The 120518-nt window shown below is 44.0% G+C and overlaps 4 protein-coding genes across 14 annotated transcripts; all 4 read right to left on the reverse strand.

The window, feature by feature from the left end:
• Nucleotides 1-6948: 6948 nt before the first annotated feature.
• LOC121541874 (latent-transforming growth factor beta-binding protein 3-like) lies at nucleotides 6949-59797 on the reverse strand. Of its 9 annotated transcripts, none has more exons than XM_045208164.1 (29): nucleotides 59057-59797; nucleotides 23855-24136; nucleotides 23475-23638; nucleotides 23264-23369; nucleotides 21504-21593; nucleotides 21218-21334; nucleotides 19821-19982; nucleotides 19572-19685; nucleotides 19299-19312; nucleotides 18808-18868; nucleotides 18566-18652; nucleotides 18296-18424; nucleotides 17979-18110; nucleotides 17741-17869; nucleotides 16339-16458; nucleotides 14532-14654; nucleotides 14226-14348; nucleotides 13966-14085; nucleotides 13079-13207; nucleotides 12769-12939; nucleotides 12530-12613; nucleotides 12262-12390; nucleotides 11736-11873; nucleotides 11487-11627; nucleotides 10109-10237; nucleotides 8978-9139; nucleotides 8748-8837; nucleotides 8430-8558; nucleotides 6949-8083 (listed from the first exon to the last, which is right to left on the reverse strand). In XM_045208164.1, exons 1-29 carry the CDS (start codon nucleotides 59295-59297, stop codon nucleotides 7908-7910), a joined length of 3792 nt encoding a protein of 1263 aa, XP_045064099.1. In that variant the 5' UTR covers nucleotides 59298-59797; the 3' UTR covers nucleotides 6949-7907. The 9 variants fall into 9 exon arrangements, with proteins under 9 accessions (XP_045064099.1, XP_045064096.1, XP_045064097.1 ...); XM_045208161.1 differs by having other exon boundaries at nucleotides 8742-8837; XM_045208162.1 differs by having other exon boundaries at nucleotides 8430-8561; nucleotides 8742-8837; nucleotides 19299-19309; nucleotides 59057-59796.
• A 7372-nt stretch (nucleotides 59798-67169) lies between these two features.
• On the reverse strand, nucleotides 67170-71280 carry LOC121541216 (zinc finger protein 697-like). Its single transcript, XM_041850187.2, has 2 exons — nucleotides 70136-71280; nucleotides 67170-68757 (listed from the first exon to the last, which is right to left on the reverse strand). The coding sequence occupies exons 1-2, from the start codon at nucleotides 70848-70850 to the stop codon at nucleotides 67781-67783; spliced, it is 1692 nt and encodes a 563-aa protein (XP_041706121.2). The 5' UTR covers nucleotides 70851-71280; the 3' UTR covers nucleotides 67170-67780.
• A 16927-nt stretch (nucleotides 71281-88207) lies between these two features.
• LOC121541875 (zinc finger protein 417) lies at nucleotides 88208-96851 on the reverse strand. Of its 3 annotated transcripts, none has more exons than XM_041851226.2 (2): nucleotides 96666-96851; nucleotides 88208-90726 (listed from the first exon to the last, which is right to left on the reverse strand). In XM_041851226.2, the coding sequence occupies exon 2, from the start codon at nucleotides 90650-90652 to the stop codon at nucleotides 88415-88417; it is 2238 nt and encodes a 745-aa protein (XP_041707160.2). In that variant the 5' UTR covers nucleotides 90653-90726; nucleotides 96666-96851; the 3' UTR covers nucleotides 88208-88414. The 3 variants fall into 3 exon arrangements, with proteins under 3 accessions (XP_041707160.2, XP_041707161.2, XP_041707162.2); XM_041851227.2 differs by lacking the exon at nucleotides 96666-96851 and adding an exon at nucleotides 96544-96623; XM_041851228.2 differs by lacking the exon at nucleotides 96666-96851 and adding an exon at nucleotides 95953-96315.
• Nucleotides 96852-101592: 4741 nt separating this feature from the next.
• Nucleotides 101593-103650, reverse strand: LOC121541217 (leucine-rich repeat neuronal protein 4-like). The gene is made up of 2 exons (XM_041850189.2): nucleotides 103619-103650; nucleotides 101593-102639 (listed from the first exon to the last, which is right to left on the reverse strand). The coding sequence occupies exon 2, from the start codon at nucleotides 102632-102634 to the stop codon at nucleotides 101891-101893; it is 744 nt and encodes a 247-aa protein (XP_041706123.2). The 5' UTR covers nucleotides 102635-102639; nucleotides 103619-103650; the 3' UTR covers nucleotides 101593-101890.
• Nucleotides 103651-120518: the final 16868 nt, after the last annotated feature.

The raw sequence follows: 120518 nt of genomic DNA on the forward strand, positions 1-120518 counted from the left end.
TCTGCATCTACCACTGAAACAGCCTTTTCAAAATCAGAACAGGAAGAGTCAAACCCCCCTTCAACAACATCAGGAGCTCCCTCTCAATATGTGGATGACATCATGATGGAAACCTTTACACCAGCACCTTCCACAAAAGAACCACCTGCAAACACGTCTCAAACAGCACTAGCAAAGACTTCCAAATTTGAAACAGCGGATCCAAAGGCATTAGAAACTACAAACATATTGGGAGAAACTCATATGAGACAAAAACAACAGAGAGAACAGCAGCAACTTATTTTGAAACATCGGCAACAGGCATCTTGAAAACATTGTCCACAGTTATCAAATAAAGAGTAACTGCAACCACAGAAGCATCTGAAACTTCAGAAGCAAAAACATCTGAAATGTCTACAAGTGCATTTGAACCTGTCCTAGTTAACACCCCTGAAACATTCTCAACTTCACAAGAAATGATAACTACACCTACAGCCTCCTATTTTATTAAAACACCTAAAAATACATCTGCAATCAAATCAGAAACAGTATCTCTCTCTCTTTCAAACTAATCGGAAACAGCAACAACAACTACATTAGAAACACCAGCTATAGCAACAACTGAGACATTAGGTGAAAAAACATTTGAAGTCACTACTTCACTTGAGAAGCTGTCAACCACCTCCCCTGAAATACCATCCGAAACAACATTAGTGACGTCAACTATAATGCCAATGACGACATCTGCTTCTTCAGTGCCAGGCAGCATTTTTGAGACATTGCCTACAATGACATCAGAAAGGATAACTTTAGCCACAGTTACATTCATTCCCCTTGACCTTTTCCACATTTACAGCCTTATTCTAAAATGGATTTTAAAAAATGTATCTTCAACAATCTACACTCAATACCCCATAATGACAAATTGAAAACAGGTTTTTAGAAATGTTAGCAAATGTATTACAAATGAAAAACAGAAATACCTTATTTACATAAGTATTCAGACCCTTTGCTATGAGACTCGAAATTGAGCTCAGGTGCATCCTGTTTCCATTGATCATCCTTGAGCTGTTTCTACAACTTGATTGGAGTCCCCCTGTGGTAAATGCAATTGATTGGACATGATTTGGAAAGGCACACACCTGTCTATATAAGGTCCCACAGTTGACAGCGCATGTCAGAGCAAAAACCAAGCCATGAGGTCGAAGGAATTGTCTGTAGAGCTCCGAGACAGGATTGTGTCGATGCACAGATCTGGGAAAGGGTACCAAAACATTTCTGCAGCATTGAAGGTCCCCAAGAACACAGTGGCCTCCATCAGTCTTAAATGGAAGAAGTTTGGAACCACCAAGACTCTTCCTAGAGCTGGCCACCCGGCCAAACTGAGCAATAAGGTGAGAAGAGCCTTGGTCAGGGAATTGACCATGAACCCGATTGTCACTCTGACAGAGCTCCAGAGTTCCTCTGTGGAGATGGGAGAACCTTCCAGAAGGACAACCATCTCTGCAGCACTCCACCAATCAGGCCTTTATGGTAGAATGGCCAGACGGAAGCCACTCCTCAGTAAAAGACACATGACAGCCCGCTTGGAGTTTGCCAAAAGGCACCTAAAGGACTCTCAGACCATAAGAAACAAGATTCTCTGGTCTGATGAAACCAAGATTGAACTCTTTGGCCTGAATGCCAAGCGTCATATCTGGAGGAAACCTGGCACCATCCCTACGATGAAGCATGGTGGTGGCAGCATCATGCTGTGGGGATGTTTTTCAGCAGCATGGACTGGGAGACTAGACAGGATCGAGGAAAAGATTAATGGAGCAAAGTACAGAGAGATCCTTGATAAAAAACCTCCTTCAGAGCGCTCAGGACCTCAGACTGGGGGCGAAGGTTTACCTTCCAACAGGACAACGACCCTAAGCACACAGCAAAGACAACGCAGGAGTAGCTTCGGGACAAGTCTCTGAATGTCCTTGAGTTGCCCAGCCAGAGCTTGAACCTGATCGAACATCTCTGGAGAGACCTGAAAATAGCTGTGCAGCGACGCTCCCCATTCAACCTGACAGAGATTGAGAGGATCTGCAGAAAAGAATGGGAGAAACTCCCCAAATACAGCTGTGCCAAGCTTGTAGCGTCATGCCCAAGAAGACACTCGAGGCTGTAATCGCTGCCAAAGGTGCTTCAACAAAGTACTGAGTAAAGGTCTGAATACTTATGTAAATGTGATATTTCCTGTTATTTTCTTTGCTTTGTCATTATGGGGTATTGTGTGTAGATTGATGAGGGGGAAAAAACAATTTAATCAATTTTAGAATAAGGCTATAACGTAACAAAATGTGGAAAAAGTCAAGGGGTCTGAATACTTTCCGAAATGAATGTACAGATGAAAATTATCCTAAAACTTCAGCTGCAACTTCATATGGAACAACTGATATAAACACACTTGAAATATTATCCACAACCACATAAACAACATCTCCATCAACCGACGGAAACATCATCCACAACTACAACATCCCCATCAACCAAACCTGAAATATCACCAACAATTACAACTGAAACATCCTCTACAACTACAGCATCCTTATCAACCGACGCTTAAACATAATCCACAACTACAGATACAGCATCCCCATAAACCAAACCTGAAACATCATCCACAGCCACATACACAACATCCCCATCAACTGAAACGGAAACATCATCCACAAATACAACATTCCATCAACTGAAACTGAAACATCATACACAACCACATACATAACATCCACATCAACCAAACCTGAAACATCATCCACAGCTACAACATCCCCATCAACTGAAACCTGAAACATCAGCGAACGTCATATATGAAACATTTACCACAACCACTATCTCAGCATGAAAGCTGTCAACAGCCCCCCTTCAAATATTTAAAACCACAACTGCAACTATAACTACTGTGACTATGTAACTATTACTGTGCCTGCAACACTGTCTACTGTTACATCAAAAAGTAGAACTACAGCCCCACCTGAATCTCCATTAGAAACATCCAAAGTTGTGTCTGAAACATCAACCGGAGTTACAACAGAGGCATTAATATCAACCATTCCAGTAACTACTTAGATAATCCCCACTGGAATATCAGCTACAACAGAAAGTGGAACAGCAACAACCTCACTTGGAAATGTATTGACAACTACAATCATATCCTCAATATCTGCTTCTACATCTGAGGGAAAAACAGCAAACCCATCTTCCATTACTCCGGAACTTCCACTTACAACCACATCAGCATTTACAGCCTCAATCAACATCAAGTGCCCTCCCAGAAACCACAAATCAGAATTTGACATCTAATTTAACATCCATCTTTTCTGCCACAACTACAACAAAAGACAACAAAAAAACAGACTACAAAAGCCACTGCCGGTTCAGTCATAACTACATCCGGCAGTGTGACGGACAAAGTTGACCACCAAACCTAAAACTGTGTCTACAACGACTACACCTCTGCCAATCTCACATCCACCCACATCAACTAATGACATCTTCGTGACCATTACTTTGATTCCCCTATAATTAATGTTGGTTGTTATAACTTTGATATTTTGATCTTTAATAAATATCCTTGGGGAGGAAGCTATAATTTATAATATCTTGGTCACAGAATGTATTTTTGACTGAAAGGACCTCATGTACTACACCATTGCAACCGCAATAGATGGAACATAAGAGATAGATTTTCCCTTTCCCGTGTTTATTCTTGCTATGTATAACATTTTACATTTTAGTAATTTAGCAGACGCTCTTATCCAGAGCGACTTATAGTAGTGAGTGCATACATTTTGATACCCACAACCCAGGAATTGCAAGCGCCGTGCTCTACCAACTGAGCCACACAGTACATAACTATGTACTGATGCTAGAAAGGGGTGAAATCCCAATAGAATTTCATTGCATCTAGTGTCCATGGGTAGTTTCTGGGCACTGTGTCACAACGAATAACCAAGAGACCCTTGCTTTTATTATTGTATCATGTAATGATTGTAATTAGAGTGAACTACTGTACATTGTTTAATTATATTTTGAGTAAAATACATTTGAATCTTGAGACAAAGTGTGCTGAATTCTGCTCTATATCATTCTATTCTAAATTATGAAAGTTTGGCATAAATTGCTCCAGTATAATAAAATGTTACTTCATAAGTACATAAACATGGATGATGTTGACCATGGGCATACAGAATAAATACATACAAACTACAGACAGGGAGAGCAGGGACCCTGAACTCTGACTGGCACATTCTGAAGTGTCTATTTTTTCATACAGTTTAAATGTGGATCACAGTAGAGTTTACCCTCAGACAGTACTTTGAAGTACTTTGAAGTCTTCTTTCTTCTCCAATGATCATGACAGAGGCAGAAAAAAAACTCCTTTCTTCCAGTGCTGGAAAAGTACCCAATTGTCTTACTTGAGTAGAAGTAAAGATACCTTAATAGAAACTGACTCAAGTAAAAGTGGAAGTCACCCAATTTAATACTACTTGAGTAAAAGTCTGAAAGTATTTGTAATTTCTAAAATGTATTTAAGTATCAAAAGTAAAAGTAAAAGTATACAGTGGGGAAAAAAAGTATTTAGTCAGCCACTATTTGTGCAAGTTCTCCCACTTAAAAAGATGAGAGAGGCCTGTAATTTTCATCATAGGTACACGTCAACTATGAAAGACAAATTGAGAATTTTTTTTCCAGAAAATCACATTGTAGGATTTTTTATGAATTTATTTGCAAATTACAGGGGAAAATAAGTATTTGGTCACCTACAAACAAGCAAGATTTCTGGCTCTCACAGACTTGTAACTTCTTCTTTAAGAGGCTCCTCTGTCCTCCACTCATTACCTGTATTAATGGCATCTGTTTGAACTTGTTATCAGTATAAAAGACACCTGTCCACAACCTCAAACAGTCACACTCCAAACTCCACTATGGCCAAGACCAAAGAGCTGACAAAGGACACCAGAAACAAAATTGTAGACCTGCACCAGGCTGGGAAGACTGAATCTGCAATAGGTAAGCAGCTTGGTTTGAAGAAATCAACTGTGGGAGCAATTATTAGGAAATGGAAGACATACAAGACCACTGATAATCTCCCTCGATCTGGGGCTCCACGCAAGATCTCACCCTGTGGGGTCAAAATGATCACAAGAACGGTGAGCAAAAATCCCAGAACCACACGGGGGGACCTAGTGAATGACCTGCAGAGAGCTGGGACCAAAGTAACAAAGCCTACCATCAGTAACACACTACGCCGCCAGGGACTCAAATCCTGCAGTGCAAGACGTGGCCGCCTGCTTAAGCCAGTACATGTCCAGGGCTGTCTGAAGTTTGCTAGAGTGCATTTGGATGATCCAGAAGAGGATTGGGAGAATGTCATATGGTCAGATGAAACCAAAATATAACTTTTTGGTAAAAACTCAACTCGTCGTGTTTGGAGGACAAAGAATGCTGAGTTGCATCCAAAGAACACCATACCTACTGTGAAGTATGGGGGTGGAAACATCATGCTTTGGGGCTGTTTTTCTGCAAAGGGACCAGGACGACTGATCCGTGTAAAGGAACGAATGAATGGGGCCATGTATCCTGAGATTTTGAGTGAAAACCTCCTTCCATCAGCAAGGGCATTGAAGATGAAACGTGGCTGGGTCTTTCAGCATGACAATGATCCCAAACACACCGCCCGGGCAATGAAGGAGTGGCTTCGTAAGAAGCATTTCAAGGTCCTGGAGTGGCCTAGCCAGTCTCCTGATCTCAACCCCATAGAAAATCTTTGGAGGGAGTTGAAAGTCTGTGTTGCCCAGCGACAGCCCCCAAAACATCACTGCTCTAGAGGAGATCTGCATGGAGGAATGGGCCAAAATACCAGCAACAGTGTGTGAAAACCTTGTGAAGACTTACAGAAAACGTTTGACCTGTGTCATTGCCAACAAAGGGTATATAACAAAGTATTGAGAAACTTTTGTTATTGACCAAATACTTATTTTCCACCATAATTTGCAAATAAATTCATTAAAAATCCTACAATGTGATTTTCTGGATTTTTTTTTCTCATTTTGTCTGTCATAGTTGACGTGTACCTATGATGAATATTACAGGCCTCTCTCATCTTTTTAAGTGGGAGAACTTGCAAAATTGGTGGCTGACTAAATACTTTTTTCCCCCACTGTAAATCATTTCAAATTCCTTATATTAAGCAAACCAGATTGGACCATTTGTATTAGCATTTTTATTATTTACGGAGAGCCAGGGGCACACTCCAACACTCAGACATCATTTACAAACGAAGCATGTGTGTTTAGTGAGTCCGCCAGATTAGAGGCAGTAGGGATGACCAGGAATATTCTCTTGATAAGTGCATGAATTTGACCATTTTCATGTCCTGCTAAGTATTCAAAATGTAACGAGTACTTTTGGGTGTCAGGGAAAATGTATGGAGTACAAAGTACATTATTTTCTTTAGGAATGTTGTGAAGTAAAAGTAAAAGTTGTCAAAAATGTAAATAGTAATATACAGATATCCCAAAAAACTACTTAAGTAGTATTTTTACTTAAGTACTTTACACCACTGCTTTCTTCATCAGTTGAATACATCTCTGTCAGATATTTGCTCTTTGATGGTATACTCTGTATCAGAGTTTCACAGCCAGAGGTCTTAATAGAGGGAGAATTTCACACCAATCAATGACAATGAATATTAAATAGATTATATTTATATTTTGATTATAATTTATTTGCTTGCCAGAGGCTCTTATCTTAATCATCTCACTAAGTGTACATTTAATATGTTATTTATTTATGAAGCAACCTGTTCTATACTGCATTAGTCTCTGTTGATTTTCTTCTCATGGACAGAACAGGATATGGACGGGAAAGACCTCTAATCCCAAAGAATGAACAAACACGCTTTATAAAGAATACACTCACAAACACACATTTGGGTGGTTGACTTCTCCTGTTTATTTATTTTTTCGCTCAAAAGCCTCTTTGGTTCCTAACAATGCATAGACAAACAAACTGTCATTTTGTTAAGAGAAGTCACTAAACATGCCATTGCATTTACTTTGGGGTCGATTTACCACCGTACTCCTGAGGATTCCCTCTGAATCCACGAGTTAGGTCTGAATACGACCTCTTACCCCTTTACCTTTAGTCAGCTTCTATTGTATTCAATATGCACTTGTTGAAAATCTAAAAGGCGCTTAATGGCTTTACAATGAAGTATAATCTCTTTCCAAAACATCCCATAAAACAGATAATTACAGGAGCATGATATGCACTGAGCTAACAGGCAACAAAGTAATCTCCACTTTACATACTGTACAAAACTAGACAATGGAGGAGGACAGAGACAGAGGCCGATAAAAAATGGACGATAATGGTCTGCTACTCATACAGGCATTCAGACACACAGGAAGGGAGTGGGAGGAAGGGAGGAACCTCCTCATCAAACTGCAGGAGGGCTTAAGATTCATGGATGTATAAGATCAATGCAACAAGGACACAACTCAACAAATAAACAAAACACAAGTTTAACAGTCAATGAACACAAACATATAAAAATCATAATAATAATTACAAAAATACATAAAAAATTAATGAATATGTTACCTTTGTCTGTATTTTTCCCCCAAATCATTAACTGAACTAGGTATAAGGGGACAACTGTTGTTCAGAGCCAAACTGGAGGCCTATGCTGCATCTCATTTCAGTGAAGGAGGAGCCGACAACAACAACACATTTTGTACATTTCAAACATTTCAAACAAGCCCTTTGAAGACACCACAACATTTTCGAGGGACACTTCAAGGACAGACAGGCACACACTGAATACTGAATTTATAAGACAGAGGGGTTACGTGTGTATTTGTGTATGTTTGACAGAGATAAAGCTGTTATAGAGCCCTGGTACGGACATTTTGGGCCTTGGTGCCTGGTACACACATGTTAGGCCTTCGTGCAGGGACAAAGCCATTTTTGCAGTAGCACTTGAATGAACCTATGGTGTTGACACAGCGGGCATTCTTGCATGGATTAACTCGGACCCCTGGTTCAGCACACTCATCAATATCTGAAAAGAGAGAGAGAGAGAGAGAGAGAGAGAGAGAGAGAGAGAGAGGGGAGATGGTTTGAAACAAAACAGAGAGCTTGCCATCTCTGGCTGCACATCTCTTTACATATAAAATCAACATTCCAAAATTCTAAATTAGATTTCAGGCATTGTCGGTCAAAACACTTGAACAAAGGACAACAGCTACAAATTATACAGAGACACTTCTGTTTGCAGAATTGATAAGCATCCAATTGATATCCACCTAAAGATTGAGATGACTGAAATTCAAGCAGTCACCTTCACTCTAATCTAACCCAAAGTTTAAGGGAAGCAGACAGGCAGAACAGGTGAATTGTCAACATACCGGTGCAGCGGGTGCGGGAGTGGTCCAGCCTAAAGCCTGTGTTACAATCACACATAGTGCTCAAGTAGGAACGCACACAACGCCCATTGGCACAACTACACTCATCTGAGTCCTCTTCTGAACTGTCCCCTTCTGAGCCAAAACACACACAGACAGACAGACAGACAGACAGACAGAGAGAGAGACAGAGAGACAGAGAGACAGGAGAGAGGGAGAGAAAATATTATTCAAGTGGTGTGACGGTAGAGTTTGTGCTCTGAGGTGAATTTATAACCAAATTCAGAGTATAATAAAATATATTACAGGCCTTACCAATACCTGGGTTGTAGTTGGCGAAAGCTGCCAGGAAATCTCCCTCACCATCAGACTCTGTCTCCAAGTGCATGTCACACAGCCGGTTAAAGATCACTGAACGAGAGGAAGAATTAAGATAAACTTAATTAAGTTATTAGTATTAGACTATTTCTGCTGATACGGACTAATACTGGAATGCCCAGCAGACCAGAAACTAAAAACAAGTGAAAGAATGACTGAGTGCTGGTGCCCACCTGAGTTTCTTTGGGGGCAGGTCCTACACTCAGGGCCCCAGCCACGGCCATAGTGACAGCAGCACTCAGAGTAGGTGAACACCAGGCCATTTCTGGGTTGGCTGCAGATCAGATCCTCATCCACCTGCAGGAAACACACGTCCTTATGGGCCGCCGTGCGGTCTGAGGTAGGAAGAGAGGGGGGAAAGGGAGCGAGAGAAAGATAGTGATAGAGCGAGAGAGCGAGAGAGCGAGAGAGAGAGAGAGAGAGAGGAATATTAAGGATTATTCCATCAAATCAAAAAGCCAATCTTTGCTCCTGCATTATGCAAGCAGGCCAGATCCTGCCACTTATAATGACCTCTATGATTAACCAAGTAATTGCTCAGCATGTTAACAGTCAGCAGGTAGATATGAATAAGCAATGAGGTCTAGCTTGAGGTGGTAGGGCTCAGAGCTATGCCAGACCGCTCCTCTGCACATTCATTTACAGTCACACATCACACACAAGGATGGCGCCATAAAAACCACACAGACACAATAAAGTAAAAGCTGGATTGTCAATGCAAACTTGTGAGACTTTACAACAAGTATATGCAAAGAAAGTAACACAATCGCAAGAGTAATGTCACAACATCGTATACAAGTTTTACAGCATCAAATGTATCGCAACAGTCAACAGTTTGGTTAAAAGGAGAAACGATGCTTTGGAGAAAGGTGCAGAAAATGCCACAAGCAATATCACTTGGCTCCATTTTACTTACACTCTCTCACTGCGTCTCACATGCACACAATGAAGGATGAAGTAATGAAGTGTTTTCCGGTGACTATGCAAGCTTAGTGGGGCAACCACATAAACGGAAACTGAGAAATGTGCAACAGGATCACACTGGACCTATAGAACTGAGATCACATTGACCATCTCAGGTCTCAGGATCTCCCTCACTAAACTGAGTGTGTTTCTATGGAAACAAGCAAGAGGGGGAGTGCTGAGCCTGTGCATGGAGTCAGTATTGGGGAACGGGGGCTCAAAGGGGGAGGAGTTAAAAAGAGTAGCAGGAGTGGCAGGTGTACAGGTAAGCCAAAACTCAGGTGAGCTGAGCACTGATTGGTCAGGCTCAGGTGAGCTGAGCGCCGATTGGTTATACCCACCGTCATAGACGCACTGTTTGAGCGCTGCGCTGAAGGTGAGTGGCTGGGTACATATACAGTGAAAGGAGCCGGGCGTGTTCACACACCTCCCATTCTTACAGTACGAGGGGTCCTGGCACTCATTGATATCTGCAAGGGGCACCACAGACACCACAGACATGGGTTACACAACCTACGGACGGAGGGACAGACACCAGCCTGGGGACAGCTCTTAATGTAATGTGACGTTGAACAGGCCTGCAGGCAGATCACTACGTTACACTGCTTCCTGAGCGCACGCACCAGAGTGTTTGGGTGTCTATTGATCGGTTGAGGATCCTCACAATGAACACGGCCCATTAGTGGCTATAGCATAGGACCAGGGTTGTGTTTGAGTTTATCTCTGATCTATCTACAGTATGATCAGGGGCTCCCAAACATTTTGGATCCGGGGACCCATTTTGTGATAGCAAATTCATCCCACAAAAGCAGAACACAACTCTGACTTTGGAGTGCGATAGAAATAGCATACAAGGAGTGTTACTATGACAGCTGCAGTGAATGGCCGGACTAACCAAGTCTCAGGCCCTGGGAAATAACATTTTAAAGGCCCCACTCTTTGCATCAGAGAGAACATTTTAAAGCTAATTTCCTGCAACTCTACACATTTTGCCATAGGCAGAGAGAAAATGTTTCAGTTTTAAAGCTAATTTCCTGCAACTCTACACATTTTCACATGGGGCAGACAGACAATTTTGCAGTTTTAAAGCTTAAATGACAGTGCATTTATGTTCAAAACAACATTTTTAGGGAATACAAGAAGTATTGAGTTGCAAACTGGATGATTGATGGAGTACTGTGGATCCCTGTGAGCCTCCCAGGCCCTGTTGTGCGTCTAAGGGTATATTATAGATGAATAATATTACATTGTATTGCATTGCACCATCTAAACTTCTTCCACAGACCCCTTGGACAAATTTGTTTAATCTTTTGTTGCTAGCAATATTTATACAAAAAAAAGGAAATGTTAAAAAAATATATATATTTTTTTTTAGATCTGGCCGTGGATGCCCTGCAGTACCTCCGCGGACCCCCAGGCGTCCAGTTTGTGAACCTCTGATCTATGTGACAGATATGAAGTTATGTGAATGTAAGAGCGGGTGAGGCTGGAAAGGCAGGTCTGGCTGATTAGTAGTGTTAGACTGGAACTAACATTAAAAAACATTATTTCATTCAACCTCCCTCGCCCATACACAGAGCCACCACTGAGAACCAACCCACTGTGAACTACACTACCCAGCCCCTCTCACACCACCACCACCACCACCACCTCCAAGTCATCCATCCTGAGATTCCAGAGCCCACCTCATCCCCTCTTAGTCTCCTCTCCTCCACTCACCAGCCTGCTCCTCTGGGGTCACACAACTGTTGCGGTCGGTGGCCAGGATCCAGGGGGTAGAGCAGATGCAGTAGTAAGACCCAGGGGTGTCCACACAGTGGCCACTCTTACAGTTCAATGGGTCCTGGCACTCATCCACACCTGCAGCAACAAAAACACACCGCAGACTTAACACACGTCCTGCTCTCTGGCCTGTACTGTACTGTACCTCCCTGTGTGTGGATAGAACATAGACAGTAGAGGGCTCACCTGCCACAGTGGGGATCACACACTTCTTCTTGGAAGCATCAGGGGTCCAGGGAGAGTTACAGGTGCAGTAGAAGGAGCCTCTGGTGTTCTTACACTGACCGTTGGTACACAGAGACTCATCGTGGCACTCATTCACATCTGAGGAGGAGATACATTAAATGGGATCATCTGATGTGTATTAATTAAGCAATAAGGCCCGAGGGGGTGTGGTATATGGCCAATATACCACAGCTAAGGGCTGTTCTTATGCACGACGCAACGCGGCGTGCCTAGATACAGCCCTTAGCCGTCGTATATTGGCTATATACCACAAACCCCCGAGGTACCTTATTGCTATTATAAACTGGATACCAACATAATTAGAGCAGTGAAAATAAATGTTTTGTTATACCCCTGGTATACGGTCTGATATACCACAGCTGTCAGCCAATCAGCATTCAGGGCTCGAACAACCCAGTTTATAATGTGTAATAATACAGAGGTGTGTTTTGGTGCAGGCCTGAGTGAGGTGGGGCTCGGTGGTTACCGATGCACTCCAATAGGTTGCTGTCGTAGTAGAAGCCCTGTTGGCAGTAACATTCATAGCCAGGTTGTGTGTTCATACAGCGGCCCTCCTTACAAATCTCATTGGAGAAGAGCACACACTCATCGATATCTGTACACAGAGAGACAGGAGCAATGAACTCAACACAAACAAACTTCACCTGAAAACAAATCCTGCCATGTAAATGAATGCTGTAAATCAGATAACAGCAAACCTACCGTAGTTGGGCTGAGGTTGTGTAGCTACTCACCTCTGTGGACAGACAGGCCGTACTCAGTTACTCCCTCCTCATGGTAGAAACCTCGGCCCACTGGACACAGGGAATGGAACTCAGCTAGTTGGAGGAAAAACAACCAGCTTACTTTAGTAATCAATGAGTGACATTGAACAGTGCAAGTAACTGAACAGATCCCCAGCCCACTTGATGGCTCAGAGGCTTGGTAAACTAGTGTGTGTGTGTGTGTGCGTTGTTGGGCCTGAGGTACGTACATGAGTGGTAGACGGGGCAGGGGTAGATCTCACAGTGGTCCCCCCAGCCCACGCCGATGGAGCAGCAGCATTCCTGCTTGGTGACGTTGGTGGCCAGGACACTGTCACAGAACACTGTGTCATCCAGGTTCAGGTAACACTCCTTCTTATCCTCCACATCCACCTCAATCTCTGGATGGAGGGGGAAGAGAGGAAATAGATTGTTGTGTGTGTGTTTGTGTGTGTGTGTGTGTGTGTGTGTGTGTTTGTGTGTGTGCATGCAGAATATAGCTACATAAAGAGAGGGCTGAGATGATATCAGTAATCTTACCCTCACAGCTTTGCTTATCCTCAGACAGGATGAAGCCGTCTTTGCACACACACACGTAGGAGCCCTGTCTGTTCTCACACACACCATGAGGCTGGCACAGACCCCAGTCTGCCACACACTCATCTATGTCTGGGTGGGTGGGAGGGAGAGGGAGAGAGAGAGGGAGAGAGATGGAGGGGGAGAGGGAGAGAGGGGGAGAGGGAGAGAGGGGGAGAGGGAGGGAGAGAGGGGGAGGGTGAGGGAGAGGGAGAGAGGGGGAGAGGGGGAGGGTGAGGGAGAGGGAGAGGGTGAGGGAGAGGGAAGGAGAATGTGTTACTATCATCATGACTTCCATTAAAGGCCCAGTGCAGTCTAAAACACTATTTTCCTGTGTTTTATATATATTTCCACAATAGGAGGTTCGAATAATACTGTGAAATTGTAAAAATGATGATAATGCCCTTTTAGTGTAAGAGCTGTTTGAAAAGACTGCATGAAATATCAGCCTGTTTTGGTGGGAGGGAGTTTTGGCCTTCCATGGTGACATCACCATTCACTAAATTAATAGACCAATAAGAAAGAGAGTTCCAAACCTCTCTGCTAATAACAGCTAATTGTCAGTTTCCCCCTCCCCACTCAAACCACTCTCAAAGTTCTTGCTTGAGAAAATGCTCTCAATAAGTTATTTGTTTATTTTTTAACATTTTAATTTAAAACAATCACAGTAAGGTACTTAATTGTTACCCAGAAATTATTTGATATTGAGATAAAAATGGCTGCATTGGACCATTAAGCTTGACTTATGACATTTTCGACTAATTACAGAGCTCCACTGCCAGAATGGTTGACAGTATAACTTTTATTTCCCTGAAATGCCAAACTCATAGAGAGGGTGGAGACTGACTGACCTTGGCACCGCCTCCCTCCGACAAGCATGTAGCCCTTCTGACATTCACAGCGGTAGGAGCCCATGCTGTTGATACAGCGCCCCCTCTGGCAGTTAGAGGGACGCTCACATTCATTTATATCTGAGGGAGGAAAAGACCACAATCAAACGGCAACTGTGTGTTTGATCACCAGCTCTATACAGTGGACATGTTACTCATAAAAACATTGTTAACATGTCCATGAAGCTATAGTGATGTGATTAATAAGAAGTAGCTCCTGCCTTCACAATGGCTGCCCTCCTGAGTGCGCTGGTATCCTGGGTAGCAATGACACTGGAAGGAGCCCTCTGTGTTGACACAGCGCCCGTTGGCACACAGTCTGTCATCCTCACACTCGTCAATGTCTGGAAGGGAGAGAAGGAGACACATGCAGCCTGTCAATAGAACCTGTATACCCATTAGTTTTCTTTGTTCAATATTATTAAGAAATACTGGTAACCACTACACCACTGCAAGTCTGCAAGCATATAAATGGTGTATGTGCAGCACCAAGAGATATTCTATTAAACATTAATGAGTGCACTGACCTCTGCAGCCTTTGCTGTCTGCAGCTGGGAGGAAGCCTTCGTTACAGAGGCAGCGGTATGTTCCTGGGAGGTTCTCACAGCGCCCGTTGGGACACACCCCACGCTTCTGGCATTCATTGACATCTAGTGGAAAGGTAGAGGGGTTGTAGACAATGATTTACACTGAGTATACAAAATATGCTCTTTCCATGACATAGACTGACCAGGTGAATCCAGTTGAAAGCTATGATCCCTCATTGATGTGACTTGTTAAATCCACTTAAATCAATGTAGATGAAGGGGAGGAGACAGGTTAAAAAATGATTTCTAAGCCTTGAGACAATTGAAACATGGATTGTGTATGTGTACCATTCGGAGGGTGAAAGGGCAAGACAAAATATTGAAGTGCCTTTGAACGGGGTATGGTAGTAAGTGCCAGGCGCACCGGTTTGTGTCAAGAACTGCAACGCTGCTGGGTTTTTCACGCTCAACAGTTTCCCATGTGTATCAAGAATGGTCCACCACCCAAAGGCCATCCAGCCAACTTGACATAACTGTGGGAAGCATTGGAGTCAACATGGGCCAGCATCCCTGTGGAATGCTTTTGACACCTTGTAGAGTCCATTCCCTGACAAATTGAGGCTGTTCTGAAGGCAAACGGGGGGGTGCAACTCAATATTAGGAAGATGTTCCTAATGTTTGGTATACTCACTGTATATAAACCCTAGATTGTTAATGCTATGTATTGGCCATTGAGAGGCTTTGAAGCCATCGGTCGGCCATATTGGCACTCCCCAGTAGGAGCAGTACACCACAGGAACTAATTGAATTCTAAAGCATTTCAATTAAATGGTTCAAAGACAAAATTACTTGTACTTAAGTATGTTTGTTGTTGTATTGTGGACAGTAACATTAGTAATCTCAAAGAATTATGAAAATATAGGAAAATGCTTTTATATACTTTTTCCTTAAAAAAATTTTTTTTTTGCTCAGATAATATAATTTAAAAGTATGCTTTAAGGTGTCTGTAATATAATACATGTGACAAAAATGAATGTAGACATTAATACATGCATTTTTATAGCTTCCAAAATAGAGGAGGCTATAAAAAAAAGATGGAGGCACAGTGGCTTGAACACAGCGACCCCTTTCAGTCATCTAGTGTATACATAAATCATTGGTTGCAGGTTGCAGGGGGTGGAGTAAGGGGGGATAGAAACACAGTCAGTTATACAGAGGAATACCAGCTGTGGACAACCCTGACTGACTGGACTGGCTTGGTGCCCATTGGGGCAGACTCCCTCTGGCTGATTTACTGACTATGACTGATCAAGTCCATTCTCTACATCACACAGCTCTGAATAGTGAATACCTTCCATGTCATGGTTCAGACAAAATACAGTGGGGAAGATCAACATATTAAATGTTCAGAATCAATATTCTACTTGCTGATTTGACTGTCCGTCACAGTTTTTCCATAAGAATATCCTATTTACCATTCAGTAACGCCACTAGGTGGCAATACATCCCCAAACATAATGTCTCAAGTTAGAAAAGTTCTAACAACAGAGAGATAGACAGTTAAAGGTAATGAAGGGAGTTGATTGGTGTGTTTGTTCTCTTTAGTGTGTGTTTATCCATGTGTATGAAGACACATGTGGTCCTATGTAGCTTAATTGGTAGAGCATGGTGCTTGTAATGCCAGGGTAGTGGGTTCGATCCCCGGGACCACCCATACGTAAAAATTTATGCACACATGAATGTAAGTCGCTTTGGATAAAAGCGTCTGCTAAATGGCATATTATTATTATTAAGACGTAGGTCTCACCGTAACAGACCCCACCCTGGGCCTGGTGACCAGGTAAGCAGGGTATACACTCATAGGATCCTGGGGTGTTCTCACACTGCTCATTGGGACAGCTGCTGGGGTCCAGACACTCATTTATATCTGAGACGAGAATACACCAGACAAACACAGCCACTCATAAACACGAGAGCATTATTAAACCAATGTAGACACACATACACTGAGTGTACAAAATATTAGGAACTCCCCCCTCCCTTTTTGCCCTCAGAACAGCCTCAACGCTGGGGCCCCTCAGGGGTGCGTGCTTAGTCCCCTCCTGTACTCCCTGTTCACCTATGACTGCGTGGCCAAACACGACTCCAACACCATCATTAAGTTTGCTGACGACAGAACAGTGGTAGGCCTGATCACTGACACCGATGAGACAGGCTATATGGAGGAGGTCAGAGACCTGGCAGTGTGGTGCCAGGACAACAACCTCTCCCTCAATGTGAGCAAGACAAAGGAGCTGATCGTGGACTACAGGAAAAGGCGGGCCGAACAGGCCCCCATTAACATCGACGGGGCTGTAGTGGAATGGGTCGAGAGTTTCAGGTTCCTTGGTGTCCGCATCACCAACGAACTATCATGGTCCAAACACATCAAGACAGTCGTGAAGAGGGCACAACAACACCTTTTCCCCATCAGGAGACTGAAAAGATTTGGCATGGGTCCCCAGATCCTCAAAAAGTTCTACAGCTGCACCAGAGAGCATCCTGACCGGTTGGTATGGCAACTGCTCGGCATCTGACCGTAAGGCTTTCAGAGGAAAGCCCAAACAATTGTCATAAACTGTTCTCTCTGCTACCGCACGGCAAGCGGTACCGGAGCACCAAGTCTAGGACCAAAAGGCTCCTTAACAGGTTCTACCCCCAAGCCATAAGACTGCTGAACAATTAATCAAATGGCCACCCGGACTATTTACATTGACACCCCCCTCCATTGTTTTTACACTGCTGCTACCCGCTATCTATTATCTATGCATAGTCACTTTACCCCTACCTACATGCACAAATGACAATGACCTCGACTAACCTGTACCCCCGCACATTGACTCAGTACCGGTACCCCCTGTATATAACCTCGTTATTGTTATTTTATTGTGTTACTTTTTTACTTTAGTCTATTTGGTAAATATTTTCTTAACTCTTTCTTGAACTTCATTGTTGGTTAAGGGCTTGTAAGTAAGCATTTCACGGTAAGGTCTACACCTGTATTCGGCACATGTGACAAATCAAGTTTGATTTGATTTGATTCGCCTGGTCAGTCTATGTAATGTAATGAGCATTCTTAATGTTTTGTGCACTCAGTGTACACTGCACACACAAATGTGGAGACAAACATACACCCTACGACCAGAGATGAGGGCAGCAGCAGTTCTTACCTTCACAGGCTGGCTGGCGTTGGGACTTGCTCCTGAAGCCTTTGTGACAATCACACTTGTAGGACCCTGGCAGGTTAACACACTGACCCCCCTGCCCACAGATGTCCGGCTTGGAGCATTCATTCACATCTAAAGATAAGTCCAAAACCCACTAATGAGAAATCACAAGTGACAAAGTAAAGACTAGAGGGAGAAACAAAGAAAATAAAAACACATAAACCCACACAACACCAATCACCTATACATCTGAGTTTCCCATGATACACCAGGAGCTTGTAGCCATGGAGACAGCGGCAGCGGTAGGAGCCTTCTGTGTTGATGCAGATGCCTCTTCCATGGCCACATGGCTCAGCATCACACTCATCATCATCTGGTAGAGAGGGGTAACTTGGAGGTTTAGGGAATTGGGAGGTTATAACTCCTTTTGAGAATTGACATGCAAGTTCAATGGAACTATTATGATATAGAGTGCGTTATATGGCTCTGGTCAAAATATTTTGCCCAGTAAATACCTCCCATTCATTTGGACATGCTTCTGTCAGTCCCTTGACTTACCCACACAGGCGTTCCTCTGAGGGTGGAGCCGGTAGCCAGCGTAGCATTCACACTTGTAACCAGTGTGCACATTGACACACTCCCCATGGCCACAGAGGTTCCTGCTCAACCTGCACTCGTCTGTCTCTGCTGTGGGGAGGGGGGCACACAGCAATCACCCTAAGACGGTTGATCTCTGGACTGTACACCACATCATGGAGACAACAACGTTGCAGCTCTTAATGTTAACATGAGATGGTGGTTTTGATTGGACTGTGTAGTGGAACTCACGTGAGACCTGCGTCTGTGCCACCTCCAGGGGGCCACTGTCTGGGTTCACCCTGATGATGGGCGGAGGGGTAGGCTTGGTGATGATCTCTGTGGGACCAACCAAAGAAACAGACAGACCCACTCAATACCCCATGTCTCCCTGAATATCACCAGGTTTTCCTAGTAAAAGGCCTCTCTTGACCTCAATAGGACTTTCTGGATTAATACAAGATAAATAAATAATAAAGGAATGAGAGGCGTACCAGGGCCGCGAGGGCCGCGGGTGGACAGCTGCATAGGTGTAGTTGTCTCTGGAGGCCCCTCCTACAGGACAGGACACAGAGACACAGGCCAGTACGAAAATGCAGGGGTGCAACTTTCACAGGGGACGGGGGACATGCCACCCCCCCACATTATGAAATAGCATTTTTGTCGCCTCCAGTTTTATAATTGGAATGTGATTCAAAATGAGGCAACAGTGTGCTTTAGGACCATGCGGAAGCCTCCGAGCGGTCGGGTAGGCTGTTTGGAGTGTTTATCCGACTGGATAAAAAAAATATATTTATGTCCCCCCCACTTCTAAAACCAAAGTTGCGCCCCTGCGAAAATGTATGTACTCACTACTGCATGTCGCTCTGGACAAGAGCGTCTGCCAAACGACTAAAAATATATAAATTGTCAAATGTAAGAGGATCTGCACACACACACACTCTCTCCCACAATGACTGGTGTCTAAAGGAAAATAGTTTCTTACCGGGGGCTTGACTTCTGAAAAAGAGAACACACTGGTCAAAATGCAGAATAATGACGCATTGTAATTCACAGATTATGAATTTGAGGCACTCTTAAGTAACAGTAATATGGAGGAATCTCCAATAACCTGACAGCATGCTCTCACAAGCTTAGCAATATCATCTTTCTAAGTGACTAGAGACTCCAGAATGTAGTACATCTGTTGGCAGGCAGACAAAGGTAATCATGCCTTGCCTTCATCTACGTCTTGGGAAAGCCACAGTGACTGACTCACCCTGCTTGTGCTCCTGCTCCAGGCTGGTGTGGATCTGAGGAGGGAACGCCACTGTCTCCCGGACACTATGGAGGAAGTAGCCCTTCCCTGCTGGACAGATCTTGTTGAAGGAGGCTGGGGGACCAGGAAGAGAGGAAAGAGAAGGAAAAATAGGGGATCAGATGAGCACTAATCATACAGCATATCACCTGTCAAATCACCTGTCAAATACTGAAAACCCCCACTCTCCTCCTCTAGCATCCCACTGACCTGTGCCGTCTTGGGGACACCTCTCACAGCTGGAGCCCCAGGCCTTGCCCACGGTGCAGCAGCACATCTCCTGGGACAGGTGCGTGGGTAGGGCATGCTCACAGCGACCCGCCTCTGTTGCCATGAGGAAACACTGAGCCTGCTCCACTGGAGATGGAGAGTCTGACAGCCAGGATCAGTCAGAACAGAGCAAAACACAACAGAGGTCTGAGTTAAGACATTAGGCTGACAAAAGAGGTCAATCGGTGTAGTGCTATTTATTGAGAGGAAAATCATATGACATTTCTATCATTTCAGATGAGTGGCATTTTAAATAATGGAAATAATGGATGTGTAAAAACAGCACACTAAATATTGGGACATCAAAGCTAAGCTGTCTGCTTTGGTGACAGCTTTTTGGATGTGAAACACATTTCAGCCTCTCGATTGCCAACAAATAAAAAAAAAGACACTTCACAGTCTCTAAACCAGCCCCAGATGAGAGGAGAGGAGACAGGAGAATAAAGTGAATAGTGCTGCTGCTACTGAAAACGATATATCTGTGCTGTGTGAATGCAAAGTCCTGTGTAGAGCAGGGCCCACATTCACAAAACCTTAAGAATACATTTCTTCTTAACTGCAATTTTTTCCTTAACTATAGACTTATGAAGAAAGTTAAGCAAAGTTGCTATTCCTCTAAAAGTTTCTTGGAAAAGTTATTGCATTATTTCTTATGTTTTTCCTTAATCAAAAAGTGAAGAAGAAATTAGATTCTTGAAAATAAAGTTATTGGAATTGTTCTTGAAAAAGTTATTAATTCCAAGATAACTAAACCCTTGTCTTAAACTCAGGGCAGTGAGAGAATATGCTAATGAAGCTATTGCACATGTTTAATTCACTCACAAACGTCATCTGAGAGTTTCAGTATTGATTATTTTAAACCAAAGAACATGTTTTAGAACAGTAATCTCGGTACGAAATATGCTAACATGACTGCCATTGCTAGCTTGATCGCTAGCTAAATTGGTTGCCTAGTAACAATCATTTTAATAATAATAATAATAATAATAATAATAATAATAATAATAATAATAATAATAATATGCCATTTAGCAGACGCTTTTATCCAAAGCGACTTACAGTCATGTGTGCATACATTTTTACGTATGGGTGGTCCCGGGGATCGAACCCACTACCCTGGCATTACAAGCACCATGCTCTACCAATTGAGCTACAGAGGACCACCAATAAGATAGTTAAGAAGTTCTTAAGAAGATTTTGAGAAGTTCTTAAGAAAATCATGAGTTCTTAAGAAGTGTTTGAGGAATTGCATTTTTTTTTCTTAAGAAGCTTCTTAAGGTTTTGCATAAGAAGTGGTTTGTGACCCGGGTCTGTCTGGAAGAGGTTCTGAGTCTCACCCACACATCTGGTCCTGTCCAGGGTGAAGCCAGGCTTACAGGCACACAGGAAACTACCCTGGGTGTTCAGGCACTCCCCTTTCTGACACACCCCCTGCATGGTGCACTCGTTGATGTCTTACAGGTGAGAGAGTTGGGGACAGAGAGTGGGGGGAGAGAGAGTGGGGGGAGAGAGAGTGAGGGGAGAGAGAGTGGGGGGAGAGAGAGTGGGGGGAGAGAGTGAGGATTGGCTTGTCAGTGAAGCAGTAGCTGTAGCACGTACCAAACAAAACTTGATTAATGTTACCTTGACAGTGGGTGCTGTTGAGTCTCTTGTAGCCCAGAGGGCAGGTGGAACCATAGTCCTCTATGATGGTCTGCAGCTTCACTCCAGCATCTGAGGGTAAGGCAGGGAATGGGGGGGGGGGGGGGTTATCAACGTAATTAGAGCGGTATAAATAAATGTTTTGTCATACACGTGGTATACGGTCTGATATACCACGGCTGTCAGCCAATCAGCATTCAGGGCTTGAACCACCCAGTTTATAATGCTCATTAGACACTGTGTAGAACATTCTATAAATCTCTGAGAATCTGAGAAGAAAGACTAATCCATTAGTAATAGCATCATCCTACATCCGAACTATCCTACTCTGTTTCTAATAGCAGTCATACACTAAGTAGCTAGCTCATTCAACTGTTCCTTGTTTTGTCTGGACACACTGTCAACATAGGCAGCATAACAGTAAGTGTGTATGATTCCATGGGACATATGTGTGCATAGATGACACAAGATTGATCAGAGCCTGGGATTGAGAGTTTACGGCAGAGGAGGCTGGTGGGAGGAGCTATAGGAGGGATGGCTCATTGTAATGGATGGAATGAAATAAATGTGGTTTCCATATGTTTGATGTGTTTTTCTACCGTTACATTTATTCAATTCGAGCCATTACAATGAGCCCGTCCTCCTATAGCTCCTCCCACCAGCCTTCTCTGGATTCCGGGTATCCAAGTCTGAGCAAGAGAGCACTAAGAGTGGGAAAATAAAAGAGAACAGGGGTAAAACAACCACACCAAACTCCACCTCATCTGGGAAATAGCAACTTAACAGAAAGGAATCAAATGAAGATAGAAAACTGTGGTCGATGAGTGCATTTTCCACTAGTCAGAAATATGTCAAGAAAAAACTTGTCGGAAACTGTGGGAACATTTCCTTCCAGAATACATTTCAAAAATATATTGTAAGAAAAGTACAACTTTAAAAAGTGAATGCTTCCCAAGAAAAGTCCAGAATCATATTTTCCGCTAGTCCCTTTTGTCTGTTCATACACAGAAGGCATGTCATACAAACAATACAACGTTCCTACAACGTTCCTACAACGTTCCTAGAAAAGAGAGGAGAAGCACGCCAGACAGGGATCCTGCTGTCCCAAGTTGAAAGAATAACCAGAGCTATCCTTTTCTTACAAAGGGTTCTTTGTCTGACTCACAACTGAGGAATGGAGTAATAGAAAAATGGAGTGGGCAAGAGATTTGTGGGGCGCAGCTTGAAATTTGATGACAGTATTCCACTGGCCTGGCACATGGGAAGACACGTAACTGCAGGGTACTTCTCCCTCGCTCTCCCTCGCTCTCCCTCTCCTTCACTCACTTGAGCACACACACACACACACACACACACACACACACACACACACACACAAAAAATGCAGGCACATTTTTTCATGAGCTGGGAATGAATGATTGACGGGGACGGTTGACGTTTTTGGCTCCGTAAACAAATGACTTAATCCGTATAACAGCAGAGAGATCCAGATAAGACATCTGCCAAGGAGTCAAATTATAAACAATGGAAACTCAGTTGTCACACCTTGACATATAATAATCAAGATACACGACAGATATGAAGTTAGAGATGGAGGACAGAAGATCACAAATGATAGAATGGCAGATCACCAGTATTTCAGAAAGGACACACACACATGCGCGTGCACACACACACACACACACACACACACACACACTTAAGCAAGTCAAGAAGTTCATTCTGAGGCATTTGGTACTCACACGGTAGCTTGGGACATTTATAACATTTGTTTTGTCCCCAGGAGTTCCCCACACTTCCACAGCAGTCCTCCTGGTTGGTCAGTACAGGAAGAGGGGTACTGCTACACTGAAGCACATGGCATGAGAAAGAGAAAGAAAGAGGGAAATGCACAAAATGGCGATAATTGAATGTGAAGTGATAATCACTGTGTTGATGGGCGGTGTAACTCACAGCTTGTTTGGGCGTGGTCTCCTGGAAGCACCGCCCCCTGGGTTTGTGCGTCTGAGGGGTCAAGCGTGTCACAGTTTTATGAGGGGGCTTGGAATTCGATTGGTCGAGAGGACGGATGACAACGGATGTGTCATGTGTATGGTGGACACGCACATTGAACTGCACTGAAAAGAGAGAGAGAGAGAGATAGGGGGGGGAGGGGGGGAGAAAGAAGGGAGACACCAAGAAAAAAAGATAGAGAGAAACACATGGGAGATTACATGAATATGACTACAGTTCTTTATAATGTCACCCAAAATAAACTTCTAAATAGCACAGGTATTGAAATATACAGAAATATGGCTGTGGTTTCAGTGGCAACAGTTTGACATGATTGGTACCTTCTGATGAGTGGTGTCCTGCCCCCTGTGCCAGGGGAAGGGTGAACACAGAGTGGGTCTGTGCCAGCTGTGGTCGCCCCATGGCCGCCTGCTCTCCCTGGCTCTGGCCGTCTGGCAGCACTGACAGCGTGTAGACGGGTTGCTTGTTGCCCCGCGCCGCCTGGGCCTCGGGCATCTGCCGTAGCGGGAACTGGCACAGCCGCCCAGTGAAACCTGGCGGGCACAGGCAGTGGGTCCGCGAGCTGCACACCCCTCCATTCATACAGGTCAGTGGACACACAACTAGAAAGGCATGGAGAGAGAAAAAGTGTTGTTATTGAATAAAAAATAAAACACATCACCAAGCCATGAGTAGTATAGGAGAGGAGAAACACAGCACATGGCAAACATAATCAATCAACATCATGTATTGTCGGGCCTTATTCATTTGGAGCATTATTTTAAACAGAGAACAGTTGGGACTACAGCAGGAACATAGATCCAGTAGAAAACAAAACCCTGATGTCAGCAGCTTCCAGTATGAGTCACTTTGGATTTCGGGACTAAATGCCACGGTCAAATCACATCAGCTCCATGCGCAAATAAGCTGCGTCAGCCAATCAGCAGCAGGGAGCAGGAGCTGGCTATGGATGAGAGCAGGCCAGAGCTAGATGTTCCGGTTTTAAGGGGAAATGGAAAGAGAGCCTGTGACTCGACTTCCACTTTTGAACGTTAACAACCCCCCCCCCTCCCCTCCTAATGGTTATGGTAAGGGTTAAGGTAAGGTTAGGTAAGTGTTATGGTTAAGGTTAGGGTCAGGGTCAGGGTTGGTGTTAAGGTTAGGGTTTAGGGTAGGGACGTCCCAAGGATCTTGGTTAGCACTAAGCCGTTAACAAGGCGACACTCCATCTTAACTCCTCGTCCACATTTACTGGATTGGTTGAACAGTGCAGAAGACAACCTCCCCCGACAGGTTTTTTTCTTCTCATTAAGCCCAGTATGCAGTTCCACTGCATTTTTTAATTGTTCCCCTCTAATCAGGGACTGAATTAGACCTGGAACACCAGGTGTGTGCAATTCATTATGAGGTAGAACAGAAAACCAGCAGGCTCGTAGGGTAAGAGTTGAATACCCCTGATGTAGGGGATGTAGTTTCAGGCATATCTTTTACGCCTGTACGTTAGGTTAGGGAAGAGCAGAACACTGATACGAATGACCGCTTTTTACTGGTATACGGAAAAGACTTGAAACCACAGGAGCTCTGCTATGCCATATATACTGCTCCATAGGTTTCCCTTTGTGTTTACTTTTCTAGGAGCTCCTTTTCTCCCTAAAGGATAATCAGATGAAACAGTGGGGGCAGAATACAAACCAGACAGACAATCAGCAGAAATAATACCCAGGAAGATTGGTGCATTAATAACACACATATTAGAATAGTCATAGCACAAATTGTGCAATAAATTGCACTAAATAACATAAACAGTAACAAATTGACATTTTGACAATTTATCATTCCCAAAATGTTGTAGTCTCTCTCTGTCCCATATTGTGTTCATAAATGAAATCAGAAGCTGAAGCTCAGTGGTTTGGATGTCTTGCACTGCAGTCTAACATAACAGAATCACAGGGATGCAGGCAGCGTGAGTCAGCCAGCCAGGCAGCCAGCCAGCCAGGCAGCCAGCCAGGCAGCCAGCCAGCCAGCGTTAGCCAGCCAGCCAGCCAGCGAGAGAGAGAGACGGCTCAGCATGTCTGACTGAGACGGAGACCCACCCAGTGGTTGAGAGGAGGCCTCTTCGTGTTACCCGCCCGGCAGAGCAGAGCACCACACACTGAAGCAATTAGGCCTGGACTTCCTCGGAGTCTAGGCCGCTGTGTAATAACGGGACTAGATGACCTCTAACACAACGGGGACATGAATGTGTGCACGCATGACTGTAAGTCGCTTTGGATAAAAGCGTCTGCTAAATGGCTTATTATTATTATTATTATTATTATCTTTAAACCAATGAAAGTCAAGGAACAGAGCAAGTGGAGAAATCCCTCTGTTTAAATGTGCAGCGGGGTCGACTGGGCTGTTCTGACGCAGCCTGCACCATAATTACCCGTGACAGTGGTCTTTAACCCAGAGCAGACCGCTACATGCAGCAGCAGGTTAGTGGGGAGGCTCAAAGATAGCAGGGGAAAACACAGAGAGTAATCCAGCTGGAGAAGGACTTCCCAACCTCGTACTGAGCAGAGACATCTATTGTGTGCCTGGCTGACTTTTTGTCTCAGTATAGAAAGCTGGAAAGAGAGTGAGAGAGGGAGAGAGAAAGCGGAGCAATCTATGATGGATAGACAATTAGGAAGAGAAGACAGAGAAAGAGAGGGAGAAAGAATGAAAGAAAGAAAGGACAGGGGTGTAACCTCCATCCAAACCCAACTATACAACTTAAACCCACAGGGACTGGAGAGACAACATAGGAAAAGTCTGGTAAGGCTTGGGGAGAGGGCCGGTCTGGCTGAGACGCTATCTCAGAGAGAGCAGAGTAGACCCTCTGACAGGGAGCTGGAGCTCACAGCAGTCACACGCACGCACGCACGCACACACACACACACACACACACGCTATACAAACAACTGGAAGGGCTTCTATGAAAGAAATAACAAAGCCCTTAGGTAATAGTACTCAAAATTATATCTCTGTCTCCAAGAAAATGTTGTGCACATGCCATGAAGCAGACTGTACTTCGCTGTGGTTAAACAAAAATCAGGTGATTGAGTCATTCTTTTTGATGTTTAGAAATAACCCCAGCACTGGGCTTCACAACAAAGACTGCAGCACAGGGCCGTCTGCCATTTCAAGTACATCTCTTGATGTGTGCTTGTACTGGGAATGATATAAAAAATATATATATATGTTGGGGGGATAGATCAGCTTTAATATTGCAGGGGCTGTAGTGGAACAGGTTGAGAGCTTCAAGTTCCTTGGTGTCCACATCACCAACGAACTATCATGGTCCAAACACACCAAGACAGTCGTGAAGAGGGCACGACAAAGCCTATTCCCCCTCAGGAGACTGAAAAGATTTGGCATGGGTCCTCAGATCCTCAAAAAATTCTACAGCTGCACCATCGAGAGCATCCTGACTGGTTGCATCACCGCCTGGTATGGCAACTGCTTGGCCTCCGACCGCAAGGCACTACAGAGGGTAGTGCGTACGGCCCAGTACATCACTGGGGCCAAGCTTCCTGCCATCCAGGACCTCAATACCAGGCGGTGTCAGAGGAAGGCCCTCAAAATTGTCAAAGACTCCAGCCACCCTAGTCATAGACTGTTCTCTCTGCTACCGCACGGCAAGCGGTACCGGAGTGCCAAGTCTAGGTCCAAAAGACTTCTCAACAGCTTCTACCCCCAAGCCATAAGACTCCTGAACAGCTAATCATGGCTACCCGGACTATTTGCACTGCCCCCCCATCCCATCCTTTTACGCTGCTGCTACTCTGTTAATTATTTATGCATAGTCACTTTAACTCTACCCACATGTACATATTACTTCAACTACCTCAACTAGCCGGTGCCCCCGCACATTGACTCTGCACCGGTACCCCCCTGTATATATAGCCTCCCTACTGTTATTTTATTTTACTTCTGCTCTTTTTTTCTCAACACTTTTTTTGTTGTTGTTTTATTTTTACTTTTATTTTTTTAAAATAAATGCACTGTTGGTTAAGGGCTGTAAGTAAGCATTTCACTGTAATGTCTGCACCTGTTGTATTCGGCGTATGTGACCAATAAAATTTGGTTTGATTTGATTTGATTTGAGATTGTAACTTCCATCAATGTAATTGTCTGCATCACTTCCAATCCCCCATGTTTTTTTTCTCTCGCAAATATATATAAATATACATATACACACATACATTTACACATACAGTGGGGGAAAAAAGTATTTAGTCAGCCACCAATTGTGCAAGTTCTCCCACTTAAAAAGATGAGAGAGGCCTGTAATTTTCATCATAGGTACACGTCAACTATGACAGACAAAATGAGGGAAAAAAATCCAGAAAATCACATTGTAGGATTTTTTATGAATTTATTTGCAAATTATGGTGGAAAATAAGTATTTGGTCAATAACAAAAGTTTCTCAATACTTTGTTATATACCTTTTGTTGGCAATGACACAGGTCAAACGTTTTCTGTAAGTCTTCACAAGGTTTTCACACACTGTTGCTGGTATTTTGGCCCATTCCTCCATGCAGATCTCCTCTAGAGCAGTGATGTTTTGGGGCTGTCGCTGGGCAACACGGACTTTCAACTCCCTCCAAAGATGTTCTATGGGGTTGAGATCTGGAGACTGGCTAGGCCACTCCAGGACCTTGAAATGCTTCTTACGAAGCCACTCCTTCGTTGCCCGGGCGGTGTGTTTGGGATCATTGTCATGCTGAAAGACCCAGCCACGTTTCATCTTCAATGCCCTTGCTGATGGAAGGAGGTTTTCACTCAAAATCTCACGATACATGGCCCCATTCATTCTTTCCTTTACACGGATCAGTCGTCCTGGTCCCTTTGCAGAAAAACAGCCCCAAAGCATGATGTTTCCACCCCCATACTTCACAGTAGGTATGGTGTTCTTTGGATGCAACTCAGCATTCTTTGTCCTCCAAACACGACGAGTTGAGTTTTTACCAAAACGTTCTATTTTGGTTTCATCTGACCATATGACATTCTCCCAATCCTCTTCTGGATCATCCAAATGCACTCTAGCAAACTTCAGACGGGCCTGGACATGTACTGGCTTAAGCAGGGGGACACGTCTGGCACTGCAGGATTTGAGTCCCTGGCGGCGTAGTGTGTTACTGATGGTAGGCTTTGTTACTTTGGTCCCAGCTCTCTGCAGGTCATTCACTAGGTCCCCCCGTGTGGTTCTGGGATTTTTGCTCACCGTTCTTGTGATCATTTTGACCCCACGGGGTGAGATCTTGCGTGGAGCCCCAGATCACGGGAGATTATCAGTGGTCTTGTATGTCTTCCATTTCCTAATAATTGCTCCCACAGTTGATTTCTTCAAACCAAGCTGCTTACCTATTGCAGATTCAGTCTTCCCAGCCTGGTGCAGGTCTACAATTTTGTTTCTGGTGTCCTTTGACAGCTCTTTGGTCTTGGCCATAGTGGAGTTTGGAGTGTGACTGTTTGAGGTTGTGGACAGGTGTCTTTTATACTGATAACAAGTTCAAACAGGTGCCATTAATACAGGTAACGAGTGGAGGACAGAGGAGCCTCTTAAAGAAGAAGTTACAGGTCTGTGAGAGCCAGAAATCTTGCTTGTTTGTAGGTGACCAAATACTTATTTTCCACCATAATTTGCAAATAAATTCATAAAAAATCCTACAATGTGATTTTCTGGAAAAAAAAATCTCAATTTATCTGTCATAGTTGATGTGTACCTATGATGAAAATTACAGGCCTCTCTCATCTTTTTAAGTGGGAGAACTTGCACAATTGGTGGCTGACTAAATACTTTTTTTCCCCACTGTACATACATATAAATATATATACATACATACATACATACATATCCTTTAAAAAATATATTTCCCTTTATTACTTTCCAACTCCACCACCCCTTCCCTAATTGGAGTAAACTAGTGAACAACAACGCTTAGGCCTCTACTTCCAGCTTATACATACTATATACATTTTATGGACACAGTCAATTTTACAATCATTCTATTTTGTTTGTTTTCACTCCTGAACTTCCTCAACCTCTCCGATCATTTTCATGATCCAGTTTGCTTCTATATGCCATATCTCTCCAACTGTTCTCCTTCACAAAAGCTCTCAACCTCTAACCTATATACTTATTATGGACACAGCATGCCCTACAGTAGTTATCTTTCCGTTATTAGTTGTTGTTAGTTGTTATTAGTCCCATCCTTCAGCTCCATTCAACACCTCCCATCTATCTCTTAACACCATCCATATTGAACCTTTCTATTCTCATTGTTTCTACAGATTGTAAATTGAAAATAAATATTTTTGCTAAAAGTATTATTATATTATTGATCGATTGACTATGACTTTTCAGATCACCCAGTAGTGCTATCTGCAGGGTTAGCTCCAGGTAAATATTGCAATCCTTCAGCCATTCCTGGACCTGTGACCAAAAACAAGCCACAAATGGACAGTACCAAAACAAATGATCTAATGATTCTGTCTCTTCGCAGCAAAATCTGCAGAGCTGGGAAGATTGCATCCCCCATATAAATTACATTATATTGGTGCATCCCCCATATAAATAACATTATATTGGTAGCAAGAATTTTGTTTTGAATCCGGTGTCGTTTTGCGTATCAGTTCATAAACACTATGCCATGGAATCGGTACGTCAAAAATCTCTTCCCAACTATTTTGCAATCTATATGGGACGGCTGTCAATCCTTTGGTCCTTAAATGAAACTGATATACTTTTTTATTTATCGCAATTTTCTTTAACCAATTATGTTCTTTAATGCAAGGCCGACAGACAAGTTCCTTACTTTCTCCCCCTTCCATATGTTTTTGTTAGCTTCATGTGCGACATAACTCCACCAGTCCTACCTATGATATCATTTACGAAGATTATACCTTTTTAAAACATTTTTTCAAAAAATACTGTCTTTTTATCAATTAGTATATTTGAGTTTAACCACAATATTTGTTGCATTATTTGTTCTGTCGTTTCTGGAGGATTAAATTGAAATTGCAACCAACTTTCTATGGCTTGTTTTAGAAATAGTGATATTTGGGAGATTATTTCCTTTTCAAATAATTTAAAGTGAGAGGTTGTAATCTGAATAAAGGGGGAAATGGTATTCCCTTCCCCACAGATTAGCTACAGTAGTTGGATGGAGGACTGGTGCTTAGCGTGACAGACTCACCACATACAGTAACTAATCAGGTAAAGAGGGTGGACCTCCAAGTCCACTAATCAGTCTACACCACACTGACTGGATCAGGAGGCCAGGACTCAAACTGGTCCTCTTACAGTGTACAGGAGGGGTTTAAACTAGACTCCACATCTGCTTCATCTATCTAAACCAACCCAGGGCAGTTTGAGAGACCTGGGTATAATACACATGGACTAATGCTTTCTGCAGACTGTCTGAGTGAGTGATACGATGTGGGACTGTTATGATCCAGTCATGATAATATGTATTCCTCTGCATCCCTGAATTATGAAACCCAACTGAGCACAGAAAGTCTGCAGAGGTGAAAATCTCTCACTCTGTTGAGTGGGTAGCAGACAGTGTCAGAATGGCCTAGCGTAGATCATCTGAAACACTAAAGCCACCCAGCTTTAAGCTCTATTACCATGCCAACAAATGCTTGCCCACTGGTCAAAGACTGGTGGAATCAAAGTTGTTTCCATGTCATTTCAACCCAAAATATATATGTGATGATGATGAATCTACATGGAAAACTGATTGTATTTGCAAAAAGTCATCAACGTAAGGGCTTTTATTTTTAATCACCCAACTTTCAACCTAAATCCAATGACATGGTGACATTTGTTGTTGATTTCACATTGAATTCACGTTCGTAAGACAACTCAACCAAACGCAAATCAAAACTAGACGTTGAACTGACGTCTGTGCCCAGTGGGTGGTGCTATCTAGGCTATATTATACAGCACTATATATTATAAAGCACTTCTATGAAACCTATGATCCCAATATGGATATAAATTCACGGCCACCACCATTAATAACGAGGCCCAAATCCTCAGGGGACGTGTTTTAAATTATCCTCACATGTCACTTTCACATTATACAATTTTAATGCCATGTCTTTGGAAATAGATGTTATACTCAAAATTGGCTCACAGGTATGTTCCAAACCGCATTTAAAGGGAAAATCTTTTTCCTATCCAGCATGTGCTGGAAGCGAAAGAGAGAAAAGACAGTGGGAGAGGAGGAGGGAGAAAGGACTTTTTTTTCAAAGCTCTTCTCAACATAGTGTTTTATGTGACAGAGGAGTGAGAGCGCCTTCCCCATAATGCCGTGATTTAGACTGAGACAGACAGTGTGTAGGGGAGGAACTGCAGGAAATAGAGGGACAGAAAGTGAGAGGGAGAGAGAGAGAGAGAGAGAGAGAGAGAGAGAGAGAGAGAGAGAGAGAGAGAGAGAGAGAGAGAGAGAGAGAGAGAGAGAGAGAGAGAGAGAGAGAGAGAGGAAAAGGGAGAGATGGAGGAATGGAGAAAGGGGGAGAGGGGAGGAGTGTGTGAGAAAGAGAAGTAGAATAGAGAAAGTGCAATGGAAGAACCATCAGAGGGATCCAAATGAATCTGCTGTTATTGCTTCTCCAGATGCAGAGAATTTTTCATTCACATACCTGTCATTCATCAACTGTAGTGTGAGCAAGCTGAGACAACGATACACACATAGATACGAATGTACACACACACACACACATACACAAAGTGTGCCCACTGACACACTACCACAGATTTGGCACACTAACCAGCCTGGTTTCATAGACTAGATGCAACATAGTAAACGGAAATCCGGGACACTCAAATAAGTATGATATGTTACATTTGGTATGGTTACATAAGACAGAAGGTTACTTAAGGCAAAAACTAAAGTACGGTGGTTGGTCGGAGTAGACGGGTGGGCGTATAACGCGAAATGTCTAACAACCCAAAGGTTGGTGTTCGAATCTCATCGCGGACAACTTTAGCATTTTAGCTAATTAGCAACAAAAATATAAATGTAACATGTAAAGTGTTGGTCCCATGTTTCATGAGCTGAAAAAAAAGATCCCAGAAATGTTCCACAACCACAGACCACGTGTAACCATGCCAGCCTAAGACCTCCACATCCGGTCTGAGACAAGCCACCCAGACAGCTGACGAAACTGTGGGTTTGCACATCCAAAGAATTTCTGCACAAACTGTCAGAAAGCGTCTCAGGGAAGCTCATCTGCGTGCTCGTCATCCTCACCAGGGTCTTGACCTGACTACAGTTCGGCGTCATAACCGACTTCAGTGGGTAAATGCTTACCTTAATTGCCACTGGCACGCTGGAGAAGTGTGCTCTTCACGAATGAATCCCAGTTTTCAACTGTACCGGGCAGATGGCGTTGTGTGGGTGAGCGGATTGCTGATGTCAACGTTGTGAACAGATTGCCCCATGGTGGCGGTGGGGTTTTGGTATGGGCAGGCATAAGCTACGGACAACGAACACAATTGCATTTTATTGATAGCAATTTGAATGCACAGAGATACCTTGACGAGACCCTGAGGCCCATTGTCGTGCCATTCATACGCCACCATCACCTCATGTTTCAGCATGATAATGCACAGCCCCATGTCGCAAGGATCTGTAAACAATTCCTGGAAGCTGAAAATGTTCCAGTTCTTCCATGGCCTGCATACTCACCAGACATGTCACCAATTGAGCTGTTTGGGATGCTCTGGATTGACGTGTACGACAGCGTGTTCCAGTTCCTGCCAATATCCAGCAACTTCGCATAGTCATTGAAAAGGAGTGGGACAACATTCCACAGGCCACAATCAAGTGACTCGGTCAATATGGAAGTGGTCAGGTGACGCGGATGCTACGCTACAGGACTGTTTTGCTAGCACAGACTGGAATATGTTCTGGTATTCATCCAATGGCATTGAGGAAAATACCACCTCAGTCACCGGCTTCATCAATAAGTGCATCGACGATGTCTTCCCCACAGTGACCGTACGTACATATCCCAACCAGAAGCCATGGATTACAGGCAACATCTGCACCGAGCTAAAGGCTAGAGCTGCCGCTTTCAAGGAGCGGGACACTAATCAGGACGCTTATAAGAAATCTCGCTATGCCCTCCGACGAACCATCAAACAGGCAAAGTGTCAATACAGGACTAAGATTGAATCCTACTACACCGGCTCTGACGCTCATCGGATGTGGCAGGGCTAGAAAACTGTTACGGACTACAAAGGGAAACCCAGCCGCGAGCTGCCCAGTGATGCAAGCCTACCAGACGAGCTAAATACCTTTTATGCTCGCTTCGAGGCGAGCAACACTGAAGCATGCAATGATCCACAGCATCAGTTTTGTGATTTCTCAATTCAATTCCAAATACAGTGTCACGGTTTCGGCCGAGGCGGCTCCTCCTCCTTGTTCGGGCAGGTTTCGCCGGTCGTCGTCTCCGGAGTTCTAGCTGCCACCGCTCGATGTTTCTTGTTTGTTTGGTTTTGTCTGTTAGTCACACCTGTTTTGTGTTATGTCTCATTTAGCACCCTATTTAGTTTCCTTGTTGTTAGTTTAGTGTTGTGTGTAATTGTTCGTGTCATGTTTGCGCTACCCGTGTCGGTACGCTATTTTCATAGCTTCCTCCTTGTGTGTTAGGAGAGTATTACGCACCTGTGTGTGCGCTCGCTATTTACGCCTGTGTGCGTCCTTTTGCCTCCGGGCGGTTTGGATTTATTTTGTTTGCTCAAGTAAAGTCTTGTTGGACTTATCCTCTGCTGCCTGCGCCTGATTCTACACCACACCTATACACAGCAGCGTGACAGAATTACACACCAGTACATGGAATCAGCAGGAGCACCCGTCGACACCATGGAGGAGCGTCTCCTTGGTCAAGAGCACCGTATCAACCAGATCGGGCACGCCTTGGAGGGCGTCATGGACACCCTTCGACGATGGGAGACCAGCGGGGTTCCCACAGCCCCACCTATCGCACCATCACCACCGGACAGCCAGCCCGTCCATCGACCGGAACCCAGTGGGATTCGGCTCTCGCTCCCGAGGGCGTACGACGGCACCGCTGCCGGGTGTCAGGGGTTCCTCTTACAAGTGGAGCTCTACATTGCCACCATACACCCGGCGCCCTCGGGATACGAGAGCGTTTCCGCCCTCATCTCCTGTCTCACCGGCAAGGCGTTGGAGTGGGCCAACGCCGAATGGAGGGGAATAGACGCCGCCACAGTCACCTATGCGGAGTTCTCCCGTCGCTTCCGTGCGGTCTTCGACCATCCACCAGAGGGGAGAGCGGCGGGGGAACGTCTATTCCACCTCCGACAGGGGATGAGGAGCGCTCAGGAGTTTGCGCTGGAGTTCCGGACTCTAGCGGCTGATGCTGGGTGGAATGAGAGGGCCCTCATAGACCACTTCAGATGTAGCCTTCGGGAGGACGTCCGCAGGGAGTTAGCATGCAGGGACACTACACTAACATTTGACCAGCTGGTGGACATGGCCATTCGACTGGACAACCTGCTTGCGACCCGCGGACGTCCCAGGTGGGGGCCTCCCATTCCACCCTCCAGCGCCTCCGAGCAGTGTCCGATGGAGCTTGGAGGTGCTGGCGCTAGAGGGAGAAGAGGTAGGAGCCCGAGGGGGGCAGTCTCCTGCACCAAGTGTGGGCGCGGAGGACACACCGCGGCTAGGTGCTGGGGAGGGTCCCCTGGTGAGGGAGAGGGCAGGTCATACAGTGGGGAGTCCTCCCAGGTGAGTAGGCGCCCTACTTACCCAGAGCTTTCTGTCGTACACATTACATTACCTGTTTGTTTCCCACAGGTTGCACCTCGGTCCCAGCATAAGGCGCTAGTCGATTCAGGCGCAGCTGGGAATTTTGTAGATCGGAGATTCTGTGTTAAGTTAGGGATTCCCCTCCTTCCAGTCGAAAAACCCTTTCCTGTACATGCCCTAGATAGTCGTCCGTTAGGATCTGGGTTGATTGGGGAGGTCACAGCGCCACTTAGGATGATGACGCAGGGGGTCATGAGGAGACGATTCAACTCTATCTGATCGACTCTCCCTGCGTATCCGGTGGTACTGGGGCTTCCCTGGTTGATGACCCATGATCCTACTATTTCGTGGCGAGAGAAGGCTCTTAAAGGGTGGTCTGCTCAGTGTGAGGGGTTATGTCTGGGTGTTTCCGTAGGGGCGACCTCGGTGGAGAGTCCGAACCAGATGCCAGCACTGCACATTCCTCCTGAGTATGAGGATTTGGCGCTTGTGTTTAGTAAGACCAGAGCGGCACAGTTGCCACCTCATAGACAAGGGGATTGTGCGATAGACCTCCAGACAGGAGCAGCGCTTCCGCGGAGCCATGTGTATCCTTTGTCACAGGAGGAGAAAAGGGCAATGGAAACTTACATTGCCGAGTCTCTGAGACAGGGATACATACGGTCCTCCACTTCTCCCGCGTCCTCAAGCTTCTTTTTTGTGAAGAAAAAGGATGGAGGTTTGCGTCCGTGTATTGATTACCGCGGTCTCAATCAGGTGACTGTGAAATATAGTTATCCACTCCCGCTGATTGGGACCATGACGGAGTCCTTACACGGGGCAAGGTTCTTCACAAAATTGGATCTCAGGAGCGCATATAACTTGGTGCGCATTAGGGAGGGCGATGAGTGGAAGACAGCATTTAGTACTACCTCCGGCCATTACGAGTATCTCGTCATGCCATATGGGTTAATGAATGCTCCATCAGTCTTCCAATCATTTGTAGATGAACTTTTCCGGGACATGCAGGCGCAGGGAGTAGTGGTGTACATAGATGATATTCTTGTGTACAGTGCTACTCGGGCCGAGCATGTAGCCCTGGTGCGCAGGGTATTGAGGAGACTGTTGGAGCATGACCTGTATGTCAAAGCTGAGAAATGTCTGTTCTTCCAGGAGTCAGTTTCCTTTTTGGGTTACCAGTTGTCTGCGTCAGGGGTGAGAATGGAGTTGGACCGAGTGTCCGCTGTGCGTAATTGGCAAACCCCAACTACGGTTAAAGAGGTGCAGCGGTTCTTGGGTTTTGCGAATTACTACCGGAGGTTTATCCGGGGTTTTGGACAGGTGGCAGCTCCCATAACGTCTCTTCTGAAGGGGGGTCCGGTGCGCTTGCAGTGGTCGGCTGAGGCGGACAGGGCCTTTGGGAGACTGAAGGACCTGTTTACCTCGGCTCCGGTGTTGGCGCACCCGGATCCCACTTTACCCTTCCAAGTTGAGGTGGATGCGTCTGAGGCCGGTATCGGGGCAGTTCTTTCTCAACGATCCGGTACACCACCTAAGCTCCGCCCCTGTGCTTTTTATTCTAAGAAGCTCAGTCCGGCGGAGCGGAATTATGACGTAGGGGACAGGGAGCTGTTAGCCGTAGTACAGGCCCTAAAGGTGTGGAGGCATTGGCTTGAGGGGGCTCAGCACCCTTTCCTCATTCTGACCGACCATCGTAACCTGGAATACATTCGGGCAGCTAGGAGACTGAATCCTCACCAGGCTCGATGGACTATGTTTCTCGCCCGGTTTGTGTTCAAGATCACTTACATCCCTGGGTCCCAGAACGGGAAGGCAGATGCTCTGTCCCGTCGGTATGACACGGAGGAGAGGTGCGTGGAGTCCATTCCCATACTACCGGAGTCTTGTCTGGTGGCACCGGTGGTGTGGGAGGTCGATGCGGAGATCGAGCGGGCGTTACGCACCGAGCCTAGTCCTCCACAGTGTCCGGTGGGTCGGGCGTACGTCCCGCTCGAGATCCGGGATCGGCTGATTTATTGGGCTCACACGTCCCCCTCCTCTGGACATCCGGGTATTGGCCGGACAGTGCACTGCCTTAGTACGAAGTACTGGTGGCCAACGTTAGCCAGGGATGTGAGGGTTTATGTCTCCTCCTGCTCAGTGTGTGCCCAGTGTAAGGCGCCCAGACACTTGCCCAGGGGTAAATTACAGCCCCTGCCCGTTCCACAACGACCCTGGTCTCACCTCTCGGTGGATTTTGTTACCGATCTTCCCTCCTCACAGGGGAATACCACCATCCTGGTCGTTGTGGATCGGTTCTCGAAGGCCTGTCGTCTCCTTCCCATGCCGGGTCTTCCTACGGCCCTACAGACCGCTGAGGCTCTATTTACTCACGTCTTCCGGCATTACGGGGTGCCCGAGGATATAGTGTCCGATCGAGGCCCCCAGTTTACCTCCAGAGTCTGGAGAGCATTTATGGAACGTTTGGGGGTCTCGGTGAGCCTTACCTCGGGTTACCACCCGAGAGTAATGGGCAGGTTGAACGAGTCAACCAGGATGTGGGTAGGTTTCTGAGGTCATATTGTCAGGGCCGGCCGGAGGAGTGGGCGAGATATGTGCCCTGGGCCGAGATGGCACAGAACTCTCTCCGCCACTCCTCCACCCAACTAACCCCTTTCCAGTGTGTGTTAGGGTACCAGCCGGTTCTGGCACCGTGGCATGAGAGCCAGATCGAGGCCCCCGCTGTGGATGAGTGGGTGCGGCGCTCGGAGGAGACGTGGGACGCTGCACACGTCCATCTGCAGCGTGCCATACGTCGACAGAAGACGAGCGCCGACCTACACCGCAGTGAGGGGCCAGTGTACGCACCTGGAGATCGAGTCTGGCTCTCAACCAGAAACCTGCCCCTCCGCCTGCCCTGCCGGAAGCTGGGTCGGCGGTTTGTGGGGCCTTTTAAAGTCCTGAGGAGATTGAACGAGGTGAGTTACAGGTTAGAACTACCTATTGATTACAAGAATATTAACCCCTCGTTCCATGTGTCTCTCCTCAGGCCGGTGGTAGCTGGTCCACTCCAGGACTTTGAGATTGAGGAGACTCCTCCGCCCCCGTTGGACATCGAGGGGGCTCCGGCGTACACTGTTCGGACCATCCTGGATTCGAGACGCCGGATGGGGGGTCTCCAATATCTCGTGGAGTGGGAGGGGTACGGTCCGGAGGAGCGGTGCTGGGTGCCGAGGAGGGACATTCTGGATCCGTCCCTGATGACCGAATTCCATCGTGGTCATCCTACGCGCCCTGCTCCGCGTCCTCCTGGTCGTCCCCGAGGCCGGAGGCGGCGCGCACGGTTTCGGCCGAGGCGGCTCCTCCTCCTTGTTCGGGCAGGTTTCGCCGGTCGTCGTCTCCGGAGTTCTAGCTGCCACCGCTCGATGTTTCTTGTTTGTTTGGTTTTGTCTGTTAGTCACACCTGTTTTGTGTTATGTCTCATTTAGCACCCTATTTAGTTTCCTTGTTGTTAGTTTAGTGTTGTGTGTAATTGTTCGTGTCATGTTTGCGCTACCCGTGTCGGTACGCTATTTTCATAGCTTCCTCCTTGTGTGTTAGGAGAGTATTACGCACCTGTGTGTGCGCTCGCTATTTACGCCTGTGTGCGTCCTTTTGCCTCCGGGCGGTTTGGATTTATTTTGTTTGCTCAAGTAAAGTCTTGTTGGACTTATCCTCTGCTGCCTGCGCCTGATTCTACACCACACCTATACACAGCAGCGTGACATACAGCTTCACCCTTCCAACTTTCTCCCTTTCTCCCATCATATCAGCCACTGTGCTTCTGCCTCTGCATTGCTTGCTCTTTGGGGTTTTACACTGGGTATCTGTAAAGCACTTTGTGACGACTGCTGATGTAAAATGGGCTTCATTTACATTTGATTGATTGATATCATACTGACTATATGTCTATGGATGGAACTAGAACATGTTCCAGGAAGAAATCCCTCTGTGAAAATGAAAAGGGATGGATCGCTCACATGATTCAGTTCTTTGTTGATTGACTTATTCTCTCAACACACACTCTGGATTGATTCTCATCATAGAGTAGCAGGTACACAAGGCCTTGCCCATTGATTACTCTGTGAGCATGTTGTTTTCTGATTTCCAAGGTTACATTTATCTCTCGATCAGAACAGACCAGATAACAGGTTTAAGCTGTTCAGCAGGTCCTCCTCAAAATATGTTTCTCATTCCAGGTTGTTAAAAAGGACTTGGAGTCTCTGCACGTATGTGATGTGAATGATACTCGATGAGTGTGTGGTGATAGAAATGAATCATGCTTGCAGAAGAACAACAATGTTCAATAAGACAGCATAAAAAAGAAAGAAGAAAAAAGAAAGAAGAAAAAAGTATTGCACAAAACATTTCCTTGACACGCAAAACTCAAAATATATATTTCACCAACATTTGTACATATACAAAATATACAATAGATACACCTGCACAATCTATTTTACACATAGCTATTACGTACAGGGAAGCTATCCCTTTAAATAGTAATGCCAGAGGTCAGGTCGATGACAATAGGGTCACAACAAGCTAGCTCACATTAGCAGCATATAGCCCTTGATAGGCATTTTGCGTCCCAAATGGCACCTTGTTCCCTACATGGTGCACTACTTTTGACCAGAGCCCTATGGGCCCTGGACAAAAGTAACACACTATACGTGTGGTGAATAGGGAGCGATTTGGGACACAATTATTGTCTAGCTCCCCTACCAGTATGTCAATGTCCTAAAGCCCCTGCCAAGAGGTCTGGCCTTTTATGGCACAGGTAGTACACTCATTTCACAGAGGGTCACTGCTTCAAGTCCCTCTTTGTCCCCTAAATCATTACATGATCAACAGGGTTGATCGGTCAGATAAAGACTGTGGTGCCGCCTGGGCATCTCTTTGGGCACTGCCCACCAATGTCCTATTTGGTCGGGGAGTGAGGGTTAGGAGTCCAGCACCTCCTCATTTTCAGCACTGGCTTTCTGATAACCTCTGACATTTGATGTAAGACCCCAAGCCTTGGGATGCAAGAGGTTCATGAGAACAGTTCTTAGTATCTGCCCAAACAAACAAACACACACACACAAAACACACACAAACACACACACACACGTAACCCAGAACAATAGTCCGTGAGTCAATAAGTCCTGACAGTTCCAGGACAAACAAAGGAAAAGGCATCTCCATAGTCCAATACTCTACACACTCTCAGTCTGTATCCAACTCGCTAAGGAATAAAAAAATATTATAAAAAATATTTTTTTTAAACTCTGAAGCATGCATGAGAGCACCAGCTGTTCCGGACGACTGTGTGATCATGCTCTCCGTAGCCGATGTGAGCAAGACCTTTAAACAGGTCAACATTCACAAGGCCGCAGGGCCAGACGGATTACCAGGACGTGTACTCAGAGCATGCACGGACCAACTGGCAAGTGTCTTCACTGACATTTTCAACCTCTCCCTGACCGAGTCTGTAATACCTACATGTTTCAAGCAGACCACCATAGTCCCTGTGCCCAAGGAAGAGATGGTAACCTACATAAATGACTACCGCCCCATAGCACTCACGTCGGTAGCCATGAAGTGCTTTGAAAGGCTGGTCATGGATCACATCAACACCATCATCCCGGAAACGCTAGACACACTCTAATTCGCATACCGCCCCAGCAGATCCACAGATGACACAAACTCAATTGCACTCCAAACTGCCCTTTCCCACCTGGATAAAAGGAACACCTATGTGAGAATGCTGTTCAATGACTACAGCTCAGCGTTCAACACCATAGTGCCCACAAAGCTCATCACTAAGCTAAGGACCCTGGGACTAAACACCTCCCTCTGCCCCCAGGTGGTAAGGGTAGGCAACAACACATCTGCCACGCTGATCCTCAATACTGGGGCCCCTCAGGGGTGTGTGCTTTGTCCCCTCCTGTACTCCCTGTTCACCCACGACTGCGTAGCCAAGCACGACTCCAACACCATCATTAAGTTTGCTGACGACACAACGGTGGTAGGCCTGATCACCGACAACGATGAGACAGCCTATAGGCAGAAGGTCAGAGACCTGGCAGTGTGGTGCCGGGACAACAACCTCTCCCTCAACGTGATCAAGACTAAGGAGATGATCGTGGGGCTGTAGTGAAGCGGGTCTAGAGTTTCAGGTTCCTTGGTGTCCACATCACCAACAAACGATCATGGTCCAAACACACCAAGACAGTCGTGAAGAGGGCACAACAACACTTTTTCCCCATCAGGAGACTGAAAAGATTTGGCATGGGTCCCCAGATCCTCAAAAAGTTCTACAGCTGCACCATCGAGAGCATTCTGACCGGTTGCATCACCGCCTGTTATGGCAACTGCTCGGCATCCGACCGTAAGGCGCTACAGAGGGTAGTGAGAACAGCCCAGTACATCACTGGGGCCAAGCTTCCTGCCATCCATGACCTATATACTAGGTGGTGTCAGAGGAAGGCCCAAAAATTGTCAAAGACTCCCATCACCCAAGTCATAGACTGTTCTCTTTGCTACCGCATGGCAAGCGGTACCGGAGCACTGAGTCTAGGTCCAAAAGGCTCCTTAACAGCTTCTACCACCAAGCCATAAGACTGCTGAACAATTAATCAAATGGCCACCCAGACTATTTACATTGACCCCCCTCCCCTTTGTTTTTACACTGCTGCTACTCGCTGTTTATTATCTATGCATAGTCACTTTACCCCTACCTACATGTACAAATGACCTCGACTAACCTGTACCCCCGCACATTGACTCTGTTCCGGTACCCCCTGTATATAGCCTTGTTATTGTTATTTTATTGTGTAATTGTTTTATATTTTTTTTACTTTCGTTTATTTAGTAATTATTTTCTTAACTCTATTTCTTGAACTGCATTGTTGGTTAAGGGCTTGTAAGTAAGCATTTGATTTGAGTTGATTTTGACTTTAAACCCGCCACCTAGTCACCTAGCTAACGTTAGCCACAACAAATTGGAATTCGTAACATATATGTTCTCAAAATTGTAACATATTGTACAAATTGCAATTCGTAAAATATTGTACAAATTGCAATACGTAACATATCATACAAATTGTAATTCATAACATTTCATATGAAATAGATGATGGATGTCCACAAATTAATAAATACCATACGAAACGTAACACATCATACTAATTGGAGTTTTCCGGATTTACATTTACTATGTTACGTCTACCCCTGAGTCCAGGTTGCACTAACGTAGACCTAGATGTACAATACTATACAGTGGCTTGCGAAAGTATTCACCCCCCTTGGCATTTTTCCTATTTTGTTGCCTTACAACCTGGAATTAAAATTGATTTTTTGGGGGGTTTGTATCATTTGATTTACACAACATGCCTACCACTTTGAAGATGCAAAATATTTTTTCTTGTGAAACGAACAAGAAATAAGACAAAAAAAACAGAAAACTTGAGCGTGCATAACTATTCACCATGATTCACTGTGGGGATGGTTTTGGTGGGTGGCACTCTCTTGGAAGGTTTGTTGTGGTGCCATATTCTTCCATTTTTTAATAATGGATTGAATGTTGCTCCGTGGGATGTTCAAAGTTTCTGATATTTTTTTAGAACCCAACCCTGATCTGTACTTCTCCACAACTTTGTCCCTGACCTGTTTGGAGAGCTCCTTGGTCTTCATGGTGCCGCTTGCTTGGTGGTGCCCCTTGCTTAGTGGTGTTGCAGACTCTGGGGCCTTTCAGAACAGGTGTATATATACTGAGATCATGTGACAGATCATGTGACACTTAGATTGCACACAGGTGGACTTTATTTAACTAATTATGTGACTTCTGAAGGTAATTGGTTGCACCAGATCTTATTTAGGGGCTTCATAGCAAAGGGGGTGAATACATATGCATGCACTACTTTTCCGTTATTGATTTTTATGAATTTTTAAAATGTCACTTCACCAATTTTGACTATTTTGTGTATGTCCATTACATGAAATCCAAAAAAAAATCCATTTAAATTACAGGTTGTAAAATGCCAAGGGGGATGAATACTTTTGCAAGGCACTGTACATACACAGAAATACTGACACATTTTGGAATGTTTAATTATATTACTTCAGACCAATTACTGGTTGCTAGGTTTTTCATTCCAATCAACCAGGTTTGAGGACAACAGGGTGGAGAGTTTTAGCCAAGGATAATATTTTAACAATAGTTACTTTACTAACTCAAGACTTCACCCATTTTCAATGCCAAACCTGGACGTTTCTACACTCCAGATTGAGCAAGAACCATTCTATTTCCTTTTCAGTGATCCAAAGCCCCAGGAGCAACAATAGGTTAAACTAAGTCCCCATTAAAATGAAACCTAGGTGAAGCGATGAAAACTCAGAGCTCTCTCATATCACTGCATCACAGTTCATACAGTGCATGTAAAATCAGAAAAACTCATACTGCCCCCAGACCTCAACATGAGCTTTAGTAGAGGGGATCTCCTGCCTGTCTGTATGCTGTTTGTGTGTGTATGTTTGTATAAGGGGTGCCCTCTGCTTGCCCCTGGGGTTTTGCTCGGAGTGTGGCCTCCCACCCACGCACTTCTGTCTGTCTGGAGATGACACAGCAGCAGTGTGGCCGCCTCCCCCTACAGCCTCCCATCCAACCACAGCCTCTCTCTCTCAACTCAAATATTCCCAGCTCAAAATTAACTAATTATAGTTTAACGCTCCTGTTCAACAGCTAGTCTAAGTACAGTGAGCTGCAAAAGGAAAGAATCCCTGTGTACATCTGAAAGCATAGGTTTCTTAGAAGACAATCTGAAAGCATACGTTTCTTGGAAGACAATATGAATTTCATACATCTGAAAGCATAGGTTTCTTAGAAGACAATCTGAAAGCATACGTTTCTTGAAAGACAATATGAATTTCATACATCTGAAAGCATAGGTTTCTTAGAAGACAATCTGAAAGCTGAAGGTTCATAGAAGACAATATGAATTTCATATTGTCTTCTAAGAAACGTATGCTTTCAGATGTACACAGGGATTTATTCCTTGTTCATTATGTCAGTGGGTCAGAGTAAGGCTGGCCAGCTTCTCATGGCTTAACAAATATGTATCATCCTTTAAAGCAGGGATGGGCAACTGGCAGCCCCCCTTTAATAGGCCAGCGGATCAATTTCCAAAAACTAAACTCAGTCGGGGTCTCAACTTAATGTTGAGAGTTAGAATAGTAGACTACACAAGGTGCAATTTCCACATTGTGAATTTTTCTCTTGTTACGTAATTCACTGACAGTCACTTAATTAGCCTATGTCAGCTAACATGTTTAAGTTTGGCAAGTTGGTCTAGCCTGCTATATAAACTTGTAGTAATCATGGTTAGTCACTCTCACTCAGATATCATATTCAAAACGTATTCATTTTTGTCTCTGCTCCATTAAAAAAATTGTATAATTGCATGAAATTAGCTTTAAAATTGCTATATCTTCTCTCCGCCCTATGGCAAAATGTGTAGAATTGCAGCAAACTTTCTTTAAAACTGCAACATTTTCTCTACGCCCCATGGCAAAATGTGTACATTTCAGGAAATTAACTCTCTCCGATGTCATGAGACGGGCCACTAAAATGTTTGTTTTTTACTTAGTGCTGCACGTGTTGGTATAGATGTGGGTCCGCAGACCCGCGAGCCACTGCTGCCCCTCATGATGAGTTCAGATTTTTTGTGGCCCCCACCCCATCAAAGAACCCCATCCCTGAGTCAAAGTGATCATGAAATTATGATTACATGCCTTAAAAAGTATGGCGTTAAAGAGGAGAGAGTATTTGCCAAACCAACAGAAAATACTATTAAGTGAAACCTTCTATTTGTAACGACAGGAAAGTCCCCATTATTAGTAAACACTCAGCATTACACATATTGTACTAGTGGTAACAGATAAAATACATGATAATAATATAATAATAATATATAATAATATAATGATAAGAGGTTGACACATTATGGGTGTAAGCTCCACAACCCACGTCAAATCACTCCATTTTCATGTCTTCACATCCACTACAGAACTACCATCAAAAGGACAATGACAAAAACAACATTACACCACAATAACGAACACCACCACTACTACCCCTATTAAAAGGGCATGATTACAATAATGGGAGGCACCATGATTTATGATGTTCTTGTCTATACCGTCAGTAGAATAGCAAGAAACCACATCCCCAAATATGCCTGCTTTAAACTGGCTGTGAGACCACATACCACATACATAGAGCGGACTCTGGACTTCTGTAGCTGTGCCCATAGCCCAGAGTAAATGACATAATCACTGGGTTTTTAAAACACAGGCCTGAGAAAGTCTCCTACGCTTCCTCCTGCCGGCTAGCAGGCCGCCTGGGAGTAAGGGACTCTGTTGACTGACTGGGAACAACGCTCAACACACATAAATTGCGTTCAGAAAGTATTCATACCCCTTGACTTATTCCACATGTTGTTGTGTTACAGCCTGAATTCAAAATGGATTAAATATATTTTTCTCTCACCTATCTACACACAATACCCTATGACAAATTATAAACATGTTTTTAGAAATGTTAGCAAATGTATTGAAAATGAAATACAGAAATACAGTATCTCATTTACATAAGTATTCACACCCCTGAGTCAATACATGGTAGAATCACCTTTGGCAGCGCTTACAGCTGTGAGTCTTTCTGGGTAAGAGCTTTGCACACCTGGATTGTATAATATTTGCCCATTATTATTTTCAAAATTCTTCAAGCTCTGTCAAATTGGTTGTTGATCATTGCTAGACAACTATTTACAAGTCTTGCCATAGATTTTCAAGTAGATTTAAGTTAAAACTGTAACTCGGCCACTCAGGAACATTCACTGTCTTCTTGGTAAGGAACTCCAGTGTAGATTTGACCTTGTGTTTTAGGTTATTGTCCTGCTGAAAGGTGAATTCATCTCCCAGTGTCTGGTGGAAAGCAGACTGAACCAGGTTTTCCTCTAGGATTTTGCCTGTGCTTAGCTCCATTCCATGTATTTTCTATCCTGAAAAACTCCCCAGTCCTTAACGATTACAAGCATACCCATAACACTATGCAGCCTCCACTATGCTTGAAAATATGGAGAGTGGTACTCAATAATGTGTTGAATTGGATTTGCCCCAAACATAACACTTTGCATTCAGGACAAAAAGTGAATTGCTTTGCCACATTTTTTGCAGTATTACTTCAGTGCCTTGTTGCAAACAGGATGCATGTTTTGGAATATTTTTATTCTGTACAGGCTTCCTTCTTTTCACTCTGTCAATTAGGTTAGTATTGTGGAGTAACTACAATGTTGTTGATCCATCCTCAGTTTTCTCCTATTCCAGCCATTAAACTCTGTAACTGTTTTAAAGTCACCATTGGCCTCATGGTGAAATCCCTGAGAGGTTTCCTTCCTCTCTGGCAACTGAGTTAGGAAGGACGCCTGTATCTTTGTAGAGACTGGGTCTATCGATACACCACCCAAAGTGTAATTAATAACTTCACCACGCTCAAAGGGATATTCAATGTATGCTTTTTAATATTTTTATCCATCTACAAATAGGCACCCTTTTTTGCTAGGCATTGAACAACCTCCCTGGTCTTTGTGGTTGAATCTGTGTTTGAGATTCCCTGCTCGACTGAGGGACCTTACAGATAATTGTATGTGTGGGTCCTTGCAGCTTATGATGTGACTTGTTAAGCAAATGTTTACTTCTGATTTAGGCTTGTCATAACAAAGGGGTGGAATACTTATTGACTCAAGACATTTCAACTTAATTTTTTTTATTAATTTGTAAAATGTTCTAACAAAAATATTCCACTTTGACATTATGGGGTATTGTGTGTAGGCCAGTGAAAAAAAAATCTCAAATTAATCAATTTTCAATTCAGGCTGTAACACAACAAAATGTGGAAAAGGTCAAGGGGTGGAAATACTTTCTGATGGCAGTATAGAACATTTGAAGAGTCACTAAATGATTGCTGTCTTTAAAAGTTGACTAGCACAAAATTGTGTAGCCGAAATCTTGCCTGAAGAAGACCACACCCCCTGGTAGAAAACTAAAACTAAAACTAAACTAAACAGCTAGCTTCCATCCTCCTCTGGGACTTCAATATAAAACCTAGGATGATCATGGTTCTCCCCCCCTTCCATAGACTTACACAGTAATTATGACAACTTCCGGAGGACATCCTCCAACCTATCAGAGCTCTTGCAGCAGGAACTGACAAGTTGTCCACCCAACCAAAGGATCAGAGAATGAATCTAGTACTGAAAGCATAAACTACAGCTAGCTAGCACTGTAGTGCATACAATTTGGTTAGTAGTTCACTCAAAGAGAGAGAAAGACAATAGTTGAACAGTTTTTAACAAATTAATTTCTTCAAAATGAAGGAGGAGCAAGAGAGAGAGAGAGAGAGAGAGAGAGAGCGAGAGAGAGAGAGATGTAGCTATATTTCATCCTTTTCACTTTCACTTACTTAGCTAGCATTTGTTTAGCCATTGTTTATTTGTGGTTCTCACCTCTGCCCTTGTCTCCAAAGTGCTACTATTTGCATTGTGTGTCTGCTTCACATCTTCTATGTGAGTCACTGTACAGATAAAGTTTAGGCTTGGTGTTTTTACTTTACAGTGATATCGTTTTGTAAATGTAGTCAACTGTAATTCTGTGTGTTTTACAACAATATATCCCTTTATTTTATTCACCATAGAGTGGAGGATACAGAGGATTTGGATGATGACGTTTGAGAGCCACCCCTCCACAGCAAGAGCCCCCGCCGGTCAAGGTCTTCACCCCCCCACTGCTATGTCAATCACCCCGTCTGATGGTTCTACATCAGCCACTCAACAAAGGCCCCACTCCTCTTCAACCACCCCCACTGCAGTTTTAATCACCCCGTCTGATTGTTCGACATCCACTTTTCATAGATCTCTTGAAAAATAAAATAGGGGCTTGTGGCACCATTCGTCCTAACAGAATCGGTTTCCCCAAGACCAAGGTAAACGACATGACAAAGACCATATGAGGGGAGGGGGACCATATGTCTTCTGATCATTTCCTCATAATCTCCCAGATGTCTTCTATCCAAATATACCAAGTGTTTGCATGTCAGAATCATGTAATTACAAACGAATAGCAGTTACTTTTGGGTATGTCTATTTAGGCGGAAATCTAAATTTTGCCATTACATTTAAGAGGTTAAACGGAAGCAAACGGAAAGAAACAGGGATAAACATGCCTGAATTTGTCCAATAGAAACTCTAATTTGCAACTGTTGTACTAATGATATTATGATAATGAATGTGTCTGTCCATGTGTCACTGTCTGTCACCTCAAATCTTTCTCTCGACCTGTGTGCACCTACATTGTAAACTTTCATTCATAGGCTAGGTTGTAGCAACCTCTTGATGGGTAGAGGTAAAATTTGAGTATTATGTAGTAGCCTAATCCTATCGATGTTACATTGAACTGGGTGAATGGAATATGAATGACAGTCATCCAATATGCTGTAATAGAAATAAGGCCATGCTCATAAAAAAATTAATCATCCTCCCTCATTTTAAACAGCACAGACCGCCACTGTTAACCCATTTGACTACTCAGTCCACTTTCATTAATCCCGCCCACCCCCTATTTTAAAGCAGAATGATCTAGAACACTTTTGATTAAAATTAAATAATATCTAGGCAGATAATTTCTAACATTACATATCATTACCATTAATCTGTTATGAGACCATTATACTGCACTGTCTGTCTGATTATGTGTAATTGCCCAACCCATCACTCCAATCCCTGATTTCTCAATGGGCATGACATGTCATGGAGGTACACTACCAGTCAAACAGAAGATAGCCCTATTTGGTAAAAGACCAAGTCCATATTATGGCTAGAACAGCTAAAATAAGCAAAGAGAAACGACAGTCCATCATTACTTTAAGACATGAAGGTCAGTCAATACGGAAAATGTAAAGAACTTTGAACGTTTCTTCAAGTGCAGTCGCAAAAACCATCAAGCGCTATGATGAAACTGGCTCTCATGAGGACCGCCACAGGAATGGAAGACCCATAGTTACCTCTGCTGCAGAGGATAAGTTCACTATAGTTACCAGCCTCAGAGATTGCAGCCCAAATAAATGCTTCACAGAGTTCAAGTAACAGACACATCTCAACATCAACTGTTCAGAGGGGACTGTGTGAATCAGGCCTTCATGGTCGAATTGCTGCAAAGAAACCACTACTAAAGGACACCAATAATAAGAAGAGACTTACTTGGGCAAAGAAACACGAGCAATGGACATTAGACCAGTGGAAATGTGTCCTTTGGTCTGGAGTCCAAATTTGAGATTTTTGGTTCCAACCTCCGTGTCTTTGTGAGACGCGGTGTGGGTGAACGGATGATATCCACATGTGTAGTTCCTACCGTAAAGCATGGATGAGGAGGTGTTATGGTGTGGGGGTGCTTTGCTGGTGACACTGTCTGTGATTTATTTAGAATTCAAGGCACACTTAACCAGCATGGCTACCACAGCATTCTGCAGCGATACGCCATCCCATCTGGTTTGGGCTTAGTGGGACTATCATTTGTTTTTCAACAGGACAATGACCAAACACACCTCCAGGCTGTTTAAGGGCTATTTTACCAAGAAGGAGAGTGGCTTAATACATGATTCCATATGTGTTATTTCATAGTTTTGATGTCTTCACAATTATTCTACAACGTAGAAAATAGTAAAAAATAAAGAAAAACCCTTGAATGAGTATGTGTGTCCAAACTTTTGACTGGTACTGTATGTGAGGTTGTTTACATGGCCCAGAGGTGGGCATGAACCAGTGTATCCTGGCGGCCCCCTGCGTCAGAACTATTTAATGTCTGTGGAGAGAGAGAGAGGGAGACAGAATGTTGGAATCAGCTCTCAGTGAGTGATGTCATGTAATCACCGTTCTAATCCCACTGTGATTGGGCCTACAGTATACCAGCAGACCAGGCAGGTAGAGAGAGGAGCGCTTACAGTGGACCCAGCAGAGCTGATATCAGATATCTGCCCAGGCCCGGCTGCAGTGCGGTGGCACACCCCTCAGGGGAGCTGTAGTGGCTGGGGTGTCTTAGGGCCCTCTCCCCCTGGCCTGGCAGCAGCACTGTTATTCTGTATTTACCCTGGCTAATGGCTGTGCAGCTCCAGAGGTCTGGCGGGGTGCAGTCACACAGTCTCACAGTGCTCACATTCCACTGGTCAGCGTTAAATAACTGCTCCCTTTCTCCCCCTCACTAAGCAAATGGGAGGGAAGCGTGTTAAAGATGGGGATGTTGTTTTGAGCTAGCTCCTATATTTCCCTCAAATGCGAGATGGCCACCTTCCCTGACACACACAATGTATTCCCTCATCACTTTCAAAAATTACCTCTAATTAGTGTTTTGTTTTTGGAGCTTCAGCTGCCAAAAACAATTAGCCTCATATTACTTTTTTTCTCAACCTGCGCCAAAGTGTTGACTTGAATAGAGCCAGTGACAGGACGGGTATAGCCCTGAGAGGAGGAATCTAATTCCATGAGAAATCCCTGTTAAGAAATATAATAAATAAACATGTGACTTTGTGTCGATGTGACCTGAATGGTTATCACAGTAAAAGCCTGAACAGATATCAACAAACACTGGGATTGGACTGTAGATCGACATCACTTCTGACCTCAAATAACCTGAGATATTTTCCCTCCATACGAGAGTAGGCTAAATAAGAGAGAGACAACCCAACCATGCACCCATAAACAATAAAACACAGCCTTGAGGGAAGGCTGATGACATGGCACCAAACACACACACACACCCTTAATGTGGAGTTCACAGAGGGTGAGGCTCATGAGGAGCAATGATTCAGATGACAGCCATCAGGCAGTCATCACACACACACAGTTGTAAAATGGCTGTGTGAATCCCCCTCTCTATGCCCCTGGGAGAGACTGACAGAGAAAGTGTGTGAGTGAAGCCCTGCTTAGCCTCACCTCTGTGCACAGCCAGGCCTGTGGCACACTGTGGAGTGGTGCAGGTTTCTGGGTTTCCCATGTTTACCACAGCACCCATAACTTGGCATCAGAGGAGGAAGTGAGTGAGTGTGGGGAAGAGTAGAGGGCTCTCAGAGAGAAAATAAAGTGTCTCTAAACAGGGACAGCTAGCCTTGGGCAGGTCCAGTTTGGCATTTTTTGCTGACTTCTCTTTGACCTTTCATTCTCCCATGGACCTCTGACCTATACCCAGGGAAAACCTAAATAAATCACTGCAATAAAACATGGGACAGAAGCTGAGCCTTCAGAATTAAATGCATGATTAGTATTGAATTACCCATTAAAGTCATCTTTTGTGCATGACCACATTGGCCATTTCACATCCTCACATGACCTCGGTTCTGAGTCACGGACAGAGAGAAATGAACCAGATGTATTGTAGTAAAATGGAGGGAGAAGTCCATCAGGCACTGAATACAGGGGGATTGATATAGGACATTCTAGAGAGACAGAAGTCAGCTCAGCCTTAATAGTAAGGACGGGGATATTGTTTAGGTCCAGCACTACCCTGCATATTAAAGTTCTGAAGGAAACCGGTGTTTACGATACGGATAGATCTACAGAGATACTGAGCCAGAGTGACTGGGCCACAGGAGGCTGGCTCATAATAATGGCTGGAATGGAGCGAATGGAATGGCATCAAAGACATGGAAACCATGTGTTTGATTTGATACCATTCCACCGATTCCGCTCCAGCCATTACCACAAGCCCTTCCTCCCCAATTAAGGTGCTACCAACCTCCTGTGGACTCGGCAGGTCTGGTTTAGGATACAGATAGATACAGAGGGAGCTGGGCAGGTCTGGTTGAGGATACAGAGGGAGAGTGACTGGGCTGAGCTGGGCAGGTCTGGTTGAGGATACAGAGGGAGAGTGACTGGGCTGAGCTGGGCAGGTCTGGTTGAGGATACAGAGGGAGAGTGACTGGGCTGAGCTGGGCAGGTCTGGTTGATGATACAGAGGGAACGTGACTGGGCGGAGCTGGGCAGGTCTGGTTGAGGATACAGAGGGAACGTGACTGGGCTGAGCTGGGCAGGTCTGGTTGAGGATACAGAGGGAACGTGACTGGGCTGAGCTGGGCAGGTCTGGTTGAGGATACAGAGGGAACGTGACTGGGCTGAGCTGGGCAGGTCTGGTTGAGGATACAGAGGGAACGTGACTGGGCTGAGCTGGGCAGGTCTGGTTGAGGATACAGAGGGAACGTGACTGGGCTGAGCTGGGCAGGTCTGGTTGAGGATACAGAGGGAACGTGACTGGGCTGAGCTGGGCAGGTCTGGTTGAGGATACAGAGGGAACGTGACTGGGCTGAGCTGGGCAGGTCTGGTTGAGGATACAGAGGGAACGTGACTGGGCTGAGCTGGGCAGGTCTGGTTGAGGATACAGAGGGAACGTGACTGGGCTGAGCTGGGCAGGTCTGGTTGAGGATACAGAGGGAACGTGACTGGGCTGAGCTGGGCAGGTCTGGTTGAGGATACAGAGGGAACGTGACTGGGGCGGAGCTGGGCAGGTCTGGTTGAGGATACAGAGGGAACGTGACTGGGCTGAGCTGGGCAGGTCTGGTTGAGGATACAGAGGGAACGTGACTGGGCTGAGCTGGGCAGGTCTGGTTGAGGATACAGAGGGAACGTGACTGGGCTGAGCTGGGCAGGTCTGGTTGAGGATACAGAGGGAACGTGACTGGGCTGAGCTGGGCAGGTCTGGTTGAGGATACAGAGGGAACGTGACTGGGCGGAGAGAAGCAGAAGCAGGTCTAGTTGAGATGGAGAGCAGCTGCTGCCAGTCGGCTGAGGTTGATGGATGGTAGCAACCTTTGAGGAGAAGAAAGGTAGCGTCCAGCGTCGCTCGCCCAAACAGAGCTGTGTGCAGAAAAACCAAGGCTTAGAGCTACTGTAGGTAAATACTGAAGAAAGGGAGGGGGTGGGAGGAATGTCTATCAGTGACCTCACTGGATTCCCATTCCCAGTCTCTTTGGTCATACAGTGCTGCTTCACTCTGACCTGCACAACCCAGCTCAACCTCTATGACTGTGTGGAGGAGACATAACAAAGAACAATGCGAGCCTGATTCAAAGACCTACCGCCGACTGACTCTTTTAATCTATAGAACCTGCCGGAAACGAAACGTGTAAAAGTATGTCAACATACATAGCACATGCCATATCTGATATGATTATGGGATTTATCTCTGATAAGTAATTTGAGTATGACAAGAGAAAATGCAGAAAAATATACAAGCCTACGTTTATTTAGCTATTTCCTTACCTATTCTTTGGCAATACTGCCATTCCGAGTTTGGGAAACCCTGTTCTGGACTACAGAAGCAGTACAGTTCCATACTCTCTCTCTCCTTTGTAAAATGGTTTCTGGTTGCACAATATTTCAAAATGTAATTGTGGTAAAACACTATATTGAAAGCAACCATTGTTGTTGCTGTTGAAGAGAAAAGAGTCCCAGTTTTCTGGTCAAAATTGTGTTTAATATTGAACAAAGGACACTCACGTCGGCCATTCAAGGTGGGTGCAAAGGCCTATACGTTAAATGTACTGTTAGATATCAACTATCAGTAATATTAGGCTATATTTAGAGTTAGCGATCTAGCTAACCACTTCCTCAGGTGGTGAATTAGCCCCAAATGAATTAGCCTTTGTGATAATAAAATTCTGGAACCCTATTTTGATATTAAAATAATAACAACAATTACATAGTTGTCAAACCTCAAATTCATGACAATCACTGATTTAGGTTGCAAGTGAAAGTAATCCTAAAGTAATTAGATTACATTCTTCATTTTAAGTAATCTAAAGGATTACATTACTGTTGACTTAATTTTTCAGGTAACTGTAATCAGTAATGGATTACATTTTTCAAGTAATCCGCTCAACCCTGGTAACAGTAGCAGTAACTAATCCTTCTCTGACCCTGCTGGATTCCCCACACCACTGGAATTCCTTAACATTGTATATTAGGGGGCCTGTGCCATACACTTCTGACAGTAGCATAAGATAAATATTAAGAGAATGAGCACAGAATGAGCATGGAAAAGGGTCACTTATATAATTTCACTGTTGGAGTTGAGGTTGATTGATTGTGTCAATTCTCATTTACCAGTTTCTTTTGCATGAACCATGTCAGAATCTATTACAAATATTTAAAGTAACTATCCAGTGTTTCCATATTTCTATGAAATATTACCTATAATTCATAACAATAAAATGAAATCGTTTTTCTTCCATTTATAAAGAAATTAAAGCCCCTATGCCGTCTTTTTAAATCATCACTGTATGTCTAATAAATCACTGTGTGTGTATTGGGGTTTTTGAAGTGTTTGTTTTTTTTCTCCAATGTATGCTTTGGACACAAATATGAGTATAGGACGGGTCAACAACATTATTTGGGTATGAGTTAACAGAATATTAACTTTTAAAAGTGAGGTTTTCACTGGACAGTTACTTAAAATGAACTCTCAGAACCTAGGATGGAAATGTAATTACTGTAATATATAGTAATAGCTACATAATAGCTGTGAGGCCACCCTGGCAAAACCAGCCTAGTAGACTGAGGCTTAATAGACTTACCTGAAACTCACCCAGCCTTATTTATCCTTTTTCTCATAATGTTCTACAACAGCTTTAACAACATTGTTCTTTAAATAAAGGTAATCTTGAATCATTAGGCAGAAAATGACTGCATTTGGAAGCAAACTGCTTCACGGCAAGGTTCTGACAGGTCTGCTCAGTCTAGGCCTCAGTCTTGCTGTGGTGCTGACGTCACAGCCACTCAGATTTGGAAAAGTGTTCATATTGTTGTCATTGACCAGCGGCCATTTTAACATGCTAAAGAGAAAATTCCACATGTCCATTGAGTGCACAGTCCACACACACTTTTGGTCTGCCAAAAGCTAACACTGGCTTAGGTTGCACTCTGTAGCCCCAGCCAGACAAACCCACACAACTGGACAAAAGCCTGGTTAAATGCAGCTTACAGTACCCCGTACAATACTAGACACAGGCCCGACTGTAATCTAGTTTGATTCTCTAGACCAAATGTTCAGATTACACAAAATTGATAATCCTGTATTGTACTGTAATCACAACTGGAGTATAAATGCAGGGCCATTCTGATGTTGTTGTTTTTAATCAAAGTGTGAGCAATTCATTCACAGTGCAGAAAAATATAGTTTATTATGACAAAAACGCATTATATCATTTACAAATATGCTGTTGTTCTATAATGAAAGGCTGGTGGGAGAAAAAGCTTAGGAACTTCACAATTCACAACAATATTTTCCAAAACAAAATCTGTATGAAAACACCATGACAGGGTCAACTGAAATTACAGTCATTAGTTGTATAAGTAAAAAATATATATAAAATAAAAACATAGGAAAGATTTGTGTAAATGTGACTGAATCAGTGTCCTCATTTGTTTTTACCAATGCAGTTTATTTTGGGGTCCTGTTCACATTCTAAAGCAAATCGTAGTCTGCCTTAATTGCGAGCTGGGGGGTAAATCACCCTAAAATAACCCTGGGCCCCACATTGATCAACACAGAAAGGGATACCCCCTCATCACAGAAAGGGACACCCCCTCATCACAGAAAGGGACACCCCCCCATCACGACTAATGAAAAAGCTGAGCAAATAATAACAGTGCTCTCTCAAAACAGAGGCAGTATATTTCTTGGGTCTGACCATTTCTGTGAGCATGTGTTCCATCAGAGTAGATAATTAAAATGTAAACTGGCAAGGGTGCTTTTAAAACCCAATACAGGTTAAACAAAATGTGGCTTGTTTTGTTTTTATTGTGACTGTAAGTAAGGTTCTTGGCAACTGCCCACACAACACCCCTGGCAAACTAGCTGGCAAATTTGAGTGCTTTCAGATGTCTTAGATGTCTTTAACTTCATAACAGTGATTATGGGTCATGAAGGTGTGTTCCATGTGTTAAGACTTTGTTTGGCGCTATCATGATCATGGCAGGAGAGTGACGGCCATGAACAGACAGACAGACAGGCAGAGAGAGAGAGGCCACAAACCAACAGGTAAGATAGTGAGAAATGCCTCTCCAAGCCCATAAAGTTCATAGACTGATGATATGTCATAGTGTGAACTGTGAATCAATCTGAATGATCATATGCACTGAGTTTACAAAACATTATAAACACCTGCCCTTTCCATGACATAGACTGACTAGGTGAATACAGGTAAAAAGCTATGGTCCCTTATTGATGTCACTTGTTAAATCCACTTCAATCAGTGTAGATGAAGGGCAGGAGACAGGTTAAAGAATACTTTTTAAGCCTTGAGACAATTGAGACATTCATTGTGTATGTGTGCCATTCAGAGGGTGAATGGACAAGACAAAAAATGTAAGTGCCTTTGAACGGGGTATGGTAGTAGGTGCCAGGCGCACCAGTTTGTGTCAAGAACTGCAATGCTGCTGGGTTTTTCAAGCTCAACAGTTTCCCGTGTGTATCAAGAATGGTCCACCACCCAAAAGACGCTAGTTAGCAATTGCGCTAGCGCTAGTTAGCAACTTCCTTCCAACTGCCGTTTAAGATGAGGGAGGACAATTTTTTTAAATGAGCATGGCCTTATTTCTATTACAGCATATTGGATGACTGTCATTCATTTTCCATTCACACAGCTCAATGTAACATCGCTAGGTTTAGACTACTACCTGATACTTGATTTTTCCCTATACCCATCATGAGGTTGCTACAACCTAGCCTACAAATGTACAACGTAGGTGCACAGGTCGAGAGAAAAATTTGCGTAATCAAGGTGACAGACAGTGACACATTCGCCTTGCACACTCTTGCCTGCATCTAGCTGATCTAGGGTGTAATCATTAGTCCACTCCAAACAGTTGCAAAGGAGAGTTTCTATCAGACAAATTCAGGTATGTTTATCCTCGTTTCGTTTGCATCCATTTAAAAATGTTTTTTAACAGAATCGGCAGAATGAATACACCCCTGATCACCCGGCCGCAAACACAGTTCAGTTTCATAGCAGCCACATACAAACAGCATGATCACGTTGCTCATTGTATAATTCCTTCTCGCATCTACGTGCTCTCCTCCTCTCACCTTTTCCCTTCGCTTGTGGATTTCATTGCACAACACAACAGCTGTCTGTGACCAGGCGAAAAAACCTTTCCAAGCCAAATTTTCATACCATAACCGCTACACACAGCCTACATTGTTGTGTCACCATATTATCTAACGTCATAGTCAACATTGCTACTAGAACTAATGTGTTAGTAAACCCGCTACAATCATGCAGTACAGAGTACAGTAAGCACTTTAGCAGTTACAATGGTGGGCCCCCGGTAGAAATAAATTAATAAAACCAAAAGCTTACCTTGACTTGGAAGACTTCCAGTGTTGGATAGCCATAGCCAGCTAGCTAACATAGCATCCCTCTCCGTTTGAGCCGTTTGTTTGAGTAGGCTAAACTACTAGCTGCATTTGCTAGCTAAGTAAGTGAAAGTGAAAAGAATATAACGAAATATAGATAGCTCTCGCTCTCTTGCTTTTCCTTCATTTTTCAAGAAATTAATTTGTTCAAAACTGTTCAACTATTAAGAACCATGAGCCTCCTAGGTTTTGCATTGAAGTCAATGTACCCAGAGGAGGAAGGAAACTAGCTATCCTCCGGCTAAACCATGGTGCTCCCCCAGAGAGTGCTGTTCAGGCTACTGCAAAATAGTGTGTTTTAATCAATTATTTGGTGACATTAATATATTTAGTATAGTTTTATCTAAAAAAGTTAACTCTTTTAATGTTTCACTATTTACATTTTTATGAAATTCACGAAGGAGGATGGTCCTCCCCTTCCTCCTCTGAGGAGCCTCCACTGGCACGCAGAGACATAAAAATGGTATCCACAGGTTAATCTGACTCTGGCGAAGTAGATATATGGCCTCATTGCCAAAATCCCAAAGTATGCCTTTAACTTCATGCAGGAGAGAGGCAGCCATGATATTTTATTTTTGATAATTGAGTGGAGATATTGATTAATTTCAGTTTGACCTTTCATGTGTACCTTTTATTTATTTTTTTAAACAGTCAACTGTGTATGTTGCTGGTTATTATTACAGTTGAATAACTGTATTATGCGTTTAAAATATTATGTTACGTTTCAGACCATACAGTATGTAGAGCAGCACTAGTAACAACCTGACATACTAGGAAATGAATAATACAGTAGGAGAAAGAGTACAACATGGTTGTTTAATTGAATATATCCCCATTAACAGTCACACTGGTATTCAGTGGGGAACAGAAAACTCCAGTGAAGGCTCCAGAGTGTAAACGAGTATGGGGCCTGTGTGTGGACTGCATGGCTCTGTCCCTTACCACAGTTTATCTGATACTGTGCATATAGACTCATCACATGCCAGCTAGACAATGTGGAGATGTGATTAGAGGGGCAAAGCCTCTAATATGCCAATGAGCCATGTCTGAGCAATGTAACGGTAATAGTAAAGTTGCCACTGAGATTTTTTTTATTTTTTTTTATGATTTAGGCCTAGGGGCCTATGTGTAATTTCTTCCCTAATAGGACTGATATTGTTCACAGATATGTCGCCAAAAAGGGCATCATAACACCTGGGTAAACAACCACTCACCCACTCTGAATCCAGGACCTGTGAGAGTATCCGCTGACTGTCCGTTCTCGCCTATCAGTGTGGTATTGTTGCCCTGCTCACAGGTGTCCTGGCACTGGCCTTTCAAACAAATCCTCTTGCAGATGAGAGGGGCGATGACCACTTTGAAGCGCTCCCGGGTGGATGCGCGCTCTGCGCACCAGGCCAGCCTCTGGACAGCCACCCAGATGACGAGCAGATGGGAAATGATCAGAGAAGGCATCCTGGCATCCTTCACTGCCGTGCGCGAAGAGATGGGGGCATTCACGGTGGCAAAATGGAATGCTGCTAAAGACTGTTTAGCCCGGACCAAACCACCAATGGAGTCGGTATTCCTTTCAATCGAACCCTGAATACAACAGATTAACTTCCGGAAATATTCCAAAATGTTGATTATAAAGGTGCCTCATACAACGAAAAAAGTGTGGAGAAAACTCCAATGGTGTACTTCTTCCTTCCTTTCCTTTCAAAACAGCTAATTTCAGTCACCCTGCATTTTAAAATTATTCATTCGGAACAGTAAAATGTATGCCTTAAAAAAAATATTTAAAAAATACAGGACGTCGTTAACAACCCAAAAGTTACCGAGATAACTTTCCCTACCCGCTTTCTCGCTCTCTTTTCTCCCTGATGGTGCTTGGATGGTTGGTGTGTGCGTATCTGGGTTTGGGAAAGAAGGGGAGGAGAGAGCGAGTGGGAGCTAATCCTCTCCAGAGAGGGCTGGCAGCAGGCCAGGCAGCGCAGGAGCTAAACTGAACGTGGTTTCGTTGTTGGTTATTTCTCCCATCCAGCGAACGATAACCGCACAGCTGTGCGTGTCGCTCTGGAAAACACCTAATCAAAAAGTGTGAACTGCCAACAGTGCGCAACAGCACCTCAGTCAGAAGAATGTAGCATACAGTTACAGTTGTGGGAGGAAAAGAGGTGCCTGTTGACAAAATGGTTTCCCAAAAAACATTAATCATTAACCCTCATAATTTAGGCCTATTTCATATCTGGACTAATTAAAAATGTATGACCAATATTGGTACATATGTGAGACAGCACAACGACTGGATGAGACAGTAACAGTGCCAAATCTGGCTTTCCAATCAAAGTATACAGGGTTTTTATTTAGTAGTGAAATGAAATATTAAAAAAGTATGAACTAACAGAGCATTGCCACATAGGGAAGGGGGAGTAGTAGCCTAAGAGCCAATTTATGCTTGATCTGAAAATGTGGTCGGAGGCGCTGTATGGATGGTGACGCAATTTCGAAGACTCCATAGACACTGAGAGGCCAAATCGAGCTCCGTACCGCATTGCAGTGCGCCTCTCAAATTTTGTAACAATGGAGAGGGCTCCATATAGCCACATGTCCACATTGACATGGTTGGTTGACCGTAGGTGAGGGCGGGAGGTCCTATATAAACACAAACTCACTTCCTTGACAACTTCCTTCACAACAGCTCGGCGAAGCACAAGTATGAATGTCCTGACTTCTGCAGAGGCCATATCACCGTAAATGCTGCACGGCCAATGCAGACATCGGATTGACCATGCAGTGACTTTTACAGACCACACACCATGATGATTAGCTGACCTTCACAAATCAGTCAATGGTGTACAGTTGGGGTCAGGAATATCATCCGGTTGGGCCAGGAGAAAGTGAGGGTTGGGAGAGCGGGTTGAGTCACTTCCTCTCCGAAAAGTGAGAATGTTTGCTTTCAGTCGCTAAGGAAATGACTGCATGGGCCTGGAGAGAGTTCACAGGCTGCTCTCACATTTCTCAGCCTCCGCTTCTCCCCCTCACAGCGACATCCACTGCCAAGACACACTTGCACAAAACACACACATGCAAACTCACAATTGAATCAAACAAAAACTCACAGGAGCACACAAAAATAGAACCCAGTCGAGATGTAACATAAAAACACCTACTCAGGCACCTTCACTCACACCCCAACTAAACGAATAAGACTATCAGAGGTCTGATCACTGACTGCCACTCATACACATGACAGGATGTGAGGGAGTCACAGCTATAGGGGGGTGTACTTCATTGCCTAATTTCTTTAGTCCCATGGAGTCCAAAGGAATTCCAGTTATTTCTGTTCCGAAACAGACACGATACACACTGGGGGAAATTGTGTGAAATTGCCCCCTTTGTAAACTCTATAGTTATTATTTACAAACCAAGTAGTAAGGCTACTGTGACTCATTACAACACATTCATCTTCCATATCAAGACAATCCTCGTGTGGGATGACTGTGAAAGCCAGAACCCCACCAGACTGGGACAGTGGTACCAGTGGGACAGACGGGTAGACCACAGGGCCAGGGAAGGGTGGAGGCTGTGGGCCTACAGACATCACAGAGATCAGCACTCACATTTCAGTGGGACTGGGCAAACAAGGAGGGACTGCTGTGCGTAAGTCTGACAAGGCATGGACGTGTTTGGCTGTGGTTGGCAGGGTTTTTCTATTTATCTAACCTTTGTATGCTACTGGTTTTCCATGAGCCTGATTGTTAAATATGGTGCTTCTCCAGTCATATTCTGTGACTTAGTCTACTCGCATGTCATCAACATTTATGATGAGGGCCCTGTGGAAAAAGTAGGGAATGGGTGGCTGTTTTTCTGTGTGCAATTACACAAGAATGTCATTATAATCAATCCAGGGGGACGGTGTGTGTCATTGTTTGTGAGTGGTCTTTAGGTGAGGGTGTCCGCAGGGCCATATCCGTCAGGGAAGGGAGCAGGGTCACTACTCTGGTTGCATGGCTGGAAAACGAGTGTGACTCAAAAGCACAGGGCCGCCCGCCACCACAACACCAGTCTGACCAGACCAGAGGTCACAAGAGGACACTTTTCAACTCTGCCTCTGTTAACCAAGAACATCTTACATTTAATATGCCTGCGCTCCACTGTTGACTTGAAATTCTACTGCCACTAATCCTTATAAACCTTGTGAAAAATAGTGCAAGCTCAAGCCCTCATAGCAAGATCAAGAAATATTCCGTTATTGATTACATACAGTGCATTCGGAAAGTATTCAGGCCCCTTGACTTTTTCACATTTTGTTACGTTACAGCCTTATTCTAAAATGGATTAAATAAAACATTTTCCTCATCAATCTACACACAATACCCCATAATGACAAAGCGAAAACAGGTTTTTAGATTTTTGAGCAAATTTATTACAAATAAAAAACAAATACCTTATTTACATAAGTATTCAGACCCTTTGCTATGTGACTCGAAATTGAGCTCAGGTGCATCATGTTTCCATTGATCATCCTTGAGATGTTTCTACAACTTGAAAGGAGTCCACCTGTGGTAAATTCAATTGATTGGACATGATTTGGAAAGGCACACACCTGTCTATGTAAGGTCCTACAGTTGACAGTGAATGTCAGAGCAAAAACGTAGCCATGATGTCGAAGGAATTGTGCGTAGAGCTCTGAGGTCAGGATTGTGTCGAGGCACAGATCTGGGGAAGGATACCAAAATATTTCTGCAGCATTGAAGGTTCCCAAGAACACAGTGGTCTCCATAATTCTGAAATGGAAGAAGTTTGGAACCACCAAGACACTTCCTAGGGCTGGCCGCCCGGCCAAACTGAGCAATCGGGAGAGAAGGGCCTTGGTCAAGAAGGTGACCAAGAACCCGATGGTCACTCTGACAGAGCTCCAGAGTTCCTCTGTGGAGAACCTTCCAGAAGGACAACCATCTCTGCAGCCCTCCACCAAACCAGGCCTTTATGGTAGAGTGGCCAGACGGAAGCCACTCCTCAGTAAAAGGCACATGACAGCCCGTTTGGAGTTTGCCAAAAGGCACCTAAAGGACTCTCAGACCATGAGAAACAAGATTCTCTGGTCTGAGGAAACCAAGATTGAACTCTTTGGCCTGAATGCTAAGCGTCACGTCTGGAAGAAACCTGGCACCATCCCTACGGTGAAGCATGGTGGTGGCAGAATCATGCTGTGGGGATGTTTTTCAGCGGCAGGGACTGGGAGATTAGTCAGGATCGAGGGAAAGATGAACGGAGCAAAGTACAGAGAGATCCTTGATGAAAACCTGCTCCAGAGCGTTCAGGACATCAAACTGGGGCAAAGGCTCACCTTCCAACAGGACAACGACCCTAAGCACACAGCCAAGACATTACATTTACATTTACGTCATTTAGCAGACGCTCTTATCGAGAGCGACTTACAAATTGGTGCATTTTTTTGGGGGTGGGGTTGGGTAAGGGGGGGTAATATGATTACTTTATCCTATCCCAGGTATTCCGTAAAGAGGTGGGGTTTCAAGTGTCTCCGGAAGGTGGTGAGTGACTCCGCTGTCCTGGCATCGTGAGGGAGCTTGTTCCACCATTGGGGTGCCAGAGCAGCGAACAGTTTTGACTGGGCTGAGCGGGAACTGTGCTTCCGCAGAGGTAGGGGGGCCAGCAGGCCAGAGGTGGATGAACGCAATGCCCTCGTTTGGGTGTAGGGACTGATCAGAGCCTGAAGGTACGGAGGTGCCGTTCCCCTCACAGCTCCGTAGGCAAGCACCATGGTCTTGTAGCAGATGCGAGCTTCAACTGGAAGCCAGTGGAGTGTACGGAGGAGCGGGGTGACGTGAGAGAACTTGGGAAGGTTGAACACCAGACGGGCTGCGGCATTCTGGATGAGTTGTAGGGGTTTAGTGCCAAGCTTGTAGCTTTATACCGAAGAAGACTCGAGGCTGTAATGGCTGCCAAAGGTGCTTCAACAAAGTACTGAGTAAAGGGTCTGAATACTTATGCAAAATTTTCTAAAAATCTGTTTTTGCTTTGTCATTATGGGTTTTGTGTGTAGATTGATGAAAAAACAACTATTTAATCCATTTTAGAATAAGGCTGTAACGTAACAAAATGTGGAAAAAAGTCAAGGGGTCTGAATACTTTCTGAAAGCACTGTACAATAATAACAATAACTAAGAACACAATATGAACCAAGGCCCTTTAATAGGTATAGTTTAACATTAAGACAAAGTAACTGGATGCATCAGATGGGTCAAAAATACATTTAAAACACAGGAGGAGGACAGATCATAACAAAATCCTGTTCTTTACCATTTCATACCAAATTCTTAGCAGGAAGAAAAATTTGACATTTTGCTAAAAATTGACGTGCAAAAATAACCACTGAACGCGGTACATGACCCTGTTGCTTTGGGTCCAGAGAACCCACTACATATGCTGGATGTAACTCCAGCTGTGCATTTTAAAGTATATTCTCAGTATTGTCAACCTATTTAGAGGGGATTTAAATTGGTAATGTACATTTTCCATAATTGCAGATGGACCAGTTTACAAGGATAATACACTGGGACAGAGATTGACAGCTAAAAGCCTGAAACTAAATGTGCTCTGTTCTAATCAGACAAACACTCCTTCAGATAGAGATTGTTTCCATTTTCTCTCTGAAAGGGCCAATCAATACCAGGAAGAATTGGAACAATTGCAAGTGATTACATATTTACATTTCATGGTGGCATTAATAGTTAAAGGTACATTCAGCAATATGACGTGACTATAAATAGCGACTTCTGACAAAGAGAGCAGGAAGAAAGAAGCTAATCTGGGCAGCATTACCACACAGCTATCATACTGCATGAGAGAGTATGGAACTCCTGGCTTGTACAAATATATGCAGCTGTTTATCACTATATCTGTGTGGGTGGGTGCTAACAAGCAGTGGTGTAAAGTACTTAAGTAAAAATACTTTAAAGTACTACATAAATCGTTTTTTGGGGTATCTGTACTTTACAATTTATATTTTGGACAACTTGGTTTTACTTTTACTTCACTACATTCCTAAAGGAAATAATGTACTTTTTACTCCATACATTTCCCCTGACACCCAAAAGTACTCGTTACAGTTTGAATGCTTAGCAGGACAGGAAAATGGTCCAATTCACACACTTATCAAGAGAACATTCCTGGTCATCCCTACTGCCTCTGATCTGGCAGACTCACTAAACACAAATTATTTGTTTGTAAATTATGTCTGAGTGTTGGAGTGTGCCCCTGGCTATCCGTAAATTAATAAAACACGAAAAATGTGCCCTCTGGTTTGCTTAATATAAGGAATTTCAAATTATTTATACTTTTACAATTGATACTTCAGTATATTTTAGCAATTACATTTACTTTTGATACTTACAGTGGCTTGCGAAAGTATTCACCCCCCTTGGCATTTTTCCTATTTTGTTGCCTTACAACCTGGAATTAAAATGGATTTTGGGGGGGTTTGTATCATTTGATTTACACAACATGCCTACCACTTTGAAGATGCAAAATATTTTTGTGTGTGAAACGAACAAGAAATAAGACCCAAAAAAAGAAAACTTGAGCGTGCATAACTACTCACCTCCCCAAAGTCAATACTTTGTAGAGCCACCTTTGGCAGCAATTACAGCTGCAAGTCTCTTGGGGTATGTCTCTATAAGCTCCCAAGTGGTGCAGTGGTCTAAGGCACTGCATCTAAGTGCTTGAGGCGTCACTACAGACCACCTGGTTCGATTCCAGGCTGTATCACAACCGGCCGTGATTGGGAGTCCCATAGGGCGGCGCACAATTGGCCCAGCGTTGTCCGGGTTTGGCCGGTGTAGGCCGTCATTGTAAATAATAATTTGTTCTTAAATGACTTGCCTAGTTAAATAAAGATTTAAAAAATAAATAATAATAAGCTTGGCACATCTAGCCACTGGGATTTTTGCCCATTCTTCAAGGCAAAACAGCTCCAGCTCCTTCAAGTTGGATGGGTTCCGCTGGTGTACAGCAATATTTAAGACATCCCACAGATTCTCAATGGGATTGAGGTCTGGGCTTTGACTAGGCCATTCCAAGACATGTAAATGTTTCCCCTTAAACCATTCGAGTGTTGCTTGAGCAGTATGCTTAGGGTCATTGTCCTGCTGCTAGGTGAACCTCCATCCCAGTCTCAAATCTCTGGAAGACAGAAACAGGTTTCCCTCAATAATTTTCCTATATTTAGTGCCATCCATTATTCCTTCAATTCTGACCAGTTTCCCAGTCCCTGCTGATGAAAAACATCCCCACAGCATGATGCTGCCACCACCATGCTTCACTGTGGGGATGGTGTTCTCGGGTGATGAGAGGTGTTGGGTTTGCGCCAGACATAGCGTTTTCCTTGATGGCCAAAAAGCTCAATTTTAGTCTCATCTGACCAGAGTACCTTCTTCCATATGTTTGTGGAGTCTCCCACATGCCTTTTGGCGAACACCAAACATGTTTGGTTATTTATTTCTTTAAGCAATGGCTTTTTTCTGGCCACTCTTCCGTAAAGCCCAGCTCTGTGGAGTGTACGGCTTAAAGTGGTCCTATGGACAGATACTCCAATCTCCGCTGTGGAGCTTTGCAGCTCCTTCAGGGTTATCTTTGGTCTCTTTGTTGCCTCTCTGATTAATGCCCTCCTTGCCTGGGCCGTGAGTTTTGGTGGGCAGATCTCTCTTGGCAGGTTTGTTGTGGTGCCATATTCTTTCCATTTTTAATAATGGATTTAATGTTGCTCCGTGGGATGTTCAAAGTTTCAGATATTTTTGTATAACCCAACCCTGATCTGTACTTCTCCACAACTTTGTCCCTGACATGTTTGTAGAGCTCCTTGTTCTTCATGGTGCTGCTTGCTTGGTGGTCCCCCTTGCTTAGTGGTGTTGCAGACTCTGGGGCCTTTCAGAACAGGCGTATATATACTGAGATCATGTGACACTTAGATTGCACACAGGTGGACTTTATTTAAATAATGATGTGACTTCTGAAGGTAATTGGTTGCACCAGATCTTATTTAGGGGCTTCATAGAAAACATATGCACGCACCACTTTCCGTGATTTATTTTTGTGAATTGTTTGACAAGTTATTTTTTTAATTTCACTTCACCAATTTGGACTATTTTGTGTATGTCCATTACATGAAATCCAAATAAAAATCAATTTAAATTACAGGTTGTAATGCAACAAAATAGGAAAAACGCCAAGGGGGCTGAATACTTTTGCAAGGCACTGTAAGTATATTTAAAACCAAATACTTTTAGACTTTTACTCAAGTAGTATTTTACTGGGTGACTGACTTTTACTTGAGTCATTTTCTATTATGGTATCTTTACTTTTACTCAAGTATGACAATTGGGTACTTTTCCCACCACTGCTAACAAGGCCTTGCGCTCTCTCTGAAGTTATTGCACCGCTGTTCATGGTAAAATCACATCACTGAGTCTCTGTCACCATGGCGGTGGCATTAATAGTAGCAAACTAACTATTGTTACAATTCCATAATATGGTCTTTGGACATGGTTGCATATAACTCCATTCCATATCAAAATACATTTGACGAGCACCTTAAAAGATGAGTATCTCCAGCAGACAACGCTGATACACACCAGGTAGGTTGTGGAGTTGTATGGAAGAAGGGGGACATGATACATGGGTACATTTCATATTCTATAAACTACTTTCACATTTCTAAGATTATAAAGCACTAAAGGATATGTCAGGGGGTCAGACAGGCACATGAAGTGTCTCTGAAATGAATAGGCTACCCTGGTCACGTGACAATACTTAGGATGTAGATAGATAGCCTGTTTCTCAGGGATGGAATTTTAGACTTCCTCACACAGTACAGTAATGGAATAGGAAGACTAATGTCATGTTTCTAATGCTGTAGACAGAAGGATGTGCCCATCCTACACACAGTCCACATCGTCCCCATCAGCTCCCCACTCATCAAACCTCATCTGAGGGGAGGGGGCAGCAGGGTGGAGGCTGTTGATGTTGTCCAGGGCGTCTGGGTCCGGCTCCTCTCCCAGGCCTGCCTCCATGTCTCCAGACTCCTCACGGTGAGTGCGGACATGCTTGCGCAGTGCCGCAGGCTCCTTGAAGGTGCGGTTACAGAAGGGGCAGACGCAGGGCTTCTCTCCGGTGTGGATGCGCTGGTGGTGCTTCAGGTGCTGCAGTCGGCTCAGACGCTTGCCACATATGGCGCACACGTAGGGCTTGTCACCAGTGTGGGTGCGCTGGTGCTTGCGCAGGCCATCTAAATGGCGGAAGATTTTAGGACATTCAGAGCAGGAGTAGGGCTTCTCGCCTGTGTGAATTCGAAGATGGGTTTTCAAGGCCCCTGACTCACGGAAGCGGCGGCCACACACCCCACACGGGTAGGGCTTCTCTCCTGTGTGGATGCGGATGTGCTTCTTCAGGCTGGAAATGAGGCGGAAGGTCTTCCCACACTCCAGACAGTGGTGGGGGCGATCTGCATCTGGGTCTCCTGGAGAGGTGGACGGTCCTGCTATCTCTCCCGCCCTACCTGGGGACATGCTGTCCCTTCCCACTGCTCCAGGAGCCCTCAACACCGCTTTCTGTCCTGCCAGTTCACCCTGAGCCGAACCACCAGTGGCGGTACGCGGCCTCATGGGTTTTGGGTGACGAAGAGAGTAGCTGCCGGAGCGCGATGACCCATCCTGCTCCACCACATGGATATATCCCAGATCACCCACATTCTGGGCCGTCTGCTCACCACCGCCGCCAGCACCCCCGGCGCTCCTTGGCCCTGGCCCTCTCCTGCAGGCCTGCCCTGGACCTGAACTTGGACCAGGCCCCTGCTCTTCTTTGATCTCAAATCTCGTTCCTCCTTCTCGTGTCCCCTGTTGCTGCCTCCTCTCATCTGTTTAGTACAAAATAACAGAAAGGGGTATAAGCAAAGACATTCAATGTTTCAATTCATTCCAAATGAAAGGCATGAAGCTACAACACAAACTACATGACCAAACGTATGTGGACACCTGCTCATCAAAGATCTCATTCCAAAATCATGGGCATTAATATGGAGTTTGTCCCCCCTTTGCTGCTATAACAGCCTACACTCTTCTAGGAAGGATTTCCACTAGATGTTGGAACATTGCTGCGGGGACTTGCTTCCATTCAGCCATAAGAGCGCTAGTGAGGTTGGGCACTGATGTTGGGCGATTAGGCCTGGCTCGCAGTCGGCGTTCCAATTCATCCCAAAGGTGTTCAATGGGGTTGAGTTCAGGGCTCTGTACAGGCCAGTCAAGTTCTTCCACACAGATCTCGACAAACCATTTCTGTATGGACCTCCCTTTGTGCACTAGGGCATTGTCATGCTGAAACAGGAAAGGGCCTTCCCCAAACTGTTGCCACAAAGTTGGAAGCACAGAATCATCTAGAATGTCATAGCGTTAAGATTTCCCTTCATTGGAACTATGGGCCCTAGCCCGAACCATGGAAAACAGCCCCAGACCATTACTCCACCTCCACCAAACTTTACAGTTGGCACTATGTATTGGGGCAGGTAGCGTTCTCCTGGCATCCGCCAAACCCAGATTTGTCAGTCGGACTGCCAGATGGTGAAGCGTGATTCATCACTCCAGAGAACGCGTTTCCACTGCTCCAGAGTCCAATGGCGGCAAGCTTTACACCACTCCAGCCGACGCTTGACATTGTGCATGGTGATCTTAGGCTTGGGTGCAGCTGCTCGGCCATAGAAACCCATTTCATGAAACTCCCGACTAAAAGTTATTGTGCGGATGTTGCTTCCAGAGGCAGTTTGGAACATGGTAGTGAGTGTCGCAACCGAGGACCGATGATTTTAACGCGCTACGCATTTCAGCAGTCCTGTTCTGTGAGTGTGTGTGGCCTACCACTTCGTGGCTGAGCCGTTGTTGCTCCTAGACATTTCCACTTCACAATAACAGCACTTACAGTTGACCGGGGCAGCTCTAGCAGGGCAGAAATGTGACTAATTGACTTGTTGGAAAGGTGGCATCCTATGACGGTGCCATGTTGAAAGTCACTGAGCTCTTCAGTAAGGCCATTCTCCTGCCTATGTTTTTCTATGGAGATTGCATGGCTGTGTGCTCGATTTTATACACCTGTCAGCAACGGGCATGGCTGAAATAGCCGAATCGACTGATTTGAATGGGTGTTCACATACTTTTGTATATATAGTGTAGGTAGTGATATTCTCTATTTTTATATCTACATATATACATAGGATTGCCTTATGACAAATGGGAATAATTTACCTGGCCGGCTGGGGTCGGAGCAGATGTTAGGTGCGTTGGCAGCATAGGAGTCCATAGAATGGTTGGTCACAGAGCCGTCTGGTTGGATAGAGAGCTGACACATTTTATAGTCATCCCTGGAGTCGTACCCATGCAGAGACTCACTGAGAGAGCCACCCATCTCTAGGTCGACCCCGGAAACACACCGGCCGTCCGCGCCGTTGACATTTCGGTGGCTCTGGCGGTCCCTGTCCATACTTGTGTTCATAGAGCCAATAGATGTGAGAGAGGGGGCGAAAACTGACTGACCCATGGTCTGTGCACCAGGGAATGGAATTTGCAACTGGTCAATTAACTTTTGGGCGCTGCTAAGGCATTCCTGCAACGTCCTCAATTCCACTTTGAGTCTTTCGTTCTCCTGCTCCTTGTTAACCAGCTCTTGTTGCGTCTCGTTGAGCACAAGTACTACCTCGCCCAAGAGGGTATCCACAGCAGCGGATAACGTGGTTCGAATGGTCGGGGCTAATCGTGTCTTGAGTGAGGATACAGTCATGTTGCCCTGGCATGCTTGGTGCGCATACTCAGCCTTCTCTACTTTACGATCATAACAAGACTCAGTCCCAGCTCGGTTTGGGGCGTTGATTATACTTTGTTTACGATTAGCACCACCGGCTGTGCTATTGCTATTCAACGGAGAATCCATGCCGCTGTTACTATTTCCTCGCCTGGAGGCCATAGCTAGCTAACTACAGTAGCTAACGTTACTGCGCTGGCCAGCTGGCGCCGCCTGAGAATGCCGCCTGAGACTAGCTAATAGTTAAAACGTGAAAGAGAAATATTTCGCTGTAAGCAAACCCAACTAGGTACCGGTCACTATGCCAATAAATCATGTAATTAGCTAGCTCACTAGCTAAGGCCGAAAAAATAAGCTACCGTTCCTGTTAGCTGGCAAGCAAGCTAACGTTAGCTAGCTAGTTGACTGCGTGCTGCTAGTTAGCCAAGATACTGACGGTGATGAATGGAAATGTTCTGCCAAATTCAGCAACAGAAGTTTGTTTTTGTTTATATTAACAGCGTGTCTGGAGTAAACTTGCACTATAATCTAATACAGCGCTATGCTAGTCCCAATGCCAACCGCCGTTCGACGTCCATCTTCTATTTCTAGATAGGGGCGTTTCACCGTCGCATATGAATGACGTGTCCTCTGGTACATGCAATGGAAGCGTCCTCTGCCCAGGTGTTGCTGACGGATGCCATTTCTTGCAACGCCTGTTAGGCATTTTCAGTATCAGCGAACCACATCATATGTTATAGCAATCAATTCAATTCAATTCAATTCAAGAGGCTTTATTGGCATGGGAAACACATGTTTACATTGCCAAAGCAAGTGAAATGGATAAACAAAAGTGAAATAAACAATAAAAAGTTAACAGTAAATATTACTCAAACAAGTTCCAAAAGAATAAAGACATTTCAAATGTCATATTATGTCTATATACAGTGTTGTAACGATGTGCAAATAGTTAAAGCAATCTCTAACTCGATGATACAGTCAATAACGTAGCATGCAAAAATTGCTTGATGCATGCAACGTCTGAGCAGGGGAACGCCACCAATGACTGGCTACATTTTATTTTCACAGAGTTTCTAAACCCAGAGGCGCAACATCCGGGAACCCTTGCGAAACAGACCAGGCCAGGGTTTGGGGTTTAAAAAGTCAATGAGAGAAGTGAAAAATTATTCCATAGTTGTTCTTTTTCTCGAAATCTAAAGGCACAACCTAGATTCGAGCCAGTGTCTAAAGTAGTTGAATATGTTATTACTCCAACCTCGTGAAAGTGACAAATTGACATGTTTTCAATTTAGTCAAAAACAACTTTATATCGAAATAGTGCCTTTGATTTGACGGCCTGCACATTCGCAGTTCGGCGCGAGACGACCGTTAGACCCAATGTCGTGTTTCTATGCATGAGCCTAGCTAGGCAACTCGCCATCGCCTACAAGTGCTACACGGGACTCTCAGCTGCCATGGGGTCCCAGAGAGGAGGGACAACAGGAGGCTGAACCATGGTCGTCTCGGCGAGTATGGGGCTATCAGGAGCAGCCGGTGGCCCTTCAAGCTGACCCTGTCTAGCGTAGCTGTGATCAGGGAAAATGGTGGGAAAGCATTACGTGTCGTTGCCAGCCAATCGTGAGCGAGGGCTTCCAAACCCAGAGGGCCTGGAGTGTCCGACATCGATAACCAGCTGGGACAATGAGTGTTCTCCTGAGATGCAAACAGATCCACCTGCACTCTCCCAAACCTTTCCCACAGCTGTAGCACCACCTGAGGGTGTAGACTCCAGTCCCCTTCTGGCGGGCCATTTCTCTAAAGCATGTCCGCTGCCCAGTTCAGGACCCCGGGGATGTATGCTTCCCGCAGTGACGCTAAGCGCTTCCGAGCCATTTCGTGGAGGTGCCGTGAGCTCAGTGCCCCCTGGTGATTAATATACGCCACTACTGGGGTGTTGTCTGATCTGACCATCCCCTCCAAGTAGGGCAGGAACTTTTGGAGTGCCAGGCGAACCGCCCTGAGCTCCAGCACATTGATGTGCTCGCCACTCCATGCGGGGCTCCAGCGTCCGCTCTCTGCCATGCCTCTTAACACTGCCCCCTAACCCGCTAGCGAGGCATCGGTGCACACTAGATCCCTGCGGTGGACTCTGTTCAGTGTCACTCCCTCCAACAGGAAGGAGTGAGAGTACCATTTCAACAGAGTCCTCACACATGCATTCATCATAGCTGACGATGTCTGTGTCGTCTCTGGTGCCACATGGTGAGAGTTGAACCATCGCTGGAGTGGCCTGAAGTGAAGAAGGCTCAGCGGAATCAGCAGAGGAGCCGACGTGAGTAGGCCGAGGAACTTCTGACACTGTAATTTGGACACGGCTCGTCCAAGCCGAAGACAGTCTAGGTAGGCCTGTATCTTCCCCAATCTCACCTGAGGGAGATATGCAATATAATATAATGTGAGTATTTCACGTGTGTGAGAACGTAGGCCTACATTTCAAGGGATGTATAAGTTAATAAAATGTGCCCATTGATTCTTGAAGAATATAACTTATAAATGCCTAATGAGTTTAGTTCAACTGTCGTACTCCATCAGAATCCAAAAGATACGCTTGTTTTACTCCAATTTTTGTAAACAAAGTATAGAGAGAGGTTTCATTTCTCCAGCCACATCCCTCAGCTTTTTACTGAAACAGGGGCGGGGAAGACACTTTGTTATTCTTTATACTGCTAATTGCCGCTTTCGTTTTTAACCTAAAAACTAGTTAGGACTTCTGTACAGAGCAGGTGGGATAGGTAGCTAGCTAACGATAGCTAGGACACCGGTAGACAGTGTCCTTCGCCCCCACCTGTCAGGCACTGCTTTCCCGCAGTTCTGTTAACAATGGTGAGGGCAGGTGTTCGGCAGGTGGGAGCAAAGAACACGGTGTGCTAACTTGTTAGCTAGCAAGCTAGGAGGACTCCGGTACACAGCAGTCGCTAGCTAGGACACCGGTAGACACTGAGCTTCACCCCCCTCAAAAACGTAGTTACCTCTGGTTCGTCCAGCCATCCCTATAGGGAAAATGAATCGGGAAAGAATAGGGTTTTGGGATAAACTGCTAAAATCAGGTCTGACGTTAACAGGCTTAGGAGATCTTATACGTTTTGTTCTATGAGATAATATCAGTCAGTTAACATGACCTTTATGAATGATGAAGCCTTTATGTGCTTTTATTACATAAATGCAAAAAAAATCACATAAAGTGATGTTAGCTGATGAAGATTATCTCATAGAACAAAACGTATAAGATCTCAAAAGCCTGTGTTTACCACAGACCTTATTTTTGGCATTTATACAAAAACCCTACAAAAACGCTATTTTACCCCCCATAGGCTTTGTCCAACGAAGCATGGCGGAGTTAGTGCCTACAAAAAGACGCCATTACTATTTCTCTCTATTGCCCATCTCTCCTGTAACTTCTCGCAGGCTAATGCCGGGTTCACATACTAGTCGGAACTAGGAAACACGTACATTTCAGAATTAGCAAGTTGGAAATTTCCCAGTTTCCTAGTTCCGACTAGTACGTGAACGCCACATAACACCCAAGACTAGCTAGCATGATACTTGAAACCTATACTATAATTTAGTCACTAGACGGGTTAAGAAAAGGACATATGTTTGCAACCTTAAACTAAACACAACTCTACAACCGAAAAACACCTCCGGGTCCATATTTTTTTTTACTAACATCGAAGAAATTGATAACTCAGAGAAACATGGTCAGACTGTGCTGTTTGTTTTGTAGGGAGAAGGTCCTCCACACATTAGGAGCGTACTGACATCTCTAAGGCATTCTAGCTTCTGCGTAATCTGAGAAAATGGGCTCTCCCCTAGTAAGGGACGGGTATGAAGAACATTCAATTTACGGAGAGATTGTTGCCAAGTTTAGGCTGGTCGGTCTCTTCAATGAAGCAGTTACTATAACACAGCACCTTGTATACAATTGAATAGATTATGTGCACTGTTCCCCAAAGTTTTGATGGATCTCCCAATAACAAACCAGCCCCACTAGAGAAACTTGCTTGTGTTCCGAATGTGACTTTTCAGAGCCAGAGCTCTTCTGACTACCGTGAAAGTGAAACCAAATGGTTCAGACAGTCACACAATGAAGGTTACGTATGTAACCACGGTTATGTGAGCTATTGGATCACTCCAATATGGTATCCTTCTGCGCGGCTGGATACATTCAGAGTAAGAATTTCAATTTAGTCTCGTGTACCAGGTAGTGCTGCGGCTGACCCCCTTAAATAGCTGCCACCACTACTTCCACCTCGTGTCCTTTTAGAGGCGCCGTAAATCACTGACAGAGGATTGGAGTGATCCAATAGCTCACATAACCGTGGTTACATACGTAACCTTCGTTATGTAGCACTATATTGGATCACACCAATATGGTATCACAATACCAGATTAATCGGTGAACTAGGTAAGGGCCAGACAGAGAGCAAAGTCCCGTAGGACTGAGCTCAGGGCAGTCATAGTTGCTATGTCCCTCCGTCCCCACTCAGGGAAGAGGAGGCAACACCCAGCACAGCCGTTGACGGGGATAACAATGACTCGATAGTACCTAGAAAAAAGTGCTAGACGATGCCCAACTGGCCAAGGAGCAAATGTCATTGAGGGGAACTCCTCGGAGCAGTGCCCACGATGTAGCTACTCCTCTAGTAGAATGCGCCACTAGAGCAGATGGCAGAGACCGGCTGGCCAGCCGATATGCTGTAGTATTAGTGTCCACAATCCAATGTGAGAGTCTTTGGCCCAGATCTCTGGCCCAGAACTCTCTCACCATAGCAAACGAATAGCCTCTTAGTGGAGGTAATAACCAACAGGAATGCCACCTTCATGGATAGGTACTTCAAAGTCATCGACTCTAGGGGCTCGAGGGCGGCTTAGAAAGCACTGACAGCACCACGTCAATGTTCCAGTTTGCCGCCGAGCGGGCCATTGCTGGACACAGACGTCAAACTCCCTCTTGGCCTTCGTCATGGCATGCAGAGTTAGCGGCTAAATACATTCTCAATGTGGATGCCGCTCGGCCCGCATCGAGCAGTGACTGTGAAATTGGTAAAAGCATTTGCACATATGGCTCTCAAACCAGGAACAGAATATGCCCCACAACATTTGATATGACGCATTGGTGGAAGAAACCATGGCGCTCCGTAACGTGTTCACCACATTGTCCTGAGGCCAAGCCCGAAGCTGGAGGCGGTCCGGATCCGGATGCCACAGTGTCCCCCCAGCCTGATTAGAAGGTTGGGCCTCAAGGGCAGCTGCCATGGGGTCCCCGAGAGGAGAGACAACAGAAGGCTGAACCATGGTAGTCTCGGCCAGCATGGAGCTATTTACATTTTTTACATTTTTAGTCATTTAGCAGACGCTCTTATCCAGAGCAACTTACAGTTAGCTATCAAGACCAGCTGGTGGCCAATCAAGATTACCCTGTCTAGCGTAGCTGTGATCAGGATAAATGGTGGGAAAGCGTAAAGCAGCGTTGCTGGCCAATCGTGAGCGAGGGCGTCCAGACCCAAAGGTTCCGACATCGAGAACCAGCTGGAGCAATAAGTGTTCTCCTGAAATGCAAACAGGTCCACCTGTGCTTTCCTGAATCTGTCCCAAAGCTGTAGCACCACCTGAGGGTGTAGACTCTAGTCCCTCCCCCGGCGGGCCGTCTCTCGAGAGCATGTCCGCTGCATTGTTCAGGACCCCAAGGGTATGTGCTGCTCGCAGCAATGCCAAGCGGGTCTGGGCCCACGGCAAGAGCTCCCGAGCCATTGAATCAGGAAATGCTGTCCTACCAGGTAGGGCTGGAACTGTTAAAGAGCTAGGCGAACCACCCTGAGTTCCATTTTCTTTAACCAATTATGTTCTTTAATGCAAGGCCGACAGACAAGTTCCTTACTTTTTCCCCCTTCCACTTTCCTCTTCCATTTTTGCGGTAATGCTGCAATTATTTGGTTGTAATTTTGGGTAGAGCAGACATTTCCATATGTTTTTGTTAGCTGCATGTGCGACATAACTCCACCAGTCCTACCGATGATATCATTTACGAAGATTATACATTTTTTAAACATTTTGTCAAAAACAAAAGGTGCAAGACGGATTGATTGATTTGATTGAATTTATTTGACAAGTTGTAAAATACATACAGTGAGGGGAAAAAGTATTTGATCCCCTGCTGATTTTGTACGTTTGCCCACTGACAAAGAAATGATCAGTCTATAATTTTAATGGTAGGTTTATTTGAACAGTGAGAGACAGAATAACAACAAAAAAATCCATAAAAACGCATGTCAAAAATGTTATAAATTGATTTGCATTTTAATGAGGGAAATAAGTATTTGACCCCTCTGCAAAACATGACTTAGTACTTGGTGGCAAAACCCTTGTTGGCAATCACAGAGGTCAGACGTTTCTTGTAGTTGGCCACCAGGTTTACACACATCTCAGGAGGGATTTTGTTCCACTCCTCTTTGCAGATCTTCTCCAAGTCATTAAGGTTTCGAGGCTGACGTTTGGCAACTCAAACCTTCAGCTCCCTCCACAGATTTTCTATGGGATTAAGGTCTGGAGACTGGCTAGGCCACTCCAGGACCTTAATGTACTTCTTGAGCCACTCCTTTGTTGCCTTGGCTGTGTGTTTTGGGTCATTGTCATGATGGAATACCCATCCACGACCCATTTTCAATGCCCTGGCTGAGGGAAGGAGGTTCTCACCCAAGATTTGACGGTAAATGGCCCCGTCCATCGTCCCTTTGATGCGATGAAGTTGTCCTGTCCCCTTAGCAGAAAAACACCCCCAAAGCATAATGTTTCCACCTCCATGTTTGACGGTGGGGATGGTGTTCTTGGGGTCATAGGCAGCATTCCTCCTCCTCCAAACACGGCGAGTTGAGTTGATGCCAAAGAGCTCGATTTTGGTCTCATCTGACCACAACACTTTCACCCAGTTCTCCTCTGAATCATTCAGATGTTCATTGGCAAACTTCAGACGGCCCTGTACATGTGTTTTCTTGAGCAGAGGGACCTTGCGTGCACTGCAGGATTTCAGTCCTTCACGGCGTAGTGTGTTACCAATTCTTTTCTTGGTGACTATGGTCCCAGCTGCCTTGAGATCATTGACAAGATCCTCCCGTGTAGTTCTGGGCTGATTCCTCACTGTTCTCATGATCATTGCAACTCCACGAGGTGAGATCTTGCATGGAGCCCCAGGCTGAGGGAGATTGACAGTTATTTTGTGTTTCTTCCATTTGCGAATAATCGCACCAACTGTTGTCACCTTCTCACCAAGCTGCTTGGCGATGGTCTTGTAGCCCATTCCAGCCTTGTGTAGGTCTACAATCTTGTCCCTGAAATCTTTGGAGAGCTCTTTGGTCTTGGCCATGGTGGAGAGTTTGGAATCTGATTGATTGATTGCTTCTTTGGACAGGTGTCTTTTATACAGGTAAGAAGCTGAGATTAGGAGCACTCCCTTTAAGAGTGTGCTCCTAATCTCAGCTTGTTACCTGTATAAAAGACACTTGGGAGCCAGAAATCTTTCTGATTGAGAGGGGGTCAAATACTTATTTCCCTAATTAAAATGCAAATCAATTTATAACATTTTTGACATGCGTTTTTCTGGATTATTTTGTTGTTATTCTGTCTCTCACTGTTCAAATAAACCTACCATAAAAATTATAGACTGATCATTTATTTGTCAGTGGGCAAACGTACAAAATCAGCAGGGGATCAAATACTTTTTTCCCTCACTGTTCAGGGGGGTACCGGTGCAGAGTCAATGTGCGGGGGCACCGGCTAGTTGAGGTAGTTGAAGTAATATGTACATGTGGGTAGAGTTAAAGTGACTATACATAAATAATTAACAGAGTAGCTGCAGCGTAAAAAGATGGGGTGGGGGGTGGGGGTGGGGGGCAGTGCAAATAGTCCGGGTAGCCATGATTAGCTGTTCAGGAGTCTTATGGCTTGGGGGTAGAAGCTGTTGAGAAGTATTTTGGACATAGACTTGGCACTCCGGTACCGCTTGCCGTGCGGTAGCAGAGAGAACAGTCTATGACTAGGGTGGCTGGAGTCTTTGACAATTTTGAGGGCCTTCCTCTGACATCGCCTGGTATAGAGGTCCTGGATGGCAGGAAGCTTGGCCCCAGTGATGTACTGGGCCGTACGCACTACCCTCTGTAGTTCCTTGCGGTCGGAGGCCAAGCAGTTGCCATACCAGGCGGTGATGCAACCAGTCAGGATGCTCTCGATGGTGCAGCTGTATAATTTTTTGAGGATCTGAGGACCAATGCCAAATCTTTTCAGTCTCCTGAGGGGGAATAGGCTTTGTCGTGCCCTCTTCACGACTGTCTTGGTGTGTTTGGACCATGATAGTTTGTTGGTGATGTGGACACCAAGGAACTTGAAGCTCTCAACCTGTTCCACTACAGCCCCGTCGATGAGAATGGGGGCGTGCTCAGTCCTCTTTTTTTTCCTGTAGTCCACAATCATCTCCTTTGTCTTGGTCACGTTGAGGGAGAGGTTGTTATCCTGGCACCACACGACCAGGTCTCTGACCTCCTCCCTATAGGCTGTCTCATCGTTGTCGTTGATCAGGCCTACCACTGTTGTGTCGTCGGCAAACTTAATGATGGTGTTGGAGTCGTGCCTGGCCATGCAGTCATGGGTGAACAGGGAGTACAGGAGGGGACTGAGCACGCACCCCTGAGGGGCCCCTGTGTTGAGGATCAGTGTGGCAGATGTGTTGTTACCTACCCTTACCACCTGGGGGCGGCCCGTCAGGAAGTCCAGGATCCAGTTGCAGAGGGAGGTGTTTAGTCCCAGGATCCTTAGCTTAGTGATGAGCTTTGAGGGCACTATGGTGTTGAATGCTGAGCTGTAGTCAATGAATAGCATTCTCACGTAGGTGTTCGTCTTGTCCAGGTGAGAAAGGGCAGTGTGGAGTGCAATAGAGATTGCATCATCTGTGGATCTGTTGGGGTGGTATGCAAATTGGAGTGGGTCTAGGGTTTCTAGGATAATGGTGTTGATGTGAGCCATGACCAGCCTTTCAAAGCACTTCATGGCTACAGACGTCAGTGCTACGGGTCGGCAGTCATTTAGGCAGGTTATCTTAGTGTCCTTGGGCACGGGGACTATGGTGGTCTGCTTGAAACATGTTGGTATTACAGACTCAGTCAGGGACATGTTGAAAATGTCAGTGAAGACACTTGCCAGTTGGTCAGCACATGCTCGGAGTACACGTCCCGGTAATCCATCTGGCCCTGCGGCCTTGTGAATGTTGACCTGCTTAAAAGTCTTACTCACATCGGCTACAGAGAGCGTGATCACATAGTCATCCGGAACAGCTGGTGCTCTCATGCATGCTTCAGTGTTGCTTGCCTCGAAGCGAGCATAGAAGTGGTTTAGCTCGTCTGGAAGTCTTGTGTCACTGGGCAGCTCGCGGCTGTGCTTCCCTTTGTAGTCTGTAATAGTTTTCAAGCCCTGCCACAGGGCTTAGGTGGTAATTGTAATGGCAACATACAATGACAGACAAAAACATTTGTTTGTTTCATAACATGAGATAATTAGTACAATTTCCTTTTCATAATAAACAACAGGTACATCTCCCTTGTCTCACATACCCTTAATATATATAAAATACAGATGTGTAATAGCTGAAAAGAGAGTTTCCAAGGGGTAGGCACGTCCCCCGAACCCGAAGGCTAAAACCGGGAAGGTTCCGGTGAACAGACAAGTCACACAGACAACTAAGACAAACCATCAGCGCTGCAATACTGGTAACCCAAACCAAGTATCGCCCAGGTTGGTACACTGTCACAAGTAATAAAAACATGGACAACACCCAAACGAGATGGCACAAGCCAAACCGAGTGGGGGGACAGCAGAGCACCCTGATGGAGAGGCTGTCTAGCTAGCTGTTCCAAGCTATTGAATAGCTGCGGGTATACTTCTGCGCTTATACACTCTAACATAGAGCTCTTACCAAGCAAAACCTCTCTAGAATGAGCTGAGAAAAGGAAGAGGTGGAAGTAGTGTGGCGGCAGGTATTTAAGGGGTCAGCAGCAGCACTACCCTCTTCACTAAATCACCCTATTTAAGGGGTCAGCAGCCGCACTACCCTCTTCACTAAATCACCCTATTTAAGGGGTCAGCTGCAGCACTACCCTCTTCACTAAATCACCCTATTTAAGGGGTCAGCCGCAGCACTACCCTCTTCACTAAATCACCCTATTTAAGGGGTCAGCCGCAGCACTACCCTCTTCACTAAATCACCCTAATTAAGGGGTCGGCAGCAGCACTACCCTCTTCACTAAATCACCCTATTTAAGGGGTCAGCAGCAGCACTACCCGGTACATTGGACTAATCCTGCCGTGCGGAAGGATAACATATTGGAGTGATCCAATATAGTGCTACATAACATGAGAGCCGCCCAGCCTGAGGGCAGACCGCAGGGCCTCACTTACACCCTATCCGACTAACTAATGCCGTAGAGAAAGAGATAGATTAAGTGAAATTAGCTCGGTTAATTGGAAATTGTAGATTGTTAATATCGTGTGGTAGCCAGTCTCAGCAAGATAATATTTTGAAAATAGAAAAGCTTAATGGGAAGAAGATTAAAAGCCATGTCCCTGGTGCTTACGCTAGATTGAGAGGAGTCATCACTGCTGTCCCAATATCTATGTCCACAGATGACATTAAAGAAAATGTGAAGGGAGGCAGAGTGATTGAGGCCAAAATGTTGATCAGTAGGAAAGAGGGTCAAAGAAGTGAAAGCTTATCAGTGATGCTGAGATTGGAGAAAGTCTTGGTGGGAAAAGTACAGATAGGATTCCTTAGTTTCAATGTTAGAGAATTTGTCCCATATGGACTGCAGTGTTTTAATTGCCAAAGAATGGGACATGTAGCTGCTCATTGTAAAGGAAATAAAATATGTGCCAAGTGTGGAGGGGCACATGATTACGGTGAATGTGGAAGCAATGTGAAGGTTAAGTGCTTAAATTGTGGGGAGAACACAGTGCAGCATTTGGTGGATGCCAGATATAGAGAGAAGCTAGAGAGGCTCAGAGATATAGGATCAGTCATGATGTATCGTATGCAGAGGCCGTAAAACAGATTGGTGGAACTACAGTGCGGACTGATGGAGCTTAGATGGATGTACCTGTAGTAAGTGGACCTACTGTCAGGGCTGGTGCTTCTGATGGTCCTGGCATGGTTTCGAGGCCTGTTCAGAAATCTTGTGCTCATGAATGTGCGGTGTCAAAGGACACTTTGATAATGAATAAAGTTGACTTCATAGGTTTTATTGATAAGGTTATCAATACGACTCGGGGTGTGAAAAGCAGAAATGTCAGGTTGAAGGTTATTGTGGAGACGGCAAAAGAGATATTGGGGGTAACAGATGTTACTGTTGAAATGGTTGTTGACATGGTGAACAATCCTAAGGGTGGAGTGTTTCAGCATGATATAGATCAAGTTTAATGGGGTTGGGGAGGGGTTTTGGGGGGAGGGTGTGGTAGAAGTTAGGGATTTATTTGGTTTTGAATTTTATTTTCATGGTAGTACAGAATTGGACAGATCATGATTGATCGTACATTCCAGCACAGTAGGTGGTGGAATGCACTTAAACGATTGTTTGTGGACCGCCATGATATCATAGAAGAAGAAGAAGAAGCAGCAGCCTAAGGGCAGGATCGACCCCCTCCTTCTTAGCTGACAACGTCACGAAAACGATGTGCACATTTCAATAGGGCAGAAGCCCATGAGTTGTTGTGGCTCTGGATAGCCAGAAACAATGACAAAAAACTGCCATGTAGGGTGTCGTAAGTGGCTCATTTCAGCTAGTTTAATCTTGTTGTTGAAACCATGTCTTGTTTTGAGGTGTTTTGAGTGATTTCATGTCAATGCTAAATTCACTAGCTAGCTAACCAAGATGTGTTTGAGAGATAAGTGCTTATTGTGCAAATATATTTATGTTTTCAATAAACATTGGAGACTAAATATAGTTTACATGTCAACAATCTAAGCAAACCCAGTCTGTTTTGCCCCATAGTTGTGCACGTGTTGGTTTTGTTGTTTAACAATCAACCCGTCTATAGCCCAGGGGAGATTGCCTGCATAATATAATGACGAGATGGTCTTGTCTCCCAACCCTGCCCAAACAATGGGAGTCATTATCCCTAAGGTGGGAAGGCAGGAGGTCTGCTTATCGCTGTATCCCTGCGTAGACAGATTTTGACGGGAGTTGACCCTCTCGCTTCGCCTCAGTATGAAAATGTATGCACTCACTATCTGTAAGTCGCTCTGGATAAGAGCGTCTGCTAAATTACTAAAATGTAAACGTCTTTCTGATGTTATCTTGAAAATTTCCCCATGAGACGCCATCTTAGTCACTAAAATCGATTTCATAGTCTTCAAATGCGCCATTGAGTCTTTACATATGAATGAATGGTGACATCATTGATGGCTTTTGGCCATTCATATACAGTCAATCCTGTAGCTGCTGGCTTCCAATGAATGGAGTGTGACTTGACAAATCGAGTCAAGCGAGGGGATCAATTCCACTTGGGTACAATAAAGGACCTCTAAATTACAATCAGTCATTATGACCAAACCAACACAAACAGTATGAAATTGCAATTTATTTCCATTAATGTCATTTTGTCTGTTCAGCGCTAACTGTTTGTAGGTTATACATTTAATAGAGCCTATTACTGTAAACTTTTTCCCGACGTGGCTTTGTACATATATTTGACATACAGCAGGGATGGACAACTGGTGGCATGCGGACCAATTTATACTTAACAAAAATATAAACGCAACATGCAACAATTTCAAAGATTTTACTGAGATACTGTTCATATAAGGAAATCAGTCAACTGAAATAAATAAATTAGGCACTAATCTATGGATTTCACATGACTGGGAATACAGATATGTATCTGTTGGTCAGAGATACCTTTAAAAAAAAGTAGGGGAGTGGATCAGAAAACCAGTCAGTATCTGGTGTGACCACCATTTGCCTCATGCAGCGCAACACAGCTCCTTCGCATAGAGTTGATCAGGCTGTTGATTGTGGCCTGTGGAATGTTGTCCCAGTCCTTTTCAATGGCTGAACACGCTGTCGTACACGTCGATCCAGAGCATCCCAAACATGCTCAACGGGTGACATGTCTTGTGACTATGCAGGCCATGGAAGAACTGGGACATTTTCAACTTCCAGGAATTGTATACAGATCCTTGCGACATGGGGGAGTGCATTATCGTGCTGAAACATGAGGTGATGGTGGCGGATGAATGACACGACTATGGGTCTCAGGGTCTCGTCATGGTATCTCTGTGCATTCAAATTGCCATTGATAAAATGTAATTGTGTTCGTTGTCCGTAGCTTATGCCTGCCCATACCATAACCCCACCGCCACCATGGGGCACTGTTCACAATGTTGACCTCAGAAAACCGCTCGCCCACACCAAGCCATACACACTGTCTGCCACATGCCTGGTACAGTTGAAACCGGGATTCATCCGTGAAGAGCACACTTCTCCAGTGTGCCAGTGGCCATTGAAGGTGAGCATTTGCCCACTGAAGTCAGTTACAATGCCAAACTGCAGTCAGGTCAAGACCCTGGTAAGGATGATGAGCACGCAGATAAGCTTCCCTGAGACAGTTTCTGACAGTTTGTGCAGCAATTCTTGGGTTGTGCAAACCCACAGTTTCATCAGCTGTCCAGGTGGCTGGTCTCAGACTATCCCGTAGGTGAAGAAGCTGGATGTGGAGGTCCTGGGCTGGCGTGGTTACACGTGGTCTGTGGTTGTGAGGCCGGTTGAACATACTGCCAAATTCTCAAAAACGATGTTGGATGCGGCTTATGGTAGAGAAATTAACATTAAATTCTCTGGCAACAGCTCTGGTGGACATTCCTGCAGTCAACATGCCAATTGTAAGTTCCCTCAAAACTTGAGACATCTGTGGCATTGTGTTGTGTGACAAAACTGCACATTTTAGAGTGGCCTTTTATTGTCCCCAGCACAAGGTGCACCTGTGTAATGATCATGCTGTCAGGTGGATGGATTATCTTGACAAAGGAGAAATGCTCACTAACAGGGATGTAAACAAATTTGTGCACAACATTTGAGAGAAATATGCTTTTTGTGTGTCTGGAACATTTCTGTGATATTTTATGTCAGCTCATGAAACATGGGACCAACACTTTACATGTTGCGTTTATATTTTTGTTCAGTGTATGTATGTGGTAGCCATGCTGGTTAAGTGTGCACACACATATATATATATATATACAGTGGGGGAAAAAAGTATGTGCTGTTTCTGGCCTTAATGCACACACTGGGCATAATTCACAAGTAATAATATTGTCACCCAAAACACTATTCTTAATTTAATCTTGTCTTTACATATGCTAAATAATATACAGTGGTGAAAAAAAGTATTTAGTCAGCCACCAATTGTGCAAGTTCTCCCACTTAAAAAGATGAGAGAGGCCTGTAATTTTCATCATAGGTACACGTCAACTATGACAGACAAATTTAGAATTTTTTTCTCCAGAAAATCACATTGTAGGATTTTTAATGAATTTATTTGCAAATTATGGTGGAAAATAAGTATTTGGTCACCTACAAACAAGCAAGATTTCTGGCTCTCACAGATCTGTAACTTCTTCTTTAAGAGGCTCCTCTGTCCTCCACTCGTTACCTGTATTAATGGCACCTGTTTGAACTTGTTATCAGTATAAAAGACACCTGTCCACAACCTCAAACAGTCACACTCCAAACTCCACTATGGCCAAGACCAAAGAGCTGTCAAAGGACACCAGAAACAACATTTTAGACCTGCACCAGGCTGGGAAGACTGAATCTGCAATAGGTAAGCAGCTTGGTTTGAAGAAATCAACTGTGGGAACAATTATTAGGAAATGGAAGACATACAAGACCACTGATAATCTCCCTCGATCTGGGCTGCAAGATCTCACCCCGTGGGGTCAAAATGATCACAAGAACGGTGAGCAAAAATCCCAGAACCACACGGGGGGACCTAGTGAATGACCTGCAGAGAGCTGGGACCAAAGTAACAAAGCCTACCATCAGTAACACACTACGCCGCCAGGGACTCAAATCCTGCAGTGCCAGACGTGTCCCCCTGCTTAAGCCAGTACATGTCCAGGCCCGTCTGAAGTTTGCTAGAGTGCATTTGGATGATCCAGAAGAGGATTGGGAGAATGTCATATGGTCAGATGAAACCAAAATAGAACTTTTTGGTAAAAACTCAACTCGTCGTGTTTGGAGGACAAAGAATGCTGAGTTGCATCCAATGAACACCATACCTACTGTGAAGCATGGGGGTGGAAACATCATGCTTTGGGGCTGTTTTTCTGCAAAGGGACCATGACGACTGATCCGTGTAAAGGAAAGAATGAATGGGGCCATGTATTGTGAGATTTTGAGTGAAAACCTCCTTCCATCAGCAAGGGCATTGAAGATGAAACGTGGCTGGGTCTTTCAGCATGACAATGATCCCAAACACACCGCCCGGGCAACGAAGGAGTGGCTTCGTAAGAAGCATTTCAAGGTCCTGGAGTGGCCTAGCCAGTCTCCAGATCTCAACCCCATAGAAAATCTTTGGAGGGAGTTGAAAGTCCGTGTTGCCCAGCGACAGCCCCTAAACATCACTGCTCTAGAGGAGATCTGCATGGAGGAATGGGCCAAAATACCAGCAACAGTGTGTGAAAACCTTGTGAAGACTTACAGAAAACGTTTGACCTGTGTCATTGCCAACAAAGGGTATATAACAAAGTATTGAGAAACTTTTGTTATTGACCAAATACTTATTTTCCACCATAATTTGCAAATAAATTCATTAAAAATCCTACAATGTGATTTTCTGGATTTTTTTCTCTCATTTTGTCTGTCATAGTTGACGTGTACCTATGATGAAAATTACAGGCCTCTCTCATCTTTTTAAGTGGGAGAACTTGCATAATTGGTGGCTGACTAAATACTTTTTTTCCCCACTGTATATATATATATATATATATACACACACTACCAGTCAAAAGTTTGGACAAACCTACTCATTCAAGGGTTTTTCTTTATTTTTGCTATTTTTTACATTATAGAATAATAGTGAAGACATCAAAACTATGAAATAACACATGGAATCATGTAGTAACCAAAAAAGTGGTAAACAAATCAAAATATATTTTATATTTGAGATTCTTCAAATAGCCACCCTTTGCCTCGAAGATAGCTTTGCACACTTTTTTTTTAGGAACTCAGTCGGGGTCTCAAAGTACTGACTACACAAGGTGCAATTTCGAAATTTGGTTGTGCATCAGCAGTCACTCAATTAGCCCATGTCAAAAAAAAATTAGAATGGTAAGTTAGTCTAGCGGCCAGCTATTTAAACTTGGGGGGGATATGCAGACTCATGAGTCACTGTGGCACCTCATGATGAGTTCAGTTTTTTTTGTGGCCCCAATGCCCATCGAAGTTGCCCATCCCTGATGTACAGTATCAGAAATCGGGATCTATGGAGTCTGCTGCCCCTTAGTGGTAGATCTGGTGTACCTTTTTCATGAACATGTGCCCTGACCATTGGTCTTTTACAGACAATGGACCTGAAACTACATTGGGCCCTAGGTATAGCCTACATGGCCCTGATATATTATAGTTCTAAACACCAAAGGTTTTTTCTGGTCAGGTCACATGACTCAGGGCCCTAGGTTAGGGAGCTCCTGTGGTAACATTTTAGTCATTTAGCAGACATTAATTCAAATGTATTTGGCACATGCACAACAGGTGTAGACTAACAGTAATATGCTTACGTTACTAAGGAGTATAACATCCTGTCACGTCCCAAATCCAACAAAAGGTTTCACTTTAATCTCAGGCTGGGGCAAATATAACATTGGTACATTGGTACTTTTGTTCTGATCCCAGTACAGTACAGACTTGTACAATACCAATATATATTTTCTCAACTCAACATTATCACCAAATCAACACACAAATGTATCCATGAATGTGAAATACATTGTGAAATCAGCATCAATAATTAATATACTTGATACATGTCTTCAGTGTTTTTGTAAAAAAAATACTGATATATCCGAATCTACTGCCCTTCAGTTGTAGATCTGATGTATTGCATTGAGGTAGTGCTCAGCAGTTTGGGCTGCTCAATGATACAATATTTCACACTCGTTACGTCCTGTGCCACACAGCCCGTTCTGTTAACATCCAGCACACAATCAAAAGTGCTTCAGCAAAAGGATTCGCAGGAACCTTATTCGGAGGGAAATATTACCTGCACAATACTACTCTTGTTCTGCCCGGTTTCTTTTGTATTGCAAAATAACAGTCATATTAATACTAATGCACACGTGGCCGTTGTGAGGGGTAACATAACCCGGTCTCCAGTTCACTGATTTTATCAATGTTGAGGACCCCAGTGTGCTATGACAACAGTTAATGGAGACAAATGAACGCAGACATTGTAAAGTTAGTTTAATTTGGACAAAACGTGTTTGTTTTTATTTATTGTGATGCAGCAATCAACAAAACACTAACTAGGTTGAACCTAAAACTAGGTTTTACTAAGCACAAAGATTTTGTAAAATATACAGATGAAAAAAGAATATATGCTTCATCCTTGGATCATCAGATCATAGTTTCTAAAGAGGAACGATAGTGTTCAGGTCACCTTAAGTTTTCCACCTGCTTCAGTTTCCTCTGACTCCTGGTCTCTCTAGAGGTGGGGGTTTGAGGTGTGGAGTCAGAGAGGGTGACTGAGTCTGACTGCTCCCTCTTAGATGGGCTTTTCCCTGATTTATTGTGCAGTGTTCCTTTGGTGGTAGAGTGTGTGGCCAGGTGGACAGTGAGAAAGCCATTGAGGCGGAAGCTCATGCCACACTGAGGGCAGGCAAAGGGCTTCTCACCTGTGTGAATAGTCTTGTGCGTATACAGTGCTGAGGGTGACTTGAAGGTAGCATCACAGGCTGTGCACTGATAGGGTCTGTTTCCTGTGTGTATGTTCATGTGAATGTCCAGGTGGGCTCTTTGCCTAAAACTCTTGCCACACTCCTGACAGACATGGTCAGGAGTTTTGTGACAACTGTAAATGTGTGCGTTGCGAAGGCTGAGAGTGCGATAGGTCTTGCCGCACTCCTCACAAGAGAAAGGCCTTTCCTTAGAATGTGTCTTCATATGAACATCCAAGCTATGTTTTGTTTTAAAACACTTTCCACACTCAGGGCATTTTAAACCACTAATGTGTTTTTGTCTGTGAAACCCCCACATTCCTTGGCCTTTAAATGTTGCTTTACATACACAACATGTCCAGGGTTTAGTTTTGTCTGTCTTTCCCTGTCCTTTTACAGCCTCTGTTGGCAGTTCCCCCAGATCTTTGTCCTGTTTATGTGAAGCAATGGATTTACCACATAGTTGGCAGGTATTTATCATTTCTGTTGCAGTAGATGGTTGATGTTTGATGTAGGTGTTTGATGTTTGATGCAGATGTTTTATACCTGTACCTCGCATTGGTAATGAGGGTTCTGTCGCATTTGACTGAGAACCCAGGTCTGACTGGGAAATGTCTGTATGATGAGACGGAGCAGACGTATAAAACCCAGATGTACCATCTTGCTGCTGTGGCTTATGGTGTGATATCTGGTTTTTATTTGCCTGTGTAGAGTTAGAGGCCAGCGATTGGTCACCAGGCTCGCTCTCCAACCTTTGCTTTTTGCTGGGCCAGTGTGAAATGGGCTGAGGAAAGCCTTTTGGGTCAGAGGTCATAGTGTGTTCCTGCCCTCCTGTGATTGTGGGTACTAACACTTTGACCATATAGATGGGTTGCCTACTCTCAGTCCTCAATGACAGCATTTCCTTGAAGGTTGGAGGCTGATGGTTGTTTTCTATAATTGATGGAAGCAGAGATGCTATATGATCATATTTTGGCTTCAAATCCTTTCTTACCTCATTCAGGTGAAAATTAGCCCATATGGGATCTTCATTTTTGATGTCCACCATTTCCCGTTTCACATAGTGAGTTTCTGTAGAGTTTTTCACACTTTGTTCTTCAGCAGGTTTCACTGCATATAGGACTCCATTTCCATCTTGATCACATCTGTTAGTCAGAGTCAGCTGAACAGCGTTTTCCTGTGAGGTGGATGAACCAAGAGCAGAGCTAAATGGACTCTCAGTACCTCCAATCTCAATATCTACAGGTTCCTCTTTCAGATGTGCAGCATATGTTTTCCTTTCAAACCTAGTCACCCTTTTTTCCTGTTCTGCAAAAGAACATGCCCAAATAGGATCCTCGACTTTCATTTCAGAATCAACCTCATTTTCTGTTTTGACAGCTACAGTAGCATTTAAGGACTCTTTATTGACTGGGATGGTTTTGTGTAAAACTGGAGTCATGCCGGATTCATTCTGAGAATAATATGCCCAAATAGGATCTTCAACTTTCATCTCAGGACATTCAGACATAATCTCACTTTTACACTGAGATAAATCCAATTCACTCTTTTTAATAGACTCTGACTGCTGCTTCTCTTTGGATCTAATGTGAAGGGAGATCAATTCACTGCATTTGGTCTCTGTAGGTACTTTCTTAACATCACATGGCTCACATGTTACTCCTCCATTGGACATATCCATTTGTGAGGCTAGAGTAAACACAGGAACATCCCCCATCATAGCTGCTGGTGTCTTGTTACCGGCTGGGAATGTCTTTGGATCTCCAACTCCTGTCTTTGAACCTCCAGGGCTGCAAACAGGGTCCAGTCTCCAGTACTCCAGGATCTCCTCAACATCCAGAGCCACACCCAGATGCTCGTCTAGTCTTAAACCGACTGAATGTCCCAGCGTTTGAGGCACAGGTTCAGCTCTCACTGACAGGCTCGGAGGAAAGAGAGGATGTCCAAGGTGGTCCATCTGTAGTTCCTGATGTTATTCTGTAGTTCCAGACATATTATTCTGGTCCTCAACATTCACAGCAGTGTCCTCACCTGCAAAATGAGATGCAGGGGGTTATTGAGTTAAAATATACACTAGGAACATTCATTATATTAGCCCTGTATTTCACTGACTACGGTTATGGTGAGCATTTTATAATAATGCTGCATATTCAATTGTATGCAAATATATGTGAGCATTTCACATGTGTATGAGAACGGCCTACATTTCATGTTAACATAAAAAGTAAAAAAAAAACATCAACTTTTCATTCTGAGCAAGAGTGGTGCCTATCTTTTTCAATGAAACACATAATAAACAAACAAAACAAAAAAATATATATATATATATCTATCTATATCTATATATATATATATATATATATATATATATATACACATATATACACACACACACACACACACACAACAGTAGGCTTCCAGGATCCTTGCCCCTTTTGAATCCGAGTGTGGAATTTCCTTCCTCACACATCGCTACCAAACAGTCCGTTTACAAGTCAGAATGTTGAATAAACTGAATTTGAACTTACTCTACCTGTTGTCTGCTGATTTCGTCCTTAAAATCGGATGGAAATATAAGACAAAATATCCACAGGAAAGTATTATTAACCCAACTTAAACTCGGGTCTGTGTGGCTATCACGATTTGAATGCTCATCACCTAAGGCATGAGCACAAGACAGAAGTACACTGAACAAAAATATAAACGCAACATGTAAAGTGTTGGTTCCATGTTTCATGATCTGAAATAAAAGATCCCAGAAATGTAGCATGTGCACAAAAAGCATATTTCTCAAATGTTGTGCACAAATTAGTTTACATCCCTGTTTAGTGAGCATTTCTCATTTGCCAAGATAATACATCCACCTGACAGGTGTGGTATATCTAGAAGCTGATTAAACAGCATGATCATTACACAGGTGCACCTTGTGCTGGGGACAATAAAAGGCTACTAACATGTGCAATTTTGTCACAACACAATGCCACAGATGTCTCAAGTTGAGGGAGTGTGCAATTGGCAAGCTGACTGCAGGAATGTTCACCAGAGCTGTTTCCAGATAATTTAATGTACATTTCTCTACCATAAGCCAACTCCAACGTCATTTTAGAGAATTTGGCAGTACGTCCAACCGGACTCACAACCACAGACCAAGTGTAACCACGCCAGCCCAGGATCTCCACATCTGGCTTCTTCACCTGCGGGATTGTCTGAGACCAGCCACCTGGACAGCTGATCAAACTGTGGGTTTGCGCAACCGAAGAATTTCTGCAAACTGTCAGAAACCTTCTCAGGGAAGTTCATCTGCATGCTCGTCGTCGTAACCGACTTCAGTGGGCAAATGCTCACCTTCGATGGCTACCGGCACGCTGGAGAAGTGTGCTCTTCACGGATGAATCACGGTTTAAACTGTACCGGGCAGATGGCAGACAGCGATTATGGCGTTGTGAGGGCAATCGGTTTGTTGACGTCAACATTGTGAACAGAGTGCCCCATGGTGGCTGCGGAGTTATTGTGTGGGCAGGCATAAGCTACAGACAATGAACACAATTTCATTTTATCGATGGCAATTTTAATGCAGAGGGACACCGGGACGAGATCCTGAGGCACATTGTCGTGCCATTCATCTGCCGTCATCACCTCATGTTTCAGCATGATAATACACGGCCCCATGTCGCAAGCATCTGTACACAATTCTTGGAAGCTGAAAATGTCTGAGTTCTTCCATGGCCTGCATACTCACCAGACATGTCACCCATTGGGCATGTTTGGGATGCTCTGGATCGACGTGTATGACAGCGTGTTCCAGTTCTCGCCAATATCCAGCAACTTCGCACAGCCATTGAAGAGGAGTGGGACAACATTACACAGGCCACAATCAACAGCCTGATCAACTCTATGCAAAGGAGATGTTTCGCGCTGCATGAGGCAAATGGTGGTCACACCAGATACTGACTGGTTTTCTGATCCATGGCCCTACTTTTTTTTTTTTTTTCCAGACTGTGTACCCAGAAAGCTGGTATCACAGTGGCTGTGCCACCCGAAGAACCCAATTCAGATTTTTTTCTCCAGATTGTTCAAATCAGTTTTACATGTGACCATATAGATTTGCCCATTCACACTAATGTAGTCTCTGAAGTAGCACAGGTGCAATGCTCATTTCCTGTCACTGTTCCTTTAAAATTTGAAGCGGTTGTCATGGTAATGGCAGGTCATGTGCAAAAACAACATGTTTCAGAAATTAAAAAAACTGATTTGTGCATCCAGACTGAGGTCACATGTAGCATTGTTGAATTACTTCATGGAGCAAAACAATTTAATAACAGAGCATTTTCTAAATTCAAACAAACCCTCTGCAACTAGACATGGACGTTTAGAAGACATTGGTCGTCTTTCAAGTCGGGAATTTGGGAAGTTAAGGTCGACAAGTTAAGGTTGGTTGAAAATTGGTTGCTAACTTCCTTTAGCGCCTATTGACATAGTATCTTATGGGAGGGGGAGGTTTGTTAAGAGCCCCCGACTCGTGCTCTAAACGTTAACACGCATCGCTTGCGGTATGGTTTTGGAAACATAAGGAACGTGTCTCTCACATCAGCGAGAAATCATTTTTAAAAAACGTAAGGTTACTGCACACCTTTATAGGGTTAGGGTTCCCACATGGCCAAATTACAGCCCTTGTTTACTGAAAACAGACAAAGACAGAGTTGACTATCTGTGCTAATGAGCTATCTGTGTCTCCGAACACCTGTGTGTAAACAGAAGATGGAAGCCACAAACATGTTGTTACTGAAAAATACTGTAGGCTGCAACAGTGTTAACCAGTTAAAACAGTGTCAGTGTACAGCGCAGGAGGTTGGTGGCACCTTAATTGGGGAGGACGTGCTTGTGGTAATGGCTGCAGCGGAATCAGTGAAATGGTATCAAACACATGGTTTCTATGTGTTTGATGCGGATGCCGTTCCATTCCAGCCATTATGAGCCGTCCTCCCCTCAGCAGAGGTACTGCTGAGAGTAAGTGTACATTTTGCATTTGTGAAATTATTTTGATGTGATATGAAAGAAGAGGGCTTTATGTTTCTAGAACCATAGCGCAATTGTGAATCGATTCACGTTTAGATGGAGTATTTGGCTGTTTAGGCTGCCAGAGCCAATTCGCCTCTAAACATTACATCACATTTACATTTTAGTCATTTAGCAGACGCTCTTATCCAGAGCGACTTACAGTTAGTGAGTGCATACATTAATTTTTATTTTTTCATACTAGCCCCCCGTGGGTGCCACGTTGAAAGTCACTGAGCTCTTCAGTAAGGCCATTCTACTGCCAATGTTTGTCTATGGAGATTGCATGGCTGTGTGCTCAATTTTATACACCTGTCACCAACAGGTTTAGCTGAAATAGCCCAATCCACTAATTTGATGGGGTGTCCACATACTTTTTTATTTATAGTGTATAAAACAGTGGGAAATTAATAAAATAAGTAATGTTAACGTATTGGTCCCATATTACTAGCATGCAATGACTACATCAAGCCAGTGACCACAAACTTGTTGGATGCACCTGCAGTTTGCCCTGGTTGTGTTTCGGATAAGGTTGTGGCCAATAGAAATGAATGTAAATAATGAATTGTGTCATTTTGGAGTCACTTTTATTGTAAATAAGAATATAATATGTTTCCGAACACTTCTACATTAATGTGAATGCTACCATGATTACGGACAATCACAAATGAATCATCAACAATGATGAGTGAGAAAGTTACAGAGGAACAAAGATCATACCCCCAAAACATGCTAACCTCTCACCATTACCAATAACATGGGAGTTAGGATTTTTTGGGTGGGTATAATATTGATGCCTCTAACTTTCTCACTCCTCATCATTCACGATTCATTCATGATTATCCGCAATCATGGCAGCATCCACACTAGTGTGTTCAGAAACATATTCTATTCTTACTCACAATCAAAATGACAATTCATTATTTACCATTAATTTCAGAAACAACCTAAACAAACTGTAAATGCATCCAACAAGCCTGCAGAGTCACAAGCTTGATGTAATCATTGAGTGCCAGGAATATGGGACCAATGTACCAAACTTCTGACTACTTCAATACACTAAGTGCATTTGGCCAAATTCGTATGACACCTTCAAATGGGGGACTAGACACAAAGTGCTTTCATTTCTAAACGGTAAAACAGATATGTATGAAAATACCCTCAAATAAAAGGTGATATTATGTACTGTCGCCTCATAAAACATTTGATCTCAAATCCAAAATTCTGGAATATAGAGCCAAATTAAACTTTTAGCTTCCCTGTCCAAATAAAGACGTAGGGGCGCTGTTGAACTGGATTCTCTGGGAGGGAAGAGACGCCCATGTTGGCGGTCATCTTGGTGACCATGTGGCGGCCATTTTTAGATGCTCAACACTGGCTGACGCATGTAAACAAAAACGTAGGAGACCCAACAGCCTGTGTCATCATCAGCTAGAACCCAGCTAACCCTCTCTAACCTGTCCTCAATAACAGTACAGGACCTCCAAAATAAAAAAATCTCAGTTTTCCTTCCTTTCCCCTATTTCCACACAATACAGAGCAGCTATGTGACAACACATCCTTAGGAGGCTCCATAAAGTGCTCTGGTTGGAAGAGATATTACAGACACATTTCATGTTTTGACAAAAAGGGTATTCTTTGGCATACATACACCACCGTCCGTCGTCTTTCCTATTAAATTATGCCACACACAAAACTTCAACAAAAATAGAACTCTGAACATTGCAATGAATCCCAATCACCATACTAAATAACACTGCAATATAATCATCGATGTAAGGTCCTTGGACTATAATGACTAACGTTAGGCCCTTTTAGTCCATTATTGGTCTGGAGCATCACATTAGTGCGTTACAATCTGCAAACTAGCAAAATATCTGGGCCTGGTTTCCCAAAAGAATCTTACCAGAAAAATCTACCCAAAACCACTCATTCCTTTAATTTACAGTGTTATACAATAATATCTGAGAACAATATTTTTTGTTAACAAATGTTTCATTTTGGCGTTACAATAAGGTTGATAACATGGAAATCTGTTGCAGCTCAAATCGACTACACAATCCACAATGCTCTATGGGCTGCTAGCTAGCAAGCAAACGTTGTTACAAGCAATAATACCAAAGACAATATCAGCACGTAGCTAGTTTGTGCAGTTTGTTTACGCGATTTTACAGCTATCAATTTAGGAGTCTACAATCTCACCATGTTCAACCTACAGATCGATGTGCCTTACAGAGTGGAGTCTAACGTTCACAACGGCAGATATGCTTTTGAGGTCATGCGAAACGTTGCCCATGCTACGTTAATGAGCCGCGCGGTGCATTCTGGGACAAGGAGCGCTCTCAAAAACCCAACAGTAGCACGAATTCAGTCAACTTGACAAATATTTTCCGAGATGTGAGAGTTACTTGCTATCTGTAGTATCGTATAAAATGTTGGGATCGTGCCATTACGTACTTTCGAGGAAAATAGGCACGTTTCTCGACCTACACTGATTTTGAGACGGGATTGCGTGACGCATCATGACAACGTGAACGTGATTGGTTGACAGTCTGCTGGGTGGGGAGCTCTACTTGAATTCCTATCTCATTTCTATAATATCTCTGGCAACTGCACAATGCAATGCACCCTGGACTAGAGGCAGACAGATGTACTAGACGCTTTTTTATTAGGCAACCATGATCCATGGACATGCGCCATATGGAATTACATACATCCGTCCAGGTAATTTGTTTTGAGGCTCAGAATGCGCGCAAAAAATATACCTACGCGTATGAAGAAAATTCAACTTACGGATCAATTGTTAGCACGCAATTTGCCACTTCTCTTCGATGAATCAGGCACTATAACAGCACCTGACATGAAATGTAAAGTTTCGATGGTATACCTACGCGTATGAAGAAAATTCAACTTACGGATCAATTGTTAGCACGCAATTTGCCACTTCTCTTCGATGAATCAGGCACTATAACAGCACCTGACATGAAATGTAAAGTTTCGATGGAACTGAGCTCCCAATATCCTAAACCTACGGCAGCCCCTCTACGCACATGTTCCGAGAGTCACTAGTTCACTAGCCTGAAATCGACTCCTCCCTCTTCTTCTTCTTCTTCTTCTTCTTCTTCTTCTTCTTCCTCTTCCTCTTCCTCTTCCTCTTCTTCTTCATCAGTGGGGTTTATCGGCGGTTGGCATCCAACGTTATGGTGCATTACCGCCACCTACCGTACTCCCCCCTCTTCCTCCATTCTTCTTCTTCTTTAAAGTTTTATGGCAGACTAGACCGTATTACCGCCACCTACTGTACGGGGAATTGAAACAAAACAAAAATAATATCTTCCATTGTGGGAAGAGAGGGCCGAGAAAATACAAAAATAAATTAAACAACCATCCCACTCCTTTAGTCACATTCAAATCACATCCCTCAGGAGCCTGTGAGGACGGGGCATTCATCTATCTGTCCTCTGTAGCTCAATTGGTAGAGCACGGCGCTTGTAACGCCAGGGTAGTGGGTTTGATCCCCGGGACAACCCATACGTAAAAATGTATGCACACACTTTGGATAAAAGCGTCTACTAAATGGCATATTATATTATTATCGACAGGATTCCTTGTAATGCCTCTGCAGAAAAGCCCTTAAATCCCCCCCGCACTCACAATGATTCCGATTTCCTCTCCGTTTGCGCTGTGCAGTTGATGACCAAAGTAATACACGTTACAAAGTACACCTTCTTAACATGCAACATATCAGGATCCCTCTGTTGACAAGGAACATAATCTTGTGTCTCTACTCCTACTACCATTACTTCTTAAACTTCACGCCTTTCTTCCACTCTGGTCAACGCCTCCGGATAGGAGACATTCTGGACAGTCCTTATTCTTGCCACCTCCGTCTCCTTCACTCTAACAGGACACTTCAGAAATTCAGGCATTTAGGCTCAGCTGGCATATAGTACTCCTCCCGTCTACAGACACATTACCAAATCATTTACATTCATCACACTGCATGGGTTTGGGCACGAAGGCTCTGGCTTCCATTCGATGGAGTGACACTGGCCTTGTTCGAGAGGATCAAAACCGTAATGTATCATGGGTAAATTGTGACTGACTGACTGATATACAAATAATAATGAGTAGTTAGTTATGATGCAAGGTTCTTTGTAGATCAGTCATTCGGCAGTCGGCTGCAATTTCGAACAAGCCCTCTGACGCCAAATCAATGGCCACTCGGAGATCAAACGAGGGGGATCGATAAATGCTGCCAACCCATCTGACAATAATGGCTTTGGTATGATGACTACAGTGTTGTTAAACCAATAATAGTCAATACTCTTTGGTATGACCAAAAACACCAGCCTTGTAGGCTTTAAATAAGCCTGGTTGGCTATAGGCACTTATTAACTGTATTTTTAGTAGGTGGCCTGCTCTTGGATTCAATAAAGTAGATTACAAAGGAATTAAAGTAGGCCTAGTGACCAAACCAACACAAAGAGTATAATGTTTATATTTATTTCCATGAATGTCATCTTGTATGTTCAGTGCCAACTCTGTAGGCTATACTTTTAATAGAGCCTATGACTGCAAAAACAATTCTGAAGTGTTTTTGTACCAATATTTTAGGTAGTCTAGGCCTACCGGTATCAGAAATCTGGATCTATGGAGTGTGCTGCCCGTTAGTGGTAGATCTGGTTGACATATTAACCCTCAGCCCTGGGCCCCAAGTCTTTCATGTGTCAAATGACAGGGAGTAAAAGGACCTAAGCAGACTGGTACCCAGGCTAGCCTATATGGCCCTGATATACACTGAGTGGACAAAACATTAGGAACACCTTCCTAATATTGAGTTGCACCCCTTTTGCCCTCAGAACAGCCTCAATTCGTTGGGGCATGGACTCTACAAGGTGTCAAAAACAATCCACAGGGATGCTGGCCCATGTTGACTCCAATGCTTTCCACAGTTGTCAAGTTGGCTGAATGTCCTTTGGGTGGTGGACCATTCTCGATAAACATGGGAAACGGTTGAGCGTGAAAAACCCAGCAGTGTTGCAGTTCTTGACACAATCAAACCGGTGCGCCTGGCACCTACAACCAGTGGATCATAGCTTTCACCTGGATTCACCTGGTCAGTCTATGTCATGGAAAAAGCAGGTGTTCCTAATGTTTTGTACACTCAGTGTATATTATACTGTAGATGCTTAGCGGAATCCTTGGGACGTCCCTACCCTAACCCTAACTTTAACAATAACCCTTACTTACCTAACCCTTACCTTTACATTTCTACTTCGTTGGGGTGATGTCAGAGTTGGACCTCCCAAGGATCCCTCTTAGACTTTTCCTAAATATTTCCACTTAAGACTATTCCTAAAGGAGTATAACATCCTGTGCCACATTCCCCTTAGACTCGGCCGGCCAAATGCATTTCATTATAGCCTGGGGAAGAGGTTACATCCTCCTCCTCATTTCATATCCAGCAAAATGTTTCACATGAATCTCATCCGTGGGGAAATAGAACATTGGTGCTACTTTTGTTCTGATCCCAGTACTATAGGATTGGGCGACCAACATTTTCAGACAGGTAAAGATCCATGAGTCCATGACATCGTCTCACCAACCCATTCAAGTATGATTTCATAGACTGCTAGTTCAACAGCTTGTTTGTAAAGGAAAACAACTGCTGTAAGATTGCCTTTACAGAACATAAGAGGAGAATTCACCTCCTTTTCTGAAACAGTTTAAATTGTTTCTCCTCTCGACTATGTACATTATTTCAATGGTGAGCAAGAAAATACGTTATGCTTGTGTGATACTTGTTACCGTTCCCTGTTTATATAAGGAATAACTAATGGTTAATACCATTATTTTATGTTACCTGCATCTCATTAATTTTGACTGTATTTGTTTTAGCATCTGATCTGGACTGTGCAAGCAGTTGAAGTCAGCAAAAGGAGATGAGTCATTGTTTGAACTGAGATGTGTATATACAGATGAAGTCGGAAGTTTACATACACTTAGGTTGGAGTCATTAAAACTTGTTTTTCAACCACTCCACAAATATCTTGTTAACAAACTATAGTTTTGGCATCTACTTTGTGCATGACACAAGTAATTTTTCCAACAATTGTTTACAGACAGATTATTTCACTTATAATTCACTGTATCACAATTCCAGTGGGTCAGAAGTTTACATACACTAAGTTGACTGTGCCTTTAAACAGATTGGAAAATTCCAGAAAATTATGTAATGGCTTTAGAAGGCTCTGATAGGCTAATTGACATCATTTGAGTCAATTGGAGGTGTACCTGTGGATGTATTTCAAGGCCTACCTTCAAACTCAGTGCCTCTTTGCTTGACATCATGGGAAAATCAAAATAAATCAGCCAAGACCTCAGAAAAATAATTATAGACCTCCACAAGTCTGGTTCATCATTGGGAGCAATTTCCAAACGCCTGAAGGTACCACGTTCATCTGTACAAACAATAGTACGCAAGTATAAACACCATGGGACCACGCTGCCGTCATACCGCTCAGGAAGGAGACGCATTCTGTCTCCTAGAGATGAACGTACTTTGTTGCGAAAAGTGCAAATAAATCCCAGAACAACAGCAAAGGACCTTGTGAAGATGCTGGAGGAAACAGGTACAAAAGTATCCATATCCACAGTAAAACGAGTCCTATATCGACATAACCTGAAAGGCCGCTCAGCAAGGAAGAAGCCACTGCTCCAAAATCGCCATGAAAAAGCCAGACTACGGTTTGCAACTGCACATGGGGACAAAGATTGTACTTTTTGGAGAAATGTCCTCTGGTCTGATAAACAACAATAGAACTGTTTGGCCATAATGACCATCGTTATGTTTGGAGGGAAAAGGGGGTTACTTGCAAGCCGAAGAACACCATCCCAACCGTGAAACACGGGGGTGGCAGCATCATTTTTTATTTATTTTTATTTCACCTTTATTTAACCAGGTAAGCCAGTTGAGAACAAGTTCTCATTTACAACTGCGACCTGGCCAAGATAAAGCAAAGCAGTGCGATAAAAACAACACAGAGTTACATATGGGGTAAAAAACATAAAGTCAAAAATACAACAGAAAATATATATACAGTGTGTGCAAATGTAGCAAGTTATGGAGGTAAGGCAATAAATAGGCTATAGTGCAAAATAATTACAATAGTATTAACACTGGAATGCTAGATGTGCAAGAGATTATGTGCAAATAGAGATACTGTATCATGCTGTGGGGGTGCTTTGCTGCAGGAGGGACTGGTGCACTTCACAAAATAGATGGCATCATGAGGAAGGAAAATTATGTGGATATATTGAAGCAACATCTCAAGACATCAGTCAGGAAGTTAAAGCTTGGTCGCAAATGGGTCTTCCAAATGGACAATGACCCCAAGCATACTTCCAAAGTTGTGGCAAAATGGCTTAAGGACAACAAAGTCAAGGTATTGAAGTGGCCATCACAAAGCCCTGACTTCAATCCTATAGAAAATGTGTGGGCAGAACTGAAAAAGCGTGTGCGAGCAAGGAGGCCTACAAACCTGACTCAGTTACACCAGCTCTGTCAGGAGGAATGGGCCAAAATTCACCCAATTTATTGTGGGAAGCTTGTGGAAGGCTACCCAAAACGTTTGACCCAAGTTAAGCAATTTAAAGGCAATGCTACCAAATACTAATTGAGTGTATGTAAACTTCTGACCCACTGGGATTGTGATGAAAGAAATAAAAGCTGAAATAAATCATTCTCTCTACTATTATTCTGACATGTCACATTCTTAAAATAAAGTGGTGATCCTAACTGACCTAATACAGAGAATTTTACTAGGATTAAATGTCAGGAATTGTGAAAAACTGAGTTTAAATGTATTTGGCTAAGGTGTATGTAAACCTCCGACTTCAACTGTATGTAGAGAAGAGGAAGCTGTTTCATATCACCTGACTGACTGAGTGCCTCCTGCCTTTTGGAGAGCACAGGCCTATTCAGCAGCCTGTTCAGTGCACGCACACACACACACACACACACCTACGCACGTACATACACACACACACTACATACTCAGTCTCTTATGGTAAAATATGCCTCCTTCTGGACAGCCACCCTTGAGTTAGCCTCTTCCATAGCCTTCCCTCAATCCTTTCATAGTGTTTCCTCCGTGGCCTGGGTGATCCTGGCATCTGCTTTTCTCAGAGCCCTGTGCCTCCAGAGCAGAACAGCCAGTGAGAGGAGCAGCAGGAGCCCCAGGGCCCCTCCGATCAGCCCTGCTTTGAGGGCCAGACTGCTGTCTCCAGGGGGCTCGTACATCGTACAGGACCGCCTCTGACGCTCGCTGAATCCTGCGTCATTCACCGCCACCACACACACCTCCACCCCCTGCCCCACCTCCCTCACAACACCACTCCTCTGGTCTTCCCCAAACACCAGGGGCTCCAGGGCGCCCACCACCACCTCATAATGGGTCACAACAGACGATGGTGCACACCACTGAATAACCATCTCTGACCCTTCCATAGACAGTCTCTTTAGGTCGGGAGGCTCTGGGGCCACTTGGGGCCCACTCACCCCTGGACACAGGCAGCCGCTGGAGGCTGCCAGCTGGGCACAGGGGGTCTGTAGCTCCCGGCAGGGGTCATAGTCACAGGACTGAAGATTGGTGCCCCGTGAGGGAGAAGGCGGGGGTGGATTGGTGTCCCAATTCGGGTCGTAGTCATCATCTGAGTAGAGCTCCAACATTTTGTACATGCGTCCGCTTGGCCTCAGAGGAAGGGTGTCTGTGTAGTTGGTCTCTGACACGTCAGAGGGTGCAGCGAAGGAGGAGGAGCCATTGAGGAGGGCCAGTATGAGGATTATGAGGGGAGGTGGAGGATCCCAGTGGGTGGACATGGCATCTGAATATGATAGAAAATAACATTCCATTACAGAGGGTTTGACAAATGATCTGCTTATGAAACAGGCTAAATTTGGTTGGAGACATACCAAGCACTAAGTCTGTCAGACCTTTACAAAATATTCCAAATGTGTTGTTATTCTTAACAGTTTGTGAAGAAGGCTTGATTTCACCTTCATGGGATATTGTACAGCTTAATCGTCAAGTTCATTTCATTCAAACCTTTTTAGAAATCAGACCAGTGCAGTTGACTGTACTGTGTGGAAGTGGTAGCAGGCACCACCCTCATTTGGGATTTAAAAGAACAACAACAAAGTCATCTGAAACCCAAAGATTACATTTATTTATAAACCGACATAGACACACAAGAAAAACGGATCCCGCAATTAATTCCCGGCATACATGAATGGGTAAAAGGCAGAAATCTTAACATCAAATTCAGTGTTATTCCTGATCCTTATCGATCGTTTCTCATGATTGATATGGCCATGCAAAAGTTATACAGCTGCCCTATCATGTTGAACATTTTGGGAATATTGTGAAGCACTGGTGCGTAAATCTAACTAGCAGACTCTATTGCACAATTGGTCAGAGCCAGGCTTTACACACACAGCACCTCCCTGTCAGCTGCTTCCAGTTACAGCAGAGCTGCCAGTGCAATCTCCACATGATTTTATACAAAAACAGCATATCTACCTGACAGATGCCCTAAATAAACAAGTATGGATGAATAAACATACTAATACTAACAGCAAACAGTACACACCAAAAAAACGTAGGTAAGGTTTAGAAGAACTACACTAACAGTGAGAGAGAGACGACCCGCCTCAACACAACTGTATGCCAGTAGTTAATGAGTTAGATGTGTGTCAATAGACTTCAAGAAGTTGTAGACACATGTTCTCTTTAGCAATTCATATAGAATAAGGAATAGACAATAATTTTAGATTGATGAAAATGTTTAAAAAATATGTGTTCACCTGATAGTCGATAGGCCTTTATCGCTTTTGAAATCTTCTCTCGCTTTCTGTTCTTTTACTCTCTCCCCCTCTTTTTATACATTTTTCCAAACTCCCCAACAATCCCCTCCTTCTTTTCTCCCTCCCCCATACCCCTTCTCTGCTTTCTCTGCCCCCCTCTCCACCTCTCTCTCTCTGTTCCATGGTGGTTTGACAATGTGTGTGTGTGTGTGTGTGTGTGTGTGTGTGTGTGTGTGTGTGTGTGTGTGTGTGTGTGTGCCTCTCGCGTGCTACCCCTGTATATGAGGTAACTGCCAGTGCAGTCAGCTGCAAACCACATGAACTCCTATTGCATTCCATTGATGTGCATTTTTTTTCAGAGCAAACCCTGTTCATTAATGAGACTCTTTCTGCCTGTTACCCTAACAGTGAATGGATGGGGGTGATTCTGTCTGCTGCCCAGCCTTATTCACACACATCTCTCACCCTCAGACACGCGCCAGTACTTCCCAATCCTTCTGCTCAATGGCTCACCCCACCTTCTCCCCCTTTACTGGCTGTATGACTGTCCCAAACACTGTCTGGTTAAGAATGTTCTACATGGATATGCTGTCATCAAACATGGAGGAGGCAAGTGTTCAGTGGTTGAATGATGTCAGAGTAAGAATTAGACTGGACTGGGCACCCCCACATGCTGCTCTGAATCAAAGCTCAACAGAAAATAATAGTTACTTATTTACACTGAAGAGAGGCTGAGCTTTACTGTCAAGAGAAAGCAACACATTGAAACAGTTGCAACAGCTGGACAAGAGAAGGATAAGATAGAATAGCAAATCAGGTGTATTGATTTCTTCACATATTTGGAATGACTCTTAAAAAAATAACAAAAACAAAAAGTTAACTAATGCCCCTATAGGGCTGAGATTGCACAGGCGCTAAAATGTTTTGTAAGAATTAGTCAGGGCAGATGGAATGTGAAAATACGTAGCTGGTGAAAATGGAATTCTCTTGCTGTGTGACTAAGAAGCATTAGGGGCTTTACAATGGTTACAGATGATCCCAGTTCTCTCTTGCCCACTTCCTCCGTTCTTGGGTGCCTGCAATGTCTAGAGACACTGTTGTAGTCAGTAACTTGCTAGCCCTGTGCAATAAAATCAGTTAAATTACAAAAATGTGAATTCCAAAGGTCAACCTCAATAAGCCTTATTAGTGTGCCATTACACTCTGAGCTCAACACACCAGTGTTCAACATAAGTGCACTTTCTGCAGGGTTGTGAGGTGGGGCTTTTTGCAGAGGCTTACTTTGGCATGTTAGCAGTGATGTCAAGACTGTGAGTGCCAGCTTCCACCTCTCCCCAGTTTTATAACCCCATGCTCTTTGCCCTCATCCCTTTTCTCTGTCCACTCTCATCCTTCCTTCCTCTTTCTGTCCATCTGCTCCACAACCGCTTCCTCTCTGTACTCCTTCCTTCCTTTCTCCATCTCCCTCTTCTTTCTCCACATCTGTTTACAGTTACATGGTGTGGTAATAGGGGCAGGGACCAGCTGTCGGGAAAACCAGCCCGTATGTCATATCCTGCATTTCTGAGCGGTTGCTAGGATCATAGCAGCGCACTAACCTAGACACTTTGCGTCAAAATCCTTGAAATGATTATTATCACTAGTCTCCGTGTTTGTTCAGTAGGGGTATTTTCTTTAGAAAGAAAGGTTACTAGGTAATACTGAAGATTGAAGTGAGTAGCCTGACATCTGGCTGGATGTGGAATTGCTCAACAGGGTGGAATACACAAGCTGTCATAGAAACTTCCTCCTGTCCAAGAACATAGGCCAGACACTGCTTCATCACGTACACAGTATTGCCATACAGTGCATTCGGAAAGTATTCAGACCCCTTGATTTTTTCCACATTTTGTTACATTACAGCCTTATTCTAAAATGGATAAATTGTTTTTTTTACCTCATCAATCTACACACAGTACCCCATAATGACAAAGCAAAAACTGGTTTTTAGAAATATCACATTTACATAATTATTCAGACCATTTATTTAGTACTTTGTTGAAGCACCTTTACAGCGATTACAGCCTTGAGTCTTCTTGGGTATGACGCTACAAGCTTGGCACACCTGTATTTGTGGAGTTTCTCCCATTCTTCTCTGCAGATCCTCTCAAGCTCTGTCAGGTTGGATGGGGAGTGATGCTGCACAGCTATTTTCAGGTCTCTTCAGAGATGTTCGATCGGGTTTAAGTCTGGGCTCTGGCTGGGCCACTCAAGGACATTCAGAGACTTGTCCCGAAGCCACTCCTGCGTTGTCTTGGCTGTGTGCTTAGGGTCGTTGTCCTGTTGGAAGGTGAACCTTCGCCCCAGTCTGAGGTCCTGAGCCATCTGGAGCAGGTTTTCATCAAGGATCTCTCTGTACTTTGCTCCGTTCATCTTTCCATCGATCCTGACTAGTCTCCCAGTCGCTGCCGCTGAAAAACATCCCCACAGCATGATGCTGCCACCACCATGCTTCACCGTAGGGATGGTGCCAGGTTTCCTCCAGACGTGACGTTTGGCAGCCAGGCCAAAGAGTTCAATCTTGGTTTCATCAGACCAGAGAATCTTGTTTCTCATGGTCAGAGTCCTTTAGGTGCCTTTTGACAAACTCCAAGCGGGCTGTCATGTCCCTTTTACTGAGGAGTGGCTTCCGTCTGGCCACTCTACCATAAAAGCCTTATTGGTGGAGCGCTGCAGAGATGGTTGTTCTTCTGGATGGTTCTCCCATCTCCACAGCGGAACTCTGGAGCTCTGTCAGAGTGACTATTGGGTTCTTGGTCACCTCCATGACCAAGGTTCTTCTCCCCCGATTGCTCAGTTTGGCCAGGCGGCCAGCTCTAGGAAGAGTCTTGGTGATTCCAAACTTCTTCCATTTAAGAATGATGGAGGCCACTGTGTTCTTGGGGACCTTCAATGCTGCAGACATTTTTTGGTACCCTTCCCCAGATCTGTGCCTCAACACAATCCTGTCTCGGAGCTCTATGGACAATTTCATCGACCTCATGGCTTGGTTTTTGCTCTGACATGCACTGTCAACTGTGGGACCTTATATACTGTAGACAGATGTGTGTCTTTCCAAATCATGTCCAATCAATTGAATTTACCACAGGTGGACTCCAATCAAGTTGTAGAAACATCTCAAGGATGATCAATGGAAACAGGACGCACCTGAGTTCAATTTCGAGTCCCATAGGAAAAGGTCTGAAAACTTTTTTATTTTAAATACATTTGCAAACATTTCTAAAAACCTGTTTTTGCTTTGTCATTATGGGGTATTGTGTGTAGATTGATGAGCTTTTTTTTTATTTGATCAATTTTAGAATAAGGCTGTAAAGTATCAAAATGTGGAAAAAGGGAAGGGGTCTGAATACTTTCTGAATGCACAGGGTTTGATTTACTCAGAATGAAAGACTCAATCTGAATGCTAACAGTAAGAAAAGCCAAGACAGTAGACACTCACAGAAGTGAGTAATATGACCAGTCAGTGTTAGGGCTGAATAATTACTAGTCAGGGCTGGGATAGAGCTTTGATCAGGTATTTTGCAAGAAGTAGTCTGTCAGAGTAATTTGCAGAATGTTTGCGGGTCTAGTCAGTGTTAGTTCACAGTTAGACAGGAGAGGTGGACTGTTATTGTAGCTAATGACCAATTTATTGAATGTTGACAGGCTCCGGCCTCCAGTCTCACCTAGTCCAGTCAAGTTGAATCACTCCAGAGCTTGTTCCTGGTGTCTGCCTGTGCCGGCCACAAAAACCACAGCTACTATTTGGAATGGATTCACATCAGACTGAGTGATCAGTCACAGAGAGAGGGACAGGGGCATGGGGTTGGCCGCTTCTTACTGAGTGTTGATGTGCATGTTTGAGTCTCTGCGCTTGTCTCTGTGTGTAAGTTGAATGTACCATTCCTTTATGCATTTCGGTATATGACCTCCAGGTGTCTCTTTAGTCACCAGTTAGGGGTGAGGAGAGTAGAACCAGAGAAAACCTATGGCTAATTAGATATTAGCTCAACTAATTATGAATACTCCACAAATGCACACATCAAAGCCACATAGAGGGAGAAAAAATAACTTAGGGGGAAAGAGAGCTTTTGAACACCAGGGCTCTGTGATATTTTCAGAGGCATTCCATAATGCAAATATCCCACTGGACAGAATTAATCACCTTAACATTTTTAATAATCACATACCACACAGCCATGAAGTGAAGGGCTTTGGCTCGGGTTACATAAAGCCCCACAAGGCTCGGTGATGTCACCTGCAGCTTTCACCATGCAACACAATGTCATGACAACTACTGAGAATGCACTAGTAGATGTCATGACATTGTCTTGTTGTTGCATTCTCAGTAGTTGTCATGACATTGTCTTGTTGTTGCATTAGTGAGAATGCAACAACAAGACAATGTCATGACAACTACTGAGAATGCAACAACAACACAATATCATGACAACTACGGAGAATGCAACAACAATACGTCATGACAACTACTGAGAATGCAACAACAATACAATGTCATGACAACTATTGAGAATGCAACAACACAATGTCATGACAAATACTGAGAATGCAACAACAACACAATGTCATGACAACTACTGAGAATGCAACAACAAGACAATGTCATGACAACTACTGAGAATGGAACAGCAACACAATATCATGACAACTATGGGGAATGTAACAACAACACGTCATGACAACTATTGAGAATGCAACAACACAATGTCATGATAAATACTGAGAATGCAACAAGACAATGTCATGACAACTACTGAGAATGCAACAACAACAGAATGTCATGGCAACTACTGAGAATGCAACAACAACACAATGTCATGACAACTACTGAAAATGCAACAACAATACAATGTCATGACAACTACTGAGAATGCAACAACAAGACAATGTCATGACAACTACTGAGAATGCAACAACAACATAATATCATGACAACTACTGAGAATGCAACAACAAGACAATATCATGACAACTACGGAGAATGCAACCATAACAAGATAATTTCATGACAACTACTGAGAATGCAACAGCAAGACAATGTCATGACAACTACTGAGAATGCAACAACAACACATTGTCATGACAACTACTGAGAATTTAACAACAAGACAATGTCATGGCAACTACGGAGAATGCAACCACAACAAGACAATTTCATGACAACTACTGAGAATGCAACAGCAAGACAATGTCATGACAACTACTGAGAATGCAACAACAACACAATGTCATGACAACTACGGAGAATGCAATAACAACACATTGTCATGACAACTACTGAGAATTTAACAACAAGACAATGTCATGGCAACTACTGAGAATGCAACAGCAAGACAATGTCATGACAACTACTGAGAATGCAACAACAACACAATATCATGACAACTACGGAGAATGCAACAACAACATGTCATGACAACTATTGGGAATGCAACAACACAATGTCATGACAAATACTGAGAATGCAACAACAAGACAATGTCATGACAACTACTGAGAATGCAACAACAACAGAATGTCATGACAACTACTTAGAATGCAACAGCAAGACAATGTCATGACAACTGTGTCAACAATGTCATGATAAATACTGTGAATGCAACAACAAAACAATGTCATGACAACTACTGAGAATGCAACAACAAGACAATGTCATGACAACTACTGAGAATGCAACAACAACACAATATCATGACAACTACGGAGAATGCAACAACAACACGCCATGACAACTATTGAGAATGCAACAACACAATGTCATAACAAATACTGAGAATGCAACAACAGGACAATATCATGACAACTACTGAGAAGGCAACAACAACAGAATGTCATGACAACTACTGAGAATGCAACAACAACACAATGTCATGACAACTACTGAGAATGCAACAACAACACAATGTCATGACAACTACTGAGAATGCAACAACAAGACAATGTCATGACAACTACTGAGAATGCAACAACAACACAATTTCATGACAACTACGGAGAATGCAACCACAACAAGACAATGTCATGACAACTACTGACAATGCAACAACAAGACAATGTCATGACAACTACTGAGAATGTAACAACAACACAATATCATGACAACTACTGAGAATGCAACAACAGCACAATATCATGACAACTACGGAGAATGCAACCACAACACAATATCATGACAACTATTGAGAATGAAACAACACAATGTCTTGACAAATACTGAGAATGCAACATCAAGACAATGTCATGACAACTACTGAGAATGCATCAACAAGACAAAGTCATGCCAACTACTAAGAATGCAACAACAAGACAATGTCATGAAAACTACTGAGAATGCAACAACAACACAATGTCATGACAACTACGGAGAATGTAACAACAAGACAAATGAGAAGTCATGGCGCAAATACACAGTATGCTGCAAAAAAATGGAACAAGTCTGATAGAAATACAGTACATCCCTGGACAACATCCCGCTCTGCACACGTCAGTGAGGGAGAGTTAGTGTTATATATGATACCTGCCTTTCTATCCACCTGTTCAGCAGAGGCTGTATCCCCTATTTGAAGGTGTTGGTTCAACAGCTTCCTACTCATAGTCACCATGGAAACACCAGCTAGTAGGCTGAGACGGCTACAGTGCTTTGGCAGATGTTCAAATCAACTAATCTATGAGCAAATAGGAAATGTCATTGATAATATTCTCTTTAACCCTACCAGAACCCCTGTGCCTGACCCCTGCCATCTGGGTGTGGACAGCCGGTGCCCCCTCATATGGTCACATGGTCTTTAGGAGGGCTTCTCAGGGTACTCTAACCTCACAGCTCTGTGGCTATCTGTCCAGCAGAGCAGAGCAGGTTTAGACTCAGGGGCACACAACTGGCCCTCCCAGAGAGAGACACGTCACTCAGCAGACTGAGGCCCTCCACAGAGGAAACCCCGGGATGGATGGAGGGGGTGTTGTGGAAAACCGATCCTCGGGCATTCTATCCTGCTCTGACTTCCTGTGTGGTTTAGGGCTGTTTGTCTCTTTTGTCTCTGATGTAAACACAAACCACTTCCATAATGCTGGCTCATGGTGAGTCGCCTACACAAGTGATCTCACTAATTGCAGGAGGAAACATTCAACAGCGACATTTGAAATGTTGAAAATAATGTTGGTCACACTTTATTTGAATAGTCCGGATAGATGCTCTGCAGATGGTCATACTATCAACAAACTATCTGTTGATAAGCAACTGCTTGCTAAGGTTAAGGTTAGGGTTAAGTTTAGAATAAGGGTTAGGGTAAGAGTTAAGGTTAGGGTTAGGGTGCTAAAAATGAATACACAATTATAATGAACTAATTTCTGATAAAGAATATACTGCATTGTAGACCCAAGGTCACAATCATAAAGAGTTTGTATTTTGTTCATACAAATTCATCAGAGATATAGAAATAGTATGTGCTCTACTAGTAAAGGAAAGGTTATAATCAAATCAAATCAAATGTTATTTGCCACATGCACTGAATACAACAGGTGTAGACCTTACAGTGAAATGCTTACTTACAAGCCCTTAACCAACAATGCAGTTTTAAGAAAAAAAGTGTTAAGTAAAAAATAGATAAGTAAGCATTTCATTGTAAGAGCAGCAGTAAAATAAAATAACAGTAGGGAGGCTATATACAGGGGGTACCGGTACAGAGTCAATGTGCGGGGGCACTGGTTAGTCAAGGTAATTTAGGTAATATGTACATGTGGGTAGAGTTAAAGTGACTATTCATAGATAATAAACAGAGTAGCAGCAGCATAAAAGTATCCTTTATGAACGTTACTGATTCATTTGGAGGAGATGGATATACCAGCGTTCTCATGGAGATTCCCTAAAAACACACCACCTCGATACAGCTACAACCCAGAAATGACTTTTTCATAGCAGGTTAGGAGAATTAACATAGCAGGTTAGGAGAACTTATGCAGCAGGTTAGGAGAATAACATAGCAGGTTAGGGGAATTAGGTTAAGGTTAGGAAAACGGTTATCAAAAATGCTCTCCTAACCTGCTACAAAAAGTCACTTCCAGTTATACAGTAGCTGTTTTGAACTGGCGTGTATTTAGGGAGTCCTGCTCTCATGATTACCACTAGATGTCATCATTACAGAGAATAATGCAAAATAAGACATTTTCTGCATAAAGAACAGATTTTTCTTGGATTTACATTAATGTCAAGGAGATACATGGTTAAAAAGTAAAATGTTTGGGGATTCAAAATATAATATTTAGAATAAGCATATGTTGCTCTCTTACTATGTAGATAACTGATTATTACTGATCCATAAAAGTAAAAAACATTATAACCCCTTCCTTTGGCTTGCCTCTGATCTGCTATTTGCTACCCAACAGACTCTCCTTAGTTCCTATTGATTAATGTGTTTAATTCAAGAAGACTTAAATGTGAGAAAAGCAAACAGAAAAGGCCTAAAATATTTTCCTTTTTATTTCTAATATGAGGAGCTTGGTTACCATGGCAACTAGCAGCACTGCATGATTATGCAGGAGAGAGCTGAGGAAGCTGATATTGAGTTCAGCCAGGAAGAGCGCAGTATAAATCACTGTTGCCAACACTGACACTGTGTCAATCTCTCTCTCTCTCTCTCTCTCTCTCTCTCTCTCTCTCTCTCTCTCTCTCTCTCTCTCTCTCTCTCTCTCTCTCTCTCTCTCTCTCTCTCTCTCTCTCTCTCTCTCTCTCTCTCTCTCTCTCTCTCTCTCTCTCTCTCTCTCTCTCTCTCTCTCTCTCTCTCTCTCTCTCATAAAATACTTAACCCTTTTCATCAAAGTAAATGAGTCTGCCAATATGCCTTTACTTATGGATCCATCACAGGCCTGGGAGCATGCCGCATGTCAACATAGAGCTACAGTTGATCATGACATTGTCAAAAGCAACCTAAACCACTCTTCTCCAGAGAGGAATAGCCTAGAAAGCCTCCCCCAGCTGATCAATACAGTGACCTGGAGAGGGGTAAGGGGTGAAATTAGGATGGGGTTGGACTGGATCACAGACCTGGCAGCTTCCTCTGCGTGTTCTGGGCTCCAAAGCACCTCTGAGCGAAGCCAAGGCTGATGCGATGCCCTCTTCGCCACATCAGACATCTGAAGGTTGACTTGGCTGCAGTAGTGAGGTCATTACTCAGACTGACAGGAAGAGAATAGCCATACAATTAGTATTTTCAATACAACAACAAAGCATTGAGAGAAAATAGCACCCATGCATCCTTTTTCCATATATAGAGTCATTGGGTGATTCTGAAGCCTCATTACATTCCTGTGCCCTCACCTGCTCTAGCTGATCAATAACAAAGTAAACTTTTTACTGTAGTCTTTAGTGTAATGTGGATCTGTGGAAGTGCTCGTGGCTTTACCAGTTACAAAGCTCATCAACCTCATGCTCAGTTAGCCATTGAATAATTAACCACCATTTTGTCATGCAAGAAGGGTGGCAGCCAAGAGCCGGGTGGCCCAGAGGAAGGTGTCATGGCAACAGCTCATTCTGAGGAGTGGTGGCGAACTGCATTGCCCCAGATCCACAGCTGAACACAGCGAGACAGGCCCAGGAGGCTGTGCTGCACTGCGCCCACGTTGCCAGTTTACTCTTGCCTCTTGTTATTGTCAGAAATGTAACTTCTTACAAGTCATATGCCGGAGGTATTCTCTGATTGGAACAAAATGGAAGGGAGAGGTAGAACTGTGTGACACATCGGTCTTTGAAATATGATGGAATGAGACAAAAGCTGCCTGACTGAACAAAGATGTCAGTTGGAGAGGTAGAACATCATGACATAGGGAGAAATGTGGGTGACACTTGTCAGGATGATTGAAAACAATGAGAACCCAATTAGATTTTGTCATAACATTCGTGCGGCAAGGCATAGGGTTCCAATGGTCGATGATAATGTATTGCATGTCAAGCAGAGTAATCATCCAGAAATCATGGATTGCAGCCGGTCCTCCTATATTACATTTTTTCCAGGTACACTAATGATTAAGCAATACAGAGATAGCCTTGAACTGTCGCTTTAACATTTAACAGACACTCTTATCCAGAGCGACTTACAGGAGCAATTAAGGTTAAGTGCCTTGCTCAAGGGCACATCAGCAGATTTTCCACCCAGTTATCTCTGGGATTCAAACCAGGAACCTTTCAGTTACTGGCCCAACGCTCTTAACCGCTAGGCTACCTGCCACCCCTGCTGGCTCCTATGGATCAGAGCATTGGCCAAATGGCACCAGTACGCATGACTGACTCAGAGTTTGACATCATTGTTAACAACAGCTTCTATAAGTATATACAAACTCCTGGATGTTTATCTAGTAATTCAGACACTGTTTTGCAATCGTCAGCTAGCGATCATTGCCACGTTTGCACACACTACTGAAATGATATAGTCACACTGAAAGGATTGGTGAGAGTACAAACGCCCACAGGCAGTGTGGAAAACCTTTCTATCCTCATTTTATTCAATTTTTAAGTACAGAACTGCAAAAATTGGGTTTACAAAATTGCCATACTAACGAAGCTGATTTCAGGTGTATAGGGAGCAGGTAGTTCATTGGGTGGAGGATGAAGGGGAAGGAAAGCTCGACTGTATGTGGCAAATCGAGGGTGCTATGACAACAGGGGCTGCTGTGGACTGTGCTGTCCACTCTGTCTCCCATTCCATGTACCAGAATGCTGCCATTGGCGAGGACATTCTCACCTTTACTGTTAAGGCGAGGCTGCAAGTTCTACCAACAAAATATAATCTAGCACTCTGGTACCCTGCAAACCATGACCCATTTTGTATTCTACATAAGTCAAATGTAATGGAGTCCATTGCCCATGTTGTGAATGGCTGCTGTTCATACAAGGATTTGTACATTGCTAGACATGACCGCATTGTTGACCTGATAGCCAGCAAGGTGAGACAAGTAGTCTCACCAACAGTACACATGCATAAACATTCTTGTGTAAGGGGAAGCTGGTTTGATGTTGATGTGTTTTCCTGTGTGCCAAATACACCAGATATTGTTGTTGTGGGGGAGGCCAGGAGGAGGTGCTCATTTTGGAAGTGGGCTGCTCATTTGACGGCTACATGGAGCAGGCCTTTGCCGAGTAGCTGCTTAAATACCAGTCCCTCGTGGCACGCTTGGACAGTCTCGGGTGGAGGTGAAAGCTGGTGGCGCTGATATTTGGCAGTCTCGGCCATGTACACAGGCTTGCAGTGCGTGGCCTCCAGATTGCGGGCCTGACAAAAACTTGGGCAAAACAATTGGCTAGGTACTGCTCTGTTTCAGCTGTCGTGGGCAGCCTAGCTGTTTGGAGAAAGAGGTGCTTTCTGTACCCTTAAGTGCCATGCATACCTTTGAAATGTTTGGATCCTTTTTTTGGTACATTTGATTGTTGGATTCAAATAAAGTATTTAAAATGTGTGTGTGTGTACGTGGAGGAGAAGGGGGCATTTGGTCTCTGAGCCATGTGATGTGAGTGCTCACACTACAGTGGTAGACACAGACTACAGTCAGTGGTAGGCACAGACTACAGACAGTGGTAGGCACAGACTACAGACAGTGGTAGGCACAGACTACAGTCAGTGGTAGGCACAGACTACAGTCAGTGCCGAGAGGGGAGGTAGTGTGAGTGCGTGCGGACGGATGCCAACACGAGGGTGGGTATAGTATTCTGGGACAGACTTGGCACCGTGTCCCAGGCAGCCCTGTTCCAGGCTTAATCACCACTCAGCCGCAGTACCCGGATGCTCTGCTCCTTTAGTCCACTAGAACACAGATAAACCAAACATATATAAACATTTGACCATACTGGCCTTCTCCCTAAACATGTCTGGGTATCTTAAAGAGATAAGAGAACTTCCCTCACTCAGCAAGTAATAGCAATTGAATGCTTTATACATGAGTGAACTATTTTGTGAAAACATAATTGAGGCATTGTGTTTTTTATGTTTTGTTACAATATTAAAAGGGTACATAAGGGTACAAGAATGATTATTTTTGGAACAAATTCAAGGTCATTGACTGCAGGCTTGCAATGAGTCAGTGAGTGAAAAATAAGGAAAATGTTTAGTTTGGGTATTAATTAACATCAATTAATTACATGAATTAATTTCTTGCCAAGAGCAACATTCCAATTGCATAGCAGCAATGCGGTGCATATTTTGCTTTGAAGTTTCACTGCAAGTGGAATTTTTATTGATGAAGTATATTATATTGGGAATTAATCAGATATAATGTTAATCTGGTATTTGCAAGACTTGACAGAATATTGACTTATAGTAGCTGCAATTTCCTTTTGTGTGTTTATCTAAGAGCAGTATGTGAAAGCACTCAATGTCCATGACTACTTCTCAAGGTTAAAATGGAATGAGGAAAAGGACCTGTACTTTGTCTCATGGGCCCGGAATAACATCCAGACTAGCCCACAGAAAAAGGTCTGTAACTAGAACAGTACACCCAATTATTTTGAGATGCTTTCACTCTTACTATTATGTATATTAACAATTGTAGGTGACAACTTCTATGACATTGACAGATTTTTGTATGGCTTGTAAATTGTCATTTCAGCTGCTTTGTCCAGACATTCTCGTTCTCATTAAGACCTTAGTGAAATACAGCATCCAGCCAAGACTACAATGTTGTCAAGGAACATGTTTGCCTCAATCAACTTATTTCACATAAAGGGTACGTGAGATGAATCTGTGAGTCTGTAGCTTGGTCTCTGGTGTAAAATAAAGCCTGAACTGTATTTAACCCTGAAAAATAAGTGTTCACAGAGCGAGTGAGTTTTCACACACTGAGTTCTCCCAATGGTTCGTCTTCTCTGTTGCCCTTCTCCTCAGACCAGGAGTCAGGAGATGTGAGATCAATCAGACGCTTCCTTTGCAATGACAGAGAGGAGTCTCATAGGTTAAAACAAAAAGAGCCAGACCACTGAGAGACACAGAACAGCCCAGTGTGTGTGTGTGTGTGTGTGTGTGTGTGTTTGTTGGTCTGCTTAGCCAATTGCCACAGGGGTCCGCTCCACTCACAGCAGCATCCCCGCCTGGCCCAGTGTCACGCCATACACCCTCTGGGGGTTCTCTGTTACATTAGCATGGCGACCTGAGCCCCCACCCACCCCCTGGCCCTGGGGGGAAACACTCTTCTGGTCACGCAAACAGGAACAAAACCACTCTAATATGAGATAACCAGATATTCAACAGCACAGGGCAGAGTAGTAGGGATTGAAGAGCTGCAGTATATTTGTACATGGATAAACCCATTTCAATAATATTTCAGCTAAGATATTCAGATAAATATTTCCCCACATGTATGGAACAGCATGATAAACTGAGGAGAATCGTTTAAGAAGAGACACATTTTTCAATAGTATAAAATAATTGGAGGATGTGGCGGGAATACAGACAAGAAAATCCACTGAAATATATCCAATTAGATCTGGTAGGAAACTCACTGCTTGTTTAGGATCTTTTGAGTCGAGTTACATGGTTGGGGATTCATTATTTTGCTGCTGGCATTACTGTGCACTTTATCACAAATGACATAGCTGGGTCAGGACAATGTGCACAATGTCCTCCAACAAGAAATTCAAATAAATAAAATATTATTTGTTCAGATTAAATGAAATTGGTCAGATAATTAAAAATGATCAATTATGGGGTGTATTCTAAGCATGTCTGTGTATTAAATGGCTTGTGTGTGTCAGGGAATCTGTGTATAGGACTATGACCTTTCATTTATTGCCAGAAAAAAATCCTTCAGCTCAACACTGAAATGGCCTTGGAGTCAATCACCATCCGGACTGTATTGATGTGTTAGGAGTATTAGTGAGACAGCAGAGTCGCGGGCCCTGTTCACCATTACAGTACCTCAGCTATCAACACAGACCCCCAAGATGAATGTTTCATACCAATATCCCTCACACATCACAGTCAGCTGTCTGAGGCCATGCTGCTGCTAGCCATGTGATGCGCTTCCCTTTCAGCTTTAGACCAAGCCAGACCCCCCCCCACCTCCTTTACTTAATCCAACACAAGCAATATTTTGACTGACAATGTGTTGTGCACACAACCTACATCCTGGAGAATCTGGGTCATTTGTTGCTTGGGACCACAGGCCCCCTGGAGACATAAAACCATGCATGTGTAAAAACTCACACTGAAATCCACATTTCCCTCCATCTCCTCTCAAAGGAAGTGAACATGTTGACAGTGGTGCTGAACACCTGGGAGAGAGGTGAGTAAAACAGTAGAGAGTAAGAGCGCTCCACTTCTCATTGCATTCTGTTGTTCCCTTAACGTCGGATTAGCATTTGGAGCACAGCAGCACTCATTAAACAAACCAAAGCTACAGACTGAATTCTAGATAGGAAACACAAGATAACAATGGGACTCTAATTAGACTGTGGTGACTAGATCTAATATCGCACATTATTGATATGATGATGATGAAATCACATACACCCCCTTTTCCGGTCTATGTGTTATATAGAAGTATATTGCAGCCTATCTGATCCTGTCTATTCTATCTGCAGACACAAAGGCAGCAGCCAGGGTTTGGGAACACACATCTTCCAACAGCCCCTCCCTGCTCCCCCTTCTACATGAGACTGTGGCAACAACACATCCTGGTCAAACTTTTTTATTTATTTTATTTTACCTTTTTTTAACTAGGCAAGTCAGTTAAGAACAAATTATTATTTACAATGACGGCCTACACCGGCCAAACCCGGACGACGCTGGGCCAATTGTGCGCCACCCTATGGGACTCCCAATCACGGCCGGTTGTGATACAGCCTGGAATCGAACCAGGGGGTCTGTAGTGACACCTCAAGCACTGAGATGCAGTGCCTTAGACCGCTGCGCCACTCGGGAGCCCAATCAGTTGTGTGTGAACACTGAGCATACAGGGATAATGAAGTGAGAGCAATGATAGCTGTAATGGATCACAGTAGAGACCCTGGCATACAGGAGGGGAATTTTCACTGGGCTGTATGGACAGACAGACAGACAGGGAGCTACCGACACAGACTGGAAGACTTTCACTGAAGCACCCAGTCATTTAATTGTTTTTTAATTTATGGAAAATATATGTTTACATTAGCATATAATTAACATATACTGAACAAAAATATAAACGCAACATGTAAAGTGTTGGCCCCATGTTTCATGAGCTGAAATAAAAGATCCCAGAAATGTTCCTTATGCACAAAAAGCTTATTTCTCTCAAATGTTGTGCACTAATTTGTTTACATCCCTGTTAGTGAGCATTTCTGCTTTGCTAAGACAATCCATTCACCTGACAGGTGTGGCATATCAAGAAGCTGATTAAACAGCATGAACATTACACAGGTGCACCTTGTGCTGGGGACAATAAAAGGCCACTCTAAAATGTGCAATTCTGTCACACAACCCAATGTCACAGATGTTTTGAGGGAGTGTGCAATTGGCATGCTGACTGCAGGAATGTCCACCAGAGCTGTTGCCAGATAATTTAATGTTAATTTCTCTACCATAAGCCGCCTCCAACATCATTTTAGAGAATTTGGCAGTACATCCAACCGGTCTCATAACCGCAGACCATGTGTATGGTGTCGTGTGGGCGAGCGGTTTGCTGATGTCAACGTTGTGAACAGAGTGCCCCATGGTAGCGATGGGGTTATGGTATGGACAGGCATAAGCTACGGACAACAAACACAATTGCATTTTATTGATGGCAATTTGAATGCACAAAAATACCATGACGAGATCCTGAGGCCCATTGAAAGGCCCATTTTCTTTAAAGGTATCTGTGTCCAACAGATGCATATCTGTATTCCCAGTCATGTGAAATCCATAGATTAGGGCCTAATTTATTTCTTTAAATTGACTGATTTCCTCATATGAACTGTAACTCAGTAAAATCAATGAAATTGTTGCGTTTATAGTTTTGTTCAGTATAGTATTTCATATAGCCTATTCACCTTGGAGTAGGATAAATAGCCCAAAAAACAATTTAATTAATCTCAGTTTAATTGTAATCAGTGCAAAAAATGCATGACACATCTTCTCTTCTCTCCACTTATAATCAATTAATCCATTACCATATCCTGGTCCACAGAGAATAACAAGTACTCTGCTCAAGCCTGCCTGGCCTCCTCTCTGTCACCTTGGTCCATTTTAACACCACGTAGGGGCCGATGCAAAGAAACATCCAGGACGTACACAACATAACCGACTGATGACGCACACTGCTGATGTAGATGTGAAGTAGTCCTACTGGAGCAGCCCTGAAGTTCTGAACAGAACAAATGGGTGACTAACTATCTTTATCATCAGCCATAACACATCCAAACAAATGGCTTGCTCTGTCCTCTTAGTTGGCATTATGAATGAATTTACCACACATGAAAGTCTCATTGATCTCTTATCACACTGTATAACAGTAAAACAAGTCCAGAGCATTTTACTATACAGCTACTATGTGATGGGTTAGGATTTGTATTGCTCATCTCAAATATAATTAAAGTCAGGACTAAACTAATTTCCCATTCAAGTGAGAGCGCATTCTCCTCTCCCAGGGACCTCTGTGCCCCTCAAATATCAGTGACTGTGATGAACTGATGGAAAGACATTGCAGTTAAGTGCAAGTCATTCAAGCATAGTGTAAAAGAGCACATGGTTCCTGAGCAAAGAGCACCAGGCAATGGCTCTCTCGACTCTCAGTAAACAACTGCCGGCACTGGAGTTCAAAGAATCCCATATGAGCAGTATTCAGAGTGCAGCTGTCGATAAGCACAACTAAGCAGAACAACATCCATCAGGAAAGCCAAGGCCAATCCCTCCAGTCCCATTCCCCG

The sequence above is a fragment of the Coregonus clupeaformis genome, chromosome 27, assembly GCF_020615455.1.
Source record: "Coregonus clupeaformis isolate EN_2021a chromosome 27, ASM2061545v1, whole genome shotgun sequence".
Lineage (NCBI taxonomy): Eukaryota > Metazoa > Chordata > Actinopteri > Salmoniformes > Salmonidae > Coregonus > Coregonus clupeaformis.

Coding starts and splice junctions, on each gene's coding strand:
- LOC121541874 (XM_041851225.2), bottom strand. CDS start 59,297: ATGCCTTCTCTGATCATTTCCCATCTGCTCGTCATCTGGGTGGCTGTC. Junction 16,459..17,740: donor ACGCCAGCCAGCCTGTGAAG/GTAAGAACTGCT, acceptor TTCTCGTCTCAG/ATATAAATGAGTGTCTGGAC. Junction 8,084..8,429: donor CTCCCGCACCCGCTGCACCG/GTATGTTGACAA, acceptor CTCTCTTTTCAG/ATATTGATGAGTGTGCTGAA.
- LOC121541216 (XM_041850187.2), bottom strand. CDS start 70,850: ATGGCCTCCAGGCGAGGAAATAGTAACAGCGGCATGGATTCTCCGTTG. Junction 68,758..70,135: donor CTCCGACCCCAGCCGGCCAG/GTAAATTATTCC, acceptor TGTACTAAACAG/ATGAGAGGAGGCAGCAACAG.
- LOC121541875 (XM_041851226.2), bottom strand. CDS start 90,652: ATGGACCACCTTGGACATCCTCTCTTTCCTCCGAGCCTGTCAGTGAGA.
- LOC121541217 (XM_041850189.2), bottom strand. CDS start 102,634: ATGTCCACCCACTGGGATCCTCCACCTCCCCTCATAATCCTCATACTG.